At 37.6% G+C, this 122,097-nt stretch overlaps 27 protein-coding genes and 3 gene segments (V, D, J or C); 17 read left to right on the forward strand and 13 right to left on the reverse strand.

The window, feature by feature from the left end:
- Positions 1-10,137: 10,137 nt before the first annotated feature.
- Positions 10,138-37,453, forward strand: LOC129433171 (uncharacterized). Its single transcript, XM_073868385.1, has 2 exons — positions 10,138-10,877; positions 36,966-37,453. Exons 1-2 carry the CDS (start codon positions 10,495-10,497, stop codon positions 37,375-37,377), a joined length of 795 nt encoding a protein of 264 aa, XP_073724486.1. The 5' UTR covers positions 10,138-10,494; the 3' UTR covers positions 37,378-37,453.
- LOC141364125 (histone H3-like) lies at positions 11,470-12,177 on the forward strand. Its single transcript, XM_073868220.1, has one exon. It carries the CDS (start codon positions 11,534-11,536, stop codon positions 11,942-11,944), a length of 411 nt encoding a protein of 136 aa, XP_073724321.1. The 5' UTR covers positions 11,470-11,533; the 3' UTR covers positions 11,945-12,177.
- LOC141364126 (histone H4) lies at positions 12,738-13,049 on the forward strand. Its single transcript, XM_073868221.1, has one exon. The coding sequence runs from the start codon at positions 12,738-12,740 to the stop codon at positions 13,047-13,049; it is 312 nt and encodes a 103-aa protein (XP_073724322.1).
- LOC129434026 (histone H2B-like) lies at positions 13,097-14,350 on the forward strand. The gene has a single exon (XM_073868222.1). It carries the CDS (start codon positions 13,893-13,895, stop codon positions 14,265-14,267), a length of 375 nt encoding a protein of 124 aa, XP_073724323.1. The 5' UTR covers positions 13,097-13,892; the 3' UTR covers positions 14,268-14,350.
- On the forward strand, positions 15,921-18,122 carry LOC129434010 (histone H1-like). Its single transcript, XM_073868223.1, has one exon. It carries the CDS (start codon positions 16,759-16,761, stop codon positions 17,374-17,376), a length of 618 nt encoding a protein of 205 aa, XP_073724324.1. The 5' UTR covers positions 15,921-16,758; the 3' UTR covers positions 17,377-18,122.
- Positions 26,627-27,306, reverse strand: LOC129433181 (histone H2B-like). Its single transcript, XM_055191685.2, has one exon. The coding sequence runs from the start codon at positions 27,046-27,048 to the stop codon at positions 26,674-26,676; it is 375 nt and encodes a 124-aa protein (XP_055047660.1). The 5' UTR covers positions 27,049-27,306; the 3' UTR covers positions 26,627-26,673.
- LOC129433951 (histone H4) lies at positions 27,800-28,324 on the reverse strand. The gene has a single exon (XM_073868384.1). It carries the CDS (start codon positions 28,154-28,156, stop codon positions 27,845-27,847), a length of 312 nt encoding a protein of 103 aa, XP_073724485.1. The 5' UTR covers positions 28,157-28,324; the 3' UTR covers positions 27,800-27,844.
- LOC141364238 (histone H3-like) lies at positions 28,890-29,374 on the reverse strand. Its single transcript, XM_073868383.1, has one exon. It carries the CDS (start codon positions 29,346-29,348, stop codon positions 28,938-28,940), a length of 411 nt encoding a protein of 136 aa, XP_073724484.1. The 5' UTR covers positions 29,349-29,374; the 3' UTR covers positions 28,890-28,937.
- Positions 30,131-54,380, reverse strand: LOC129433175 (uncharacterized). The gene is made up of 3 exons (XM_055191679.2): positions 53,965-54,380; positions 38,528-38,544; positions 30,131-30,582 (listed from the first exon to the last, which is right to left on the reverse strand). The coding sequence occupies exons 1-3, from the start codon at positions 54,345-54,347 to the stop codon at positions 30,179-30,181; spliced, it is 804 nt and encodes a 267-aa protein (XP_055047654.2). The 5' UTR covers positions 54,348-54,380; the 3' UTR covers positions 30,131-30,178.
- LOC129433167 (histone H1-like) lies at positions 31,259-31,944 on the reverse strand. Its single transcript, XM_055191672.2, has one exon. It carries the CDS (start codon positions 31,900-31,902, stop codon positions 31,300-31,302), a length of 603 nt encoding a protein of 200 aa, XP_055047647.2. The 5' UTR covers positions 31,903-31,944; the 3' UTR covers positions 31,259-31,299.
- Positions 38,004-39,327, forward strand: LOC129433170 (histone H3). The gene has a single exon (XM_055191674.2). The coding sequence runs from the start codon at positions 38,602-38,604 to the stop codon at positions 39,010-39,012; it is 411 nt and encodes a 136-aa protein (XP_055047649.1). The 5' UTR covers positions 38,004-38,601; the 3' UTR covers positions 39,013-39,327.
- On the forward strand, positions 39,547-40,093 carry LOC129433184 (histone H4). The gene has a single exon (XM_055191688.2). It carries the CDS (start codon positions 39,735-39,737, stop codon positions 40,044-40,046), a length of 312 nt encoding a protein of 103 aa, XP_055047663.1. The 5' UTR covers positions 39,547-39,734; the 3' UTR covers positions 40,047-40,093.
- LOC129433177 (histone H2B-like) lies at positions 40,230-41,983 on the forward strand. Its single transcript, XM_055191681.2, has one exon. It carries the CDS (start codon positions 41,056-41,058, stop codon positions 41,428-41,430), a length of 375 nt encoding a protein of 124 aa, XP_055047656.2. The 5' UTR covers positions 40,230-41,055; the 3' UTR covers positions 41,431-41,983.
- LOC129433178 (histone H2B-like) lies at positions 50,577-51,077 on the reverse strand. Its single transcript, XM_055191682.2, has one exon. The coding sequence runs from the start codon at positions 51,000-51,002 to the stop codon at positions 50,628-50,630; it is 375 nt and encodes a 124-aa protein (XP_055047657.2). The 5' UTR covers positions 51,003-51,077; the 3' UTR covers positions 50,577-50,627.
- LOC129433183 (histone H4) lies at positions 51,566-52,178 on the reverse strand. Its single transcript, XM_055191687.2, has one exon. It carries the CDS (start codon positions 52,175-52,177, stop codon positions 51,866-51,868), a length of 312 nt encoding a protein of 103 aa, XP_055047662.1. The 5' UTR covers position 52,178; the 3' UTR covers positions 51,566-51,865.
- LOC129433169 (histone H3) lies at positions 52,811-53,377 on the reverse strand. The gene has a single exon (XM_055191673.2). The coding sequence runs from the start codon at positions 53,269-53,271 to the stop codon at positions 52,861-52,863; it is 411 nt and encodes a 136-aa protein (XP_055047648.1). The 5' UTR covers positions 53,272-53,377; the 3' UTR covers positions 52,811-52,860.
- Positions 54,381-54,762: 382 nt separating the features above from the next.
- On the reverse strand, positions 54,763-55,883 carry LOC129433569 (histone H1-like). The gene has a single exon (XM_055192183.2). The coding sequence runs from the start codon at positions 55,640-55,642 to the stop codon at positions 55,025-55,027; it is 618 nt and encodes a 205-aa protein (XP_055048158.2). The 5' UTR covers positions 55,643-55,883; the 3' UTR covers positions 54,763-55,024.
- Positions 55,884-64,787: 8,904 nt separating this feature from the next.
- Positions 64,788-84,079, forward strand: LOC129433174 (uncharacterized). Its single transcript, XM_055191678.2, has 4 exons — positions 64,788-65,207; positions 68,115-68,513; positions 83,464-83,482; positions 83,585-84,079. Exons 1-4 carry the CDS (start codon positions 64,825-64,827, stop codon positions 84,029-84,031), a joined length of 1,248 nt encoding a protein of 415 aa, XP_055047653.2. The 5' UTR covers positions 64,788-64,824; the 3' UTR covers positions 84,032-84,079.
- Positions 69,082-70,036, forward strand: LOC129433185 (histone H4). The gene has a single exon (XM_055191689.2). It carries the CDS (start codon positions 69,223-69,225, stop codon positions 69,532-69,534), a length of 312 nt encoding a protein of 103 aa, XP_055047664.1. The 5' UTR covers positions 69,082-69,222; the 3' UTR covers positions 69,535-70,036.
- On the forward strand, positions 70,479-70,944 carry LOC129433182 (histone H2B-like). The gene has a single exon (XM_055191686.2). The coding sequence runs from the start codon at positions 70,523-70,525 to the stop codon at positions 70,895-70,897; it is 375 nt and encodes a 124-aa protein (XP_055047661.1). The 5' UTR covers positions 70,479-70,522; the 3' UTR covers positions 70,898-70,944.
- On the forward strand, positions 82,276-82,984 carry LOC129433166 (histone H1-like). Its single transcript, XM_055191671.2, has one exon. The coding sequence runs from the start codon at positions 82,316-82,318 to the stop codon at positions 82,934-82,936; it is 621 nt and encodes a 206-aa protein (XP_055047646.2). The 5' UTR covers positions 82,276-82,315; the 3' UTR covers positions 82,937-82,984.
- A 652-nt stretch (positions 84,080-84,731) lies between the features above and the next one.
- Positions 84,732-85,412, forward strand: LOC141364127 (histone H3-like). The gene has a single exon (XM_073868224.1). The coding sequence runs from the start codon at positions 84,752-84,754 to the stop codon at positions 85,160-85,162; it is 411 nt and encodes a 136-aa protein (XP_073724325.1). The 5' UTR covers positions 84,732-84,751; the 3' UTR covers positions 85,163-85,412.
- A 514-nt stretch (positions 85,413-85,926) lies between these two features.
- Positions 85,927-86,787, forward strand: LOC129433568 (histone H4). Its single transcript, XM_073868225.1, has one exon. It carries the CDS (start codon positions 85,960-85,962, stop codon positions 86,269-86,271), a length of 312 nt encoding a protein of 103 aa, XP_073724326.1. The 5' UTR covers positions 85,927-85,959; the 3' UTR covers positions 86,272-86,787.
- Positions 86,788-87,119: 332 nt separating this feature from the next.
- Positions 87,120-87,559, forward strand: LOC129433180 (histone H2B-like). Its single transcript, XM_055191684.2, has one exon. The coding sequence runs from the start codon at positions 87,139-87,141 to the stop codon at positions 87,511-87,513; it is 375 nt and encodes a 124-aa protein (XP_055047659.1). The 5' UTR covers positions 87,120-87,138; the 3' UTR covers positions 87,514-87,559.
- Positions 87,560-90,514: 2,955 nt separating this feature from the next.
- On the reverse strand, positions 90,515-91,080 carry LOC129433179 (histone H2B-like). Its single transcript, XM_055191683.2, has one exon. It carries the CDS (start codon positions 91,057-91,059, stop codon positions 90,685-90,687), a length of 375 nt encoding a protein of 124 aa, XP_055047658.1. The 5' UTR covers positions 91,060-91,080; the 3' UTR covers positions 90,515-90,684.
- A 700-nt stretch (positions 91,081-91,780) lies between these two features.
- LOC129433567 (histone H4) lies at positions 91,781-92,147 on the reverse strand. Its single transcript, XM_055192181.2, has one exon. The coding sequence runs from the start codon at positions 92,136-92,138 to the stop codon at positions 91,827-91,829; it is 312 nt and encodes a 103-aa protein (XP_055048156.2). The 5' UTR covers positions 92,139-92,147; the 3' UTR covers positions 91,781-91,826.
- Positions 92,148-94,028: 1,881 nt separating this feature from the next.
- Positions 94,029-95,309, reverse strand: LOC129433176 (histone H2A-like). The gene is made up of 2 exons (XM_073868226.1): positions 95,049-95,309; positions 94,029-94,168 (listed from the first exon to the last, which is right to left on the reverse strand). Exons 1-2 carry the CDS (start codon positions 95,307-95,309, stop codon positions 94,037-94,039), a joined length of 393 nt encoding a protein of 130 aa, XP_073724327.1. The 3' UTR covers positions 94,029-94,036.
- Positions 95,310-99,771: 4,462 nt separating this feature from the next.
- LOC141364417 (Ig kappa chain V region K29-213-like) lies at positions 99,772-100,268 on the forward strand. The segment is given in 2 exon segments: positions 99,772-99,820; positions 99,943-100,268. Coding segments are annotated over 2 exon segments (375 nt in total).
- A 3,808-nt stretch (positions 100,269-104,076) lies between these two features.
- LOC129433547 (Ig kappa-b4 chain C region-like) lies at positions 104,077-105,919 on the reverse strand. The segment is given in 2 exon segments: positions 104,077-104,399; positions 105,889-105,919. Coding segments are annotated over 2 exon segments (354 nt in total).
- Positions 105,920-106,188: 269 nt separating this feature from the next.
- LOC129433369 (Ig kappa chain V region 3547-like) lies at positions 106,189-107,481 on the forward strand. The segment is given in 2 exon segments: positions 106,189-106,237; positions 107,162-107,481. Coding segments are annotated over 2 exon segments (369 nt in total).
- Positions 107,482-122,097: the final 14,616 nt, after the last annotated feature.

A 122,097-nucleotide genomic window follows, 5' to 3' on the forward strand; every position in this document is an offset into this window, starting at 1 on the left:
CCAATGCCTGCCAAGCCAGAGCCTGCTCAGTGCCTGCCAAGCCAGAGCCTGCTCAGTGCATGCCAAGCCAGAGCCTGCTCAGTGTCTGCCAGTGGCTGCTTTGCCAAGCCAGAGCCTGCTCACATCATGCCTGCCAAGCCAGAGCCTGCACATCATGCCTGCAAACTAGAGCCTGCTCACGTCATGCCTCCCAAGCCAGAGCCTGTTCACCTCATGCTGCCAAGCCAGAGCCTGTTCACCTCATGCCTGCCAAGCCAGAGCCTACTTACTAAAGGTAAAAAAGGTGCAAGGTTAGTGGAGGTAAAAAAGGTGCGAGGTAAGTGAAGGTAAAAAGGGTGTGAGGTAAGTGAAGGTAAAAAAGGGTGCGAGGTAAGTGAAGGTAAAAAACGTGCAAGGTAAGTGAAGGTAACAAAACAAACAAAAAGGTGCGAGGTAAGTGAAGGTAAAAAATTTGTGAGGTAAGTGAAGGTTAAAAACTATCAAAAATAAAACAAACAAAAAAGGTGCGAGGTAAGTGAAGGTAAAAAACAAAAAAGGTGAGAGGTAAGTGAAGGTAAAAAACAAAAAAAAAGGTGCGAGGTAAGTGAAGGTAAAAAACAAAAAAGGTCTGAGGTAAGTGAAAGTTAAAAAACAAAAAAGGTGTGAGGTAAGTGAAGGTAACAAAACAAACAAAAACAAAACAAACAAAAAGGTGTGAGGTAAGTGAAGGTAAAAAACAAAAAAATTTGCGAGGTAAGTGAAGGTAAAAAACAATCAAAAACAAAACAAACAAAAAAAGGTGCGAGGTAAGTGAAGGTTACAAAAACAAAAAAAGGTGCGAGGTAAGTGAAGGTAACAAAACAATCAAAAACAAAACAAACAAACAAAAAAAGGTGCGAGCTAAGTGAAGGTAACAAAACAAACAAAAACGTGTGAGGTAAGTGAAGGTAACAAAACAAACAAAAAGTTGTGAGGTAAGTGAAGGTAACAAAACAAACAAAAACAAAACAAACAAAAAGGTGCGAGGTAAGTGAAGGTAAAAAACAATCAAAAAGGTGCAAGGTAAGTGAAGGTAATAAAACAAACAAAAACAAACAAAAAGGTGCGAGGTAAGTAAAGGTTACAAAAAAAAAGGTGCGAAGTAAGTGAAGGTAACAAAACAAAAAAACAAAAAGATGTGCAAGGTAAGTGAAGGTAAAAAAACAAAAAAGGTGCGAGGTAAGTGAAGATAACAAAACAAAAAAACAAAAAGAGGTGCAAGGTAAGTGAAGGTAAAAAAAAAAAGGTGTGAGGTAAGTGAAGGTAAAAAACAATCAAAAACAAAACAAACAAAAAAAGGTGCAAGGTAAGTGAAGGTAAAAAACAAACAAAAAGGTGCAAGGTAAGTGAAGGTTACAAAAAAACAATAACAAAAAAGGTGCGAGGTAAGTGAAGGTAAAAACAAAAAAAAAAGATGTGCAAGGTAAGTAAAGGTTAAAAAACAAAAAAAGGTGTGAGGTAAGTGAAGGTAAAAAACAACCAAAAACAAAACAAACAAACAAAAAAGGTGTGAGGTAAGTGAAGGTAACAAAACAAACAAAAACAAAACAAACAAAAAGTTGCGAGGTAAGTGAAGGTAAAAAACAAACAAAAGGTGTGAGGTAAGTGAAGGTAACAAAACAAACAAAAAGTTGTGAGGTAAGTGAAGGTAACAAAACAAACAAAAACAAAACAAACAAAAAGGTGCGAGGTAAGTGAAGGTAAAAAACAAACAAAAAGGTGCAAGGTAAGTGAAGGTAACAAAACAAACAAAAACAAAACAAACAAAAAGGTGCGAGGTAAGTAAAGGTTACAAAAAAAGATGCGAAGTAAGTGAAGGTAACAAAACAAAAAAACAAAAAGATGTGCAAGGTAAGTGAAGGTAAAAAAACAAAAAAGGTGCGAGGTAAGTGAAGATAACAAAACAAAAAAACAAAAAAGGTGCGAGGTAAGTGAAGGTAAAAAAACAAACAAAAAGGTGTGAGGTAAGTTAAGGTAAAAAAATATCAAAAATAAAACAAACAAAAAAAGGTGCGAGGTAAGTGAAGGTAACAAACAAAAAAAGGTGTGAGGTAAGTGAAGGTAACAAAACAAACAAAAACAAAACAAACAAAAAGGTGCGAGGTAAGTGAAGGTAACAAAACAAACAAAAAGTTGTGAGGTAAGTGAAGGTAACAAAACAAACAAAAACAAAACAAACAAAAAGGTGCGAGGTAAGTGGAGGTAAAAAAATTGTGAGGTAAGTGAAGGTAAAAAACAAACAAAAAAGGTGTGAGGTAAGTGAAGGTAACAAAACAAAAAAAGATGTGTAAGGTAAGTAAAGGTAAAAAAACAAAAAAAGGTGTGAGGTAAGTGAAGGTAAAAAACAATCAAAAACAAAACAAACAAACAAAAAAGGTGCGAGGTAAGTGAAGGTAACAAACAAAAAAAGGTGTGAGGTAAGTGAAGGTAACAAAACAAACAAAAACAAAACAAACAAAAAGGTGCGAGGTAAGTGAAGGTAACAAACAAAAAAATTGTGAGGTAAGTGAAGGTAACAAAACAAACAAAAACAAAACAAACAAAAAGGTGCGAGGTAAGTGAAGGTAAAAAATTAGTGAGGTAAGTGAAGGTAAAAAACAAACAAAAAGGTGTGAGGTAAGTGAAGGTAACAAAACAAACAAAAACAAAACAAACAAAAAGGTATGAGGTAAGTCAAAGTAACAAAACAAACAAAAAGGTGTGAGGTAAGTGAAGGTAACAAAACAAACAAAAACAAAACAAACAAAAAGTTGCGAGGTAAGTGAAGGTAAAAAAATTGTGAGGTAAGTGAAGGTAAAAAACAAACAAAAATAAAACAAACAAAAAAAGTGCGAGGTAAGTGAAGGTAAAAAATTTGTGAGGTAAGTGAAGGTTAAAAACTATCAAAAACAAAACAAACAAAAAGGTGCGAGGTAAGTGAAGGTAAAAACAAAAAAGGTGCGAGGTAAGTGAAGGTAAAAAACAAAAAAGGTGTGAGGTAAGTGAAGGTTACAAAAAAAAACAAAAAAGGTGTGAGGTAAGTGAAGGTAAAAAACAAACAAAAAGGTGCAAGGTAAGTGAAGGTAACAAAACAAACAAAAACAAAACAAACAAAAAGGTGCGAGGTAAGTGGAGGTAAAAAAATTGTGAGGTAAGTGAAGGTAAAAAGCAAACAAAAAAGGTGTGAGGTAAGTGAAGGTAAAAAACAAAAAAATGTGCGAGGTAAGTGAAGGTAAAAAATTTGTGAGGTAAGTGAAGGTTAAAAACTATCAAAAATAAAACAAACAAAAAAGTTGTGAGGTAAGTGAAGGTAAAAAACAAAAAAGGTGCGAGGTAAGTGAAGGTAAAAAAGGTGTGAGGTAAGTGAAGGTAAAAAACAAAAAAGGTGTGAGGTAAGTGAAGGTTAAAAAAAACTGTGAGGTAAGTGAAGGTAACAAAACAAACAAAAACAAAACAAACAAAAAAAGGTGTGAGGTAAGTGTAGGTAAAAAAACAAAAAAAGGTGCGAGGTAAGTGAAGGTAAAAAACAAACAAAAAGGTGCAAGGTAAGTGAAGGTTACAAAAAAACAAAAAAAGTGTGAGGTAAGTGAAGGTAACAAAACAAAAAAACAAAAAAAGGTGCGAGGTAAGTGAAGGTAAAAAACAAACAAAAAGGTGTGAGGTAAGTGAAGGTAAAAAACAATCAAAAACAAAACAAATAAAAAAAGGTGCGAGGTAAGTGAAGGTAACAAAACAAACAAAAAAGTGTGAGGTAAGTGAAGGTAACAAAACAAACAAAAAGTTTTGAGGTAAGTGAAGGTAACAAAACAAACAAAAAAAGGTGTGAGGTAAGTGAAGGTAAAAACAAACAAAAAGGTGCAAGGTAAGTGAATGTAACAAAACAAACAAAAACAAAACAAACAAAAAGGTGCGAGGTAAGTGATGGTAAAAAACAAACAAAAAGTTTCAAGGTAAGTGAAGGTTACAAAAAAAGTGTGAGGTAAGTGAAGGTAACAAAAAAAAGAAAAAAAAGAGGTGCAAGGTAAGTGAAGGTAAAAAACAAAAAAAGTGTGAGGTAAGTGAAGGTAAAAAAACTAAAAAAAATAAAACAAACAAAAAAAAGGTGCGAGGTAAGTGAAGGTAAAAAACGATCAAAACAAAACAAACAAAAAAAGGTGTGAGGTAAGTGAAGGTAAAAAACAATCAAAAACAAAACAAACAAAAAAAGGTGTGAGGTAAGTGAAGGTAAAAAACAATCAAAAACAAAACAAACAAAAAAAGGTGTGAGGTAAGTGAAGGTAAAAAACAAACAAAAAAGTGCAAGGTAAGTGAAGGTTACAAAAAAAATGAGGTGCGAGGTAAGTGAAGGTAACAAAACAAACAAAAACAAAACAAACAAAAAGGTGCGAGGTAAGTGAAGGTAAAAAATTTGCGAGGTAAGTGAAGGTAAAAAACAAACAAAAAGGTGCGGGTTAAGTAAAGGTAAAAAAAGTGTGAGGTAAGTGAAGGTAAAAAAGGTGCGAGGTAAGTGGAAAAAGGTTAGTGAAAAAAGGTAAGTGGTAAAAGGTAAGTGTAGGTAAAAAAGGTAAAAGGTAAGTGAAAAAAGGCTCTTGGTTGGCAAGCATGATGTGAGCAGGCTCTTGGTTGGTAAAAAAGGTAAATGGAAAAAGTGTAAGTGAAAAAGGTAAGTGAAGGTAAAAAAGGTAAAGGATAAGTGGTCGGCAGTGGTCGAGTGGTTCATGTAGGTTGTCTACAAATCGGAAGGTTGGTGGTTCAATCCCCGGCTCCACCTGACCAAGTGTCGAGGTGTCCTTGAGCAAGACACCTAACCCCAGCTGCTCCCGACGAGCTGGATGGCGCCTTGCATGGCTGACATCGCCGTCGGTGTATGAATGTGTGCTTGAATGGGTGAATGTGAGGCAATATGTAAAGCGCTTTGGATGGCCATTGGTCTATGAAAGCGCTATATAAATGCAGTCCATTTACCATTTAAGTTACCAAACTCTTGGTTGGTAAAAAAGGTAAATGGAAAAAGTGTAGGTGAAAAAGGTAAGTGAAGGTAAAAAAGGTAAAGGATAAGTTAAAAAACTCCAGGCTCTTTGTTGGCAGGCATGACGTGAGCAGGCTCTTGGTTGGCAGGCATGACGTGAGCAGGCTCTTGGTTGGTAAAAAAGGTAAGTAAAAAAAGTTAAGTGGAAAAAGGGTAAATGAAAAGGGGTAAGTGAAAAAAGGGAAGTGAAGGTAAAAGATAAGTGAAAAAAGGTAAGTAGTAAAAGGTAAGTAAAGGTAATAAAGGTAAAAGGTAAAAAAGGCTCTTGGTCTGCAGGCATGACATGAGCAGGCCCACGTCATGCTTGCCAACCAAGAGCCTGCCCACTTAATGCCTGCCAGCCAGGAGCCTGCACATGTTATTCCTGCCAACCAAGACCAAGAGAGTGCTAACTTCATGCCTGCCAACCAAGAGCCTGCTCATGTCATGCTTGCCAACCAAGAGCCTGCCCACGTCATGCCTGCCAACCAAGAGCCTGCCCACGTCATGCCTGCCAACCAAGAGCCTGCCCACGTCATGCCTGCCAACCAAGAGCCTGGAGTTTTTGACCAGAGGCAAAGACTACAGCCAGTATTACGAGCCACTCCCGCATGTTTTCTCCCCGCCCAAAGGGATTGGACTGCGAGTCCATTCGGAAAAGCCCGAATCAAAACGAGAGTCAGCCATCTTTAATCTTCGCTAAGCTAGCCTGGATCTTTCTTTGTGGAGAAAGCCGAGTAAACAAAGCACGACGGCAGAGAGTAGTTTTGAAAACGAGATGGCAAAAGGGGATTTTGGTGACCGGTTGCTCAAATCTGATGGTCGTGGTTACCTGTACGAGCCGCAATACAACGAGGAACAGCTACGGATGATTGAGGAACAAGAGGTAGCCGAGGTGGGGCCGGTGTCATGAGCAATTCGGTCCCCCCTGGCAATTCGGTCTCCTGTAAGGTACCTAGCACTAATGCCTTGTAAAAAAATTGTCATTGCGATATCTTGTCTGCGTCAGCGGTCTACCAAGCTAATTACGTTGTACAAAATAGAAGCATACAAATGTTTTTAAAGAAAAGTTAACAAAAAAATATAATAAACTAATATTCATGTTGCAGACATGTCAGTACTTTTGTGTCATCATCTGCTTTACAAAAACAATACTTTTATTTTTGTAAATTATTAACATAACTTACGAAATGTATTTTTTTATAGTAAAAGTGTAGTAATCTTGGCTTACACATTAAAATTATAATTTATAATTCATCTATGTAGTAATCATGTTCTTTATAAGTAATTTATTAACTTTACACAGTACAAAAGCGAAAAGGGTACAGTATAATAATCTAAATAATAAAATGACACAAGCAATGTGTAGATCTCCCACCTATAGCCTCTTTATATACTACTATATGAAACATATCATTTAACCCTTGTGCATCAATTAAAAAAAGTTACACATAGGTTCACCGAGGACAAAAATGTCCATGTCAAAAAAGTGTCATAAAAATATTATAGATTCATATTTTTTTCCACTTTCACTGATGCCATTTTATAACCAGCATCAGCTCTAATCACAATGACCAAACATTCATTAATTTTCAGAATTTTAACCCTTCAAATGCTGGTTTGTTTACACAATGCCACTGTTGTTTTTTATGAAAAAAACGACACCTCCTTTGCAGCGGTTGTACAATATATTTTTTTCATTCAAACTGTTCACACACGCACACACACACAAACGCTCACACAAATGCTCACACAAACGCTCACACACACGCACACACACACGCACACACACACGCCTTCTGGTTTCCATGTTTTGTGGGGACATTCCATAGACGTAATGCATTTTATACCGTACAAACTGTATATTCTATTCCCCTTACCTAACCCATTCCCTAACCCCAACCATCACAGAAAACTTTCGGATACTTCACATTTTCAAGAAACATCATTCTGTTTGATATATAAGCTTGTTTCCTCATGGGGACATCAAAATGTCCCCACAAGGTCACAAAAACACTGGTATTCCTATCTTTGTGGGGACAATTGGTCCCCACAACGTGATAATTACCAGGTACACACACACACACACACACACACACACACACACACATAAAAATTTTTAGTACACACATACAAACCACACTCTGACATTCATACCAACACACCCACACAATTATAGCTTCATAATATATCTAATTGGCTCTATAATATGCATAAGCAGAAAACAACAATAAAGCGATAATTTGCTTTATATGCCAAACCTAAAAAAATGGCACCATCTGGTAAAAAATAGTACAAATTTACATTTTGAAGCCTTGCCAACAGAATGAAAGCCTGTTAACAAAGATTGCATCATTTTATAGTTGAATGGCACCGGGATTAAAAATTGCAGTTTTAATGTGTTTCAATGGGGACATTTTTGTCCAAAAGGTCCTGAGAGGAAGTATTTTGTGTACCTAGTAGAAAATAGATTTTTTAAGGGAAATGAAGGTGAAATATTAAAATTCCAATAAAAATGCACACCTGTGGCAAATTTTATGCAGTTAGCATTAACGCAGGCAAAGTTATCAAAAAAAAAAAAAAAACTGAAAAAGACAAAAATGTCCTCAAGGATGCACAAGGGTTAAAAGACAATTTTTGTAATTTTAACAACGTTCTAACTACATACATAATAACCCGATTTTGTAGGAATTGTAATAAGGCGCTAAGAAAACTACTCATGAGTTTTTTCAGCCAATGGAATCATGCAGGGGTCGTAAGGGGGCAGAATTGCCAGGGGGGGGGGGGGGCAGAATTGCCAGATGGACCAAATTGCTCATGACACCGGTCTGTGGTGTACATGTTCTCGCTGTGCGCCTATGGACACCGAAAGAGAGTCATATTGCTGTCGCGAATTTCAGTGATGCCATTTTCTTCTTGACAGTGACTGCAATTTGAGGAAAGCATTCTTGCATTTTCTTTTTAAAGTTTAAGTCTAAATTGTGTAACACGCATAATATTTGGCTTTATTTTTTTAACCCAAATGATGTTGTAAATAATCATTACGCCTGCACAAGTCTATAATGTATAACTTTGGTGTACAAAGTACAGGGTTAGATGAGGAAATTTATTTTTATTATTCACAAGGATAAATATTGTGCCACCAGTGAAAAGCACAAATTAAAATAAACAAGGACATAATTTACATCTAAAAATGTCCTGCACAAAATAAAAACAAAGCAAAAATAAATAATAATTATATGTGTATATACACACAGTATATAATAATATAAATATAAAGACAGAGTGGTGGCAGAATCTGATTGGACACAGCAATAGGACTCAGGGAAGAGGTGATTTATTATTATTAGAAAGTGTCAGTCTCAGAAGTGACTTTTGAAAGAAGTCGTGACAGCCTCCTTTGATTGTTTAGGCACTGGTGCAATGTTGGGTGGCAGCACAGGCTGTGGCAGGGCAAGTGAGGAGGTTGGCACTCTGAACACAATGTTTGGATTGAGTCTTGTCAATGGCCTTCTGGATGAGTTCGTCTAAAAACTGTGTGGTATAAAGATTTTCTTTAAGACCTACTGCTTGGATCTCTTGCAAACATTTTGTTGAACCGTGCTTCTCCTGTAAAGGGTAGGAAATTAGATTAGATTCAACGTTACTGTCATTATGCAGAGTACAAGTACAAAAAAAGTGTAATTTGTGTCCAACCAGAACTGCAAAAAATATAGTGCAGTGTAGACAGTAGTATACTGTTTGTTTACAGAAGTTGGTTTAGAGTAATATAAACAAAATATAAATGTGTGCAGTTTATTAGCTGTTACCTTGTAAGAGCAGAATAAATATGGATTTGTAATATGAAGCATGTATGAACAACATGTACAGATATGTGCGATGCAGTAGCAGTAACCTAATAGCAGTATAAATAATATTGATGTAGTGTATAAACAGAATATATTATAAGAAAAACACAATAAATATTCATATTCAGCAAGAACCATATAGATAAGATAAGTACAGTATGTACAGCTATGGGCAGTGTGGTACCATTGTAGTGCAGGAAGTAACATTATAAAAGTAGTAATATAATATTATGTTTAATATAATTAAACATAAAATCTGAACTAAGATTCGACTTTGCTACACTTTATTCCACTATGTGCCCATAAGCAGTGCACGAAACGCCTCCCACCAATATGAAACAACAACACCTCACTGCTCAATGTCCTGTATGATCGTTCCTTAGCTGTGAACATTCTCATTTTGAAAATTATACTACTCTGACAACACATAGTAACACACCTGTCTTAGTTTTGGCCTGCCACCTCTTGACAATGTTCTCATTGTGCTCCAGGATTGTAAGGTGACATCTCTCCCTCATTCCCTGGAATGAGAATGCCTGGCGTTTGGGGAAGTATTTCAAAAGTGCGCTGTGAAAGACTTCCAGCGGCCCTGTGTGCAATTATATAAAGAGAAAGAAAGAAGGGATATAAAAAATGAAAACATGATCATTAGAATTTGGAAAAACAATCAAGTGTACAAGCGCAACTTCTCACCAGTATGTTTGAACAGGGCCATCTTTTCCATGTCTCTCAGAAGCCTTTTGTCAAGGACCAGCGATGACAGGTCTTGAAATGCCACAGAATCCTTCTTGATCCACATGCGCATCTTTTGCTCCTGGAATTGAGTGGTAAACAGGTACAAAAATACTTCATATCTCCCAAAACACAGCATTAATGTATAGATGGGAAGTAAAAAAAAGATATATTATTTGTATCTTTAAAAATGTAAATATTTTTTGTAATCACCCTTTTAATATCTGAGGTCATTTTACCCCCCAGGGAACTGTAACGTATAAAATAGGGGCTTATGCAGGTTAAGACAGCATATTTAAGTGTCATGATGCTGTATGTAGTGAAACCACAGTAGCCACAAATCTTTTGTCTTTTACTACAGTAACTAGCCAAGATGTTTGTATTAAAACCATATTAAATACAATTTGTAATGCACTGTAAGTTGTCTTGGACAAAAAGCGTCTGCCACATATATTTGAATTCATGTAATGTTACTTTATTGGGATGAGTGGATTAAGTACTAAATATAATAATTATTTACATTATATAATTGACTTTAAAATACAAACATTTGAAGTAGGCCTATATACATTTACATTTAAAACAGCAGCACATGAAAGTTTGAATAAAAGCACTGCATTTGATCTGCTTCTGTAGGGCTGTGAAACTGTGGCATGAGCTTTGAGATTTTATCGTTTATTTGTCATATATCAATATCTGTAATACAAACGGCTTCAGTAAAACAAAAACAATACTAAAGAAAGAGGTGGGCGTTGTCTTTTGGAGGGAAGTTCAGTGATTGGTTCAAACTTTCTACAGAGTCTAACCAATCGGCGAATGGCATGCATTCTTAAATACTGAAAACAGCAGAACACTGAGATATATTATTGGTTTCTATCTACGAGAAAGCAGTAAATCCTTCAACCGAAAATGAGCGGCAGAGGCAAAACCGGTGGCAAAACCAGAGCGAAGGCCAAGACTCGTTCATCAAGAGCCGGGCTTCAGTTTCCCGTCGGCCGTGTTCACAGACTTCTTCGCAAGGGTAACTATGCAGAGCGCGTCGGTGCCGGAGCTCCAGTTTATCTCGCCGCTGTGCTCGAGTATCTTACTGCTGAGATCCTGGAGTTGGCTGGAAACGCCGCTCGTGACAACAAGAAGACTCGCATCATTCCCCGCCATTTACAGCTGGCAGTGCGTAACGATGAGGAGTTGAACAAACTCTTGGGTCGCGTGACCATCGCTCAGGGCGGTGTGTTGCCCAACATTCAGGCTGTGTTACTGCCAAAGAAGACCGAGAAGCCCGCTAAAGCAAAGTAAACTATCCAGTTCTCCAAAACTAAACAAAAGGCTCTTTTAAGAGCCACCCACTTGAACTTTTAAAGATTGAAATTTTGTTTTGGTTTGTTTATGGTTTGTCTGAATTCGAAGGCAGAATCTCTGACCAGAGTCGGTCAGATAAGAGAGACAATCAAAATGTGTAGTGGACCTCCAGGAAAGGAGAATCACTAATCATGCGTTTCATTTTAGTTATTGATTTACTTTAATGGCAGTCTTTAAAGAACATTAACCTCTACACTTATTTATTTCTTAAATAATGTATGATAATATGCTGGTACATGCTGTCATACTGGTACTTTTGTCTAATGCATTTATATGTGTTTACTTTAGTCTATCCAGAACAGTGAAGTATTTAATATTGAACGATTATAGTAAACATTTGATGCATTAAAACGGCTTGATTCGCTGCTTTTGTGTCAACGAAGGATTTCGAGCGGGAAACAACGCTTGTTTGAAAACAGTAGACGCACAGTCATTGGCCAGCTGTATACTTTGACGTCACGCATTAGCCAATCATATGCCAGTACAGTGTCGCCGCCCTCTGAGCTCATGATCGACTTGTCTTTAAAAGCAGCATTTAGAGAAAGCTGTGTATTTCTGCGTCGAAAGGCAAAGAGGTTTCCTTGTAATCATGGCAAGAACAAAGCAGACCGCTCGTAAATCCACCGGAGGCAAAGCGCCCAGGAAGCAGCTCGCTACTAAAGCTGCCCGTAAGAGCGCCCCAGCCACCGGCGGTGTGAAGAAGCCTCATCGTTACAGGCCCGGTACCGTAGCGCTGAGAGAAATCCGTCGCTACCAGAAGTCTACTGAGCTGCTGATCCGTAAGCTGCCGTTCCAGCGTCTGGTTCGTGAAATTGCTCAGGACTTCAAGACTGATCTGCGCTTCCAGAGCTCCGCCGTCATGGCCCTGCAGGAGTCCAGCGAAGCTTATCTGGTTGGTCTGTTCGAGGACACAAATCTGTGTGCCATTCACGCCAAGAGGGTCACAATCATGCCCAAAGACATCCAGCTGGCTCGCCGCATTCGTGGAGAGCGCGCTTAAACCTAATTGCGTCCCTCACACCAAAGGCTCTTTTAAGAGCCACCACAATTCCACTGAACGAGAAATTTATCATTGTTTACTTGGTTACAAAGGTTTTTCTGTGTGTTTTAAAGGATGTATTCTTTATAAAATTGTTAATCAATTGCTATTTTTCTCTCTCCAAGTATGTTAGTGAAGGGATTGTGAACGATTTTAAGTAGGTTTTTTTACGTAATACTGTATTTTATTTGTGTAGGCATATTTTTAACACAAAGTTACTTTTCTCCAGATTTTTCAATGAGGAAATGTCTGAAGTTCTGAATATCTTGATCAGTACATGCAATGCACACAATACAGAAGACAATTATAAACTAAGCATGTGAAAATGGCTCTTTAACAGATTCATTGTTTACGTCTAAGTTTAAAATTCAGTGCCTCATTTTTTTAATTTAATATTTTGCTGGCAAAATGAAAATGCAATATTTTATTTACATCTACATTAGAAGCACCAAGTTAATTAGAAGCATTTCTAATACTTATTCCCACTTATTTAATTTAAAATCACTCAGCAAGCACAGCTGTATGTAATTCATATACATTTCTATAATGAACAATAATGTTTATTTTTTAAAAGATAAACGTTTAGATCAGCCAATAATCGAAAGCTAAAATGTAGGTAGGTCTGGACTTTTACTGTGAAACGTCACAAGGCACCGCCTTCATTGCTGCATGTTTCCACTAGGTCCTGTAGACAACTGTAAAGTCCTGTGTCACTGCCCAACTTCTCACATCTGTTGTTCATCAGACTGAAATCATGTCAGGAAGAGGTAAAGGCGGTAAAGGACTCGGCAAGGGAGGCGCCAAGCGTCATCGCAAGGTTCTTCGCGACAACATCCAGGGCATCACGAAGCCGGCAATCCGTCGTCTCGCCCGTCGTGGTGGTGTGAAGCGTATCTCGGGTCTGATCTACGAGGAGACCCGCGGCGTGCTGAAGGTGTTCCTCGAGAACGTCATCCGCGACGCCGTCACGTACACGGAACACGCCAAGCGAAAGACGGTGACGGCCATGGACGTCGTCTACGCTCTGAAACGCCAGGGCCGCACTCTGTACGGTTTCGGAGGTTAAACCCAACACAAACCCAAACGGCTCTTTTCAGAGCCACCCACATTATCACATTAAGAGATAAAATCTACCCATATTTACGGTTGTAATCGAACTTTGAATTGTTCAGGCCACTGTGACCCGATCAGACCAACTTTATCTAAGTTTCAATTCTCTGTATAGTTATATCGATGACTTATATAATCTTTTATTAGACTTGTTTATTGTTAGTGTATCTCTAATATATCTCCAGACTACATAAGATTAGAATTTAATCTAACAGTCAGCTATTTGTAAGTACGTAATTTGCCCATCCCATTGCGCTGGTCTTTCATTTTTTGTTTCTAAATGAGAATTTGTATAACGTGTATACTTTGTAATGTATATTGTTTTTTTAAGTCGACTTCATGTATTCGCCAAATACAAGTTTTTAATTTCACCAAATGGGCAGCTAACATGAGGAATAACAAACGTCATTTATTTAACGATAACATTGTTCTCAAAAGCGTTGCTTTCAAGCCTTTACGCAACAAGATATTGCTTGTATTTGTTTAATAAACGTTTTCCTGCAAAATAAATAACTAAAGAATGCGTTAAATTGTATTTTAAAAAGAGCGGGAAAGTGAAACCGCACTACAATGCATGGGTGCATAAAATTCAAACATTAGCGTTCAAACTTTTAGCTACTTTGATTGGCTCTCTCGCGTCTTGGCCACACTAATGAAACCCATTCATGGTGTGTGTCCAGAGAAGACACCCAATCAGCGCCGTAAGCCTGTTGTCTTTGAAACTTAGCATGGACAGAGAATAAATACTTCTTCACCAGTGCAGATCGTAATACACTTAGTTGTTTCGTCTTGAGAGATCATGCCTGAGCCAGCGAAGTCCGCGCCTAAGAAGGGGTCCAAGAAGGCCGTTGCTAAAACCGCAGGAAAGGGCGGTAAGAAGCGCAAGAGGTCCAGGAAGGAGAGCTATGCTATCTACGTCTACAAAGTCTTGAAGCAGGTTCATCCTGACACCGGGATTTCCTCTAAGGCCATGGGCATCATGAACTCTTTCGTCAATGATATTTTCGAGCGTATTGCCGGTGAGTCCTCTCGTCTCGCTCACTACAACAAGCGCTCCACCATCACATCGAGAGAGATCCAGACCGCCGTGCGTCTTCTGCTGCCCGGTGAACTCGCCAAACACGCCGTGTCTGAGGGGACAAAGGCCGTCACCAAGTACACCAGCTCCAAATAAATCTGTTGAATCTTTCAACACCCAAAGGCTCTTTTAAGAGCCACCCACTCTATCAGATAAACGAGCATCCGATTTAATTGAGTTAAAAATTTTACTTTTCTTTTAAAATATGATTTCATAAATAAAACTCAAGTCGGGTAACCTAAGCAGGCTTCCCGTGACGTCCTTCAAACATTAAAAAGGGTCTTTTATGAAGTTGAATTCTGTCAGACCCACAAATTGATGTTGGAGTACCAAGGCAAGATTTGCTTTCAATTGATAATACATACAAACGGTAAATGTTTGTTTTTTCCCCTGTCAATCTGATTATATTGTAATTACAAAACTATTATAATGTTCTTAATGGACTGACTAAAATAAATGCTTTGGTACTAACAATTTTAAAGTGCTATATGAATAAAGTTGAATTGAATTAAATTACTACTGAAGTGTGCAAGTCCACTATTTTTTTTTTATAGAAATGACATTGTCTCTGTCATAGCTAAATGGCATACAATTAAAAATTGCATATACTGATGAAGAGCCACAGTCACAGAAATCACCACGATTGTTTCACGATGGTAATCTTTCATCTGGGACAGCCAAAAATCGTGCTGTGTATCTCAGACTTAAGGCTGTGGTTTGTAAGGGTGAGTGAATAAAGGTGGATGAGTTGTGTTGGTCAGAGCACAATAGAGAGCATTATTCTGGAATAAATATTTTCAAATAATTCTTCAATTATTCTGTTTATATAGTGTTTACCACACCATTAGACATAGTTCAGATGTTTTATTTTAAGACATTTGACAGGTCAGGTGTGCGTTTATCGAAAAAAAAGTGAACCCGTGGAACATTTCTAAACCATTCAAAATACAACAATATGAGAGTAAATGATGACAGAATTTCATTTCTATTCCTTTAATACTGTTCTGTACACACACACACACACACACAGTTCAGTCATTTACTGTGACTGCATTATTTAAGCAAATTAACTGCTGAATAATGCAAGCAATGACAACCGAAATGACAATATACGCTTCATCCATGAATTTAAACGTCTCTGGTTAGATACAAAAGCTTACATTGGTGGAACATTTGAATCAATATTAAATTATGATAAAATCTTTACCATTCAGTAATGTAACTCTTAAGGAGTTCCTCCTTAAAAGACAAGACATCAAAACACTGGTGGGACTTTTTTCAACATATACAATTTAGAATTAATAAAATAGACCAGAACCGCTAGTGACCAATACTTCCTGTTCAGAACCATTCCAGTTTAACAGAAGTGAACATTCTTATAGACCTTGGTATAAAAATATATAACAAATCAAACTCTGCTATAATTCATTTTATCTCCACATTGTGTGCTTAATACACATCTAGCCATGGTCAATTTCTTAGTAAACAGTGCTAATAAATGATCATAATTTTAAGCGATGCTCCATGTCTCTTTGACCATTGGTCTTCAAGGTTAGAAAAAGCATTCAATGGTTTGCACTTGCGCAAACCTCTGACCATTGAAGTAACGTTATATTTTTTCACTAAAAATGCTTAAAATATTCATTGTTTTCATTCACAAACATATTGTTTTGCTACAGAAGACATATGAACCCAAAGAATTATTGATTATAAGGTTTAGTTTCTACTGGGCTACTGTATCACTCGATTTATATTAAAATATCTTATAAATATCCAATCACACAACATTGTCCCAGTAGACCGCAAAAAATATTTTATCCAAGCAGAGAAGGCAACTCTATAGAAAACCATTTCTTAAAACCATAAGTTTCTGCTTTGATCATTAGTATAAAAATATATATTATCTTTTGTTTATAATTTATAAATAAATAAAAAAATTGTTTGAATACTTGTGGCATTTTTTTATTCATATCAATTTCACTGTTCTGCCACCATGAAATAAATAATAAAGGCGAATGACAACATTAGCTCGATGCATTACAATCACACAGGGACAGGGAGCCTCTGGATGGCGCGTGTACTTCAAGATAGTCAGAATAACAGCAATATATAACACTTTACAATTCCTTCAATGATGTTCACTTAATTCAAGTAACTTTCCAAGGGTGTGTTAAAAATACAAAAGATGCTTAAAGTCTTTCAACAACAGAATAAATACATTTACAACAGAGAAAACACATGAAAGTCATACGCGGCTTTATCATGTGGCTGACACTGGTCGTGCATTTGTTCTTAAGATGCTAAAATAAACTTTAAATCGTCGTGTTTTTTATTTTCAATGTTTAGCTCTGGACCTCTTTTCTGTGTCTACATTGATTTTATCGTGCTAATGTGTTTTATGACTGCGGTTTTGTTGTAAATGTTAGAGGAGAAAACACACACGGCAGCTCGTGGAGGCGAAGAGACACTGAGCTGGAGAGGTTGAGTCTATGCGGTTCTCATGTGCTGTGTAAACGCGCCGCGCTCTGCTACTTCTCATTACTGATCTCGTGCTGAGTTTGTGAGAATATAGAACCGCTTAGAGAAAATGGCTGAAACCGCTCCAGCTGCTGTCGCCCCGCCGGCCAAATCACCCAAGAAGAAATCCGCTGCAAAAGCCAAGAAAACTGGACCAAGTGTGGGTGATCTCATCGTCAAAGCTGTCTCGGCTTCCAAGGAGAGAAGCGGCGTCTCTCTCGCCGCCCTGAAGAAAGCGCTCGCCGCGGGTGGTTACGAGGTGGAGAATAAAAACGCCCGCGTCAAGATCGCCATCAAGAACCTCGTGACCAAAGGCACTCTGGTCCAGACCAAAGGGACCGGCGCTTCTGGGTCTTTTAAACTGAACAAGCAGCAAGCAGAGACCAAGAAGAAACCAGCGAAGAAAGCCGCTCCTAAAGCAAAGAAGCCCGCAGCCAAGAAACCCGCCGCTGCCAAGAAGCCCAAGACTGCTGCGACAAAGAAGACCGCCGCTAAGAAATCACCCAAGAAAGCGAAGAAACCAGCCGCCACCGCCGCTAAAAAGGCAACAAAGAGCCCCAAGAAAGCAAAGAAGCCAGCGGCTCCTAAGAAAGCAGCGAAGAGCCCCAAAAAAGCAAAGGTTGCTAAACCCAAGACGACAAAGCCCAAAGCAGCTAAGCCTAAAAAGGCAGCGCCTAAAAAGAAGTAAAGCCTCTTTACAAAATTATTTTACTAAAAAGGCTCTTTTAAGAGCCACCCACCAATTCATAAAGGAGCAGTATTTCACTGTTATTTTTTGTAATTATAATTTATATTTTAGATTACTACGAAATATGTGATTTAATTGTACTATATTTTATTATTAAATCAGTATTTTGTGACCTTTTTCTGATTATGTAAGTTCCCTATGAATTTTAATCAAATGTATTTTCTAATGCACTGTAAGTTGTCTTAGACAAAGCGTCTGCCAAGTATATTTGAACCTTTTGATGCACAAGTTATGCAAACCCCTTTTAATGCACAACAGGTCAAAAATGACCTGTATTCATTTTCTATGGTATTTTAGGCATGGCAGGATATTTTTGTGCTTTATCTTTGAAAATCAGTTTATTTCAGCATTTTATATCCCATAATCTATGAATGTTCAAAATATCTTGCTTTCAATGACCACAAATTATTACACGTTATTATAAATTTATATTTTACATTTATTACAAATTATTACACAAAATAAGCATTTATGCAAACATGATAAAACAAAAGGATAAGGGCAACATTTTTTCAAACAATCATTTTAAAATTTGTAGACATGTATATTTATCACACATAATATACACATATATCACTGTTAACCAATAACACTGAAATTAAACTGTAGTGAATTGTGGTAAATGTGACTGAATGAATGAAAACTAAGACAAAATAAAATCACGATGGGTACAGCACCATCTCAAATTGCAATCTCAATGTATTTATGCCACACGAATGACAACTACACGTTTGTGTTCCTTGTGTACATGATAACAACAAAACTTTGTGCATTTGTCAAATAAATAAGATAAACAGGTTGCGCTTTCAGAAAATTCTCTGTCTGTGATCATCTTGGTTACAAAATACTTGCCACACAAACATGTCTAAAGAAAGCCTGAAATGTTTCCCAAACTGACAAAAAGTTATATGTTAACATTCAGGGGCCGTCGGCAGCGCGGGCACCACAGCCTCTTTATTTTTCAAAGATTTTTTGACTGATTTTGAAAATACAGATATGATTCAAACATCATTTATAACGTTAAAGTGTCTAGGAGAAGTACAGTCCTTGTTACTTTATTACCCGAAATAAGCTGAGATCGCCACAGCCCTGCACTATTCACAAGTAAAAGAGTTGAGACACACACCCTGCAGTCAAGGGACACTCAATGCCTCATCCATCAGTGCTGTGAATGTGTGTTGTTTTACTCTGATTCACAGTGCAGCAAACAGGACATCTAAATCCTTAACTTGCGTATGTCTCCTCACTGCAAATTCTCTCCAGACACGCGTCAATCCTTTGTGATTCTTTCAAATAGTACGACATGATAGCCACCCGTATCCGTAAACACACGAGGGATTATATTTGATGTGCTTTGTGGTATTCTTATAAATAATGTGATTGCAAACAGGACATCTAAAACCTTGTTTATTTGAATCCCGTCTGTCTCCGCACTGTGCACTTAGTTTATTACATGGTCGCATTTCCAGACATGAGGCATTCCTGTGTGCTTCTTCCAAAAAAAACACAAGGTAATGGAGTAATCGCGCCTGTTAACAAACACAAAGTATTGATAAGTTGACTATGCTCATCCTTTACTATATTTCCTAACTTAAACTAGTATTTGTAGTTACACCACAGTTATCACAAATTTACCATTGTCTCATTACAGAAACTAGTTGTATTTGGTTATTTAGGTTGTTTATATGTGCCTTGACCCTATTTGTTTGGATTAAATATTTTAGCTATAATTTAAATTAAACACAAACAAAACAAGCACATTTCCCTCTTACATTCCTGCCTGAAAGGATCAATATGAAAGTCTTTGTTTCCTGAGATCTCAGATTATTCAGGAGCTTTCACATCTCCTCGCGTGTGGCCTTTCCCGGGCAAAGTGTCTTATGCATAAACATTTTTCTCTCAAAAATGCAAACATGTACATACAAGATGCTCATATAATATTGTATCTCAGTTTGTGCTGAACATTGTTATGAGACTTTTGCTATTATTATGTTTTTAATCAACTGAAAAAAGCACAAGGTCAAAACTTCTCAAGGGGGCCATTAAACTTAAAGACCCCAGAGATTCAAATTTACGTGTAAAAAAATCTTCATTTGATACTTATTACTAGATTTTGATTTTATTGTACACTACTTTGTTATTAACATTTTGTCTTTAAGTCTTCTCAAATTCATTCTTTTAGCACAACATTCCTCATTGAGGCATTAGGGGGTTGGGTCTTTATCTCATCATGTGTGACTCACATTAATATTCATGACCATTGACACTCCCTTGAATATAGAGTGCCGAAGTAATGGCGTCACTTTGTAGGCCAAAACGCGGAAGTGAGTTAGCACTCCTTTGCCCTGAAGTCTATTGTTTTTTTGAATGGGTTTTTGCTAAATCGCCTGAAATAAGGTCTGTGGTTAACATAGCCTCTAAATATTTTCATGTTTTGTTCTATGAGATAAAATACACCAGTTATAATCTGCTTGTGGTTTTTTAAAACTATATTGTGCCTTAAAAACGGTGGTTGCTAACAAGTTGCTAAACGGGACTACATCCTTTGGCGGGGACTTTAGATGTCATCATGACAGGAAATCTCTCACTAGCCTTTCGTTCTCAGAAGTTTACTTTATATATTAAGTCTTTTTCAAATTGTAGTTTTTCCCAATTTTTTTTACACAGAATTCTATGATATTAAGGTAACCAATTAACGTTACCAGTTCTTTATTTCTGTGGAGAGACTGTAGTTCGACAATGGTGTTTTGTTTTGTCCCGGATTGCAACCACAAGCCGTCTGATGTTACCCAGCGGAGACTCTGTTTGTGCCGTAAGGCAGCTCACACAACGATGATTTCCATGTGAACACCGTATTTACTGCATTAATGTGGCCACGACCAAACTTTAATGGTGCATATTTCTTAACACGCTAATGATACTTCGACGGTTAGGTCGAGTTAAAAAGGCTAAGTTAGCAAGAATAAACGTTTTTCAAAACAAAATCAACAGCTAAAATACCTTTTTGTCTTTCTCTTAAAATATCTACAAGCTTGTTTACTTTGCCACTGTTTAATAGATTAGATCCGCTGCAGTTTTATTAAAGGCTAACGTTACGTTGAGAAATGTTTTTAATTAAAATATTCAAAATAATACCTGGTTTATTGACTTTTATTGCAACTTGTTTGGATATAATTATAGAAAGGGTGGGTCCTACATCCTGATATTTGTGAACTTGGCTTTACCCACTAATAATAATAGGATTGTATTTGTAAACAGCATTAGTTAGGCATTGGGTCAGGGCCGGATTAACCATACGGGCAACTGGGCAAGCAAGGGCACGAGCAAAATATTCTATCTGGTAATCTCTCACTGGCCGCTTTATATTAAACAAACTGTCAACACGGGCTTTTGCGCTGCAAAGAGAGACGTTGCGCTGCCTATGACTTTGAACGTGAGTTGAGAGTGGTTGAGTCTCATGCAGACTGACCAATGAAGAGAGGTCCTCAAGTTAAGACCCTCTCCTCATTGGTCAGTCCACATGAGGTGGGTCAAAGGTTCGCCGACAGAAAAGGTTCTACAACAGAAAAAAATGAGACATGGAGAAGCTAAGTGGGAGCGTGAAAATTAAAAAAGGAAAAGGACATCAGAAACGCAGAAAATGTAAAGTATAAACAGTGGTGTAGTATACGTGATATGCAGGTATCTGCGCGATCCGATCGGCGTATGAAATCAAATTACTATAGGGGCGCGAAAGTGACTGGGGAGCAGACTGGTGTGGCCCCACAAGAACCCACAGGCGAGTGACAGCAAAGTACCACGAGAGCGATTCCAGTTATCACATGGAGAAATCTGCTTTGAATCGCTCTCGCGGTACTTTGACATCACCAAGAGGTCTGCTTAGTGCCAAATGAAGTCGAACCTGCAGTCCATGTGGAGAAGTGAACGAGTGGAGCAGTGCACAACATAAAATCCGGAGAGTTAACAACGCACATGTGAGTAAACAAAAATTTAAATCATCAATCCAGTTTATTACTTTATCCGGAGGTAAGGCTCCAATAAAATAAAATAAGCCGGTGTTCAATATGTCCTGATGGTTTTTGGCTGCCTTCCAGCATGTTTGCTTGTGCTTCACAGTGTTAAACTTCCTTTTCTCTGTGTTCATTTATATATCTACGTTCAAGATGTAGCCTATATGATCTTAAACTTCTGTGAGGAAAATCATGTCTGCGTTGATGTTCAGTTCAGACTTGCAAATTAAAGATAATTTTCTTCACTTTGGTTTGGGTATCTAATATTAGGCTACAGTATATGATGGTCTTGTAATAATAATTAAGTAAAAGCCTATTTTCATTTTTAGGCACTGCTTGGATATGCAAAAATAAGCTTTTTATATCAATGACTATGCAAATTAGAGTTCATCCATGGTCATCTTAAATGTGTATTAATTGAAAAGTTCTGTTAAGTGAGCTTCCGTCAACAACGAGGACAACTCAGCTAAGTTAGCCAGGACTTTTCTACACAGCCAGTTTATGTTTATAGCCCGGAGATTATACAGATGCTGATGTGTTTTGTTTTCATAGCATCATATGTGTGTGAATGTCTTTTATAGGGGACATAGTAGTGCATTTGTATGAGCATTTAAATATTTGTAAATCAAAATCACTGATCTATGTAAGTGGCTGGATTGTGCATGACGTCACAACTGTGAAGCCACCGCGCCGCCATGTTGGTATACCCAAACATTCTATTAAATCAATGGACGCGATCAGATTTTAATGATAAAACATCACTTTACTAGTCTTCGTTTTTATATCTGAAGTTACCCTGTACATTATTACAACACAAACATCCTAAGCATGTACATATAGTTATTTACTGAAAGTTGTACATTTTAGTTTTTAATCAGTTATTATACATTCATCTTCATTACAGTATCAGATCAGCAGACAGACCGCATCATATTTAGTATTAATGACAAACGTGCTCATTCTGAAATCTAAATAAATAATCATACTTTGTACCATATGTGCATGCAATAATTTGCCGGTTTTATCTTAACTTACAAGTTACCTAAACTTATTTAGAGAAATAACGCTGACCGTGTAGCTGAATGTCAAAAAAACTTTATTTATACCCGTGTCATTAACAGAACGCAGCAGACACACTCAGCTTAACGGGTTTTTATAAATCCATTTTCCTGCCCGATTAAAGCATAAACATTGCAAATAACACCAGAATTAACAATTAATTTGTACACATATCCTAAAAATAATCTTGCGTGATTGATACGCTGTAAAGCGGGTGAATTTAAAACATGATTTTGAATGGAAGTCAAAGGTTGGGTATACCAAGATGGCGGCTCGAATTCTGCGCTGGCTTCACCTAACGCTGTTATGTTGAGCGTTCTATGTGCAGTCCAGTCATTTATATAGATCAGTGATCAAAATACCCCAGATGACAGTTAGAATTTGAAATATTGAGTATATTTACTGTGTATTACAGTAATATATTCTGTATATGACCATATTATGGTGATCCTGGGGTCGTGATGATGGGTCCCTTGAATATTGTTGCCCAGGGTATAACAAAGTGTTAATCTGGCCCTGCATTAGGTAACAATGATATTAATCTTGGTTATTTTAGTAGTAAATGTTAACTATATTGAATGTGCTATATAAACATGGACGGATCAATAAAGAAGATTATTGTAAATGCTGAAAAATTCCATTCTTATTTAATCCAAATATTTTATTGTGTGAGTTTTAATTTGTAAAGGTGTAACTTCCATAAAACTAACATTGCTTATTTTGAATTTATCCTTAGACGAGCTGACCGAATGCCCAGTGTCCATTCTCGCATCTGCAGCTGTCATTTTCCTGCAAGGGATAAAATGTCCCTGTTTTGTTTTTATCCACAAATTCTGTTCCCACTGGCCAAATTTTGGAAGATCATTCATACTCCCTGAGACAGGATAGTTCAAGTTTTTGCCAGAGCGACCTACATCGCCTGGAATTCATTTTGGTGAATTGGCTCACAAGACAATACAACATAACATATACAGTAAAAAACATACAATTTAAAAAGAAAACAAATACTTAAATTCTTACCAATAAATAGTAATAAAACCAATTTAAGAACAAAGCTATGTCTGAATAAATAAAGTTAGTGCTGTTGTGAGTTGAGGGCCCTCACAGCCTGTGGGTAAGTACTGTTGGCAAAACGAGTGGTTCTAGTTCTTATACTTTTTAACCTTCTACCTGATGGTAAAGGAATAAAAAGGGAGTTAGCAGGATGTGATGAATCTTTAAGTATTTTCATAATAACAGAGGTTAGGGCCACCGGTCTGTAATCATTCAGACAACTCGCATTCGACTTTTTAGGTACAAGAATGATAATAGCTGATTTAAAACATGCTGGGACTTTACATAATCTAAGAAACCAATTAAAAATATCAGTAAAAACATGCGACAGCTCATTGGCACACCATTTAATAGTGGCAGCAGAGACCTGGTCGGGGCCTGCTGCCTTCCTACAGTTTTGTTTCCTCAACAAAGATCTGACCTCTTTTTCTTCTATCAGGGCTTCTATAAGGCTGATGTGCCTAAAAATGGATGAAGAGGAGGAAATGGCTACACAATTTATGGCTGACAAAGATGATGAACCATCTCCGGCTGATCAAACCCTCACTATCAATTCTGAGGAACAACCAAATAAAAGCACAACTAAAGAAGAGCTGCAGTCTGGACGAAGAATCCAGCTTGAGATTAAGTTAGAGCATTCCATAACAGAGATTTAGCTTCTCAAAGACTAACTCCAAAGGCAAACGAGTAACTGTCATGACAGGTATTCAGCCTTTCAGATGAGTGAAAGTGTGATTCGAATGGAGACAGGATTGCCAGATAGAGATACTTTCAGTGCTGTGTGTGAATATGTTGCTCATTTTGAGAATTCCATTACATTGCTGGATGGAGGAGACCCAAAGAAATCATCCTTGAGGACCAGATTTTCATGACCTTGATTAAAATTCGCCACAGCTATACACACTTGCACTTGGGTTTTCTATGTGGGCATTCACATTGTGTAGCAAAAATACCTTCTTTCCCTGTAGAGCAGGGGTGGGCAATTCTGGTCCTGGAGGGCCACACTCTTGCAGAGTTTAGGTGTGTTTGATTAGGGTTGGAGATAAACTCTGCAGGAGTGTGGCCCTCCAGGACGGGAATTGCCCACCCCTGCTGTAGAGACTTATCATGTGAATTATATAGTATATAGTTTGTTTTCAGTTTACTTATTTTATGAAAATAAAGATGCTTACTACAAAACGTGCTGCAATGTTTCTGTGGATCAGTGATTGGAGCATTTTGTTAACTTTTGTTTAATTCCCAGAGAACATGCTGATATCTATAGCTTGAATGCACTGGAAGTCGCCTGTCTAACAAATACCAAAAATTAAATGTTAAACTATTGTATACTATTGTAACTATACACCAGTCAGCTCACAGTAATGTGAGATAAAATTTACTACACAGGCTCTCTCACATTGGGGCTTGTGGATTACCAGGTATTATATATAGAAAATGTGAACAAAATTCGTATGGTTTATTTAGGGAACATATATGGTTTAGTTATAATATATTGTATTCAAGCATTGATGCTAGTGGACAATTTTCTTCAAATTCAACATATATAATTATATATAACTATTATGTTTGTTCAGAGATTGTTTGTATAGTTATCTTATTAATACATGGAACACTATTATAACTCCTCTATCTCCCTAGTTTTACTTAATTAGACTCGATAAACCTTGTCCCTCATGCTGGCCCTTATAATACCGGTATGTAAACCAGCATCTAAGCTGCACTGTTATGTCCAGATATATAGTGGTTCTCTCTCCTCGATGGTTTTTCTATCGTCTAAGAAAAAGTACATAAGATTGGAAATTGATACGGCAATAGCTAACGTTAGTGCTTCTGAGATGTTTTTTTTTCTGGCGAGTTAGCAAATGGTATGCAAACATACAATCAAACATAATACAGTGAAAGATAATTTTTAAATTTTATTTGGGGCACAATGATCAGGCATAATAACCTTAATCACATAGAAACTAATATTAAGGTTTATATAAACTAACAAAATAATAAACTAATAAATAAAACATTAACAAAAAAATTTTTTTTTAACATTTTTGGAAATAACGATTGGGCAATATTTCTCATGAAAAAGTGGACAAGTGTTCATAAACAGCGCAGATCATAATGAGCGAGCGTGTTTTTTAAATAAAGTTTGAGGAAGCTTGATGATGACGTTGATCCGCGACCGGTGTGCTGTAGTCCGTTTATAGCATACCGTTAGCATTTTATATCTGACGGCTTTATTTAGGCTTCAAAATTTATATATTTTCGATTAACTTATAAAGATTATCTTGATAGACAAAACGTGTAAGGTTCATAACTCTTTGTTGAACACAGATCTTATTTTTTGCGATTTTCCAAAAGTCTATGGGGAAAATGAATGGCTTTTAGATTGAGGGAATCCATGCGCCGCTAACTTGGCCTACAGCGTGACGTCACAGCACTCTATTGCTTTTACACAACAACAACAACCATTAGAAAAGGCATGCTTTAATAAAACAGCAGCAAGACATAATTTTTTTTTTTAAATAAAGCATTAATCACAATTATCCAATATCATTCACAACTTATTTTGGTCAACCCTGTAACAATGAGTTACATTTTACGTGACCAAAAATTGAAGAAAGATCCTTTATATTGAAGAACATAATGGATACGAAGAGTTTCGTTGCAAAACGAGATAACAATTTTTTTAATTGTTCAGAAATCTTATTTTTTGGTTGTGCATTCCAATTAATTTTTTAAGTTATGAAGGTTTAAATCAAAACAAACCAACTGCAATTGGTTTGTTTTGTTGCAGTTAAAAAATGCAGCTAAGTAGCACCACAAAACTAAATAACAACATAACATAATAAACATGTTTTGACAAAAATGTAAAAAAATGGATTTATCTCGTTTTGCAACAAAACTCTTCATACGTTACTCATTGATAGTCTTACGATTTATGCTGTAGGCGAGTAAAACATCCTCTGTAAGAGATCATATAGCAAACAAAACAAAAAGTTCAATTTGAATAAAAACCGGAAAAAATTGCTTTAATCAATTAAACCAAAATGGACGCTCATTTATCAGATAAAGTGGGTGGCTCTTAAAAGAGCCTTTGGGTGTTGAAAAGCTGGAAGCTTTATTTGGAGCTGGTGTACTTGGTGACGGCCTTTGTTCCCTCAGACACGGCGTGTTTGGCGAGCTCACCGGGCAGCAGCAGACGCACGGCGGTCTGGATCTCTCTCGATGTGATGGTGGAGCGCTTGTTATAGTGAGCGAGACGAGAGGACTCACCGGCAATACGCTCGAAAATATCATTGACGAAAGAGTTCATGATCCCCATGGCCTTAGAGGAAATCCCGGTGTCAGGATGAACCTGCTTCAGAACCTTGTAGACGTAGATAGCATAGCTCTCCTTCCTGGACCTCTTGCGCTTCTTACCGCCCTTTCCTGCGGTTTTAGCAACGGCCTTCTTGGACCCCTTCTTAGGCGCGGACTTCGCTGGCTCAGGCATGATCTCTCAAGACGAAACAACAAAGTGTATAACGATCTGCACTGGTGAAGAAGTATTTATTCTCTGTCCATGCTAATTTTCAAAGACAACAGGCTCACGGCGCTGATTGGGTGTCTTCATTGGACACACACCATGAATGGGTTTCATTGGTGTGGCTAAGACGCGAGAGAGCCAATCAAAGTGGCTAAAACGGTAGCCCCACCCATAGCCTAATGTTTGAATTGTATACACCCATGCATTGTAGTGCGGTTTCACCTTCCCGCTCTTTTTAAAATATAATTTAAGGCACTCTTTAGTTATTTATTTAGCAGGAAAACGTTTATTAAACAAATACAAGCAATATCTTGGTGCGTAAAGGCTTGAAAGCAACGCTTTTGAAAACAATGTTATCGTTAAATAGATGACGTTTGTTATTCCTCATGTTAGCTGCCAAACAAAAAACAAAAATGAAAATGTGATGAAACAAAAAATGAAACCCCAGCTCAATGGGATGGGTAAATTACGTACTTACAAGATTAAATTCTAATCTTATGTAGTCTGGAGATATGGGTGGAAAAGTCTGGGCAACTCGTGATCAACACTAACAATAAACAAGTCTGATAAAAGATTATATAATTAATCGATATAACTGTACAGAGAATTGAAACTTAAATAAAGTTGGTCTGATCGGGTCACAGTGACCTGAACAATTCAAAGTTCGATTACAACCGTAATTATGGGTAGATTTCATCTCTTAATGTGATAATGTGGGTGGCTCTTAAAAGAGCCGTTTGGGTTTGTGTAGAACTTCAAGCGTTTAACCTCCGAAACCGTACAGAGTGCGACCCTGTCGCTTCAGAGCATAGACGACATCCATGGCGGTGACGGTCTTTCTCTTTGCGTGCTCAGTGTAGGTGACGGCGTCACGAATGACGTTCTCCAAAAATACCTTCAGCACACCGCGAGTCTCCTCGTAGATCAGACCGGAGATACGCTTGACTCCACCACGGCGAGCGAGACGACGGATTGCTGGTTTGGTGATTCCCTGGATGTTATCCCGCAAAACCTTGCGATGACGCTTAGCGCCTCCTTTGCCGAGTCCTTTACCGCCTTTTCCTCTTCCTGACATGATTTCAGTCTGACGAACAACAGATGTGAAAAATCGGGCAGTGAAACAGGACTTTACAGTTGTCTACAGGACCTAGTGGAAACATGCAGCAATGAAGGCGGTGCCTTGTGACGTTTCACAGTAAAAGTCCAAACCTACCTACATTTTAGCTTTCAATTATTGGCTGATCTAAAAGTTTATCTTTTAAAAAATAAACATTATTGTTTATTATAGAAAAGTATATGAATTACATACAGCTGTGCTTGCTGAGTGATTTTAAATTAAATTAGTGGGGTGCATGCTTCTAATAAACTTGGTGCTTATAATGTAGATGTTATTCAAATATTACATTTTCATTTTGCCAGTTTAATATCAAATAAAAAAATGAGGCACAGAATTTTAAACTTAGACGTAAACAATCAATCTGTTAAGAGTAATTTTCACGTGCTTAGTTTATAATTGTCTTCTGTATTGTGTGCATTGTATGTACTGATCAAGATATTCAAAACTTCAGACATTGCCTCATTGAAAAATCTGGAGAAAAATAACTTTGTGTTAAAAAAATATGCCTACACAAAAACAACAGAATTACGTAAAAAACCTACTTAAAATCGTTCACAATCCCTTCACTAACATACTTAGAGAGAGAAAAATAGCAATTGAGTAACAATTTTATAAAGAACATATGCCTTAAAACACTCAGAAAAAACATTTGTAATCAAGTAAACAATGAGAAATTTCTCGTTCAGTGGAATTGTGGTGGCTCTTAAAAGAGCCTTTGGTGTGAGGGACGCAATTAGGTTTAAGCGCGCTCTCCACGAATGCGGCGAGCCAGCTGGATGTCTTTGGGCATGATTGTTACCCTCTTGGCGTGGATGGCACACAGGTTGGTGTCCTCAAACAGACCGACCAGATAAGCTTCGCTGGACTCCTGCAGGGCCATGACGGCGGAGCTCTGGAAGCGCAGATCAGTCTTGAAGTCCTGGGCGATTTCTCTCACCAGACGCTGGAAAGGCAACTTACGGATCAGCAGCTCAGTAGACTTCTGATAGCGGCGGATTTCTCTCAGCGCTACGGTACCGGGCCTGTAACGATGAGGCTTCTTCACACCGCCGGTGGCTGGGGCGCTCTTACGGGCAGCTTTAGTGGCGAGCTGCTTCCTGGGCGCTTTGCCTCCGGTGGATTTACGAGCGGTCTGCTTTGTTCTTGCCATGATTACAAGAAAACTCTTCGCCTTACGACGCAGAAATATACAACGTTTCTCTGCAGGCTGTTTTTAAAGACAACTCGATCATGAGCTCAGAGGGCGGCGACACTGTACTGGCATATGATTGGCTAATGCGTGACGTCAAAGTATACAGCTGGCCAATGACTGTGCGTCTACTGTTTTCAAATAAACTGTGATTCCCGCTCGAAATCCTTCGTTGACACAAAAGCAGCGAATCAAGCCGTTTTAATGCATCAAATGTTTACTATAATGGTTCAATATTAAATACTTCACTGTTCTGGATAGACTAAAGTAAACACATATAAATGCATTAGACAAAATTACCAGTATGGCAGCATGTACCAGCACTGCATGTGAACTTTAAAAGCTACAATGTTGTGAGCAACTTAAACACGACATTGGAGATTTGGAGGATGTTTTTAGTTTTCTTACAGGATATCATCCTACATTATTTAAAGAACATTAACCTGGCTATACACTTATTTATTTCTTAAAGACTGACATTAAAGTAAATCAATAACTAAAATGAAACGTATGATCAGTGATTCTCCTTTCCTGGAGGTCCACTACTCTACACATTTTGTTTGTCTCTCTTATCTGACCGACTCTGATCAGTTCATGGAGATCTCTACTGAACTGATTATATGAATCAGATGTTAAAAACTAAAGGAGATACAAAATATGCAGAGCTGTGGCCCTCTAATAGATTCTGCCTTCGAATTCAGACAAACCATAAACCAAATTTCACTCTTTTGAAAGTTCAAGTGGGTGGCTCTTAAAAGAGCCTTTTGTTTAGTTTCGGATAACTGGACAGCTTATTTTGCCTTAGCGGGCTTCTCGGTCTTCTTGGGCAGCAGCACAGCCTGGATGTTGGGCAACACACCGCCCTGAGCGATGGTCACGCGACCCAAGAGTTTGTTCAACTCCTCGTCATTACGCACTGCCAGCTGTAAATGGCGGGGAATGATGCGAGTCTTCTTGTTATCACGAGCGGCGTTTCCAGCCAACTCCAGGATCTCAGCAGTAAGATACTCAAGCACAGCGGCGAGGTAAACTGGAGCTCCGGCACCGACGCGCTCTGCATAGTTACCCTTTCGAAGAAGTCTGTGAACACGGCCGACGGGAAACTGAAGCCCGGCTCTGGATGAACGAGTCTTAGCCTTCGCTCTGGCTTTACCACCGGTTTTGCCTCTGCCGCTCATTTTGTACAAAGAATTAGCTGCTAACTCGTAAAAAGATACAGTTAATGTAACTAATATAGCTGCTGCTCTCAGTATTTAGGCATGCTTGCCACTCGCCGATTCGTTAGAGTCTGTAGAAAGTTTAAACCAATCATTTAACTTCCCTCCAAAAGACAACGCCCACCACTTTCTTCTGTCTTGACTTTCTTCTGTCTTGATTACAGATAAATTAATATATGACAAATAACGACACAATCTCAAAACTCATGTCAGTTTCACAGCCCTAGAAGCAGATGAAATGCAGATGTTATTGGGAATAAAAGACACACAGCTGTTACTTCAAATGTTTATTTTAAAGCCAATTTTATAATGTAAAAAATAATCTATTATATTTAGTACTTTATCTATCACTTCCACAATCGTGTTTGTCATTGTGTTATTTTGTTGTTTTATCGTGCCAATAAAGTACCATTATATGAGTTAAAATCTATTTGGCTGACGCTTTTTGTCTAAGACAACTTACAGTGCATTAGAAAGTACTTTTGATCAGAATTCATAGGGAACTTACAGAATTAGAAAAGGTCACAAAATACTGTTGTAATAAGATAATATAGTATACTTCAATCACATCTTTCGTAGAAATCTGAAATATAAATTATAATTACAAAAAAATAACAGTGAAATACTGCTCCTTCATGAATTGGTGGGTGGCTCTTAAAAGAGCCTTTTTAGTAAAATAATTTTGTAAAGTGGATTTATTTCTTTTTAGGTGCTGCCTTTTTAGGCTTGGCTGCTTTGGGCTTTGTCGTCTTGGGTTTAGCAGCCTTCGCTTTCTTGGGGCTCTTCGCTGCTTTCTTAGGAGCCGCTGGCTTCTTTGCTTTCTTGGGGCTCTTTGTTGCCTTTTTAGCGGCGGTGGCGGCTGGTTTCTTCGCTTTCTTGGGTGATTTCTTAGCGGCGGTCTTCTTTGTCGCTGCAGTCTTGGGCTTCTTGGCAGCGGCGGGTTTCTTTGCTTTAGGAGCGGCTTTCTTCGCTGGTTTCTTCTTCGTCTCTGCTTGCTGTTTGTTCAGTTTAAAAGACCCGGAAGCGCCGGTTCCTTTAGTCTGGACCAGAGTGCCTTTAGTCACGAGGTTCTTGATGGCGATTTTGACGCGGGTGTTTTTCTTCTCCACGTCGTAACCACCGGCGGCGAGCGTTTTCTTCAGGGCGGCGAGAGAGGCGCCGCTCCTCTCCTTGGAAGCCGAAACAGCTTTGACGATGAGGTCACCCACACTTGGTCCAGTTTTCTTGGCTTTCGCAGCGGATTTCTTCTTGGGTGTTTTGGCCGGCGGGGCGGCAGCAGCTGGAGCCGTTTCAGCCATTTTCTCTAAGCGGTTCTGTATTCTCACAAACTCAGCACGAGATCAGTAATGAGAAGTAGCAGAGAGCGCGCGGCAAGTTAGGCAGCACATGAGAACGGTATAGACTCAACCTCTCCAGCTAGTGTCTGTACTCCTCCACGAGCCGCTGACGTGTGTGTTTTCTTCCCTAACATTTTTAACAAAACCGCAGTGATAAAACACATTAGCACGATAAAAACAATGTAAACACAGAGCAGAGGTCCAGAGCTAAACATTGAAACTAAAATACACGGTTTATTTTAGCATCTTTAGAACAAATGCACGACCAGCGTCAGCCACAGGATAAAGCCGAGTATGATTTTCATGTGTTTTTTCTCTTGAACAGTTGGTGAAAGACTAAAAGCATCTTCTGTGCTTTTAACACTCACTTCCAAAGTCACTTGAGTTAAATCAACATAATTGAAGATCTTGTTATATAGAAGTGTTATATATTGCTGTTATTCCGATCTTTGTGGAGCACACACGCCACCCAAAGGCTTCCTATAGTTGACTTTGGCACCAGTGATCAAGGTATTTATTATATTCACAGTGACAGAACAGTGAAAGATAAATTAAAATGACAGAAGTATGCAAAATAACAAGCAATGCGAAATTTTAAAATGTATAAATATGAATTACAAACAAAAGATAAAAATACCAAAAGTGGCATCATCACAACTGAGGTTTAAAGCAGACACTTCTGCTTTAAGTAAATCTATAGAGTTGCATTCTCTTCTTAAATGAAATAACCTTTATTTAGATCAGATACTGTGAGCTATTTACAATATATTTCAGTGTCCAAATCCAGCAGCCTAGTAGAAACTAAAACTTTCATAAAAAATCTAGGTTTAAATTAACCGAAATTACCCTGCTAAAGCACCAATAGACACCATAACAGAAATTCTATTGTTTTTTTTTTTGGGAATTGTATTGGTTGTAATGGAATATTTCTCAAAACACACTACAGTGTATCTGTCTTTGTTGGTCTCTAATTGTATGTGTTGGTTCCCTTTCGAGAACGATCTCTCGACATTGTGTAGTAGCTGACGCTATGGGAGGTCCTCCTCTTCCAATTTTCTGAAGCTTTTCTATACAACGACACCAGTGTACTGGCTAATGCCTGTCATGACGGCGTATAAAGGCGTGGCTTTCGCCACTATATAACAACCGTCTCTAAGGCATATCATCAGATTATTTCTCTTTACTTTGTGATACTGAAGCGTTGCCGCTGAGTATCGCACCCGTAACGGACCTTATACGCATTCTGGCTGACATTTACGTGAATATATTGCTTCGCTCCTCGAGGAAAAAGGTAAGCGAAGAGAATCGCCGGAGGTCTTTGCATGCTTGTGTTCTCGGCAGCGAAACACCACCAGCAGAGTGTCGCTGGTGGGTCGCAGCCAACCTGGAGATACCGCAATGGGTCTTCCAAACCTCTGGTGCATCCGACGACCCGTATCAGCACACAGCTTTCAGCCTGCTCTCGAATGTGCCCATCACACACGCGCTGCAGAGAGAGAAGGGCAGACCGAGCAGTGCGAGACTCTTCGCCATATAAGCTTCCCCCCGAGGTGTTCGAGGCTATGGAAGCAGGGCGGCCACGTGCATAAGCATCCCTAGCTTGCGTTATGCTAGGATTGACCGTTTGGTTGTTTGTTGCATTGTGCTTATCTGCTGCCCTGGGTAGTGCAACGATAATACCTATATGCTGGCTGTGTCTGTATGTACTCTGCCCTGGGTCAGAGTTTCTGATTGGGTCCCTAGAGGCTCTGGCATCCAGTCTTTTTCACGTTGGCGTACGCCGACTGGGCTAGGACTGTGCTATGCGCTACTGCTAAGTGATGTGGTCAGCATCAGCTACTGACGCAATGTCGAGAGACCATTCTCGAAAGGGAACGTCTCGGTTACTATCGTAACCTTGTTCCCTGAGAAACAGGAATGAGACATTGCGTAAGCTGCCGTGTCACTGCTCAGATCAGCTTTTCTGTTGTTCAGTTGAAATGATCTGATCTGATTCTCAGGGAACGGAGGTTATGATAGTAACCGCGACGTTTCGTGGGGTAACCGGTTTATCTCACAGGCACATGAGGTTAAATATCGCCAAATTTACGGGGACATTGTGTGCTTCACATACTTCCTGCATCCTGCACCGACATGCAATACATGGTAGCAACCCGCTGCTGCACAGCAGGTACAAACAATCCAAACAGGCACAGGTTGACTCGGACAGAGCATTACATCAAACAATCACCAACTTCAGACAAGGCAAACACTGGTGTTAAATACACTGGGAAATGAAAAACACCTGGGGGAACAATCACCATGCAGACCAATGAAACAAAAGAACTACAAAGAACTACAAAACATGGCAGACACGGACAGAACTTCAAAATAAGAGTCTAAGAACAAGACACCAACGCACGACGGTACCGGATCAGGAGAAATATATAAAGTTTACTATATTGAAAATGACTGCTTAATAAAATTCAAATCCTTCAAAGAAACATACAGAAATGCTAAGGCACAGCAAAAGGGTAAATATAACCATCATAAAATAATCACTGTATGGGACTTTTGTTTTTGTGGATTCAATAGATCAGCACAGGTATGTCTGTAAGATGTCTGCTAAAGATCTGGGGCCTCATTTATAAAGCGTGCATACGCACAAAATGGGGCTGAAAACGTGTGTACGCCACTTCCCATGCAAAGCTTGTGATCTATAAAAAAACTAACTTAATGGGAGAATGGGCTTGCAGGGTGGGATCTGAGGATGATTCATGTACACACACTTGCAGGTGATCAATGATTTATAAAGGGAACATTGCTTTGTTTTATAAGTCTTAATATTTTTTGGCTTTTATTCCATGTTTGGAATACATCTGGTGTGTAAAACATCTGATAAAAGTCTTAGAAAGAGCTGTTTTACACACATTCTAAATCAAAGACATCTTGCAGATATTTTTAATCTATATGACATATTTTAGGAAATGTCTTAGCGATGTATTGCAGACGAGGAAACAATCAAAATAATACATCTTTCAGATGTAAATGCAGACATAGATGTCTCAGGGATGTGGGCACATTCTCAAATGGTTGTCCGAAGGACTCATTTTTGAGATGCAAATGTAGCGGAAATGTTTATTATTGTTACTTTATTATTGTTATTATGTTATTATCATTCACTTACATAGAAGGGTTCATGTATGCTTTGACAAAAAGTGTTTTGCTAAGGACAAGGTCAGTTCTCCTCTCTTGTTTTGCACACATCCGGTTTCTGAAGTTAAACAAAGCAGCCACCCAAAAGCAGTGTTAACTGACAAATTTATGATCTTACGCTTGTAAACAATAAAAGAAAAAAAAGGATGTTTCACACAGTGTCATTTTTTAAAATCTATAAATATCTGGGGAAAGCATCTTTCTGATTTCTGATTGGATATTGTTTCCTTTCACGTGATAATCTCAACAGCGTGCCTGTTATTGTCCTCAGGGTTCCACCAACACATCAGGATTTCTGATTGTAAATATAACACATGTTTAATATTTATGATACGACTTTCTTCCGATCAGGTTCCGACATAGTGTAAGAAAAAATGATGAGGACGTTGAAGATCTCAATCAAAAGTTTATTCAATCGAAGCAGTAGCAAAGTACATGAAGCACTCATGGTTCATCTGAGAACCCTGAACCCAAGTCAGTCTAAACACTTTATTTAGTTTAAAATCTGTTTCCCTACCACTAATGCTAATGCTGTACCCTTTGAGATGTAAAGCAAGAATATCAATGTAAATGACCACTCTGACTCTTTTATCGCATTTCCAAATGCTAATGCTGTACCCCTATAACATATGAATACTGATGTAAATGGCTCAGTTCCTTACAGTCCCCAAAGGAGTACTTAATCAAATGGTCCAATTGATCTGCTCACCCAAGTGATTGGATGATGTGTAAACAGATGTCTTTAATTATCATATAGACCCCCCTTTGACATGAAGTCTCACTTTTGCTCCCATACTATAGTTAAGATAATATACCTTTAAGTTATATTATCAGTGTATTGCTTGGACTACCGCTAAAATAATCAAGCATTTTAGGGGGACGAGCTTGTTTTATCATCTAAGTTAGAGTGGAATCTGTTTCAGAGGCAGTATGCAATTCTTACAATAGCTAAGATTGTCGGAAGGGGGAAAATCGGCCCAAAATCACAGATTATCTTTTGGTGTGTACCCAGCTGGTTCTCCCAGTTTGGCAAAGCTGGTCAAGCTGGTGGGTCAGCTGGTCTTCCAAACCTTGTATTTCCAAAATATTTACTTTTCAGGAAGACTGACAGAAATAGTGCAGGTTTATGACAAAAAAATTAAATTGACAAATATGGAGATAGCTTATGCTTATACATAATAACAACTTATTTGAAATATTGACATAGCTTACATAAGCTAGCTACAATAAAATATGTCAACAAGAAGTTAGCTGATAGTATTGCACATACTTCTCTGTCTATCTAGTAACAGATCCCCAATTATGTTCAGTTATCTTTCACGATATATCAAATATTTTATGCTGTAAAACATTGAGTTGTGAAAAGTGTAGCAGGTGAATAGTTCATCACGTTAAATATGTTAGATATTTGAAATCTTTGATATTTGCAAATTTTTGCATGCGTCATTTCTGACCCATCTGTGAAAAATTGATGTAGAAATACAAAACACTGTGTTTTGTGGAAATAAAAAACAAGATAATAAAACAGTAACTGAAATAATAAAGGACAAAATATATTTATTTGAAAGATTTACGAAAGAAACACTCTGACATGATTGAAATTGTATAGGAAATGAACACGGGTCATTTTAGAAACAAGTTGTGCAAAAGTTGTGGTTAAAGCTGTGCGCCGGGACACAAAAAGAAGGGGTGGGCGTTGTCTTTTGGAGGAAAGTTCAGTAATTGGTTTAAACTTTTTACAGACTCTAACCAATCGGCGAATAGCAAGCATGCATAAATACTTAAAACAGAAGCACGTTGATTTACATTCACTTGTTTCTTTCTGTTAGAAAGCAACGTACTTTAACAACGAAGATGAGCGGTAGAGGCAAAACCGGTGGCAAAGCCAGAGCAAAGGCTAAGACTCGGTCATCCAGAGCCGGGCTTCAGTTTCCCGTCGGCCGTGTTCACAGACTTCTTCGCAAGGGTAATTACGGGGAGCGTGTCGGTGCCGGAGCTCCAGTTTATCTCGCCGCTGTGCTCGAGTATCTTACTGCTGAGATCCTGGAGTTGGCTGGAAACGCCGCTCGTGACAACAAGAAGACTCGCATCATTCCCCGCCATTTACAGCTGGCAGTGCGTAACGACGAGGAGTTGAACAAACTTTTGGGTGGCGTGACCATCGCTCAGGGCGGTGTGTTGCCCAACATTCAGGCTGTGTTACTGCCAAAGAAGACCGAGAAGCCCGCTAAGACGAAGTAAACTGCCCGGTTCTCCAAAACTAAACAAAAGGCTCTTTTAAGAGCCACCCACCTAAACTATAAAGGAGTGAAATTGACATTTGGGTTTGTTCGTTTATGCACCACTTGTATAACGTAGTTGTCTGAATTTAGGCAAAATCTAATTCTATTATCATAAGCGTTAACGTTACATTTCAGTCATAAGTGTCATTTTAATATAACATTTTATTTTAATGTTCTTTACCTTTATGTAGTACTGTTTCATGCAAAAGTGAATACAAATACCGTTGTCCTTCTAATGTCGTGTTTAAGTTCCCCATAAATTATAGCTTTTAAGATTCACATGTAGTGCTGGCACATGGCTAAATGTAACGTATTATTAACGTAAACGTATGCCTCTACTACTATAACAAATAAAATCGTCAATTAAATGGTGAATGCTGCCATATTGGTGATTTTGTCTAATGCATTTATGTGTTTACTTTAGCCTCTCCAGAACAGTAAGGTATTTAATATTGAACTATAAATCGTTGATGCATTGAAACGGCTTAAATCGCTGCTTTTGTGATCGCAAGATTTCGAGAGGCAACGCTTGTTTGAAAACAGGAAAAGCAGAGTCATTGGCCAGCTGTATTTTTTATTTATTTTTTATTGCATGTTCACTAAACATTACATAAAAGAAAACATACAATATTACATAACATATATAACAGGGGGAGACGCATAACAGACCTTACTACATTAACATACATATTTTACACAGAGAGAAAAAAAATGATTTCCTTTACAAAGCCACATGAACCAGATCATCATAAACTTATTTATGTATAAGAAAAGTATACGAGATGTTTTCTTCTTTTTCTTATTTTTAAGATTTGTTTTAAGAGATTCATAGAAAATGTTAAATCTATTCAAAAAAGATTAAAGGCGGGTTTTGTTGATAGTATTTTAGATTTATGTAAATGAAATTTCCCTAATAGAATCATCAATTTTAGTGCAACACCAGAGGAGCCAGAATTACATTCCAAAAAAAGAATCATAAAGTCATCAATTACAACTAACTTGTGAAATGTGTCAAAAATCATAGAATTGCCCAGCTGTATACTCTGACGTCACGCATTAGCCAATCATATGTCAGTATACTGTCGCCACCCTCTGAGCTCATGACCGACGTGTCTTTAAAACCAGCCTTCTGAGAAACGCTGTTTATTTCTGCGTCGAAAGGCAAAGAGTTTTCCTTGTAATCATGGCAAGAACAAAGCAGACCGCCCGTAAATCCACCGGAGGCAAAGCGCCGAGGAAGCAGCTCGCTACTAAAGCTGCTCGTAAGAGCGCCCCAGCCACCGGCGGTGTGAAGAAGCCTCATCGTTACAGGCCCGGAACTGTCGCTCTGCGTGAGATTCGTCGCTACCAGAAGTCGACCGAGTTGCTGATCCGTAAGCTGCCGTTCCAGCGTCTTGTTCGTGAGATTGCTCAGGACTTCAAGACAGATCTGCGTTTCCAGAGCTCCGCCGTCATGGCCCTGCAGGAGTCCAGCGAAGCTTATTTGGTCGGCCTGTTTGAGGACACCAACCTGTGCGCCATTCACGCCAAGAGGGTCACAATCATGCCCAAAGACATCCAGCTGGCTCGCCGCATTCGTGGAGAGCGCGCTTAAACTCAAAACTACACCATCAACCCCAAAGGCTCTTTTAAGAGCCACCACAATTACACTGAACGAGAAATTTCCCGTTTATTTAATCACATAAGCGCTACTGTGTTTCTTTTATCATCTGCTCTTTAATAACTAATTTCTCTCAAAGTGAATGGTGTGATGAACGATTAATCCCCCCACATAATCCTCATTTATTTGTGGAAGTGGCCAATGGAAAGTATAATTGTCTACTTTTCTCTGATTTCCCACAAGATCTAGTTTCCCAGAAAGGTAGTTTGCAGATTTTATATTCTTGAGATGATCACCAAGTAACATATTTGTACACGAAGTACTTCAAAAAATTAATTACATTATAAATGTTTTAAAGGTAAAATGATAGAAAATATATTTTAATAACATCTACTGCATTATAAGCACCAGGTTTATTAAAATAATGCACATCACTAATTTCATTTAATAACCATTCAGCAAGCATAGCTTTGTAATTGCTATATTTCTTTCTAAAATAAACGTTTAAAAGTTGTCTGATCGGAACAGTTAATAATCGATAAAAGCTAAAATTCAGTTGTAAAAACAATGTAGGTCTGCCAATGTAGGCTTTTACTGTGACACGCCACAAGACCCCGCCTTCATTTCTGCGTGTTTCCATTAGGTCCTGTAGGCAGCTGTAAAGTCCTGTTCACAGCCCCTCTTCTCACACACTTGTTGTTCATCAGACTGAAATCATGTCAGGAAGAGGCAAAGGCGGTAAAGGACTCGGCAAAGGAGGCGCGAAGCGTCATCGTAAGGTTTTACGTGATAACATCCAGGGAATCACCAAACCCGCCATCCGTCGTCTCGCTCGCCGTGGTGGTGTCAAGCGTATCTCCGGTCTGATCTACGAGGAGACTCGTGGTGTGTTGAAGGTGTTTTTGGAGAACGTTATTCGTGACGCCGTCACTTACACTGAACACGCCAAGAGAAAGACCGTTACCGCCATGGATGTCGTCTATGCTCTGAAGCGTCAGGGTCGCACTCTGTACGGTTTCGGAGGTTAAACGCTTGAATTTCTGATCAAACCCAAACGGCTCTTTTAAGAGCCACCCACATTATCACATGAAGAGACGAAATCTGTTCTGTGTTTTTAGAAATGTTTGTTAACAGGTTATTTGATTTTAAATAGTCACTTGGTGGTCTTGTAATGCTTTGCTTTCTTGTTTGTTTCTGAAAGATGACTTGTATAAAGTGTTTACACGTTCTTTCAGTTTTCATATACCCGCCAAATAGAAAATTTATATTTTCGGTAAGCGGATTGCAAGCATAAAGAAAACAATATAAACCACACAATTTCCTGTGTTCTCAAAAGCTGCTCTTAAGGGCATAGTTTACCCAAAAATGAAAATTCTGTCATTTACTCACCCTCATGTTGTTACAAACCTGTATAGACTTTTTTATTCTGATTAACACAAATTAAGATATTTACTATGGAAGTGAATGGGGTCCACGAATGGTTTTGTTACAAACATCTCTCAATATAATTTCATTTGTGTTCATCGGAAAAAAATTATGCGGGTTAGTTACAACGTGAGATTGAGTAATGATGACAGCATTTTCATTTTTTGGTGAACCATCCCTTTAGGAACGTTAGTACTGCTTTTAAGCACTTGCATAACTAGAGATCTTGCATGTGTTTGTTGAATGAACGATTTACTGCAAAATAAATAGAAGTTTGCCTTTATTTATTTAATTTTCCCATCCTATTGCCAAAGAAACGATTCAATTTCAAAGAAATTATATTTTAAAAATGAGCGGGAAAGCACAACCGCGCTACAATGGGTGTATTAAATTCAAACATTAGGCTATGGGTGGGGCTACCGTTTTAGCGGCGTTGATTGGCTCTCTTACGTGTTTGCTGCTCCAATAAAATCCATTCGTGTTGTTTGTCAAATGAAGAACCCCAATCAGCACCGTGAACCTGCTGGGTTTAAAAATTAGCATAGACAGAGAATAAATACTTCTTCACCAGAACAGATTGGTACACACTTTGTTGTTCTGTCTTGAGTCATCATGCCTGAGCCAGCGAAGTCCGCGCCTAAGAAGGGGTCCAAGAAGGCCGTTACTAAAACCACCGTGAAGGGCGGTAAGAAGCGCAAGAGGTCCAGGAAGGAGAGCTATGCTATCTACGTCTACAAGGTCCTGAAGCAGGTTCATCCTGACACCGGGATCTCCTCTAAGGCCATGGGGATCATGAACTCTTTCGTCAATGATATTTTCGAGCGTATCGCCGGTGAGTCCTCTCGTCTCGCTCACTACAACAAGCGCTCCACCATCACATCGAGAGAGATCCAGACCGCCGTGCGTCTGCTGCTGCCCGGTGAACTCGCCAAACACGCCGTGTCTGAGGGAACAAAGGCCGTCACCAAATACACCAGCTCCAAATAAAGTTTCCAGATTTACAACACCCAAAGGTTCTGTTAAGAGCCACCCACTTTGTCAGATAAATGAGCATCCGATTTAATTGAGTGTTTAAAAAAAACTTTGTTTCCTAATTAAAGACTCAAGCCGGGTAACGTAAGCAGGCTTCCCGTGACGTCCTTCAAACATTAAAAGGGTCTTTTATGAATTGAATTCTGTTAGACCCACAAATTAATGTTGGAGTACCAAGGCAAGATTTGCTTTCAATTGATAATACATACAAACGGTAAATGTTTTTTTTCCCTGTCAATCTGATTATATTGTAATTGCAAAACAATTATGTTTGTAAGGGACTGACTAAAATAAATGTTATGATACTTGGTGATTGCGATCACATGCTATTTCATGTGAAGCTGCTTTGGTACGAACAATTTTAAAGTGCTATATGAAGAAAGTTGATTTGAATTAAATTTCTACTGAAGTGTGCAACTCCAGTATTTTGTTGTATATGTTTTGTCATAAAAATGAAATTGTCATAACTAAATGACATACAATTTAAAATTGCATATACCGATGAAGAGCCACAGACACAGAAATCACCACTATTGTTTTAGATGGTAATCTTTCATCTGGGACAGCCAAAAATCGTGCTGTGTATCTCAGGTTAAGGCTGTGGTTTGTAAGGGTTAGTGAATAGATGTGAATGAGTTGTGTTGGTCAGAGCACAATAATTATTATTCTGGAATAAATATTTTCAAAAAAATTCCTCAATTATTCTGCTTATATAGTGGTTACCACACCATTAGACATAGTTCAGATGTTTTATTTTAAGACTTTTGACAGGTCAGGTGTGCGTTTATCAAAAAATAGTGGAACATTTCTAAACCATTCAGAATAAAGCATCCAAAGGCCCTATGGCATAAACAACATACAGGTTTAGAACAGCATGAGAGTAAATATACATACTATAAACTATCCCTTTCATTTTGTTCTGTACACACACACAATTCAGTAATTTACTGTGACTGCATTATATAAGCAAAAAAAAAAAAAAAAAAACCTGCTGAATAATGCAAGCAATGACAACCGAAATGACAATGTATTCTTCATCCATGCATTTAACTACTCTGGTTAGATACAAAAGCTTACATTGGTGAAAGATTTGAATTAATATTAAAGTATGATACAATCTTTACCATTCAGTAATGTAACTCTTAAGGAGCTCCTCTCTAAAAGACATCAACACAGTGGGTTTTTTCAACATATAAAATCTAGAATGAATAAAATAAACCAGAATCACTAGTGACCAATACTTCCTGTTCAGAACCATTCCAGTTTAACAGAAGTGAACATTCTTATAGACCTTGGTATAAAAATATATAACAAATCAAACTCTGCTATAATTCATTTTATCTCCACATTGTGTCCTTAATGCACATCTAGCCATGGTCGATTTCTTATTTAGTAAACAGTGCTAATAAACTATCATAATTTAAAATTTGTGCATTTGGTCCAAACTGTTAATACAGTCTCACATACAACCTTTGACTAAATCATGTTGGAGTAATTGATGTATTATTTTTGTATTAAAGTACATTTGATTCACATCATACACATACAGTGAAGATTCTGCAGGGTTGTTTACTTACATTACCGTGCTTAAGTGATGCTCCATGTCTCTTTGGCCCTTTGTCTTCAAGGTTAGAAAAAGCATGGTACTTGTGCAAACCTCTGACCATTAATGTAATATTAAATTATTAATTGTTTTCATTCACAAACATATTGTTTTGCTACAGAAGCCATATGAACCCAATGAATTATTGATTATATAAAAGGTTTAGTTTCTACTGGGCTACTGTATCACTCTATTTATATTAAAATATCTTATAAATATCCAATCACACAACACTTTCCCAGTAGACCGCAAACAAGATTTTATCCAAGCAGAGAAGGCAACTCTATATAGAAAACCATTTCTTAAAACAAGAAGTTTCCGCTTTAATCATTAGTTTAAAAATTAAAAATTTCACATTCCCTGCTATGTTAGTGTTTTGAGTACTTGTGAATACATTTTTTTATTCATATCAATTTCACTGTTCTGTCACCATGAATTAAATAATAAAGGCGAATGACAACATTAGCTCGATGCATTACAATCACACAGGGACAGGGAGGTTTTTGACAGTGCGTGTGCTTCAATAAGGTCAGAATAAGTCCTTCAATGATGTTCACTTAATTCAAGTTAAAAACACAGAAGATTTTCAACAACAGAAAACATGCCTTTACAACAGATAAAACACATGAAAATCATACGCGGCTTTATCATGTGGCTGACACTGGTTGTGGATTTGATCTAAAGATGCTAAAATAAACTTTAAATCGTCGTGTTTTTTAGTTTCAATGTTTAGCTCAGTCTGGACCTCTGCTCTGTGTCTACATTGATTTTATAGTGCTAATGTGTTTTATGACTGCGGTTTTGTTGTAAATGTTAGAGGAGAAAACACACACGTTAGCTCGTAGAGGAGCACAGACACTGAGCTGGATAGGTTGGGTCTATACGGTTCATCTGTGCTTTGTAAATGCACCGCGTGCTGTAAGATGGGTCTGTCTGCGGACCGCAAGAGAGGGGTGTACCTTAAAGGGGCGTAACTTTTAGCAGGGGGCGTAACTTTAAATTGTCCAAGTTACACAGAACCACCGAGACGTCAGGACGAGATGTTGTCATTTTGTCTTCTCTTCTGCCCGCATAGAGATACGGTGGCTAAAGGCATTATTAAAGTTACTCATCCAAGCGCCCTCATGTGTGTTCGTACCAATTTTAATGGACGGGAAGCCGACTGACGAACACCCTTTTCCCGAGAAATGGTTCGGCTACGACACGTCCCCTTGGAATTATAAGGTTCTATCTGCGTTCTGAACAGTTTTGAGATATTGAGCTTCAAAGTTTTTGCATTACATATAGGAAAACTTATATGGTTAACAAGTTTCTTTCAAATATGAAAATAACAGGGACCCTAAATTTATTCTAAATATAGAATATCAAAATCCTCTCAAATTCGTAAATGGGTGTTTTTGGAATGGCTCAAATGCAGATAGAACCTTCTAATTCTAAAAAAACACTTTTGTCTTGTCAGGAAATCTGCCATAGCAAAGGCTATTATTGAATTTCTGTTCTGAGGCACACAACTATCACTCCATGTAATCATCTCAGTGGCATGTGGATGATCACGTACAACGCGTTCTAATATTTTCATTAGTGCACTTGCAATATCATTTCCTCCTCTACCTGACATTGCCTCTGTCCACAAAGCACAGTAGCCTTTTATAGTCTGCGAACAGTGAGCAGTAAGATTATACAAGTTAAGTTTCCGCTTGTAGAAAAAAGAGCTAATTTCGGCACGTGGACATGAAATAACATTCTGTAGGTCAAAACAGACTGTTAGAGTATCTTTATCCTCTCTGTCTTTTTGGCGCTCTTGGCGCATTGCCGTCTTGTCAGCTATATGTTTTGTTTGATGGTATTCATCGCTTTGGCGAACCACGTTTTGCTTTACAGCAGTCTCATATGCTTCACACTGATCACACCGATCCTTTTTACGGGTGTGAAAGCTAAGGTTGAACTCTGTGTTGAATATGAATCGGTAGTAAGATTCTTTCACAGGTGCATTTCCATTCTCATTGCATTTAAGCCTGTAGAGATCATACATCCTTGAAACATTGAGTACCGGTTCAAGGTACTGTCTTTCTGTGCTGGCACGACAATAATGTGACTCAACAACAGGAAACTGATGTGTGCTTTTACCTGCTCTTTCTGATGTTCATCTATGCATTTTTTTGCATGCTTTCCTCTTGCATCTGATTTTGGCATGCTAGTCGTCGGATTTTTCTTCATGTGTGTATTATACACAGGTTTCTGGCTGATGGCAAGTGTGCCCAGATAAAACTGTTTACAAACTCTCACCTTTTCACCCTTTATGTTTAGATAGTACTTAAATGAGTAGGTACGCTTTCGGTGTGGTACATCACAGGTTTGTCTTTCTTTTTCTGTGCAGTCTGTAGTCATGGCTATAAAGTCATATTTCCTGTTTTGATTCAACTGGTAGAAATGTGTAAAACATTTCTCCCTTTCAGCTGGGGTTACTTTCTTTACACATTTGTATTTGCATGACATACAGTTCTTCAAAGTTTTCACTTGTTTGGCAGAAGCCTTTTTATTTGCAGAGTTGACATGTTCCTTGCCCTCTTGATAAAGTTTCTTGCGGGTACATGCTTTCCATGTTGAAGGATTGGAAACACGTCTCCTGTTTCTTCTTTTCTGAGTAGCCCCCAGCTCTTCAATTTGTGAACTGGTAGTAGGTGCAGTCACTGGCTCGGTCACTGGCTCCACTGATGCGGTCACTGGCTCCACTGGTTTGTCTGGTAAGACCCTAGGCCCTGCTGCATCTACCTTGTCACCTGCCTGGAGAAAAAAAAACATTTGAAAAAATACATATTTAAAAGAAAACAGCACCATTTTTCAATATTTTACTATGTTCTTACTTATACCTCAATTAGACGAATTAATACATACCTATCTTTTTTTCAATGCATGCACTTTTAATCTTTGTACAATGGTTCGTGAATGTGTTAGGATTTAGCCAAGCCCCATTCAATCCTTAGGATCCAAAATAAACTTTTTATTTTGTGCCGCTATACTTATTTGTGTAACTACTCATCTAACAGTCTTTAAATAGGGAAAACATGGAAGTGTTTGGTGGCTTTCATCCCTGTTTGAATCCTAAGGAATGAATGGGGCTAGGCTAAATGCTAACACATTCACAAGGTGCTGTACAAAGATTAAAAGTGCACACATTGAAAAAAGAGGGATGTTTTTCATAGTAAAATGTAAAAAACAGTGGTGTTTTCCTTTAAACATAATATTTAAATACACAGTGTAAATAATGGGCATGCAATAAATTTAGAAGTTTCTTATTATTAGCTCACTACTTACTGACTGACTGACTGATTCTTACCTTTCCTCTCTCTGTTGTTCTCTGTCTTGGTATTAATGGACTGCTTGTTTCTGTCTCTAAAAGTCTGAGTTTACATTTCTCCTTTACAACACTGCTCCTTCCCTCTTCTGCCTCAGTTTCCATTCTCTAATGATGCTTTTATTATATTTTCTTTGCCTGGAGCTCTCTTTCTCATTCTCCTGCTGTTGTTTCTAGCATTACTTTTTCCACTCCTGGATATGTCAGGTTATCATTACAACAATAGACAAAAATAATTAATTTTTAGCATGGTATACGAGTAGGTACAGGCTACAATCATTCTGAAATCATTTTAATACTGAGGTAACTGCTTTAACGATCTTTCACATTTTCACATAACGATCATAACTTACTGTAACCACACTATTTTGAGTAGGATAGGTTCGTTGTTTTTTCTGTATTTTTTATCTTAGTGCTTGCCGCTTAATATCAGGAACTATGAAGCTAGCGCTGCTTGCTAATGTGGTGTCTGCTTGCTAATGTGGTGTCTAACTATGAAAACAATCTCCTCAGCAAGACCTAAAACAAAACAAAAAAAGACTGAACTTGCCTGGAATTCTGGCTGCTGTCCTTGACAAGATCGTCAATAAAATTGTCGATCTTGAGGTTTCTTAAAAACTTCGCTTTGCGTGCCATAATCCTCACAGATATTGTGTGTCTGCGTATGGGATCTTTCCTGTCATCAAGGAAAAAGCTGGCGACAATAAAAGTTGATCCTGATTGGTCGTCTTCTGTGCATTCGAATTACTGATTGGCTCACGCAGATATAACCTTATAGAGCCAAGTTAGAGTTCGACTTTGTAGATAGAACCTTTTATTTGTCCAATAAAAAGTCACAGAATGTACAGAACTTAAAAAAAACATCACATAATGTAAATAAGTTGCCACAGAATAAGAATATAGAACCATATAATTCCAAGGGGACAACATGTTAAGAAGTCACGCCAGGGGCTGAATTAAGGTCGACCGTTCCAGGTAAGTTAACTTCGCTAACGTTAGCTATGTGTTGTTAGCCTAATGTTAGATTTGTGAAGTCCGTTCTATGACTACACTTATGATCAGTAACGAGTAGTTAACAAAATACAACAAATCTTGCATGAGTTTCATTGCCCACCTATTTTTTTTCCTATTTACGATAGTAGATATTATGGTACATTAGAATCTTACAGTTATTCCTGTAAGTTGTCGACATTTCAAATGACAGTTAATAAATTAACAACCTATTAAACGTCATAATAACAATGGAGTTAAAGGTTGTAAGTACTACTGTCTCGTTTTTAATGAATCTCTCTCAAAACCCTATTCTGTTTAAGTATGGGTGCCATTGTATATTCTCATAATGTAAGCTTATTTTAAGTACAAATGTAAAATATGTTTATGGTTATTATTTTCACAGATGCATTGATGTGTAGTGATGCAGTGGACAACTTGTGAGGGTGATACCATCCAAATGCACATTAACTGTGATGCAGAAATACAATAAGAGGATCCATCTGTCAAAATCACAACTCAACCTTAAACAAACCATATCTGTTATGGTAAAACAATGTGGCAGTTTTCCAGACAGGGCTTATACTGTTCCCTGGCTAAAATGCATGTTTTAGCTACTGTAATTAAGCAAACTGTGTACTGACACATCTCAACATATATCAGTGCCATTGTTTTGTTTCAAGATGCACACCAGTCTTGTTGTTTTTGTAAGGTTTGTTTGTAAAAACTAAAATGTCCTAATATAAGTGCCCAGTCCTGGTTTAATCTAAACCATTGGTGACCAAACCTGTGTCTTGAGATCTACTGTGCTGCAGAGTTCATGCCTACCTGGACGTAACGTCACACAACTCCGCCTGTTTTACCGTGAGGAAGTCACTTCAATCTGACAGGAGACAGGAGTGAGATCGCATCATCATACAACAAATATAATGAAAATAACTGAGGCGGCTGTTTGCACGGTGAAAGCCAAGATGAGAAGATAGAAATGTTTGCTCCATCCGCAGTGTTACTCTTGAAGTTTATGTTGGCTGCACACGAGCGATCTCACAACCTAATGTGCCATTATACTATATACACAATATTTTAAAGAATATAACGGAGTCATAGTTTTACATTTATGTGAAATAATCTTATTTTAAAATACAGGTATGCACGTGTGTCTAAATATGTAACGTTAAGTTTGTACTTATAGTTCTGTGGCGATGTAAACATACTTACACATTATAAGAGGTGTGATATCTTTAATCATGAAAACATTAATAGTTGAGCATCACATGAAACACAAGGTAACTGTCTAATAGCTATTTCAATAATGTGTCAATCAATCAATACTTTTGTCTATAAAGAACTGCCTCGAATAGCTGAATAGGACTGAAAATCACTTTACTTGCATCTCAAAAATCAAAACGTTTGAGAAATCATTAGAAAATTTACTCGTTAAGAATCAACTCTGAATATACACAAGTATTTAAAAAGCTATGTTACAGTGGTTAAGTTAATGATGGTTATATTTACCATTTTGTTGCATCTTACCATTTCTGTGTTTCAGATGTGATCCTTATTAAGCAATCATTTTCAATAAACTGACAAGCAGCCGTAGTAATAATAGTGCGGTACTTTATTTACATATGAAGTTTATATCAGTGCACAAACAGTGTATTTAAAGACATCTCCTCCAGACGGATTTCAACATGCTACGTTACGTAGCATGTTAACTCACAGACTGTAGATACCATCGTGACTCGAGTGATCGCTTCTTTAATACATGGACGATGAAATGATGATCCAACACACATCTTTAATTTCTCAGCACTGTTGCACTTTAAACACTTTGTCCTGTGCCGGAAACTTTATAAACTTCTCCCGAACCGGTAGCGGTGTGCGCCGGATCCTTAGCGTGGCGAGTTCGGCGTTATAACGCGTCTTTGTTTTTTACATATGCAGATCATTTTCTTCAGTCCGAAGTACAAACATAGCAGGCATCTTCCGTTAAACAGTAAATTACTGGTGATCCCGATTATTTTTAAAGTTTTAAATCTGCAGACAGATGGATGCGCATCTTGACAGAGACTAAGATAAACTCCGCCTTTGACCTTTACCACTCCCCTAGCCCCGAGAAGCCCGCTCTGGCCCAAGGAATTCGGCGGTCCAAAAAAGCCGGGCCTTAAGCCCCAACGAAGCACCAGTGAAGCACGATCATGCCCCGGAAGTGACAATGCAAACGCCACAGGCCTCGGCAGGCACTGGCACGCCTGCTTGAAGCCCGATAGTGCAAACACGGCTATTGAGGCAATTGGGGGTTTGGGTCTTTATCTCCTTGGGTGTTAATCACATCAATATTCATGACCATTAACCTTCCCTTCAATATTACTTTTACACAACAAAGGGTAACAGTTAAATCAATTGAAAAAAAATCAAGTTTTTGTTTCATTGAATGAGTGGGTAAAATGTACAGGTGTAACGATATTGCTTGTTATGCTTCTCAATGAAGAAAAACCATTTACACACACAGCTCCAGGAAATGGATGAGCATATTCATATATCGCAGTTCTTTAAATTGTTTCAGATATTTTCATATTAATAAAGAATATTTATAATGATTATGTTTGACGAGTGTTTCTTTTTCAAATGCATGTTATAAACAATTCAAACTCACAGTGATTTTAGATTTATAAGGACTTTCTAAAAATCTTTTTGCAGCAAATTCTCACCTCTATCAGATCCAGTGCTACTTTCTTTGTGAACAAATGGTTAGTATGTAATGGCTTTATTTCAGCAACTTATTCTCCAACCATGCATAAATATAATTTACTTATAAATACAAACATGTGCATGTTACTGAAATATTATTGTATTGAATACAGTGTTATCTGATGTTAGCCATTGATATGTTTAAGCCACTGAAAAAGACCAAATGTAAGGGCATTTTAAAACATCTCAAGGGCCCCAAAACACCCTTAGAACGCAGAGGATGAAAATCAGTGCTGATGTTATAAATTTGACAATGCTCATGAAAACCACCATTAGAAAAGTCACGCTTTAATAAAATAACAATGCATTAAATATATAAAGCATTAATCACAATCGTCCGATATCATTCTCAATTTATTTTGGTCAGTCCTATAACAATGCGGTCAATCTTTTTACAAACATTAAAGTGGGTGGCTCTTAAAAGAGCCTTTGGGTGTTGTAAATCTGGAAACTTTATTTGGAGCTGGTGTACTTGGTGACGGCCTTTGTTCCCTCAGACACGGCGTGTTTGGCGAGTTCACCGGGCAGCAACAGACGCACGGCGGTCTGGATCTCTCTCGATGTGATGGTGGAGCGCTTGTTGTAGTGAGCGAGACGAGAGGACTCACCGGCGATACGCTCGAAAATATCATTGACGAAAGAGTTCATGATGCCCATGGCCTTAGAGGAAATCCCGGTGTCAGGATGAACCTGCTTCAGTACCTTGTAGACGTAGATAGCATAGCTCTCCTTCCTGGACCTCTTGCGCTTCTTACCGGCCTTTCCTGCGGTTTTAGTAACAGCCTTCTTGGACCCCTTCTTAGGTGCGGAATTCGCTGGCTCAGGCATGATCACTCTATACAGAACAATAAAGTGTGTAACGATCTGCTCTGGTGAAGAAGTATTTATTCACTGTTCATGCTAATTTTCAAAGACTACAGGCTCACGGTGCTGATTGGGTGTCTTCATTGAACAAACACCATGAATGTATTTCATTGGTATGGCTAAGACGTTAGAGAGCCAATCAAAGTAGCTAAAACGGTAGCCCCACCCATAGCCTAATATTTGAATTATATACACCCATGCATTGTAGTGTGGTGGTACTTTCCCGCTTAAAACAGAATTTCTTTAAAATTGTTTCTTTGATATATGATACACAAATGTAATGTTTTTTTATTTTATTTATTTTCCAGTAAATCGTTCATTCAACGAATAAAGATCTCTACTTATGCAAGCACGTAAAATCAAAATATACTATTTTTTTAAGAAGAATTTTATTGTTTTAAATAGATTTCACAAACAACCATACCCTTCGTTCAATTAATCTCCTGAATAAAAACAAAAAAACATGCTTTAAAACAAAGTGGATGCTCATTTATCTGATAGTGGTATATAAATATATATTTTTTAAATAAAATGTTTGTTTTAATACTTATATTAAGCAAATTCTTTATGTTTCCAGCCCACTTAGATTATAACTTTCTATTTGGGAAGTACATGAAGATTTTAAGAAACAAACATTAAGGTAATGCGCTGAGCCCACTGAATTAACAATTGTATTTAGCGAATTAGTTATAAATCAAACAGCCCTCATATCGTAAAATATCATTTACAGAAACATAAAACCATAGTACTTCATAGAATTCGTCTCTCAATTTGATAATGTGGGTGGCTCTTAAAAGAGCCGTTTGGGTTTGTAGAATTTCAAGCGCTTAACCTCCGAAACCGTACAGAGTGCGACCCTGTCGTTTCAGAGCATAGACGACATCCATGGCGGTGACAGTCTTTCTCTTGGCGTGTTCAGTGTAGGTGACGGCGTCACGAATAACGTTCTCCAAAAACACCTTCAGGACACCGCGAGTCTCCTCATAGATCAGACCGGAGATACGCTTGACACCACCACGACGAGCGAGACGACGGATGGCGGGTTTAGTGATTCCCTGGATGTTATCACGCAAAACCTTGCGGTGACGCTTAGCGCCTCCTTTGCCGAGTCCTTTACCGCCTTTGCCTCTTCCTGACATAATTTCAGTCTGTAAAACAGAAAGTGAGAAAAATTGGGTATTGAACAGTACTTTACAGTTGTCTACAGGACCTAGTGGAAACACGCAGAAATGAAGGCGGCGCCTTGTGACGTGTCACTGTAAAAGCCAAGACCTACCAACATTTTTTTCCAACTGAATTTTAGTTTAAACCGATTATTAACTGTTCTGATTAAACATCTTTCAAACGTTTATTTTAGAACATTTTACAGCAGTTACCTAAAGATGTGCTTGTTGAATGATTTTAAATTGAAATGAGCAGTGTGCATTCTTTTAATAAACCTGGTGCTTATAATGTAGATAGAAATGTTTATTAAGTGTTTTAAAAAGAAAAATATATTTTCTAAGGCAATTAAAGTGCTTAGTTTATAAATGTCTTATTTACTGATCATCTCAGAGAACTGATATTATTACTTTCTGGGGAAGTATCTCTTGGGGGAAAATGTCCACTGCCACATTCACAAATAGAGTATAATGTGTAAAAAATACGATTTGAAATTGTTCACCACCCTTCACTTTGAGAAAGAAAATTAAAAATTTATTAAACAACATATAATTAAAGATAAACAGTAACGTGTATATTAAATAAACTGAGAAATCTCTCGTTCAGTGGAATTGTGGTGGCTCTTAAAAGAGCCTTTGTGGTTGATGGAAGAGTATTGAGTTTAAGCGCGCTCTCCACGAATGCGGCGGGCCAGCTGGATGTCTTTGGGCATGATTGTGACCCTCTTGGCGTGGATGGCGCACAGGTTGGTGTCTTCAAACAAGCCGACCAAATAAGCTTCGCTAGACTCCTGCAGGGCCATGACGGCGGAGCTCTGGAAGCGCAGATCAGTCTTGAAGTCCTGGGCGATTTCTCTCACCAGACGCTGGAAAGGCAGCTTACGGATCAGCAGCTCAGTAGACTTCTGATAGCGGCGGATTTCTCTCAGCGCTACGGTACCGGGCCTGTAACGATGAGGCTTCTTCACACCGCCGGTAGCTGGGGCGCTCTTACGGGCAGCTTTAGTAGCGAGCTGCTTCCTGGGCGCTTTGCCTCCGGTGGATTTACGAGCGGTCTGCTTTGTTCTTGCCATGACGACTGTAGTCAAGACTTTCTTCTCTGCGAAATACAGAACGATTTTCTGCAGGCTGTTTTTAAAGACAAGTCAGTCATGAGCTCAGAGGGTGGCGACAGTGTACTGGCATATGATTGGCTAATGCGTGACGTCAAAGTAGAAAGCCAGCCAATTGCTGTGCGCTTTCCTGGTTTTCAAACGAGCAGCGGTTTATGTTTCCCGCTCGACATCCTTTGTCTTGTTTAACTTTTCATTGAACCAGTGCTTCAAGCTGTATTTTTATGTGTCAAAAAGATGCATGATAATGGGCAAACATTAAATAAATTCCTTACTGTTCTGTAGAGATTAAAGAAAACAGGTATACAGGCATCCGTAAAAATATAATAATTGTATGGTATGTGCACTGCCTGGTTGACATAGTTGTTAAATTATCATGTCTGAAAGAAATCAAGAATAGTTCTCTATTCACTTTGTAATTGTCTCTATTTTCTGTGACCAGCACGATTGATAAATTAGCACATACAATTGAAGTGGAATCAATGACCAAAATGTAACATTAATCCTCAGAAGTTAAGACTTTTTCTTGGCTTTGAGAGTAATATACTGATTTAAAGTATAACAATTTTAAAGAGATCATTCACTTTTTTACAGCTTATGTGGGTGGCTCTTAAAAGAGCCTTTTGTTTAGTTTTGGAGAACTGGATAGTTTACTTTGCTTTAGCGGGCTTCTCGGTCTTCTTGGGCAGCAACACAGCCTGGATGTTGGGCAACACACCGCCCTGAGCGATGGTCACGCGGCCCAAGAGTTTGTTCAACTCCTCGTCATTACGCACTGCCAGCTGTAAATGGCGGGGAATGATACGAGTCTTCTTGTTGTCACGAGCGGCGTTTCCAGCCAACTCCAGGATCTCAGCAGTAAGATACTCGAGCACAGCGGCGAGATAAACTGGAGCTCCAGCACCGACGCGCTCCCCATAGTTACCCTTGCGAAGAAGTCTGTGAACACGGCCAACGGGAAACTGAAGCCCGGCTCTGGATGACCGAGTCTTAGCCTTCGCTCTGGTTTTACCACCGGTTTTGCCTCTGCCGCTCATTTTCGGTTGAAAGACTTGCTGTTTTCCCGTAGAAGTAAGGAAAGGAACAAATATTGTAAATCAATGTGCTGCTGTTTTCAGTATTTGAGCATGCCTGCCACTCGCGGATTGGTTAGAGTGTGTAGAAAGTTTAAACCAATCATTAAACTTCCCTCCAAAAGACAACGCCCACCCCTTTTTCTGCCTTGTCTTGTTTTACTGATGCTGTTTGTATTACAGATAATGTAATGCAGATGTTATTGGGAATAAAAGACACACAGCCGTTACTTCAAATGTTTATTTTAAAGCCAATTTTATAATGTAAAAAGTAATTTATTATATTTAGTACTTTATCTTTCACTTCCACAATAGTGTTTGTCATTTGTTATTTTGTTTTATTGTGCCAATAAAGTACCATTATATGAATTAAAATCTATTTGGCAGACGCATTTTGTCTAAGACAACTTACAGTGCATTAGAAAGTACTTTTGATCAAAATTCATGGGGAACTTACAGAATCAGAAAAGGTCACAAAACACTGTTGTAATAATAAAATATAGTACACGTAAATCATATATTTTGTAGTAATCTAAAATATAAATTATAATTACAAAATAACAGTGAAACACTGCTCCTTCATGAATTGGTGGGTGGCTCTTAAAAGAGCCTTTTTATTAAAATAATTTTGTAAAGTGGATTTATTTCTTTTTAGGCGCTGCCTTTTTAGGCTTAGCTGCTTTGGGCTTTGTCGTCTGGGGTTTAGCAGCCTTCGCTTTCTTGGGGCTCTTCGCTGCTTTCTTAGGAGCCGCTGGCTTCTTTGCTTTCTTGGGGCTCTTTGTTGCCTTTTTAGCGGCGGTGGCGGCTGGTTTCTTAACTTTCTTGGGTGATTTCTTAGCGGCGGTCTTCTTTGTCGCTGCAGTCTTGGGCTTCTTGGCAGCGGCGGGTTTCTTGGCTGCGGGCTTCTTTGCTTTAGGAACGGCTTTCTTTGCAGTCGTCTTCTTGGTCTCTGCTTGTTGTTTGTTCAGTTTAAAAGACCCGGAAGCGCCGGTCCCTTTGGTCTGGACCAGGGTGCCTTTAGTCACGAGGTTCTTGATGGCGATCTTGACGCGAGCGTTTTTCTTCTCCACATCGTAGCCACCGGCGGCGAGCGCTTTCTTCAGGGCGGCGAGAGAGACGCCGCTCCTCTCCTTGGAAGCCGAGACAGCTTTGACGATGAGGTCACCGACGCTTGGTCCAGTTTTCTTGGCTTTTGTAGCGGATTTCTTTTTGGGTGCTTTGGCCGGCGGCGCGGCAGCAGCTGGAGCGGTTTCAGCCATTTCTCTAAGCGGTTCTGTATTCTCACGAACTCAGCACGAGATCAATGAGGAACAGCAGAGCGCGCGGCGCGTTTACACAGCACATGAGAACCGTCTAGACTCAACCTATCCAACTCAGTGTCTGTGCTCCTCCACGAGCTGCCGTGTGTGTTTTCTCTTCTGACATTTACAACAAAACCGCAGTCATAAAACACATTAGCACGATAAAAAACAATGTAAACACAGAGCAGAGGTCCAGAGCTAAACAATGAAACTAAAATACACGACGATTTAAAGTTTATTTTAGCATCTTTAGATCAAACCCACGACCAGTGTCAGCCACATGATAAAGCCGCGTATGATTTTCATGTGTTTTTTCTCTTGAACAGTTGGTGAAAGATTAAAAGCGTCTTCTGTGTTTTTAACACGCAATTCCTAAGTCACTTGAATTAAATGAACATCATTGAAGATCTTGTCAAGTGTTATATATTGCTGTTATTCGGATCTTTTTGAAGCACACGCGCCACCCAAAGGCTTCCTATAGTTGACTTTAGCTCCAGTGATCAAGGTAGGCTATTTATTATATTCACAGTGACAGAACAGTGGAAGATAAATTAAAATGACAGAAGTATGCAAAATAGCAAGCAATGCGAAATTTCTAAATGTATAAATATGAATTACAAACAAAAGATAAAAATAGCAAAAGTGGCATCATCACAACTGAGGTTTAAAGCAGACACTTCTGGTTTTAGTAAATCTATAGAGTTGCATTCTCTTCTTAAATTAAATAACCTTTATTTAGATCAGATACTGTGAGCTATTTACAATATATTTCAGTATCCAAATCCAGCAGCCTAGTAGAAAATAAATCTTTCATAAAATCTAGATTTAAAATAACCCAAATTACCCTGCTAAAAAACAATAGACACCATCCCAAAAATTCTCTTGGTTTTATTGAGAATTTTATTGGTTGTGATGGAATATTTCTCAAAACACACTACAGTGTATTGGTCTTTGTTGGTCTCTAATGGTATGTATTGGTTCCCTTTCGAGAACGGTCTCTCGACATGGCATTAGTAGCTGACGCTATGGGAGGTCCTCATCTTTCGATTTTCTGAAGCTTTTTTATACAACGACACCAGTGTACTGGCTAATGGCTGTCATGACGGCGTATAAAGGCGTGGCTTTCGCCGCTATCTAACAACCGTCTCTAAGGCATATCATCAGATTATTTCTATTTACTTTATGATACGGAAGCGTTGCAGTTGAGTATCGCACCCGTAACGGACCTTATATGCATTCCGGCTGACATTTACGTAAATATATTGCTTCGCTCCTCGAGGAAAAAGGTCAGCGAAGAGAATAGCCGGGGTCTTTGCATGCTTGTGTTCTCGGCAGCGAAACACCACCAGCAGCGTGTCGCCGGTGGGTCGCAGCCAACCTGGAGACACCGCAGTGTATCTTCCAAACCTCTGGTGCGTCCGACGACCCGTCTCAGCACACAGCTCTCAAATGTGCCCATCAAACACGCGCTGCAGAGAGAGAAGGGCAGACAGAGCAGTGCAAGACTCCGCCATATAAGCTTCCCCCCGAGGTGTTCGAGGCTATGGAAGCGGGGCGGCCACGTGCATCCCTAGCTTGCATTATGCTAGGTTTGACCGTTCTGTCGTTTGTTGCATTGTGCTTATCTGCTGCCTGGGTAGTGCAGTGATAAGACCTATGTGCTGGCTGTGTCTGTATGTTCTGCCCTGGGTCAGGACGAGTTTCTGATTGGGTCCCTAGAGTCTCTGGCATCCAGTCTTTTTCACGTTGGCAACGCCGACTGGGCTAGGACTGGGCTAAGCGTTGTGGTGCATGGGTTTGAGTAAGCTCCACTAGGGCTGCTTGCCGTTCTCACAGCACGGTTCTTTACAGTCTTCCATAGCGTCAGCTACTGATGCAGTGTCGAGAGACCGTTCTCGAAAGAAGACATCTCAGTTACTATTGAAACCTTGTTTCCCTGAGAAACGAGAATGAGACATTGCTTAAGCTGCCGTGTCACTGCTCAGATCAGCTCTTCTGTTGTTCAGTCGAAAGAATCTGATGATATGCCTTAAAGACTTAAAGACGTTATAGACGGTTTCAGTAGTAACAACATAAGCTGCTGTCGTGGTCCGCACGTAACTCCCGGTAAACTCTGCTGAGAATAAATAACAACAAAGTTCTTTAAACGTAGTTTATTTATATAACAAGCACAAAAACAACACATAGATTACCTAGGAAACCAAAACATTTGTTATTTTCGACGAGGCATTTGTTCAAGAGATCAGTTTAGCAACTAGTCAGACCATTACAAAATTGGTAGATTTTTACTTTTTACACATTGTAATTGCATTTCTAGCGAGAAATGAGTATTGTAGTTTTCAAATATGTGATTAGTTATCACAAAGGCGCTCTCTGTTTATATTTCAAACACGCTGCCTTTGAAGTGTGTCCAAAGTCTTTCTCTAAGCTGCCTTCATGCCTCCGAAGTCATTTCCATCTGAGGCAACGAGGCAACGAGTCACTGCCTTGAGTTTTCGGACGCAGCGAAAGTCACGCCTCTATACGTCGTCATGACAGGCATTAGCCAGTACACTGGCGTTGTTCTATAAAAAGCTTCAGATAATTGGAAGAGGAGGACCTCCCATAGCGTCAGCTACTGGCGCAATGTCTCGTTCCCATTTCTCACGAAACCGAGGTTACGATAGTAACATAGACGTTTCGCGGGGTAAACGCTGTATCTCACAGGCGCGTGAGGTTAAAGGGTGTGTAGCAGGTTAACCAGCACTGTCGATTAATGGGTGCATAAATCACTCAAGATATGTATATAATTTTTAAAATGGCTCAAAAATGGTCTTAAAGACCATTTTCTTTACGTTTTTGGTATTACCGTTTTTTTTACATAATTCCACGATGACGTCATGTTGGGGAGAAGTGGAGAAAGCCTCAGCCAGAGCCAGATAGATGAGACATTTATTGCTGTTTAATATTTACGTATATGATATGGACATCATATATACATAGTAGGAAATATATAATGTGGTATACTGCAAAGTTACCATGCTAATTATTATTTATGGTATATGTGGAGATAAATAAACTTTGCAAATCTGCTGATTTAATCCTTTAATGTCCTGACCACCATGCATGCTTAGGGTGGCCATTCGTGCCAGTTCCGCCGGACACGTCCCGAACATGTTTTCGGGTTCGTTCTCCGGAAGTTGCGTTGCTCGACCGCATACGTCATCGAGGTTCTCACATTTCAGTTAAAATACATTAAAAAATTAAGATTTATTTCTTTGAAGACATACAATCATTGTAGTTTCATTCTTACCTTGAAATGTAACGGTTGCTTTTGTAAAATGAAACCCGAAATATTAAACCTTGATGACGTTTGCGGTCGACCAACGCGACTTCCGGAGAACGAACCCAAAAACATGTTCGGGACGTGTCCGGCGGAACTGGCACGAATGGCCACCCTATGCATGCTAGAGATTGTTAAACATCCTTAATCCACAATTACTAGTCTATCAAATAAATCTAAAATATATTGTTTTGTGAAATAAAAGGATGCTTTGTTATATTGTTTGCAATCATAACGAATTTGGTAAATTCTTTTCCCAGCGTGACGTCATACAGTGCGTTGTGGGGGGAAGGAGAATCATTGCAAACCGCTGTACATTTTCGTATTATATTCCGTTTTGTGATACCCAACAACATGAAATGCAATGGATAACAGTTTAAATGTTTATCATAAACAAACAAATTGCACAAATTCATTAAAAAATTTAACCTGCAACACGCCCTTTAAATATCGCCGAATTTACAAGGACATTGTGTGCTTCTCATACTTCCTGCATCCTGCACCGACATGCAATTCATTGTAGCAACCCGCTGCTGCACAGCAGGTACAAACAATTCAAACAGGCACAGGTTGACTCGGACAGAGCATTACATCAAACAATCACCAACTTCAGACAAGACAAACACTAAGAAATGAGAAACACCTGGAGGGAACAATCAGCACGCAGACCAATGAAACAAAAGAACTACCAAGAACTACAAAACATGGCAGGCACGAACAGAAATTCAAAATAAGAGTCTAAACACAGGGGAACACAGAACAGAGTCATGACACCAGCGCACGACGGTACCGGATCAGGAGAAATATATAAAGTTTACTATATTGAAAATGACTGCTTAATAAAATTCAAATCCTCCAAAGAAACATACAGAAATGCTAAGGCACAGCAATAGGGTAAATATAATAATCATAAAATAATCACTGTATGGGACTTTTGTTTTACTTTGTGGATTCAATAGACCAGCACAGGTATGTCTGTAAGATGTCTGCTAAAGATCTGGAGATCTGGAATACATCTGGTGTTTAAAACATCTGATAAAAGTCTTAGAAAGAGCTGTTTTAAATACATTCTGTATCAAAGACATCTTGCAGACATCTTTAATCTATATGACATATTTCAGGAAATGTCTTAGCGATGTATTGCAGATGAGCAAACAATCAAAATAATACATCTTGCAGATGTAAATGCAGCCATCAAATAGACTTCTCAGAGATATGGGCACATTCTCAAATGGTTGTCCAAAGGACACATTTTCATTTTTCAGATGTAAATGTAGCGGAATTTTTTATTATTGTTACTTTATTATTGTTATTATTTTATTATCATTCACTTACATAGAAGGGTTCATGTATGCATTGACAAAAAAATGTTTTTGCTGTCTGACAAGTGAGGACAAGGTCAGTTCTCCTCTCTTGTTTTGCACACATCCGGTTTCTGAAGTTAAACAAAGCAGCCACCCAAAAGCAGTGTTAACTGACAAATTTATGATCTTATGCTTGTAAACAATAGAAGAATAAATGATGTCTCACACAGTGTCATTTTTTAAAATCTTTAAATACATACACTATAAAAATATAAATCATACACTTAAGAGTAATGCCGGGTACACACCAAAAGATTTTTTTACATCTTATAAGAAATGTGATAGACCAGAAACACAAAGATAAAAATCCTAGATTTAACTGTTTTGCTCATATAGTGTGTGGTGTGCCATGATGTGTCAAAGACAGCACACCACACACAAACAGGTTTTCAACAAGTGGTGGCTAGTGATTTCTTTTTTGGAAGCGCACGATGCAAAGTTTGTCACAACATGTATGTAGCTGGTCTTGTGTGTGGTTTGTAATTTCGAAATATGTGTTCTGCGCTTTTAGAGATCATGTGTGCATCACTATCATGTCAAAATAAGTGCTTGTTGCAGATGCGTCTAAAGGGTTTATGATATAAGAGATGCTCAGGTTTGCCAGATACTCACATAATCTGATGCGTAATCAGAGTTTACTGTTAAGGAAGTGTCTAGCGTGTATTTTGGGAATGTGAGCGTCTCTTTTATTATGAACGGTTTTGAGTGTGTGCAGCAGGCACTTATTTTGACTAAACACGTGATGCACACAGGATCTCTCGACACGCAGGACACATATGCTGCGTCCGAAACCGCCTACTACATACTATATAGTACGCGAAAAGCAGTAGGCGAGGCGAGTAGTATGTCCAAATACATAGTATTCGAAAAACAGTATGCGAAAAGTACCCGGATGACCTACTACTTCCGGTTAGATTTTGCAGTGTGCATAAGATGGACGCTTCGCTATCCCATGATGCCCCGGACGAGGAGTTATCCAACGAAGAAGAAGAGGCACGCGGCTGTTTTCGCGCTAAAATGACATGACGTGATGACGACGTATGTCACGTGATGTAACAACATGGCGTATGTAGTACGTCCGAATCTCATTCATACTACCAGGATTCATACTATACAGTACCTACTGTTTTAACGCCAAGTAAGTAGGTACTTCATCTAATTCAGTACCTACTATACAGTATGCGGTTTCGGACGCAGCCATAGTTTGCAAAAGGGAACCACACACGTGACAATCCGAACACTTATTTTGAATTAGCGCAACCGAGTCTCGACTGTGAACACAGGACTTCAGAATAAGCATGGCGGACGATATGCAGGAAGACATTTCAATGATACTGTTTGGAATGATTTTCACAGAAAAATTAAAGGGTTTGGGTGAAGTGGTGGAGACAGCGGGAACATGGTCTGTAGAAGTTCACTTTGCATTAACTTCACTTTGTGCTGCTCCATAACTGCTTCCGTCTCCCACCATCTCGCTTTCTGATTGGATATTGTTTCGTTTCACGTGATAATCTCAACAGCGTGCACGTTATTGTCCTCAGGGTTCCACCAACACATCAGGATTTCTGATCGTAAATATAAAACACGTTTAATATTTATGATTAGCGGGCGGCTCCGACGTTCTTCCGATCAGGTTCAGACATAGTGTAAGAAAAAATAATGAGGACGTTGAAGATCTCAATCAAAAGTTTAATAAATCGAAGCAGTAGCAAAGTACATGAAGCACTCAGGGTTCATCTGAGTTGGAGTGAACCCTGTACCCAAGTCAGTCTAAACACTTTATATAGTTTAAAATCTATTTCTCCACCACTAATGCTAATGCTGTACCCTTTGAGATGTAAAGCAAGAATATCAATGTAAATGACCACTCTGACTCTTTTATCGCATTTCCAAATGCTAATGCTGTACCCCTATAACATATGAATACTGATGTAAATGGCTCAGTTCCTTACAGTCACCAAAGGAGTACTTAATCAAATGGTCCAATTGATCTGCTCACCCAAGTGATTGGATGATGTGTAAACAGATGTCTTTAATTATCATAGACCCCCCCTTTGACATGAAGTCTCACTTTTGCTCCCATATTTTAGTTAAGAAAATATACCTTTAAGTTATATTATCAGTGTATTGCTTGGACTGAGATTACCTCTAAAATAATCAAGCCTCTTAAGGGGACGAGCTTGTTATATCATCTAAGCAGGCAGTTTTTAGAGGCAGTATGTAATTCTTACCATAGACATTATATACGTAGACACCTCATAGACTGAGCTGCCTATTGGAGCTGACGTATCGCCTGGCCACCATCTTGGATGGCTGTCCAGTGTGCTCTCTTGCATTCATTTCTAATGAGGAATAATCATAACTCCCCTAATTTTTACCGGATTTTCACACGGTTTGAGTTGTTATAAGCGGCAGAGATTTAGTTATGATACAGGATGCTGTCACACATTGAAAAATACTGCTTTCATCCTAAAATACTTTGTATTATGTTCTTTAAGTATGGCATATTGACAGAGGCAGACACTACTTAGGTATTTTACTTTCTACATAAAAGTAAATTTTCAAATATCTGTATTTTATCAGTGTTTTTCTTTGGAAAACTTATATTCCAAAGCATATTATCATAATTTTTACTCCACTACATTTCATAATTTCAAGTTTTTGGTTTATATTTAATATTTAAGTACATTAAACATCTACTTTTTTTTACTTTAAAAAAAGGGGGTTTCCCCTCTTGTTCTTCTATACTCTTTGCTACAGAGCTTTGACGACTCTGTCACAACAAAATCCTCCCGTTTTATAGCAACTTCCCATTGCCTCCTCATGCCTGTATCACTGGGAAACCTTCAAATGTGAAGAAAAAACAGCGAGAGATCATGAGAGAGAGTACCAGTTCCTGCTGAACATTGACATAATATTATAAATAATAACGTAAAATAACAAAAATGATTGTTCAATCTTACTTGTGAAATGTAATCCCATGTGATCTGGAATAAATACTGCGCCGGTTATTGCAACCGTAAGCTGCACAAAATACGGGCATAGTTGCTTTCTTTCCGTTAACTCCCATTGACTCTGATGCTAGCGTACACTGAGAAGACCCATCCAATATGGCACCGACGCTTGATGCGTTCCAGCACGTCATGAGGTGTCTACGTATATAATGTCTATGATTCTTACAATAGCTAGGATTGTCAGAAGGGGGGAAATCGACCCAAAATCACAGATTATCTTTTGGTGTGTACCCAGCATTAGACATCATTAGAAACTGAAGGGTATACTTTTATTTGTTTATATGTATGGTAGTTTTAGTTTGATGGGTTTCATTGGTTTTATTATAGATTATGCATTCATTATTTCCACAAATATAAATTCTGTCTTGTTATTGATTAGGTTGTTATTTTACGCACTTATTGTTTCCACAAATATATTACGTCTCACAAAAGCAGTGCAAGTAGGCCAAGAGAACCAATAAGCAGAGTTGAGAAAGAGTTCAGCTGCACTTTTGCTACACTGAACAAATTAGTTAATTGTGGCAGGCCGAGACCAATGAGAAGAATGTACGCCATCTCAGATAAGAAGTGTTTGATCTTAATGTATAAAAGATGGAGTGAGAGGTGAGGAGATCAGAAGGCTGGGGATGGTTTTTGAGTACATGCTGATGTATTTTTTGATCATCTGAACTTTGTTTTGGCTCGAGCAAAATAAAGTAATCTTTGTTTGGCACCTGGAACCTTTGCTTCTGAATTTTTTCTTATGAAGATTCAGGCTAAGAATTTTTGCCACCACACATGCTGCAAAAAATCTATCACAGGACAGAGGTGAGGGACTGCACATACTTCTCTTTCTAACTAGTAACAGATTCCCAGTTATGTCCAGTTATGTTTCACGATATATCAAATATTTTATGCAGTAAAACATTGAGTTGTGAAAAGTGTAGCAGGTGAATAGTTTATCACAATAAATATGTTAGATATTAGAAATCTTTGATATTTACACATTTTTGCATGCGTCATTTCTGACTCATCTGTGGAAATTTGATGTAGAAATACAAAACACTGTTTACAAAACTAAGAAAGAAAAAATAAATATAATGATTTGTGGAAGTAAAAACAAGATATAAAAACAATACCTAAAATAATAAAGGACAAAATATATTTATTTGAAAAATTTAGCAAAGAAACACTCTGGCGTGATTGAAATTGTATAGGAAATGAACACAGGTCATTTTAAAAACAAGTTGTGCATCAAAGTGTTAATTCATGTGTCACGTTTTTGAAAAGAAAGCGGTGGACGTTGTCTTTTGGAGGGAAGTTCAGTGATTGGTTTAAACTTTTTACAGCCTCTAACCAATCAGCGATTAGCAAGCATGCATAAATACTGTAAACAGAAGCGGGTTCATGTACATTCATTTGTTTCTTTCAATCAGACAGCAACGAATTCTTAAAACGAGAATGAGCGGCAGAGGCAAAACCGGTGGTAAAGCCAGAGCGAAGGCTAAGACTCGGTCATCCAGAGCCGGGCTTCAGTTTCCCGTCGGCCGTGTTCACAGACTTCTTCGCAAAGGTAACTACGGGGAGCGCGTAGGTGCTGGAGCTCCAGTTTATCTCGCCGCTGTGCTCGAGTATCTTACTGCTGAGATCCTGGAGTTGGCTGGAAACGCCGCTCGTGACAACAAGAAGACTCGTATCATTCCCCGCCATTTACAGCTGGCAGTGCGTAACGACGAGGAGTTGAACAAACTTTTGGGTGGCGTGACCATCGCTCAGGGCGGTGTGTTGCCCAACATCCAGGCTGTGTTGTTGCCAAAGAAGACTGAGAAGCCAGCTAAATCAAAGTAAACCGCGGTTTCTCCAGAACTACAAAAGGCTCTTTTAAGAGCCACCCACTTGAGCTATAAAAGGGTGAAATTGACATTTGAGTTCGCTTATGCACCACTTGGGACAACATAGTTGTCTGAATTTTGAAAGCAAAATCTAATAAGATCATAAGTTACATTTTACATTACATTTAAGTCATTGGTGTCACTTTAATGTCAGACTATTAACATAGTTGTGGTATGACGGCATAAATCTGTGAAAAATGTAACACAGAACATATAAAAATGTATTTAGATACATTTGTACATGTCTATAGTTATATGGGGTTGCATGTGTAATTGTTACTTTGACTTTCACTACGTGTACTTCAATATACCCTGTTGTGAATCGGTTGTAAGAGGATGTATTAGGTGACGTCTTTTACACGTGCATTAGTCCATCATGACCCTCTATGAAGTCATTGTGAAATATGCAAATGCTGTGCTTACACCTTGGTTAATACTGCAATGATTAATTTAAGTGCTAAAAGTAGTTTTTAAGAGGTTGTGAATAACGTCCACTGATGTCTTTTACACGTCTAGACTAGACTAGTAGGAAAAAACAGAATTATCTTTATGAAATATACGATTTGTATACAAAATAAATATATGAACTTTATCTTGTTTAAATAAATTATAATCACAAAGTGCGCAGTGTGATTGCAAAGCCACAATACATCTTAGTCATTATTTCAATCTGTTTATTATTGAATGCATGCATATAAATGTAAAGCAGATATATCCTGTCACCATTTAGGTCTTGGATGTAATTTCAAAAACTGCGCTGCCAAGATTGTATGAACAAAATATAGTGATAAATCTCGGGATATTACAAAATCGCGTGATATGATAGATTATCTTGCGAGATAGTTGTCACGTCACCTGTTATCCTGGAAGGTCCTCGATTGACATGCAACCATGAGGAGAGGGTGAATTTACGAAGGAGTTTTGTCTATATATTATATAAAATCTACTGTTGGGTAAGTACATTTTGTATCATTTGATTAACGTGTTTAAGTTGTACTTGACACGAGGGAACCGATCTAAACGTTGCCAGAATTGTCCACACAAATGGGTAAAATTAGCTAACTTAGTAGGCTAACAGTTACTCTGAACTTATACATGGTATACCATAAAGTATGTTTAATGATACAGTCAAAGTTATTACTTTAACTTATTTATGTAGCCTTTTGAGAGTTTCTTTCAGAAAGCAAATTATCTGAAAAAGAAAAGTTATTTGGCATGATGGAATTGTAATGATTTGATTGCTTTAACATTGCAGTTGTAAAATGTAAAATACTGTTCTGTATTAAAAGCTCAGTATAAGTGTTTGATTAACTTCCTTTGCTTTTGTTTTGTACAAATGATAAGCAGAACCTAATCCAAATAAAAATAAACAAGTTGTTAAAAAGACTGCTTCCTACTCAGATCCTCCTCCAAAATATAACCATTCAAAACCCAAACCAGGTAAATGCCTCTGTTTGAAAATAAACTTAGACAAATAGGAGTTGGTATTTGTGGGGTTAATATCATTAATTACAATTTCTTTTTATTTACAGTTGAAGGTGGTCAACACAAACCAAATAAAGATGTTGCAGATTCTTCAAACAATAAAAAATAAGGCATGGCAAACTGTAGATATGAATTGTGTAGATATGGCTTAAACTGTCTACACATTTTTTAATGTTCTAATTTGTCATATGTCCTTGTTTGTGCTAAAGATCAAGTTTTGTGTCCAACACACTTGGATGAGACGTGCCCGACCCCTGACTTTGTCTACCCTACATTAAGTTGTACGTTTTTGACTGCTTTGCTAATACTACGAAAAATAATCATGCTTTCAAAAACGACTTTTATAAATTTTGATATGAAACTCAAAAATGTATATAAATTGTTTTGGTGTATTTTGTTTACACAGGTGATGATGGCACACATCATGACAGTAAACATCGGTATCAAGATGGTGTGATTGATCTATACCCTAGAATAAGCTGTGACACTATGAGACATACGTGCTACTGATACTTTTTGTTATTTTTTGGTGCATTCCCACACTATACAAACACATTGCTTGGCTCCAAAGTGCATACACTTTTGCCTTTATAATGTCATTCTCATTTAGAGGTAAAAGTTTATTCCACGAGTCAGGGTTTTGCCTGAATGGCAACATAATATCCCAAAACTTTGATATAAAAAGTTATTTATTTTAATATTTTACACTACTATGTATTTTTTTAAATACGTTGTGCATGTGTATGTTTATTGTAGTTAATGCAAATACATGTAAGGTGTAATTTGTTTCGCAGTGTCACATAATGAACAGTCATCTTCCAGACAACCGAAAGAGGCGTAGTATTGTTTTCTTGTTTCTTGTGTATTGTCATACACCTAAAGAAGTGTAGATCTACACTGAAATATATTTTAATGTTCTTTATTTAGTACTGTGGTTCTATTTTTACCTTAAAACATAGCGTTCTCTTCTAATGTGTTTGTGCCGGCACATGATAATACAATGATTAACGTCAAGGTATGCCTATGATATAACAAATAAAATCGTCTGGTGAATGCTGTCATACTGGTAATTTTGTCTAATGCATTTATATGTGTTTACTTTTAGTATTTATAGAACAGTAAGGTTTATTTTTATAATAAATATTCTATGCATTAAAACGGCTTGAATCTCTGCTTTTATGTGATCGCAGGATTTCGAGCGGGAAACAACGCTTGTTTGAAAAATGGACACGCACAGTCATTGGCCAGCTGTATACTCTGACGTCACGCATTAGCCAATCATATGCCACTACACTGTCGCCGCCCTCTGAGCTCATGATCGACTTGTCTTTAAAACCAGCATTTAGAGAAAGCTGTGTATTTCTGCGTCGAAAGGCAAAGAGTTTTCCTTGTAATCATGGCAAGAACAAAGCAGACCGCTCGTAAATCCACCGGAGGCAAAGCGCCCAGGAAGCAGCTCGCTACTAAAGCTGCCCGTAAGAGCGCCCCAGCTACCGGCGGTGTGAAGAAGCCCCATCGTTACAGGCCCGGTACCGTAGCGCTGAGAGAAATCCGCCGCTATCAGAAGTCTACTGAGCTGCTGATCCGCAAGCTGCCATTCCAGCGTCTTGTTCGTGAGATTGCTCAGGACTTCAAGACAGATCTGCGCTTCCAGAGCTCCGCCGTCGGCGCCCTGCAGGAGGCGAGCGAAGCTTATCTTGTTGGACTGTTCGAGGACACAAACTTGTGCGCCATCCACGCCAAGCGCGTCACCATCATGCCGAAAGACATTCAGTTGGCCCGCCGCATCCGCGGAGAGCGCACTTAAAACAGTGCTTTACCATAAACTTTAAAGGCTCTTTTAAGAGCCACCACAATTCCACTGAACGAGAAATTTCTCCGTTTGATCACATACACGTTGCTGTTTCTAATTATAGTCTCTTTAATAAAACTAATTTCTCTCAAAGTGAAGAGGTACTGAACGATTTCTACCCTACACATAATCCTCATTTATTTGTGAAAGTAGTCAATGGAAAAGAAAATTGTCTACTTTTCTCAGATTTCCCCCCCCCAAGATCTATTTTCTCAGAAAGGTAGTTCCTAGTTTTGATTAGTGATCATCTCAAGACAAATAAGTTTATACCAAAAGCACAAAAAAAATAATTTCATTATAAATGTTTTAAATTATAGGCTATACTTATAATTTTAATAACATCTACATTATCAGGTTTATTTAAAAATGCATCTGACTCATTTCATTTACTAAAAGCTGTGCTTCCTGAATGATTATGTAATTGCTATATTTCAAACGTTTAAAAGTTGTCTGATCAGAACAGTTAATAATCCAAAAACAGTTGACAACGTAGGTAGGGCTGGGCTTTTACTGTCACACGTCACAAGGCGCCGCCTTCATTTCTGGGTGTTTCCACTAGGTTCTGTAAGCAACTGTAAAGTCATGTCTCATCGCCCACTTTTTTCACTCTCTGTTTCGTAAACTGAAATCATGTCAGGAAGAGGAAAAGGCGGTAAAGGTCTCGGCAAAGGAGGCGCCAAGCGTCATCGCAAGGTTTTGCGTGATAACATCCAGGGAATCACCAAACCCGCCATCCGTCGTCTCGCTCGTCGTGGTGGAGTCAAGCGTATCTCCGGTCTGATTTACGAGGAGACTCGCGGTGTGCTGAAGGTGTTTCTGGAGAACGTTATTCGTGACGCCGTCACCTACACTGAGCACGCAAAGAGAAAGACCGTCACCGCCATGGATGTTGTCTATGCTCTGAAACGACAGGGTCGCACTCTGTACGGTTTCGGAGGTTAAACGTCAAAACTCCACACAAACCCAAACGGCTCTTTTAAGAGCCACCCACATTGTCACTTAAAGAGACAAAATTTGTGCAGTGTTTCTATAAATGGTCTTTTTTTATCAGGTTATTTGATTATAACTATGCCTGTTAACTTATTTGGTGGTCTGGTAATGCTTCGCTTTCCTGTTTGTTTCTGAAAAGGTGACTTATGTAAAGTGCCTACACGTTCTTTCACTATTCACGTACTCGCCAAATATATCTCCACTAAGTGTACTGCAAGCATAAAAAACACAATCTAAACCACACAATTGTTCTCAAAAGCTGTTCTTAAGGGATAGTTCACCCAAAAATTTAAAATTCTGTCAATTACTTTCATGTTACAAACCTGTATACGTTTCTTTGTTCTGATGAACGCAAATAAAGATATTTACTATGGAAGTGAATGGGGTCCACGAATGGTTTTGTTACAAACATTTCTCAAAATATCTTCATTTGTGTTCATCAGAAAAAAAATGATGCGGGTTCGTAACAACATGAGAGTGAGTAAATGATTTTTGGATAAACTATCCTTTTAGTAACGTTAGTACTGCTTTAAGCACTTGCATAACTAGAGATCTTGCATGTATTCGTTGAATGAACAATTTACTGCAAAAGAAATGGAAGTGTGCATTCATTTATTACATTTGTCCATCCTATTGCCAAAGAAACTATTCAATTCCAAAGAAATTATATTTTAAAAATGAGCGGGAAAGCACAACCGCGCTACAATGGGTGTATTAAACTCAAACATTAGGCTATGGGTGGGGCTACCGTTTTAGCGACGTTGATTGGCTCTCTTACGTGTCTGCTGCTCCAATAAAATCCATTCGTGTTGTTTGTCCAATGAAGACACCCAATCAGCACCGTGAGCCTGTAGTCTTTGAGAATTAGCATGAACAGTGAATAAATACTTCTTCACCAGAACAGATTGGTACACACTTTGTTGTTCTGTCGTGAGTCATCATGCCTGAGCCAGCGAAGTCCGCACCTAAGAAGGGGTCCAAGAAGGCCGTTACTAAAACCGCCGTGAAGGGCGGTAAGAAGCGCAAGAGGTCCAGGAAGGAGAGCTATGCTATCTACGTCTACAAGGTCCTGAAGCAGGTTCATCCTGACACCGGGATTTCCTCTAAGGCCATGGGGATCATGAACTCTTTCGTCAATGATATTTTCGAGCGTATCGCCGGTGAGTCCTCTCGTCTCGCTCACTACAACAAGCGCTCCACCATCACATCGAGAGAGATCCAGACCGCCGTGCGTCTGCTGCTGCCCGGTGAACTCGCCAAACACGCCGTGTCTGAGGGAACAAAGGCCGTCACCAAGTACACCAGCTCCAAATAAAGCTTCCAGCTTTTCAACACCCACAGGCTCTTTTAAGAGCCACCCACTTTATCAGTGAAATGAGCATCCAATTTGATTTAATCCATTAAAAGCAAGATTTTACTGTGTTTATTCAGAATTGAACAATGGGTTGCTGTGTGACTTACAGAGATCGTGAGACTCTCGTTGGGTAACGTTTCCATAGTGTGCTAATAATATAAAGGATCTTTAATCAAATTTTGGTAATGTATGTAAAAAGGTAGACCTCATTGTTACAGGACTGACCAAAATAAGTTCAGAAGAATATCGGAAAATTGTGATTGCATTAAAAATATAAAGCGTTATTTTTTTGAGACGTGACTTAATGCTTTTCACTGTTAATGTTAGTTCACACTGCATTAACTAATGTTAACAAGAATTGAATAATGTTTTAGTAAATGTTTCAATTAATCTTTACAAAGATAAAAAATGCTTTATAGGTGCAGTTCATTATTAGTTCATGTTAACTAATGTAGTGAACTAATGTTAGCTAATGAACCTTATTGTAAAGTGTTTACCTCAAAAAAATGAAAATTCTGTCATTTACCATCATGTTTCAAACCTGTATCTTTCTATGTTCAGCAGAATTAAAATATATTTGGAAGAATGTTTGTAACAAAGCAGATCTCACAACCCATTAACCACCATTGTAGGAAAAAATTATTTTGATAGATAATGGGAGTTGAGATCTGCTTCGTTGCTCAGCTTAAATTATCTCAAATGCTATAAAATGGCAACAAAAACCCAAAGCACATAGAAGAAAACAAGCAATACTTTTAAAACAGATGGAAGAATAGTCAGGAAGGCAAAGATTCAGCCATTCATCACCTCTAGAAAGATCAAAGATGATCTAAAATGGTCTGTAAGTATTGTGGTTGAACATGATTTCACCAAGTAAGATGTGATCTTGGATCAACACCATTGTTGGTCCTGGATCAACATTTTCAGTAACCAATCAGACTGCAGGTTTAAGATTAGTGTGCATGTTAGATTTAGGTTTAGGATTGGGATAGGGGCTTTTAAGAAATACTCCTCAAACTATTATTTCACACTAATTTGAGGGTATAAAAATGGTTAGGGTTTGATGGTTAAGGGTAGGTTGAGGTATCTTTGATTAAAACGTTGATCCAGGATCAATGTTGCCTATTTATTGTATACAAGGGAACATGGATCAGTTTGAATACATCAGAATACTTAAAGAGGAAATGCCCCTAAAATGGCAAGAGGGCAAAATCTTGGTTCCAGACAAAAATTTTGGATGTTATGGAGTGACCAGCTCAATCCCCTGATCTCTACCCCATTGAAAACTTGTGGGGTGACATTTTTCTGACGCAAAACCTAAAAATGTACAGGAACTGTGGATCCTGAGTTGAAATACCTGTTTCGGGGTGCCAGAAGTTGGTTGACTTGATTTGACACAGATGTACAGCAGTTATCAACAACAACAATGGTTAATATGAGTAATTCAATAGCTTAAAGTGAAATTAAATCTTAAGAAAATGCTTCAGTTTTTAGTGTCTACAGATAAAAATGTTGACACTGATATTTTTTGAACAGCTTAATATTCATTATCTTTGCTTCCCTTTAAAAGAACAAGACAGACTTGTAAACTGTCTTAATGCTTTGCTTTGTAATTGAATGTGTAATGTTTTCAATACATTTGAAATATGGAAATAAACTCTGTTTTTAAATTTTTTGCACTTTATTCACATTTATTCGTACACTGCTACTGTATCATTTTGAACATAACTGTACATGAAATCATTAAACGCATGACATATGCCACATCAAATTATGCAAATGAAAATAAATACTGAATATTAACATATCACAACATTACATGCAGATACATTTAATACATTTAGATACAGTATACATTTTAGCACAAACACATAGACGGCACAGAATACAAATTGATAGGATGTTAATAATACATTACTAACTGTAAAAATAAGTCAATAGGATTGTGATAATGTTTGTAGAAGCTAGCCAAAAAGGTCCATATAATATTGTTTGCTGGATCATTTTGCATACTCCATCCAATGTTTTGTGGCAGTGATGTTGAGCATTTAGTCAGATAAGAGATGGTCTGTTATTGTCATGTTGATCTTGAGACACAGCTTGTGATTACCACAGATTCTCATCACCTGGCTGTGCTCACCATTAGGTGGACTGTACAAGGTTGAGCATCAGGCCAAACAAGATTTGGATCTGTTGGAGATGTGAGAAAGGATAAGTCATGGAGACAAAACAAGTTATTAGCCTGGAGTTTGCTTACATACTGTATGTAAAACATGATTTGACAGAAGTTTTAATATGATTCTGCTCAAGCTACCTGTTTTGTCACTAAATAGGTGAATGCTTGGTGAAATATTTAATTGTAAATTGAATTCACATAAACCTTTGTTATCACGCCAATGGCCGACCTGCAGCTATCCTTATAACTTTTTAGAGCTTCACTCATGATCCACCTACAAAGAAGCAATTCTGCTTTTACAAGTCATGTGCCACAAGAACACACACAATCTCCAAAATGTTTAAACAGTAAATAACTATTATTATTTTAATGTCAGCATTGAAAGAAACATGTATATATATAAACATATATATATATATATATATATATATATATATATATATATAACACATGTTGTACGACGTTCTTTTGATAATTAGTTTCACGAGTTCGCATTAACATGTAATCAATAGGGAATGATATAAAGCATATTTGGCGTGCTGTCCGAGGAGAGGGCTACGAGCTCGGAATTTTAGCCCGAACCCAGAGTACTCCCCTCTCTTTAACTGTGATAAATGAATCTAGATGAGAGTGAGGTGATGGGGTGGAGGAGGGATGCTGCAAAAAATCTGTCACGGGACAGAGGTGAGGGTTTGCCATTTATAGGCACCTCTTTGCACTGATTGGTTGGATCACATGACCATGCGCACGTAGGAGTTTTCCTTACTCAAACATGTTCTGAGGGCAGAAAGAATGTGATTGGTTCACAAAAACGACCAATCAAAATGCTCGTTACTGGTTTAAGCCCTCAGCGGAGCCTCCAAGGCAGCTTCTGCAGTGAAGCAGTTCGAGCTCACCGTTGGTCAGATGAGTAGCGCAGATATGGTAAGATAGGAATGAGACTGTTTTTGAATTCAGCTCGAAACGTTTCGAGTGTTTGAGTGACGCGTTTTCGCGTGTCCGTGGCGCGACTTTCTTTTTCGTGCCTGTTTCGCGTGTTGGTTGCTCAATTGTTTTTCCTATTTTCTTGCCATTGTCGCTTGGGATTGGGGTTAGAACAACTTTCTGTTACATAAAATGACATCCTCACTCTAACCCCAACTCCAAGCAAGAACAATTTAATTTTCTGACAAATAAATGTATAAACAATGTCATTTTAACCCAAACCCAACTTTATCCTCACGCGAGAATAGTTTAAAAATGTGACAAAAACCACAAATCTAACCCCAATCCCAATCGACAATGGTTTGAAAAAAGGAAAAAAAATTGAGTAACCAATCCGTGAAACTGGCACAAAAAAGAAAGTCGTGCCACGGACACGTGAAAACGCGTCACTTAAATGCTCGAAACGTTTCGAGCTGAATTCAAAAACAGTCTCATTCCTATCTTACCATATCTGCGCTACTCATCTGACCAACGGTGAGCTCGAACTGCTTCACTGCAGAAGCTGCCTTGGAGGCTCCGCTGAGGGCTTAAACCAGTAACGAGCATTTTGATTGGTCGTTTTTGTGAACCAATCACATTCTTTCTGCCCTCAGAACATGTTTGAGTAAGGAAAACTCCTATCTACTGACCATGCTCCTCCCGAACTTAGTTAAATAAACTTCATTTAATAAACTAAATGTACAATATACATTTTATATACTTTTTAACACTTTAACAAATCATTATCTTAAGTCTTAAAGCAGAGTCCCAATATATCATTTAAAACATTATGAAGCTTGCCTGTTATAAAAGAAATAAAGTATAAGAACACACAAAACTTTAATTTTCAAAATGTTTTTTAACAGTAAATGATGATTATTTTACTCTTTTACCTGTTTGTGTTGTTAGTCTGCAGGCAGTTCAGCAGGACTGATGATTCAGGGCTTTCACAGGTGAAACTACCCTGCTGAAAAAAACAATAAAAACTAAATTCTAATGGTTTACATTAAAATACCAATAGGAACCATTAGTTTTTTTCATTAAAACCAATACACTGAAGTGTGTTTTGGGCCATATTCCATTAGAACCAATAAAAGTCCCAATAAAACCAATAGTATTTCTGTGATGGTGTCTATTGTTTTTTTTAGCAGGGTAATCAGGAGGCAGCTTAAAAATTACTGACTAAATTTAAAATTTAAGCAAAAAGGGTTCTTCAGTAAGCTATGGTTCTATATAGTACCTTTGCCATCGTTTAAGAACCTTTGAAGAACCATTTTTCCTGAGAGTGTATGAATCTGTAAATCTGAGAATAATGTGGGTTTATTTCAGTAATGAACTAAGGTACAGTAATCATTCACACACACACACGCACAGTAAAGTTGCCTAATCACAGACCAGTACGTTGCAACAAAGTTGACCAAGCCACGGAAAATACCGGATTATCTGAACATCATGTCTACGCAAAGCCAGCTCAAATGTGCCACAAAATTTCACGCAGTATATCACACAGACTTTCAAACAGCAAACAGGGAAAACAATAAAATGCATTTGACTTACATAGCATCCAGCTAACATTAGCCAACTCTGTTTGCCATAAGTGCCAGAAAAGCAAACAGTGTAAGTTCCTCCACGATCACTTCTTGTTTCTGGTTCAAGCTCCTTAATCCCATTTATTCTTAAACCAAATGTCTTGTAAAAATTTTATTTTGTAAGCATAAAATCATATTTTCGTTCATCTCAATTCACTTTTTTACTGATCAGTACTGGAGCTAGCAGTTACATGGCAATCTGCAACGCGGTTATGAGACTCTAAGAGCAATCCAATCACATGAGGTCAAAGACATAAAAAATTATTGATTCGCTCACAACAGGGTTCCCCAAATCTTACTCTGGAGGTCCGGAGCACTGCAGAGTTTAGCTCCAACCAGTGTTCCAATTTTCTCAAAGCTTATGGGGGGTCCCCTAGCTAAACCAAACCCTAAAAAATTTGTACCCCTCAAATTAGTCAAACAAATTAGCGTCGCACACCTGAAGTCAACAGATAGGTGCGTAGGATAAGACGACAAAAAGTCTCAAAATATACAAAGAACAATTCCCGCACACTATCTGCTTGCTGAATTTTTTTTTTAATGAAAGTTGCGTTGCAACATTTCGATCAACTGATCTTCATCAGGCAACTACAATTGTTCCAAACATCATCAAATTTAAAATGTCCAATCACAATGTAGAAACATCAAGTCACATGATAGGTGCATCATTCAGAATAGTCACATGATTAAATCTTAATTCAATAAACTCATGATATCATTTAACATATGCAACCCGATACAACACTCATATGTAAGTCTAATCAACAATTCAAAGCATCACATTAAACAATGCTTCATCATTTAACCCTAAAGGTGATAAAGTTGCCACCTCTAGGTGGCATATTCACCTTTTCAATTCCACAAAAGCGTAGAGAGGAAATATCATGATTAAGTGCATTAAAATGGGTAGCTACCGGGTAATTCATATCCTTTCTTCTGATTGAACTTTTGAGTTCACTAATTCTTAGCTTAAGTTGACGTGTTGTTTTGCCCACAAATCCCAAACCACAAGGACAGCGTATCAAAATCATCACGTGTGTAGAGACACAAGTGATTACTGACTTAATGTCAAACTTTTTTCTGGTTCTAGGATGACAAAAAAAGGAAGTTTTAGAGGTGTTGTTACATTGTGCACAATTTCCACAGCGATAATTTCCACAGCGATAATTTCCATTAGGTACAGACAGGAAAGAAAGGATATGAATTATCCGGTAGCTACCCATTTTAATGCACTTAATCATGATATTTCCTCTCTACGCTTTTGTGGAATTGAAAAGGTGAATATGCCACCTAGAGGTGGCAACTTTATCACCTTTAGGGTAAGGTGACCAGATTTTTAAAATGAAAATCGGGGACATTTCCTAGTTAAATGGTGAAAAATCATTAAAATCTCATTTTTTGTTATCTATGAATTAAAAAATGGGGACAAAATGTTTTTTTTTAAGTTTTCTTTTTTTATTGTTGTGGGTTCACTGCAAAAAATGACTTTCTTCTTACTTAAAATACTATTGTCTTATTTTCAGTACAAATATCTAAAAAATCTTTAAACCAGATGCATTTTCTTGATAAGCAAAATCCCCTAAGAAAAATCTAGCTTTAAGACAAAAAATAAATTTAATTTGTGCTTAACATGCAAAACATATTTTTCTTGAATTAAGTAGTGGTAGGTTTTTTTGCTTGTTTTAAGCACAAAATTGATATTTTGGTCTAAAAATTAGACTTATATTCTTAGGTCATTTTGCCCATCAAAACAATGCATCTTGACCTAAGCCATTTTTGTATTTGTACTGAAAACAAGAGAAAAATACTAATAAGAAAGTTATTTTTGCAGTCTTTCTAATTCAATTAATTGAACAATTTCTGTAGCCTAAAAATTAATTTTCTCCCGTTTTTTTTTTTTACACAAGAGACATTCCTCATCAAAAATGACTTCTAAGGTACCACTTCAGCTGATTTCATAACATTGTAAATGTGAAGAACAGAAGGAATAATGCAAAATGTAAACATATTTAGCCTACACAAAACAAATGCTCTATAACATACTGTGATCAGTTCACTTCATTGGTTTATTATTTTAATTTAACATGAGTAGTTAGTAAGCCCCCATAACTTTAACTGTTTTCATATCTTATGATAACTTGATTGATGATAATGATGCTTTCTCATGTGTCTCGTTGTAAATTCTTCATCGTTAAATCAGTGACGTGCGCAAGTAATAAGTAGGTCGCGGCCCCCTCTGCTTGTAAAAATAATCATTACATGATTGCTCTGGTCTGGTACTACAAACGCTATGTTTACTGGGTTTTCAGTGTATTTGCTGGTTGTTTTGGACATGCTGTAAAACGGGGACATTTCCGGGGACAGCTTCAGTCGGGGACAGAACACCAAAAAACGGGACTGTCCCCGGAAAACTGGGACGTCTGGTCACCTTACTTTAGGGTTAAATGATGAAGCACTGTTTGATGTGATGCTTTGAATTGTTGATTAGACTTACATATGAGTGTTGTATCGGGTTGCATATGTTAAATGATATCATGAGTTTATTGAATTGTTTTGTTTCATTTTAAGTCACCATTATGGTGATTAGTGTGTGTTTTATTTGGACTCTTGCCTTTTTTGCTTGCTATTTTTTCCCTGGTTGTGTTAACTTTGTGTGTATAAAGCACATTTGTTATAGTAATGTAAAGTTAGTGCAATTTTGTAGTGGTTGGTTCATAATAGTGAAGATCACCTTCTAATTAGTTGATTTACTTATCAAGTTTTTTTGTCTGTCAGTAATGTATATGAGATCCAGCAATCTTACAGCAGTTTGTTATTGAGGATATTTAAAACTATGGACAAAAATTAACCGCTTTATATTTGGGACGCTCAAACATCAAATATTAGAGTATGAATCTCAACCATGGTGACAATTAAATGGAAAACTTCATGCTGCAATGCATGCTTGGTATCAACAAATTATAAATCTCATCCAGGACTCCCAGAATGCACTGCAGCATGGATAAATAATTATTGTTTTTTACAATTTTCTTTGTCACCATGGTTGAGAATCATACTCTGATTCCTAATGTTTGTGCAGCCCAAATATACAGCGGCTAATTTTTGTCCAAAGTTTCTAAAACTCCTTAATGACAAACTGTTGTGATAGTGCTGGATCTCATATACATTATTAAAAGAAAAACTTTTGATCAGTAAAACAATTATTTACTTGATGATCTTTACCATTACATACTAACCATCACAGAATTGCACTAACTTTACATAACTGTAACAAATGTGTTTCATAAACACAAAGTTAACACAACCCGGGAAAAATGTCAAGAGTCACAATACTGGTGACATAAATAATGTTTCTTTTAAATAATACAATGCAATGTTTCTCTATCATTTACATAACAAGACAACAAGTCAATATAAAAAAACAGTTGTTTTAAACATTGAGCGAACATTAAAATCATGACATTGTAACATTCCTCTAACGTTCAGACAATCCAGAAACATTCTTAGAGCATCAAGAAAACTGGACACTTTATGTTGGCAAAACATTTTTGAGAAACGATGGGAACTTTCAGGGAACATTCTTATAACTTTTTTTTGTTAGCTGTGTTGTGGGAACATGTGATCCTAATATGATCATAGCCAAAAGATATTGAATCATGGGTTTTCTAAATATGCTAAATATTCTGACCTGTCTGAGATTAAAACGTTCACCCAAAAATGAAAAAGGTAATTAATTACTCACCCTTATGTCGTTTTACACCTGTAAGACCTTCATTCATCCTCAGAACAAAAATTCAGATATTTTTGATTAACCCTCTGGGGTCTAAGGGGTTTTTAGGGCCCTGGGGAAGTTTTGACATGCACTGACATTTGTGCTTTTTTCAGTTGCTTAAAAACATATTTATGGCAGAATTCTCATAACACTGTGTTCATCACAAACTGGGCTACAATATCATATAATCAACATGTATGTACATGTTTATATTTTTGAGAGAAAAATGTTTATGCGTGGTTTTTGAAAAAGCAAAATTTTTAAGTCCCTTGATATAAGTCCACAAAACAAGTTCTAAACATGTTTTAACAAGACTTTTCAAAACAGGATCTAGTAGTCTAGAGTTTTTTCTCCAAAATAATGTGAAAGTCATTCGGCCTACTCATTCACATAAAGCAAGATATTGATTTACAATTTCTAAGACACTTTTGCTTGGGAAAGGCTGTATGCGTAGACTCTTATTTGCAGTCGACCCCAGAGTGTTAAATCCGATGGTTCAGTGAGGCCTGCATTGACAACAATGACATTTCCTCTCTCAAGATTGATTAATGTACTAAAAACATATTAAAATCAGTTTATGTGAGTTCAGTGGTTCAATATTAATAATTTAAAGCGACAAGAATATTTTCGGTTGTGCCTAAAAAACAAAGTAACAACTTATAGTAATGGCTGATTTCAAAACACTGTTTAAGGAAGTATCGGAGCTTTTATGAATCAGTGTGTTGAATCAGGTGTTCGAAGCACCAAAGTCATGTGATTTCAGCAGTGTGGCGGCTTGACACACGATCTGAATCATGATTCGACACGCTGATTCATAACCGCTCCGATGCTTTCTGAAACACTGTTTGAAATTAGCCATCACTATATAAGTGGGTTTTTTTTTCTTTTGTTTTTTGCACACAAAAAAATATTCTCATCACTTTATAATATTAATATTCAACCACTACACTTGAACTGTTTTAAATATCTTTTTAGTACATTAATTGACAGAGGAAATGTCATTGCTGGCTATGCAGGCCTCACTGAGCCATCAGATTTCACCAAAAATATCTTAATTTGTGTTCTGAAGATTAACAAAGGTCGTACAAGTGTGGAACAACATGAGGGAAAGTAATAAATGACATTATTTTCATTTTTGGATGAACTTACCCTTTAAAATAATATGTCATGAAGGGTAATTTTATATTTTTTTCTAAGGGCCGTTGGGACAGCGACAACAGAGGAGTGAGGAGCTGCAGTAATGTTGTCTTGTTTGTGAAAACCTTTATTTTAGATTTTTCTGATATGCATAAAAACAAGTTTTTCCAAATAAAGTTTTACAAGAGCGAATTAAAGCGTTAGTCCATCAAAAAATGTAAAACAGCAGTATACACATATAGTAACACAACACACACAAATTGTATTTAGTTGAGGTAAAATGTGTAATTCAATGAGTTACTTATCAAATGGAAATTGCTTTGCATTGATAAAGTAATCCAAATAAAGTGATCCAAATCACATTTATAATGGGTCACTTATAACAGTAAGCAATTACATTTTCAAAGTAACCCTCCTAACACTGAATGTATGTGAGATTCTTTCTGTTGTGTGACTCTGGAATTTCTGTGAATTGCCATGAATTTAATTCCACTTCTTGTCATTCCACTTCAAATTCAACTAGGGCGGAGTCAATTAAATTCAAATTCAAATTCATGAATTGAACGGAGGCCAATTCTGAATTGTGCACAAGCCTGGTGTAAATGATCTAACCTATTAACATCAGTGCCTAAAGATTAGTTCAGCAAATGCAAGGTTCACATATTGCATTGTGTGAGACCGAACCTAGCAGTTATGTGTCCAAAACTGACTAATGTAGCATCTATTTACATATACTGTATATGGTCCGAGCAGTGCGATTAGGCAGGGACTAAGGTAAGGAATCACATAAGGAAATCACTGTGACAGGTAAAACTTTTATATATACTATTATGATGCTCAATGATGAGTTTTAACTTAAAAAATTATTGACTACAGGGTGACTTTAAAACACAACACTGTCCCAGTATACAGCAAAACTCTACGTATAGATTTCCTTAAACCAGAAGTGCTTTAAACCACACTTATTTACAAAATATTTTGAATTATAATGACACTACTTTTTACTATTTGTTATATTTATTGTTTTATAGTTATCAGTGAAGGGGAATGTTTTAATGCACATGTTTGTGGTTTGCAAACTTGTGGCCTTTTCATTAATATTGATTTCACTGTTCTGTCACTGTGAATATAATAGCAAAGGTGTATTTTAAAAAGAAATTCAAACATTAATTAAAATAAAAATGTTCTCTGGGGTTGCGCATTGCATGACAAACACAAATACAGGAAGCATGGATGGCGCGTGTGCTTCGAGAAGTTCAGAATAACAGCAATATATAAGACTTTACATATCCTTTAACAATGTTCACCTAATTTAAGTTATTTTCGAAGTGTGTGTTAAAAAAAGTGAAGACACTTTTAGTCTTTCACCAGCTGCACAACAGAAAAAACACATGAAAATCATACGCTGATTTGTCCTGTGGCTGACGCTGGTCGTGGATTTGATCTAAGGATACTAAAATAAACTTTAAATGGTCGTGTATTTTAGTTTCAATGTTTAGCTCTGGACCTCTGCTTTGTGTCTACATTGATTTTATCGTCCTAATGTGTTTTATGACTGCGGTTTTGCTGAAAATGTTAGAGGAGAAAACACACACGTCTGCTCGTGGAGGAGCACAGGCACTGAGCTGGAGAGGTTGAGTCTATACGGTTCTCATATGCTGTGTAAACGTGCCGCGTGCTCTGATTCTCCTCATTACTGATCTCGTGCTGAGTTTGTGAGAATACAGAACCGCTTAGAGAAAATGGCTGAAACCGCTCCAGCTGCTCCCGCCCCGCCGGCCAAAGCACCCAAGAAGAAATCCGTTGCGAAAGCCAAGAAAACTGGACCAAGTGTGGGTGACCTCATCGTCAAAGCTGTTTCGGCTTCCAAGGAGAGGAGCGGCGCCTCTCTCGCCGCCCTGAAGAAAACGCTCGCCGCCGGTGGTTACGACGTGGAGAAGAAAAACACCCGCGTCAAAATCGCCATCAAGAACCTCGTGACTAAAGGCACCCTGGTCCAGACCAAAGGGACCGGCGCTTCCGGGTCTTTTAAACTGAACAAACAACAAGCAGAAACCAAGAAGAAACCAGCGAAGAAAGCCGCTCCTAAAGCAAAGAAGCCCGCAGCCAAGAAACCCGCCGCTGCCAAGAAGCCCAAGACTGCAGCGACAAAGAAGACCGCCGCTAAGAAATCACCCAAGAAAGCAGCGAAGAAACCAGCCGCCACCGCCGCTAAAAAGGCAACAAAGAGCCCCAAGAAAGCAAAGAAGCCAGCGGCTCCTAAGAAAGCAGCGAAGAGCCCCAAGAAAGCGAAGGCTGCTAAACCCAAGACGACAAAGCCCAAAGCAGCTAAGCCTAAAAAGGCAGCGCCCAAAAAGAAGTAAATCCACTTTACAGAGTTTATTTCACTAAAAAGGCTCTTTTAAGAGCCAACCATCGGTTCACTAAAGAGCAGTGTTTCAGGTTTATCTGTAATTATGCTTTAATTTGACATTGTGAGAGTCACTTTAGACCCAAAGCGCAAAATATATTTTATTATTAATGGCACAGTATTGTTTGCTCAAAGAATATTCATTAATAGAAGAAAATAACACACACAAAAAAATTAAGATGAAATGAAAGGTGCTGGGTGATAAATATAGTAAAATTGACTTTGAAATATGAACATTTGAAGTATATAAATTTACATTTCAACCAGAGGCAGTTTGAATAAAAGCAGTGTACAGATCAGAGCTGCAGTTTGTGAATGTGTGTGATTGATAAATGAATTTAACATCAGCTGTGTGTTTGTCTTCTCCCAGTAAAATCTGCATCTGATCTGCTTCTGTAGGGCTGTGAAACTGTAGGGATTTTGTCTATTATTTGTCATATATTAATATTTCTTGTAATACAAATCTCATCTGTAAAACAGGGCAAGGCAGAAGAAAGGGGTGGGCGTTGTTTTGGAGGGAAGTTCAGTGATTGGTTTAAACTTTCTACAGACTCTAACCAATCGGCGAGTGGCAAGCATGCATAAATCTTGAGAACGACAGCACGTTGAGTTACATTCATCTGTATCTTTCTACGAAAAACAGCAAATCCTTCAGACGAAAATGAGCGGTAGAGGCAAAACCGGTGGCAAAGCCAGAGCGAAGGCTAAGACTCGTTCATCCAGAGCCGGGCTTCAGTTTCCCGTCGGCCGTGTTCACAGACTTCTTCGCAAGGGTAACTATGCAGAGCGCGTTGGTGCTGGAGCTCCAGTTTATCTCGCCGCTGTGCTCGAGTATCTTACTGCTGAGATCCTGGAGTTGGCCGGAAACGCCGCTCGTGACAACAAGAAGACTCGCATCATTCCCCGCCATTTACAGCTGGCAGTACGTAACGACGAGGAGTTGAACAAACTCTTGGGTCGCGTCACCATCGCGCAGGGCGGTGTGTTGCCCAACATCCAGGCTGTGCTATTGCCAAAGAAGACCGAAAAGCCCGCTAAAGCAAAGTAAACTATCCAGTTCTCCAAAACTAAACAAAAGGCTCTTTTAAGAGCCACCCACTTCAGCTATAAAAGAGTGAATCTTGATTTGTTTGTGTAGTAGACATTGTTGACATTACAGTGAAACCACTTATGATATTTAATGTCTATTATGTTAAAAATGGCGTGTAGTACTGCTAAAAGACGCGTTGGACTAAAACTAAAAGCGTTGTCTTCGGAACAGTAAGGCTCCGAATTGCCCACAACATTATTGTCTCTAAGCTTCACATACATTGATGGAACATGACGTAAAACAAAGTATTTACGTCAAATAATACCTATATTATAACTATTCTACTATCATCCGGTGATAGCCTCTTTGGGCTGTCGTACTTGTGATGTCTTTATTCTAATTATTTTTGTATAAAACTGTTTCCTTTCAATTAATCTTTACAACAAGTCAATATTTTACCATTATAATACATTTGTAATATATAATACATTTCATGCTATATACAAATTTGAGAACCGCTTTCAAACGGGAGTATTTCAAGCGGGAAACACCGCCTGTTTGAAAGGTTTAATTGCACCGCCATTGGCCAGCTGTATACTCTGACGTCAGGCATTAGCCAATCATATGTCAGTATACCGTCCCCACCCTCTGAGCTCAAGATCGACTTGCTTTTAAAGACAGCCTGCAGAAAAACGCTGTGTATTTCTGCGTCGAAAAGCAAAGAGTTTCCCTTTAATTATGGCAAGAACTAAGCAAACCGCTCGTAAATCCACCGGAGGCAAAGCGCCCAGGAAGCAGCTCGCTACTAAAGCTGCCCGTAAGAGCGCCCCAGCCACCGGCGGTGTGAAGAAGCCTCATCGTTACAGGCCCGGTACCGTAGCGCTGAGAGAAATTCGCCGGTATCAGAAGTCTACTGAGCTGCTGATCCGTAAGTTGCCTTTCCAGCGTCTGGTGAGAGAAATCGCCCAGGACTTCAAGACTGATCTGCGCTTCCAGAGCTCCGCCGTCATGGCCCTGCAGGAGTCCAGCGAAGCTTATTTGGTCGGCTTGTTTGAGGATACCAACCTGTGCGCCATCCACGCCAAGAGGGTCACAATCATGCCCAAAGACATCCAGCTGGCTCGCCGCATTCGTGGTGAACGCGCTTAAACTTAAATCACCATCCAACCCAAAGGCTCTTTTAAGAGCCACCATAATTCCACTGAATGAGAATTTTCCCAGTGTGTTTTTATGAACGCATAAAGTTTCTTGTTTTATTTTAAGGCCTTGTTCAAATCGTTAATACATTTTTCTATCAAAACGCGTAGTGAAGGGATGAACAATTTCAGGCTGTCTTGTTAAGACGGGCTTGGAACGTGACAATGGTCATTTTGCTGAACATCTAGGGGCGGTTTTCCGGACAGGGATTATCTTAAAACGGGACTAGACCTTAGTTTAATTAGGAAATATAACTAGTTTTAACAAACATGCCTTACTAAAACATTACTTTTGTTGGTTTTAAGGTATCTCAGTGCTAGTTGTTTTCAGTTTGGACAGCTCTTAAATTTATTTTTTGTCTAGCACTAGTGTTTAATAGTATAATCCCTGTCCGTGAAACCGCATCTATAAGTGCCCATTTAATTTTACAAAGAACATTTATTTACAGGAATAACACCTGCACTTAAATCACCGTTTATTAAATGAATGCTTCTTTATTTCACTCAGTTAAGCACACGTTTTACTTTCAGCAAATACAGCTGTGTGTGCTTTATGCAGTTTACAATATCAACGTTTTTAAAAAGATGAATATGTGAACAGATAATACATCGGAGGGCGCTCGCGGCTTCTAACTGTGACGCGTCACAAGCGCCGCCTTCATTTCTTGTGTGTTTCCACTAGGTCCTGTAGACAAATGTAAAGTGCTGTTTCACTGTCGCGATTCTTTTACTGTTTATCAGACTGAAGTCATGTCAGGAAGAGGTAAAGGCGGTAAAGGACTCGGCAAAGGAGGCGCTAAGCGTCATCGCAAGGTTTTGCGTGATAACATCCAGGGAATCACCAAACCCGCCATCCGTCGTCTCGCTCGTCGTGGTGGTGTCAAGCGTATCTCCGGTCTGATCTATGAGGAGACTCGCGGTGTGCTGAAGGTGTTTTTGGAGAACGTTATTCGTGACGCCGTCACCTATACTGAGCACGCAAAGAGAAAGACCGTCACCGCCATGGATGTCGTCTATGCTCTGAAGCGACAGGGTCGCACTCTGTACGGTTTCGGAGGTTAAACGCTTGAAGTTCTACACAAACCCAAACGGCTCTTTTAAGAGCCACCCACTTTATCAAATTAAGAGACGAAATTTTTGCAGCATTTAAGTTTTGTGTGTTTGTAAATGGTGTTTTACTCTGAGAATTGTTTGAACTCGATACATACAGCTATGTTCTCGTAGCGCTTTGCTTTCATGTTTGTTTCTTCTAGAGTTTTCACATACTCTCCAAATAGAAAGTTATAGTCTGTGGGCTGTAAACAAATAATCGTATAATAGAAATATTAAAAAACATTTAAATCGATACAAACATTAAAACTTAATTTTATGCCAGTTTATCATGTGTATCTAGTTTGGTTTAGTTTTAATTGTTAATGTTGTTTTTATTCGGAAGATTAATTGAACGATGGGTTGCTGTGTGAAATCTATTTAAACAACAAAATTATTCTCAAAAACTCTTAGTAATGTTAATATATACTGCTTCTACGTGCTTGCATAAGTAGATATCTTCCTTGTATTCGTTTAATAAAGTTTTTTCTGCAAAATAAATAACTAAAGTGTGCCTTAAATTTGCGCATTCAATTACCAAAGGAACTATGTTTCAGAGAAATTGTATTTTAAAAAGAGCGGGAAGCAAAACCGCAATAAAATGCATGGGTGTATAAAATTCAAACATCAGGCTATGGGTGGGGCTACCGCCTTAGCCGGTTTGATTGGCTCTCTCACGTCTTAGCCATACCAATGAAATCCATTCATGGTGTTTGTTCAATGAAGACACCCAATCAGCACCGTGAGCCTGTAGCCTTTGAAAATTAGCATAGACAGAGAATAAATACTTCTTCACCAGTGCAGATCTTTACACATTTAATTGTTCCGTCTCGAGCCATCATGCCTGAGCCAGCGAAGTCCGCGCCTAAGAAGGGGTCAAAGAAGGCCGTTGCTAAAACCGCAGGAAAGGGCGGTAAGAAGCGTAAGAGGTCCAGGAAGGAGAGCTATGCTATCTACGTCTACAAGGTCCTGAAGCAGGTTCATCCTGACACCGGGATTTCCTCTAAGGCCATGGGGATCATGAACTCTTTCGTCAATGATATTTTCGAGCGTATCGCCGGTGAGTCCTCCCGTCTCGCTCACTACAACAAGCGCTCCACCATCACATCGAGAGAGATCCAGACCGCCGTGCGTCTGCTGCTGCCCGGTGAACTCGCCAAACACGCCGTGTCTGAGGGAACAAAAGCCGTCACCAAGTACACCAGCTCCAAATAAAGCTTCCAGCTTTTCAACACCCAAAGGCTCTTTTAAGAGCCACCCACTTTATCAGATAAATGAGCATCCATTTTTGTTTAAAGAATTATAGCAAGTTTTCTTGCTGTTATTTTGAATGTTTCATTATTAAGGCTGTAGTTTCTGCTTATCTCAAACATGGAGGTAAATGTCTCTTTTGAGTTTATATCACTTTTGAGTGTATATATATATAATCAAAAGTAATGACAGTAGGTCTTTTTTACTGTGTTTCAGTTAGATTAGCACAACATTGTCACATGTATTTGAACTGTCATCACTGTTTTGCAAGTATGAGTCCGTTAGTGATCTTAAAACAAATAGGAGAAGGATAAAAACTGTGAAGTGGTTCTCATGATGATACTGGCGGAAGATCACATGGCTGGAAAAGTCTCTCTGCCCACCCGAAAGAACTGTTGTAAAATTTATATTAAATGAATTAGAAAACATGAATATAAACTGATATTTTCTGATGTCTGGAGTTTATGAAGATATAAACAGATGCTACAATATAGTGCTAATAAATACATTCTCAGAGAAATCAAGTTTTATTTTGTGACTGAAAATATATCATCCGTAATGCTGGAATTGCTCACAAGCTATGTATGTATCTCTTATCAGTTTGACATAGATGTCAGTTAGGCAACATTACAGTTTTTCTGAATTCCTAAAACACATGTTTTAAAACCATCACTTATTTTCTCAAAACACAAACCCAAATTGTCAAACTGAATACACACTGTTCTAGCAAAATTGAGCAACTCCTTTAAAACCATTTCACCTGTACTCAAAATAAAACTAAGCTTTCAAATCATACATAAGTCTATAATATAAAACACTACACAGACACTACAAACACTACATCCATTAGACACTACCTTAAACAATGTAAAGCACAACACCCAGGACATCTGCTTACAGAAAAATACATGTTTATTGTACATAACAACACACGTGATGAATGCTGTTAAAAATCTCTATTACTGTAATTATAAATTTAGTTCAGATAATAGTGAATACTTTACTGTATGTACTGCAAGTCATAGTAAGTTTTCAATATTACTGTAAGCAGTCTTGTATTTTGTAAAAAGTCAGCAATCCAACTGCAAATTTTGCCAATTGCATCATCTCTGGTGTCCTGCTCTTCCTCATACTCTTCATCTGCCTCTCAGACTGTTTCCAATTCACACAATCGGTAAAAAATAACATTAGAAAAAGTGTGTACAATTTTGAGTTGTATTTGCTTGATGACAACTGTGTTGTAGTTTAGTAAATGTTTGCCTGTGTTTAGCATTTATAAAACAAGTTCGAGTTTGGCAAAAAGAGTGCATGATTGGACAAATGGGTTAAGGCCACTATGAATTTGTTTCAAAGATTGAGGTTTAGTGTTTTAGCAATTCAAAAAAACAAACTAAAAACAAGGAATTTTGTTTAATTTCTGAAGTACTCTTGTTACAAATACTTTCAATAAAGTGAAAAGGTGTTACAGTATTGTATATGAAGAATTGATTTATGTGGAAAATCATTTAAACTTTAAAAAAGAAAAGTTTATCATTTATGTAATACTTCATGTTGTTAGATTTTAAGGTTAGTTTCCCGGACAGGGATTAGCTTAATCCAGGACTAGGCCTTAGCTTAATTATGAAATATAACTAGTTTTAACAAACATGCCTTGCACACAGATAATGTTTTTAGTATTTTGAGGCAAAACAAAGGGCACTGATGTATTTTAAGATATGTAAGTGCAAGTTGTTTTTAGTTTGGACAGCTCTTAAAAATGTTTTAGTCTAGGACTAGTCTAATCCCTGTCCGGGAAACCGCCCCTCAATTGTATAAATTGAAGATAATCTTAAGAAATTCCTTCAGTTTGAAGTGTTTTAAGAGAAATATGTTGACACTGCAATTTTTTGAACAGTTTAATATACATTTCTTTGCTTCCCTTTAAAAGAACAAAAACAGACTTGATAAATTTTGTTATTTCTTTTGATTTGGAATTGAATGTGTAATGTTTTCAATACATTTGAAATAAGGAAATAAAATCTATTTATAACATTTCTAACTTTTACTATTACACATTTTTAACACAATTGTATATCAGACATTAGTGATCGCCAACACTACCGCTTTCTTTCGCTGTATAAGCTGTATGACAGCGGGTCATTTTAACACACACTGTAAACAACTTGGCTGTAATTATGCAGCTGGTTGCCAGTAACTTACTGTAAAAGATAAAGACTGAAAATGTTTCATGTTCATTTAACTTTGAATAAACTGTTGCCAGTAAATAACAAATGTAAAATCTACAGTAAGTTACTGGCAACCAGCTGCCAGTAATATTCTCATTTGTACAGAATTTTTTTACAGTGTAGGAAGTTCCACCTTAAGGGCTCAGTCACACCAAAAGCGTTTATGGCAGTTGCAGGCGCCTTTTTTGAATGATATTCTATGGGCAGGGCGCGTTTGCGCGCTGTTTATGCGCGCCGAGCGCCTTGCGGTTTTCTGCCGCCTGCCGCGCACGCGTTTTTGAAGGAGCGCTGAGAGCGGAGGAGCGCCTGACGTCATTCGCGTCTTCCATTGTCCAATCGAATGAGGGGAGAGGCGGGCCTTACGTTGTGGCGAGGGAAGTTTACAGTTGCTTTGAAGAACCGGACTCCACTCGCTCACTCTCTCCTGCGTGTTTGTGCTCCTCTTATCCTCAAACAAGGTCAGAGCAAGCGCCCTCTTTTTAAAGTTTCTGCTAATATGACAGTTAACAGCAAAAGAGCGCTCACGCTTCAATATTTGATTGACAAGACAGCTGACTCGGTGGTTGCTTAGCAATATGAAAAGCCGCGCTGCACTGCTCTTTTTTAAAAAAGGCAGTGCGTCGCGCCTTGCGTTTGCAAGCGTTTAAAGCGCTTTTGGTGTGACTGAGCCCTTAGTGCATTTATTGCTAACCTAACTTAAACATAGTAAAAAAAAACATTGGCGTCGCTTTTGTTTCACTTTATTTTATTAAAACTCAATGTGACATTGCTTATCTCAAACATGTATATAAAGCAAGAACTGTACACCTATATTAAAACACAAACCAAAAGCAATAAAACTGAATGCTCATTTATCTGATAAAGTGGGTGGCTCTTAAAAGAGCCTTTGGGTGTTGAAAAGCTGGAAGCTTTATTTGGAGCTGGTGTACTTGGTGACGGCCTTTGTCCCCTCAGACACGGCGTGTTTAGCGAGTTCACCGGGCAGCAACAGACGCACGGCGGTCTGGATCTCTCTCGATGTGATGGTGGAGCGCTTGTTGTAGTGAGCGAGACGAGAGGACTCACCGGCGATACGCTCGAAAATATCATTGACGAAAGAGTTCATGATCCCCATGGCCTTAGAGGAAATCCCGGTGTCAGGATGAACCTGCTTCAGGACCTTGTAGACGTAGATAGCATAGCTCTCCTTCCTGGACCTCTTGCGCTTCTTACCGCCCTTCACGGCGGTTTTAGTAACGGCCTTCTTGGACCCCTTCTTAGGTGCGGACTTCGCTGGCTCAGGCATGATTCCTCAACACAAAACAACAGAGTGCGTAACGATCTGCTCTGGTGAATAAGTATTTATTCTCTGTCCATGCTAATTTTCAAAGACAACAGGCTCACGGTGCTGATTGGTTGTCTTCATTGAACAAACACCATGAATGGATATCATTGGTGTGGCTAAGACGTGAGAGAGCCAATCAAAGTGGCTAAAACTGTAGCCCCCACCCATAGATTAAAGTTTGAATTTAATGCACTCGTGTATTGTAGTGTGGTTTTACTTTCCCGCTCTTTTTAAAATACAACTTTGAAACATCGTTTATTTGGAAATAGCTAGGAAGCGGACGTTTAAGGCACTCTTTAAATCATTTAACAGAAAACAGTTTATTAATCGAATACAAGCAAGATCTCTAGTTATGTAAACACTTGAAGTATTAAGAACACTGCTAAACAATTTTATCCTTAAAGATATGACGTTTGTTATCCCTTATGTTAGCAGCCCATTTAGTGAAACTTTGGCGAAAACATAATAAACTGAAGAAAAAAATGAATATACGTTTAAATATAAATTTTTAATAAGTTCCAATTTAGAAACACAATTGAAATACCAGCCGAATGAGTCTATCAAATTAACGTTATCTGATCTAGTTATACTTAAGCGGCCCATACACAAGACGTGCTCGACATTAAGTATTTTTTACACAACAGTAATAATGGGTAGATTTCGTCTTATTTTGAAAATGTGGGTGGCTCTTAAAAGAGCCGTTTGGGTTTGTTAAGAACTTCAGACGTTTAACCTCCGAAACCGTACAGGGTGCGACCCTGACGCTTCAGAGCATAGACGACATCCATGGCAGTGACGGTCTTTCTCTTGGCGTGTTCAGTGTAGGTGACGGCGTCACGAATAACATTCTCCAGAAACACCTTTAACACACCGCGAGTCTCCTCATAGATCAGACCGGAGATACGCTTGACACCACCACGACGAGCGAGACGACGGATGGCGGGTTTGGTGATTCCCTGGATGTTATCACGCAAAACCTTGCGATGACGCTTAGCGCCTCCTTTACCGAGTCCTTTACCGCCTTTACCTCTTCCTGACATGATTTCAGTCTGCAAAATAGAAAGTGAATAAAATGGCGCGGTGAGACCTGGCTTTACAGTTGTCTACAGGACCTAGTGGAAACACGTAGAAATGAAGGCGGCGCTTTATGACGTATCACAGTAAAAGCCTACATGCAATTTTTTACAGCTGAATTTTAGCTTTCATCGATTATTAACTGATCTGATCAGAAATATTAAAGTAAAAAGTTAATATTGTTTATTTTAGAAAATCTTGACTTAGTGATTTTAAAATGAAATGAGTGGGATGCATTCTTTTAAGAAACTTGCTTATGTAGATGTTATTCAAATACCCTATTTTAATCGTTTCGCCTATAAAACATGAAATAAACATTTATAGGGTACAATATTATAAACTCAGACATAAGCACCTGCTTATATAATTGTGTGCTGTGTTTCTGCCATTATTTACTGATCATCAAGATTTTCAAATTTCGTTTTTAGCTCCATAACAAAATCCGAGATGATCAGACGTTGACTTTTTATGAATTATGAATACGTTGATGTCCGTTATTCAGTGCGGCTGTAGACTGCAGTGTACGGTGAGTTTGGAATAATTGTTGCTTAAAGGGATAGTTCACCCAAAATGGAAATTCAGTCATTATTTACTCACTCTCATGTTGTTATAAAACCCACATGAATTTCGTTGTTCTGATAAACATGACGGAAGGTATTTTAAGAAATGTTTGTAACCAAACCGTTCGTGGACCCCATTCACTTCCATAATAGGAAAAAAGAATACTATGGAAGTAAATGGGGTCCACAAACGGGGTTCTGATAAGCCACACATCGGAGCTCGAACGCTACAAAAGGAGATGGAACATCAGAATAATCGGAATGAAGGAAAAAACAGCAGTCAAAGTATCCAAGAAAATTTTGTACAAAAGCTCTTAAAAGCTAGCCTGGCTAACACTAAAACCAGACCACTCTCATAGAGAATGAGACATGGTCTGGGAACCACATGCTCATTTTCTCATATTTAAAACGTGGTTTACAAATGCCCAGAGCCGTTTATTGGGTGCTACAAATGTCTATCAAATGCGTCTGTAGCTCATAGCCAATTGATTTAATTTCTTACACTTATTGTATTTTCATATTTGAACTGTGATTATTGATGGTGCAAGTGTGTCTGCTTTTGACCATAGTATTTTTTCTATTGCAGTACTTGTTTTAGTATGTACATTTAACTTTTCGATAAAGAGTGTACAGACAAGAACGTATGTTGATAAACAGCCATTATTTCTCTGCAAGTCGAAATCATGAGCTCAGAGGTTGGGGACGGTGTAGTGGCATATGATTGGCTGATGCGTGACCTCAGAGTAGACAGCTGGCCAATGAGTGTGCGTCTCCTGTTTTCAAACAAGCATTGTTTCCCGCTCGAAATCCTTCGTTTACATAACAGCAGCGATTCGAGCCGTTCTAATGCAAATTATAATGGTTCAATTTAATACCTTACTGTCTGCGGAGGTTAAAGAAAAAAATTCGTTCTAAAAAATTAAAAGACTTCACCAGTATGACAGCAACTACCAGAGGATTTTATTAGTTAACGTTAATCATTTTATTGTCATGTGCTCGCACTGTATTTTGTAAACCCCAAAAACTACAATGTTGTGGACAACGTTTCTAGTTTTTATCTCTTAAAAATCGTCATACATAAGGTTACGTTAAAGAACATAAAATAATTTCAGTTTGAACCCATATTAAAGACTAACATTAAAGTAAAATCAATATCTGAAACACTCAAGACTTAAATATTTAAAGACCTAAATATTTTCTCTCAAGTGGTGCATAAACAGAGACCAAAAGTCAATTTCACTCCTTTATAGTTCAAGTGGGTGGCTCTTAAAAGAGCCGTTTTGTAGTACTGGAAAAGTAGGTGTTTACTTTGTCTTAGCGGGCTTCTCGGTCTTCTTGGGCAGCAACACAGCCTGGATGTTGGGCAACACACCGCCCTGAGCGATGGTGACGCGACCCAAGAGTTTGTTCAACTCCTCGTCGTTACGCACTGCCAGCTAGCCTGGGTGCCAGCCCATCTTAGCCCCGCCCACAAGATTTTGTAAACGGGAAGATGGGTCTGGGGTTTCTCCGTTGAGGAGCTACTATTTTAGGACAAATGCTGGTCGAACCAATCAAATTGTCAGGGCGGGCTTTATACGATGATGGACAGATAATCAACAGTAACGTAATGAACCACGTCACCAAAGAGCACGTGTGTTGAATGGCTGCCGCTGTAGAGTTCAGATGTGTGGATTCTGACATTGAGTCTGTTCTAAAATATATCGACAGAGCATTGATTTTAAAAGAGGAACAGAGAAACGCGAGCAGGGCATTTGTTGATGTCCTATTCGGCAAAAGTTGGTCGCAACTGAAATGGCTAACGTTATCACGGCAATGCAACTCAGCGTGAACGACGAGATGGATATAATTAGCGGTCGTTGCCAGCTTCTTTTCGGAAGCCCGGAATCGTAGTTGCTGAATAAGTGGAGGGACATGCTAGGCTCCAATATTTTCAAACAAACGTAATGGGTATCGTCGTGGATGAAGTTCACTTAACGTACAAATGGTAAGAGATAGTCTTACTCTATGACTTAGTAAATACTTCATGTTGTGATATAAACGAAATGTTGTAAACATAATAGGTGTTGATGTACATTCGCTAACTCAGTATAATCACAATGTTAGTGTCATAGCGAAATAACTAGCAGTTCGGTCAGGCTGCAAAGACGTAATTTCAACATACGTTACACACTCGGTTGCTCTGATTGGTCGTAGGTCTATCCAATTGAGTGCAGAGGCATTTTTCGGTTGAGACACGCCTCATAATTATAGCTCAATGGAGCGGTATCAGACTCAAATTCTGACTAGAATTGAGTATGGCAACGTCAGGCTAACTGCCAGCTGTAAATGGCGGGGAATGATGCGAGTCTTCTTGTTGTCACGAGCGGCGTTTCCGGCCAACTCCAGGATCTCAGCAGTAAGATACTCGAGCACAGCGGCGAGATAAACTGGAGCTCCAGCACCAACGCGCTCGGCATAGTTACCCTTGCGAAGAAGTCTGTGAACACGGCCGACGGGAAACTGAAGTCCGGCTCTGGATGAACGAGTCTTAGCCTTCGCTCTGGCTTTGCCACCGGTTTTGCCTCTGCCACTCATTTTCGTCTGAGGATTTGCTGTTTTTCGTAGAAAGATACAGATGAATGTAACTCAATGTGCTGTCGTTCTCAATATTTATGCATGCTTGCCACTCGCCGATTGGTTAGAGTTTGTAGAAAGTTTAAACCAATCGCTGAACTTCCCTCCAAAAGACAATGCCCACCTCTTTCTTCTGCGTTGTCTTGTCTTCAGATGTTGTTTGTATTACAGATATATTAATATATGACATATAAACGACAAAATATCAAAGCTCATGTCACACTTTCACAGCCCTACAAAAGCAGATCAAATGCAGATGTTATTGGAAGAAGACAGACACACATCAGCTGTTACTTCAAATGTTCATATTTTAAAATAAATTTTATAATGTAAATAATTTATTATATTAAGTACTTTATCCATCATCAAGCACCTTATTTCACTTCCACCATACGCACAACCGGCGCAACGTCATAGAATGTCTCTGAACAGGTTCACGCCCACTTTTGGGGGAAATCAGACTAGACCTTCCATTAGCTTCCATTCAAAATAGCGGAACAAAACAACGTTTGTACAAAGCTGGTAGGCGTAAACAACTAAAGAAATCACTCAGATTAAACATGTCAAGTAATAATATGTCCCCCTTGCTGGCCATAGAGCAGGAAAACTACATCCAAATACTTGTCCCTTTATACGCACAACCGGCACAACGTCAAGGGTTCACGCCCACTTTTTGAGGTAAACAAACCGCCATACAGTATCTGATCGAAGAACTGGACTAACTTTTAACATGCCAAAGAGTTGTTGTGTGGTTGGGTGCACCAGTAATGTTTGTGAAACCCCAAATTTGAAATTCATTCCTTTGCCATGTAGAAATAAATATCCGGAGAGAAGAGAATTATGGCTTAAGGCGATACGTCGAGAAGACAGCAACAGGAGGTTGTAGGATCCTGTATCTCCATACACTTATGTTTGTGGACAACATTTCATATCAGGTATGCCTAAGCTATCTAAAATAGCTTATTGTGTCCCATTAATAATTACGCTGTTATGCGTTAACTGAAATGTCAGTGTATTTTAATTAGTCTACTAAACTCAACGCTACGTTATGCTAGCCTAGCTGTAAGTTAATGTCTTGTTTGATACCTTTCTTGTTAGTAGCCTACAGAACTTATTATTCAGTGACATGTAAAGGGGCGATAATGGGTGGAGTCTTATACTTTTATTGGCCGGTAATCATAGCTAACGTCAGCTTCTTGTGATTACAGGCGGCCAAATAAACGACAGGCTTCACCCCGATTTTGTCCCGTCAATTTTCCCCCACCGAAGAGAGACCGGGTCTGTGGCAACAAAAATACGTCGTTTTCATAGTGCAATACATAGAGCATCACATTCAACAAAGGGCTATACAAAACGCAAGAAAACAATAGAGACGTCTGTGTCTGATGGTCCTCCTGCAGCTTTGTGTGATGCACCAACTGCAGAACAGTCTACCAGTGAAGATGGAGAGACCTCCGAAGATCAGCCTGATGCCTTGGCGGCTGGATTTAATAAACCCTTGGCAGAGAGTGAAAGGGCTCAGATGATGGCAGAGATCGATTTGTTAAGGAGAGAGAGAGACGATCTAGACAGCAGAGAGACACTGCTCAGGAAAACTGGTCACGACAACGCCTTAGTGCTAAAGCAGTAGAAGGAGATGATATCAAGTGCAAAAACATGACAGGACTTAGCTGGGCAGTGTTTACATGCCTGCATGAATACCTAGTCCAGTTCGGTCCACGGCGGCTGTTTAAATTGTCCACGCATGACCAGCTCTTTCTTACCCTATTGAAACTGGGGCTGAATCCATCTGTTGCCCTTCTTAGTCAAATCCTGAACATCGGACACTCTACTCTCCAGGACATGTTTGTGAGATGGATCAACATCCTGTATGCCAAAATTACTTCCCTCATCCATTGGCCTGACAGAGAATGTCTCTTTACTACCACACCACCACACATAAGAGCAAAATTTAAACATCTAACGTCAATAATTGACTGTTTTGAAATTCGTATCAAGTACTCCAGAAAACTAAAAGCAAGGTAAGTAGGGCCTACAAAGAAAAAAAAAGAACATTGAAAAATGCATTATGTTACTATTATTTATTATGAAACAATTCATACTTTTTTCAGAGGCTCTAAAACAGTGTCAGACTTGATGGCAACTTATTTAAATGAATTATACTAGAACAATGTAACCCGTTTTTTTTACGTAACACAGGGCAAAGACTTACTCGCACTACAAGAAATGGACAACAGTGAAGTACTTCATTGCATGCAGCCCAGCTGGGAGCTTCACGTTCCTATCAAAGGGTTGGAGTGGACGAGCATCTGATGTAAAGATTGTCAGAGAATCAGGAGATCAGGTAAAGTAGACTATTTTATTTAAAGGAAAACAACACAGTTTTTCAATATTTTACTATGTTCTTACCTCAACTTAGACAAATGAATACATACCTATCTTATTCAATGCATGCACTTCATCTTTGCACAGTGGGTCGTGAACGTATTGCATTTAGCCTAGCTCCATTAATTCCTTAGGATCCAAACAGGGATGACTTTAGAAGCCACCAAACACTTCCATGTTTTCCCTATTTTAAGACTGTGACATGAGTAGTTACACGAGTAAGTATGGTGGCACAAAATGTGGTGACTTTTTAAGCAGGTTAAAAGGAGAAGTACATTGTATAGTGGAAGAGCACTTAGTTTGCAGCACTTCGACCTCGGTGCACAGTAACATCATCACTCCTGACTTTGAAAGTTTGAGCGAGAGGTGGGAGGTAACACGAGTGACAATTTTACTGTGCCAGAGTTCGAAGTGCTGCAAACTAAGTGATCTTCCGCCATACAACATTGTTCTTATTTTTATCCGCTTAAAAAATAAATTGCCATGCTTTTTGTGCCACCATACTTACTCGTGTAACAGTCTTTAAATAGGGAAAACGTGGAAGTGTTTGGATCCTAAGGAATGAATGGGGCTAGGCTAAATGCTAAAACATTCACAACGCGCTGTACAAAGGGTTGTCAAAAAGCTGTCCCTGCACTGTCTGTAGCTTCTGCCTCCATCATCTGAAAACATGCATTTAACATTTGAACACTTAAAATAAATTATTGTTCTTTGGTAATATTATTATAATGTATTGTTTGCAATGTATTATTTATTATATTAAATATATATATATATATATATACACAACACCCACAGTCTCTCTGATAAGTGCTTAATAGTGATTTAAATCAGTTGGTTTACCTCCTGGTCCATCCTGGTGAATGAGGCTCCTGTCAGACGTGGATATATCTGCCTTGCCCAGAACCTGCCAATTGTATCTAGACTTTTAAAAATAAAATCCTCATCTCTTGCAACACGGAAGATGGTGCTTTGCTGTGGGGTCCAAGTTATGAAGTCAGCATAGCTTGCATGACAGGTAAACATCTGCATCTGGACCTGTACAACATATGTTTATTTTTAGTTACAATGTGTTTTCAGATTGATATCTATACCTATATATATATATATATTTTTTTTTTTTTTCATTTTTTAATATATTGTATAATAGTAGCATAGAGACCGCACTCAGAGACTGAATCAAGTACAAAAACTGTATTAAAGTACCGAAACATTACAACAGGCCGTATTTTTTGCAGTAATTTTTCGGTACTTTAATACAGTTTTTGTACTTGATTCAGTCTCTGAGTGCGGTCTCTATGCTAATATTATACCATTTTATCTTGGAGTTACGCACCGGTCACACTATTTATATTAGACATTAGGCGCAGACACCACTTTTTTCACGTTTAATATATCATAACGTACCTATGTATAGTATGAGTGGTTCTTCTTCAAGGAGAATAAAGTGTCCAGATGTCCTTTACCATCTTCTGTCCGTTGATTTGACAGCAGCACACATTGGTAAATGCATGGGGGAGTAAAATATTTGTTTATATATTAATTAACATAGAATTTCCCTCACTTCAAAGATTAAAAATGTAAGTTCAGATAACAAATATTAATTTAATGTATATCAGGGCCCATCAAAGGGGGGTGGGGAGGCTCCTACGCACTGCAGGGAGCTGCAGGCTGAGTGGTCCCAGACAATCTTTATCAAAATGACACTTTCATCATGATAAATGTTTTCTCTCACTTTAAAATGATTCTTCTGTTATTCATATGATCATACTAAACAGAAAAAACTGCAGCTTCACACAAATTTTTAAAAAAATGTGATCTGTTCAATGAGATTTTACTCAGTTTAGTACAACATGTTTCTTAATGGGTGTATATTTGTTTACTAGCACAAGTTGCTTGAAATCCTGCCCACTTCTTTGCATTGTGTTGTCATGCTTCAGTGATGTGTGAGTGTTTATAGTGCTGTGAGTTTAACACTTCATGACTGAGATCAGAACAGAACAGAATCTTCATCATCACACAAACCAAAAGAACAACAATGACTTTCATCATCATCTTCATCTGGACTCTTTCAGTTTTTATTCTGGGTAAGAAATGAAAGAATAACCGAGTTGTTATTATTTCTGGTGTAGTTGTTTTTATGTTCATTTTTAGTATTATATGATAGTAATGTTTTATAAACTAATTGTTTGTATTTTGTCTTTTATAGAATCGAGAGGAATAACTCTGACTCAACCTAAAGTAAAAAGTGTTCAACAAGGACAAACAGCTACAATAGAGTGTTATATAGATGTAGGAATATATAGCAACGACTTAGCCTGGTACTTACAGAGACCTGGAGAAACTCCTAAACTCCTCATATATTACATAAATACTCTTCAATCAGGAACTCCATCAAGATTCAGTGGCAGTGGAACAGCAAGCACTGGAAAAGATTTCACTTTGACCATCAGTGGAGTTCAGTCTGAAGATTCAGGAGATTATTACTGTCAGAGTGCTCACTACATCAGTAGTAGCTGGGTGTACACACAGTGATAAAGAGTGATACCAAAACCTCTGTCAGTCAGACTCACAGTGACTGAACTCATACACCTGACAGATACTGCAGATGATGATGCTGATAGTTTATTTCACTTACAGCAGATTTATTTTGTACTATAATTTATTTAAAAGACAACTTTATAGACAATTATACATGTAATTGATTATGTATTTATTTATTTTTTATAGTTTTGAATCGTATTATTAATTTATTGTAGGTATATTATTTGCTGTGTTAAAACAGATTTATATGGATTATTTTATTATTATTGTATTACAGCTTAATTCATTATATTTTAAAAACTGATAATATACATAAAGAGAAACATCAGTCAGTATCATTTAGTCAACAGCTGCACTGTAACATCTTTACTGCTTTTTTTGTTTGTTTGTTTGTTTGTTTGTTTGTTTGTTTGTTTTGTTTAATCAACTCAGTCACAAGTCATTTAACTTACTATTATTTATGAGTTGCTACAACTTTGACTTATTTTAAATATAATTTATACGTTATAACAACTCATCTCTTGTCAAGATTGGTATTAGTACGTAAAAAAAACTTGTAAATCCGAGTTGAACCCATTTCAGCCCACCGGCAACTATAGTTGCCACAGTGCATAGTTGTCATTTTCCTTTTTTTAAGAATTTTTTAGATGTTATCCATGTCTTATTTCTCAATGTCTTGCAAGCTAACAACCAAATAAAGGATTTAAAAAAGAAAGAAAAGGTATTTATCTCCTTCCTGTCACATGAGGCTGTCAACTTCTTACCTCTTCTTCCAAGAAACATGGCGAAGGCAAACACTCCCAAAGAAAGGTAATTTTCATTTTACTAACCAACCCATCCTCACCCCATGTCGTCAATATTTGACGACACTTGACCATTCGTCAATATGTGATGGGGAGGGTATACCTTTCGTGTCATTTTTTGACGAACTGGGGACTTCAATACTATTACGTCCGTTGCATTCTCTTTCCTATTTTCTTACCATTTTCGCGTCGGTTTAGGGTTAGATTTACATAATGACATCCCTACCCAAACCTAACTCTAACCCCAACGCCAGGTGACAACTGTCGTACCTAACTCTAACCCCAACGCCAGGTGACAACTGTTTAATTTCGCGTACACTGTTTAATTTTGCGTAATCTAACCCTAAACCGACGCGAAAATGGTAAGAAAATAGGAAAGAGAATGCAACGCACGTAATATTATTGAAGTCCCCAGTTCGTCAAAAAATGACGCGAAAGGTATACCCTCCCCGTCACATATTGACGAATGGTCAAGTGTCGTCAAATATTGACGACATGGGGTGAGGATGTGTTGCACTAACAAGTATTTTTGGTTGACATTTATGTATCTACATAATCATGAAGGTCTCTAGAGTCATCCAAACAAAACAAATCTTATCTATAGTTTTTTATATACTAAGACAAAAGTCCAAGCGGCAACTATAGTTGCCGGTGGGCAAATGCCTTGTAAGTACATATATCATGGGGAAATGGTGTATACTGTGTCAATAGGTTAATAATCAAGGTTACTGGTCTTTTTAGTGCTTTTTCTTTCATAATATCATACCTAAAACCCTTTAACTAACATATCTACTGTCCATTATACCTTAATTTGATAGGGAATAAAATCCATTCATACAGGTCATTTAGAGAGGGAGACAGAGATCTCCTCTCCTTCCAAAGATTGGTTGCCCATTTTATTGGTTTATTTTCATATTATTTTCATTAAAGGACAACTCCGGTGAAAAATGAACCTAGGGCTAATTAACACATGGTGACCGAGTAGATCGTTCTCTGGTATGCGTTTTCATGATAATCGAATGTAAAGAGTTTTTATCAATAAAAACAGATTAGCGTATAGCGCTAGTATATGGGGCAAAGAGTAAGTACAAGTAAATCGCTAGTTAATAACAGGCTCAAAATAGCCTCACACTACCACAGTAGCATAATGAGGGTCCTTACATGCAAACCGAAGCATTGAGAACTTTGTAAGTGTACAAACAGTTTAATAAGAAGTTTCTTTATAAAGACAGCACATTACGCGTATTCAGACAGCAGACATCTTGAAAAACAGACTCGACAAGTCGAGCCATGAACGATGTGCTAAGTGATGTGAACTAAGTGATATGAACTGATTTGGAGCTGACATATGGTCCGTTGTTTCTGGAAGACAGCACTGAATGCAACAGAGAAAATAAATAAATAAAAATAATAATAAAAAACCTGAACAAGTCACAGTTTATGTCACTTAGCACGCGTTCTTCAATCTAAACTTAAGACATTCTTCTTTAACAAAGCATTCACATAAAATGTCCAGTAATTGTACTTGTCCCGCAATAGTTATTTTGTCTAGAACAAAGCACTCACATACCTCATATGGGTAATATACTATTGCTGCAATAGGTAGCCTGTCTGGAACCGAGCGTTTTTAAACCACAATACTGCATGACACTTGCGTTTCATGCGACCGGCCCCTACGCTAATAGAATTCTGTTTCTCTCTCCCTGTCTTGTCCTCGACCACGAGGACAAGGGGACAAACAGATCCATTTCCTGTTGCTGTGAAGGTCATCACACCACTGATCTACTGGCTGTCCTTCAACGTGATGCCCAGCCGATGCGCGACCACCGGCTGAACCAGTTTAATCCGCTTACCTGCCTCCTATCCCTACCCTGTTTATATATATAAATATATATATATATTAATTTCTCCCAAGGTTTTTTGTCCTTCTAGGAGTTTTTCCCACAGGGTTTTCTCCTAGGGGGGTTTTCGTCCCAGAGAGAGTCAGCCAATTTTGGCTTAACTTAGCACTTTACTGTATACGTTAAATTATTAATACGCTCGCTTGTACGGTTTATCCTTAGCTGCCATATTCTACTTCTTATATTATCTATAGATTTTCTGTGTTCTCCTTTACATCTACTCATGTAAAGCTGCTTTTCAACAATTAACAATTGTGTAAAGCGTTATATAAATAAAATTGAATTGAATTGAATTGAACAAGAGATTATAAGCCAGATGCATTTTTATTTGGGGGGGGGGTGTTCGCATCGAATGTTCTTTGACTGTTATACATAATAAATGTGTTTATGAATAAAGGTTGATCTGTTGAAAGCCGTTACTTTGAGTAAGATGCCAAATGTATTCAAATTTGACATTAAAGGGGTGCATACAACCTTTTTGCCCACCGGCAACTATAGTTGCCGCACATTCAAATACGATTTTCAAAAAAATACAAATAAAAATGGGGAAAATAAATGCAGAACATGTTTACAGAGGACACTATTAACACAACTATATGCATGAAACCATTCAGAAAAATTTGGGCACAAATGGGTTAAACAAAAAATGTATGGCAGCAAATAATTTTTTACAGTGTGAATCACAGATACTGAAGGAGTCACATGAGAAAAACTATCAAACTAAACAAACTGTCACATCAATCAAACCCTGTCACATGTTTATAGTTCAATATCTCTTTATAATCACTGATCAAGATCACTGCATGTCTGAGGTTCCTCATTGACTGACAGTTATGTAAAATTACTTCATCTGCAGGTGTTTTCATGCTTCATTGAGTCAGGTTTATTTATAAAATGTGAGCTTTCATATTCAAAACAGACAAAATGAGTCAAAGCCATAAAGATAGAATATGATTTTATTTGATGAATTGTCACACAATCATGAGTGAAGCAGACATAGACTTGTGTTGTTTGTGAAAAGAGATGTGAGATGAGAGAGAGAAACACAGTTAGTCTGTTAGTCTTGATGTGAGACAGAGGAGAGAGTGAGTGGATCTACTGTGAACACTGATCTCTCCTCAATTCTCCAGTGACTTTATCACGCTGGTCTTTCTGTGTGAGCTCACAGCTGACTGAGATCACTGAGCTCCACTCCTGCTCAGAGAGAGTCAGACTGCTGCTCCAGCTGTACAGACCGTCCTTCTCCAGGAGAGCAACACTGCTGTACTGAGACCTGCTGCTGATCCCGTCCACCTTCCAGTTCAGACTCCAGTCTGAGGGGAAGCCCTTGTTGGCCACACACATCAGTGTTGCTGCTTGCTTTGTGGAAATCTCTTCACTGGACGGCGGCAGGACGCTCACTTTAGGACGACTGTTACCTGACAATCACATCAATAGATAATAACTCACACAAGAAAGAAAAAATAACTTCACTCCAACTGTGTTAAACATAAAATATCTTGATTATATGTATTTTGGTCTCCTAAATAATTTTAAGGTTATTTAATCATATGGCTGAATTATACGGCTAATATAATTTTTCTCCTTTGATGTGAAAGCTCATATTCACAGTATTTGACTTTAAGTATTTGATTTCACTGTTTGTCAGGTTTAAATTCTTAAAACAATAATGGTAAAACTTTATTTTACAGTGTCTTACATGTAATTATTATAGTAATAACAGTAAATTATACATAATTACATGCAGCTAACCCTAAACCAAACCCCAATCCTATATATAAGTACATGTTATTAATCATTATTACTCAGTATTTAAATGTATAATTACACTGTAAAATAAATTAAAAAACAAAAATGTAATAAGAACATTAATGTAAAAATAATTCTACAAAAACAACAGTAAGAAAATCTTTACAGTTTAAACATAATATGTATGTATTTTATGTAAATAATATAAATATATACAATTTAAATAATGTAAATATGATGGACAGATACATGTTTGACATGCGCTTCTATCACGCTTAATACTTATTAACTATTAATTTTAGTTGTAGGTGAATACAGACAAAACAACCAAAATAATTTAATTTACCTAAATACACACAAACACATTTATGTGCAAGTGCAGTTTAAAGAGTTTACCTTCCAGTTCACCATAAACTATTAATAAATAATAATGTTTTGGTAACTCAATTTTAAATTTGTTGCTCCATATATAACAAACTGAATATTAAAATGAAGCTGTAAGCTGGAAGCTGTCAAAATATTGAGTCTAAACAGAATAAGATTAATTGTCAGGGTTCATATGAATATTAGAAAATTTGCAACAAATTTTTTATTTAAAAAAAGAGATTGGAAAATTCAACTTTATGTCTGTATGAATATTAGTCACATTATTAAATTACACCAAAACACAATAAAGTCAAAATTCTCAGGTGATCTACACAATATATTATTAATACACAAGGAATTATCAACAACCTGCCATTCATTAAATAATTTTAACTCCTAATTTTATTCCATAAATCTATTTCAATCTGTTTCATACTTGATGTAAAAATGTATAAAAAGTTATTTATTGTATTAAAATTATTATTGAATTATTTACTTACTGCCAACATCCAGTCTGGTGCCGCTGCCGAATGTGTACCACAGTGATACAAACTAATAGAGTGACTGTACAAAAACTTCTACACACTTGACTGAACACAAACTACAGCAGAATATACAACACTAACATCACACAACACAAACAAATATTGTGAAAAACTATGAATGATTTAAGGTCAAAAATGTTAAGCACAAAACGATTACAAAATTTCTCCAGTTTTCACTCTTTGTCATTTATTCTCATTAATTGTGTTGTGTGGACAGTTTGTAACTCTTTAACCTGCACACACAAACCTGAAGCTTTAGACAAATTAATTCTGAACATTTTGGACATTTGTTTTTACTTTTATTCAAAACTTTATTTGTTATTTATTATTATACGATTGCATTATTCAGAATATTTTGGCATGGAAATCCATTAAATAATAATAGTGTAGTAGTCTGTATGAGCAGAAGTTTCCTGTCCTCTTCTTTGCATTGTGTTGTCATGCTTCAGTGATGTGTGAGTGTTTATAGTGCTGTGAGTTTAACACTTCATGACTGAGATCAGAACAGAACAGAATCTTCATCATCACACAAACAAAATGAACAACAATGACTTTCATCATCATCTTCATCTGGACACTCACAGTCTTTACTCAAGGTTTGTGTTGTAACCACTGATCTATATAAATGACTGGATTGCGCATGACGTCACACATGTGAAGCCACCGCGCCGCCATGTTGGTATACCCAAACGTTCTATTAAATCAATGGACGCGATCAGATTTTAATGATAAAACATCACTTTACTAGTCTTCGTTTTTATATCTGAAGTTACCCTGTACATTATTACAACACAAACGTGCAAAGCATGTAAATAGTTATTTACTGAAAGTTGTACATTTTGCGTTTTAAACGGTTATTATACATGCATCTTCATTACAGTATCAGATCAGCAGACAGACCGCAACATATTTAGTATTAATGACAATAAACGTGCTCATTCTGAAATCTAAATAAATAATCATGCTTTGTACCGTATGTGCATGCAATAATTTGCTAGTTTTGTAATTATGTTATCTAAACTTACAAGTTACCTAAACTTATTTAGAGAAATAACGCTGACCGTCACCGTGTAGCTGAATGTCAAAAAAAACTTTATTTATACCCGTGTCATTAACAAATGCAACAGACACACTCACCTTAACGGTTTTTTGTAAATCCATTATCCTGCCCGATTAAAACATAAACATTGCAAATAACACCAGAATTAACAAATAATTAACGTACACATATCCTAAAGATTAACCTTGTGTAACTGATATGCTGTAAAGGGGGTAAATTTTGATCATGATTTTGAATGGAAGTCAATGACGCTCTCTGCCGGTTGGGTATACCAAGATGGCGGCTCGAACTCTGCGCTGGCTTCACCTCATGCAGTTACGTCAAGCGTTCTATGCGCAATCCAGTCATTTATATAGATCAGTGGTTGTAACATTTTTATCATCATCATTAATTCATTAAAGAGTGAAATATTAATTTGTTTCAGTGTTGTCTTATATTTCATTCTTGTTGTTTCTTTCAGTGTGTAGAGGACAGTACACTCTTACTCAGAGTCCATCAATAACAGTTCAACCAGGACAACAAGTTCAAATAAACTGTAAAGTCAGCAGTGCAGTGCATGCTGGTATTTGTTTAGCCTGGTACTTACAGAAACCTGGAGAAGCTCCTAAACTCCTCATATATCACGCAACAACCCTATACACAGGAACTCCATCAAGATTCAGTGGCAGCGGATCAAACACAGATTTCACTTTGACCATCAGTGGAGTTCAGACTGAAGATTCAGGAGATTATTACTGCCAAAGTTTACACATACCTAGTGGCTATGTGTTGACACAGTGATAAAGAGTGATACAAAAACCTCTGACAGTCAGACTGCACAGTGACTGCACTCATACATCTGACAGATACTGCAGATGATCATACAACACAATAAAACACACACATATAGATCAGCTCTGTCTCCAGAGATCATCTTCACATCACAAGAGATGGATTTTACATTTACTGCTACATAAACATTTTCATCAACTATTAAAACTATTGAAAATCATGATACAGGACAGTGGAGGATTGCTACTTAAAGTGAAAGGTTGATGGTTAGTGCAATTTACAACTCCACTTTTTTGCCAAACAAAATAGCACAACATAAACATAAATCCTATTTAAATACTGAATATTATTTAAATGAACAATATATGGATATCAGAAACCAAAACTGTCAAACAGAAGGATGATATGACAAACAACATTTCTAAAACAGTTTGAGAGCTGCAGCAACCTGAATTATAACTTATATCTACAAAGTCTATTTTTGAAGCAGGTCAGCTGGGTAAATACAAGATTAGAACATAATGTCATTCTTATATTTCAGTCAACCTGATCTCACGAAAATCCGTGTTATTGTCACAGAAAATTTGATCACTTATCCATGTCCATGTCACGGAATTCAGCTTTTCAGATGTCTTTTCCGTGTCACTCCCATGGATTTCTTGTGTCATTTTATGTATTGTTTCTTATTGTTTTTTCCTATTTTCTTACCATTGTTGCTTGAGGTTGGGGTTGACTGAGTAGCATGTTATAAAACGCAAGAAAGATACATCACAATAATGATAATAAAGCTTTACAGAGTGATGATGGGGCCAAACACTACAGCATCATCACTACATGGTGGGTTTCAGAAAACAACATACAGTAGGTAAATCCAAGTGTCAGCATTTATGGGACTATATTTTTACTATTTTTAAAGTCTATTGTAAGGGACAAACTTTCTGCTGTCATACAGTATTGTTCAAAATAATAGCAGTACAATGTGACTAACCAGAATAATCAAGGTTTTTAGTATATTTTTTATTACTACGTGGCAAACAAGTTACCAGTAGGTTCAGTAGATTCTCAGAAAACAAATGAGACCCAGCATTCATGATATGCACGCTCTTAAGGCTGTGCAATTGGGCAATTAGTTGAATTAGTTGAAAGGGGTGTGTTAAAAAAAATAGCAGTGTGGCATTCAATCACTGAGGTCATCAATTTTGTGAAGAAACAGGTGTGAATCAGGTGGCCCCTATTTAAGGATGAAGCCAACACTTGTTGAACATGCATTTGAAAGCTGAGGAAAATGGGTCGTTCAAGACGTTGTTCAGAAGAACAGCGTACTTTGATTAAAAAGTTGATTGGAGAGGGGAAAACCTATAAAGAGGTGTAAAAAATGATAGGCTGTTCAGCTAAAATGATCTCCAGTGCCTTAAAATGGAGAGCAAAACCAGAGAGACGTGGAAGAAAACGGAAGACAAACATCAAAATGGATAGAAGAATAACCAGAATGGCAAAGGCTCAGCCAATGATCACCTCCAGGATGATCAAAGACAGTCTGGAGTTACCTGTAAGTACTGTGACAGTTAGAAGACGTCTGTGTGAAGCTAATCTATTTTCAAGAATCCCCCGCAAAGTCCCTCTGTTAAAAAAAAGGCATGTGCAGAAGAGGTTACAATTTGCCAAAGAACACATCAACTGGCCTAAAGAGAAATGGAGGAACATTTTGTGGACTGATGAGAGTAAAATTGTTCTTTTTGGGTCCAAGGGCCACAGGCAGTTTGTGAGATGACCCCCAAACTCTGAATTCAAGCCACAGTACACAGTGAAGACAGGGAAGCATGGAGGTGCAAGCATCATGATATGGGCATGTTTCTCCTACTATGGTGTTGGGCCTATTTATCGCATACCAGGGATCATGGATCAGTTTGCATATGTTAAAATACTTGAAGAGGTCATGTTGCCCTATGCTGAAGAGGACATGCCCTTGAAATGGTTGTTTCAACAAGACAATGACCCAAAACACACTAGTAAACAGGCAAAGTCTTGGTTCCAAACCAACAAAATTAATGTTATGGAGTGGCCAGCCAAATCTCCAGACCTTAATCCAATTGAGAACTTGTGGGGTGATATCAAAAATGCTGTTTCTGAAGCAAAACCAAGAAATGTGAATGAATTGTGGAATGTTGTTAAAGAATCATGGAGTGGAATAACAGCTGAGAGGTGCCACAAGTTGGTTGACTCCATGCCACACAGATGTCAAGCAGTTTTAAAAAACTGTGGTCATACAACTAAATATTAGTTTAGTGATTCACAGGATTGCTAAATCCCAGAAAAAAAAGTGTTTGTACAAAATAGTTTTGAGTTTGTACAGTCAAAGGTAGACACTGCTATTTTTTTGAACAAACCCCTTTCAACTAATTGCCCAATTGCACAGCCTTAAGAGCGTGCATATCATGAATGCTGGGTCTTGTTTGTTTTCTGAGAATCTACTGAACCTACTGGTAACTTGTTTGCCACGTAGCAATAAAAAATATACTAAAAACCTTGATTATTCTGGTTAGTCACATTGTACTGCTATTATTTTGAACAATACTGTATGTGCTAAGACGTGATTCACAATAGCCACATCCATATGATCAGACCCAATGACCAAACACACAGCTGAAGTTTAATCTTTATCATTCAGTGCATATAAAAAATATAAAATTTTCTGTTATCTTTATTTCACCTTAAATTTGTTACCTCACCATGTCAACATCATTCAAGATATCAAATATTTGTTTGTATAGTACAATATAGTGTTGCATGTTCAGTCTTCATATGATTTAACCCAGTTTGGTGACAGTCAGATGAATCCCTTAAGTATTAAAGCAACACTATGTAGTTTTTTTTACCTTTAAATAATGTCTCTAAAATTATTTCAGTGATAGAACAACTTTTATCTGGACAAATTGTACTGTTGCTGCAACCAGAGCAGCTCTGAAAGTGGCGGTGGAGGGTAGGAAACACAGCCCCGCCCCTCCCCCTGCCTGCAGAAGAGTGTCTTATACCATGCACTGTTGCACTTTTCAACCACATGGGGGAGCTGTAAGTCATTTTTACCTAGAAACTACATAGTGTTGCTTTAAGAGTATTTAAAAAAGTTAACCACACAAAATCCAAAATATGTGACTTCTATCTAATGTCAGTGTTAAAGTTATACAGGGCATTGAGCTTACGCCACACACTGACATGGGTTGTTTAGGTCATTAAAGCTCCACTGTGTAGGATCTACTCCCATCAAGCGGTGAAAGTCTATATGACAACCAACTGATTATTAGTTTCTAGCCCCCCCCCCATTCGGAACGCGTTTTAACTCGTACGGTGGCCCGGCCGTGTCATGCCAAGGTTAACATGGCTTCCAGTAGTTACAAAGCAAAAGCAATGAAAAAAATGAACAATTTGCAATGTCATTTGCGTGTGATCCATCAAAGCACACAGATTTATGTTTAACGTGGAAAAAGTCTGATTGTATATATCCGCTTAAAATCACATACAAAAAGCAACCATAAACGTAGCTTAGACACTCCTTTTTCATCCACGCGAGGAAATTATCACAGGGGCTGTTAAACTTGGTATTTAGATGCGTTTTCGTCAATCAGATCACAAGTGGACGAGAGAGAGACATTACGTTTACACTTGGTGTTTAAATCCGTCTCTTTTTGTCCATTTTCGACCGCTTCTCTTCAGATTACTGAGGAGATGGTCTGTGGACCAGTTCCTCTCCTGTCATTTACTCATGAGCTAGAGTAATGACGGGTTTAAATGGACGCGAACTAATATGTCAGAGTCCAATGCTTATGTTTAAGTAAACGTTACATGTCCGTGTATATGTAAGAGCTTTCTCTGATATTGGTGAAATAAGATCGCTCAACTTTCACACGCTTGTAAAATGAAACGAAAGACGCGCAGATCAGACGCTTTTATCAATGAAAGGCTAAAAATAGCGCTGTACACCGTGTGTTTGTGTTAGAGGTCAGAAAAGATGAAAAACATAAATCTCAGTAACAGTTACCTCAGATTACATAAATGGGCGGAGAGACGGCGTGTGGCTGTTCCAAGACATTAAACCACATGCATGTTTACACTAACAAGTGTTACGCATACCCATGCTATAGTTACACAAGGAACTATAAAACTTCAAGTTTACAACATAAACTGTATATGTAAACGAATATGCTGAATTACCTGTGGTGAAGATAACTTAGCAACTTCATTGTCCAATGAGACCCATCTTGGAAAACTAACTCCAATATTGACTTTGGTCTTGATGTTTTTCCTGTCGCGTTGTCGTTTAAAATCCCTGTTTCGCTTCCTTGGCGACTTGTTTTAATGTCCTCGAGAATAGTTCTTCAACAGGCTTTCAAAGCATTAGATCGCAGGTTTATCACGGCGTGCGGCCGAAGGATTCAGTCTACGCAGGTCGCATATCCGGGCTGCATACGTCATCAAGCCTGGTTTATTTAAATTAACTGAGCATTACATTTGCAAGTCATAAGCATATTACATCAATTTACAATTAACTAAGAATAAATGTCAGCTTTATAATTGTTCATATTCTGAAATAAGACTGTCTTGATGACGTATACCGCCTACACATGCAACCTCCGTAGGCTTCAGCTAGCGGCCAGCTTGAGTGTACTCTGAAAGCGCGAAAGGCGGAGCTTGAATTTCAGGAATGTCCCTCGTCGGCGAATGTATTTCAAAGATGGAGGCACAACATGGATTCAGCCAGAGAGCGACTCGATCGTATGTATTTTAAATAGCAGATTCTACACTTACGAGAATACTTTGATTAGTGGGGTGGAAGTAATTACACATGAATGAGCACATACTTTTGGAAGAAAACATGGGTTTTTGCTAAGAATTAACTAAAAAAAGTACACACTGGAGCTTTAAGAACAAATAATATATCTAGTTTGGTACATGTATGCATAATATATGCAAAAGGTTTATGTGCTCTTACCAGTCACATATAGACCTGATATGTATTCAAAATCTAGTATGCAAAAATCAATATGTGAAATATGGCTTATACCGCGATAATCCACTAGATGATGCACTTACCTAATTTATAAATAAACTGAAGCAAAAAATTATTTATTAATTTTACACTTCGTGTATGTTTTGATAATCATTGTGAATCTGATCTTTATCAAAAATTCCTTCACAAAAATGCAATTATTTCAGCTTTTTGCTAAAAAAATATTTTTGAAGAAACATACCCATATTTAAGAGTTTTTAAGCAGAGAAAAGAATATAGATAGGATGAAAAAAAAATTTCTAATAGGCTAATAGCAAAACAGATTTTATATACACATTGCGCTGCTCTTATCTCAAAATTAGGTAATATGTCCATTCTTATTTTAACAATCCATGATTTATGAGGTTCTTTGTCCTGTGGAAATTTGTAAAATTATGTATTTTCTGAGTTTTGATGGCTGAATGACCAGCATCCCAGTACAAAACAATACGTTTAAAGCACACGCTCTGGACGTCTATCCCCACAGCCTCGTTTTAAAATCAACGTGGCGGCAGGCTTAATAAGGCATATAGCGGTATTGCGGATTGCCGGAAATACTCGTCATTGGCAGTGAAGCATTTTCTCTAAACTAACAAGAAACTCGTCAATGCCGAGGAAAGAGTTAAAGTTCAAATAAAGTCCTTGTGTCTGATGATATCTTACTTACTGTTTGATATTTATCTGCCTCCTAAATTTAGATTTGTTAATAAAACTTCAAAGACCCAGTAATACTGCTCATGTTTCTGTCTCTGAATCTATTAATGTAAAAATTTAGTTTGTATTTTTATCTGATCTCACTTTAGTTTCACAAAGAGCTCACATTTCACAGAGGTTTTTGCATACAGATGATGTTTTGCATGAACAACAAACGCTTCACTGCTCTGTGTGTGTTTATAACAAACATGACTTGATCAAGAGCTCTTCATGATAAACCAAATCACCATCAACAAAAATGAATTTCGTCAACATCCTTGTCTGGATTCTGGCAGTGTTTTTTCAAGGTTTGTGACAACAGTTTGTAAAGATCTGGAGAGGAAATTACATTTCTGATTTTGTAGCCATATATTTTTGAGAGCATATTTAACTTCTGATCTTATTTACTTGACAGAATCCATTGGTCAGGTGACAGTAACCCAAACTCCCTCACAGCTTCAATCTCAAACAGGACAGCAGGTCATTATCAAGTGTAAAGTCAGCAGCAGTGTTCCCTGCTGTTGTGGCGGGAGTGGATGTCTCAGCTGGTATCTACAGAAACCTGGAGAGACTCCTAAACTCCTCATATATGGAGTGACAGTTGTGCAGTCAGGAACACCATCAAGATTCAGCGGCAGTGGATCAAACACAGATTTCACTTTGACCATCAGTGGAGTTCAGACTGAAGATTCAGGAGATTATTACTGTCAGAGCGATCACTATATCAACAGTAAACAAGTGTACACACAGTGATAGAGAGTGATACAAAAACCTCTGTCAGTCAGACTGCACAGTGACTGAACTCATACACCTGACAGATACTGCAAATGATGATGCTGATAGTTTATTTCACTTACAGCTAATTTATTTTGTACTATAATTTATATATATATATATATATATATATATATATATATATATATATATATATATATATATATATATATATATATATATATATATATATATATATATATATATATATATATAAAACTTTATAGATAGTGATACATTTATTTGTTAATTTATTTATTTTAGTGAATCTTGTAATTTATTTATTGGGCCTTATTTTAACACACATTCGCACAAAGCAAGTGTCCGAATCCACTTTTGCTGTTTTTAATATTGTGCCTTGTGTAACTTGATCATGAATGTTTCTTTATTAAATGAGACATATCATGTAAATTTGATCTTTTTCATGTTTAAGTGCTATAATTGAGTCCCCAGTGCTTCTACCAACCTAAAAAAATGTGAAAAACATGATATATTTAATATAATATTATACATTATCTATATTGTATTTTGAGCTAAAACTTCACATAAGTACTCTGGAGACCAAAGATTTATTTGACATCTTAATAAAGTCTTGTGAGATGTCCCCTTTAATATTATTTCATAATATTTTAAAAACTGATAATACTCGTTCAGAGAACAGTCAGTATACATGTCACGCAATAAAGTGTAAAACAGTGAAACTGAGTGACTTCAGTTCATATTTACATCATCAGTTTGAGTGTTTGTGTTTCTCTCAGATCCATCAGCAGATGTTCAGCATCCTCACAGGAGTTTATTGTTACAGTAATACTGGAAACACACAGAATAACTATCAAACTAAACACACTGACACATCAATCATATCTGACTGTCACACATGTTTATACTTCAATATCTCTTTATAATCATTGATCAAGATCACTGCATGTCTGAGGTTCTTCATTTGACTGACAGTTATGTAAAATTACTTCATCTGCAGGTGTTTTCATGCTTCATTGAGTCAGGTTTATTTATAAAATGTGAACTTTCATATTCAAAACAGACAAAATGAGTCAAAGACATAAAGATAGAATATGATTTTATTTGATGAATTGTCACACAATCATGAGTGAATGAATAAAGCAGACATAGACTTGAGTTGTTTGTGAAAAGAGATGTGAGATGATAGAGAGAAACACAGTTAGTCTGTTAGTCTTGATGTGAGACAGAGGAGAGAGTGAGTGGATCTACTGTGAACACTGATCTCTCCTCAATTCTCCAGTGACTTTATCACGCTGGTCTTTCTGTGTGAGCTCACAGCTGACTGAGATCACTGAGCTCCACTCCTGCTCAGAGAGAGTCAGACTGCTGCTCCAGCTGTACAGACCGTCCTTCTCCAGGAGAGCAACACTGCTGTACTGAGACCTGCTGCTGATCCCGTCCACCTTCCAGTTCAGACTCCAGTCTGAGGGGAAGCCCTTGTTGGCCACACACATCAGTGTTGCTGTTTGCTTTGTGGAAATCTCTTCACTGGACGGCGGCAGGACGCTCACTTTAGGGGGACTGTTACCTGACAATCACATCAATAATCAATAATTCACACAAGAAAGAAAATAACTTTATTTGTGTTAAAAATGAAAAATCATAATAAAAAAACTAAGAAAGTTTAGGGCTCCTGAATATTTTTTAGTTTTTTTAATCATAGCTGCTGGCTAATATCACTTTTGTCATGGTTATCCGAAGACTTTAAATCACCGAAATGCTATTTGTTACTTAAATGAAAAATATCAATGAAAAAATATATAAAGGCTGTTTCCTAGATCGGGTTTATATAAATAAAGGAGTAGGGCTTAATTGCATTAGGTTATTACACTTTCAACAAACATATCTTACAATAAACTTTACTCTTGTGCACTGGTTGAGACAAAACAATGGCACTGACATGTTAAGATATTTCAGTGCAAATCAGCTCAAACATACATTTTAGCGTGTGACAAAACTTAAGCTCTGTTTGGGAAACTGACCCATATTCATGATATTAAGAAATTTGAAATATTGTATAGGACAGACAGTTGAAGTCTTCGTAGTTGCATAAAACTGTATTGAAATGTATAACATTATAAATAATATTAATAAATAATATTCAATTTTTTACATAGTACAAGTTTTGCATACACTTAAAAATCCTTTGTGACATTAAGTTTTGCTTCTTATAACACTTTCTAACTTGAATTTTAGTCTAAATTAAATTCTAGTAAATATGAAATCAACACATTACAAACAAACAGCTCAATAAAAATGTGTTTTAAACAATAAATTATTTTAAGCAACTGCAGTTTGAAAAGTGTAACTTACTGTTTACGAAATGCTGTGACACAATAGCTTTGTAACCCAGTTAGTTTTAACTACACATTAAATAATGCAGCTGCACTTTGTTAACAAATAATACATTGAGCCTAAACAAAATATGACTAAATGTTGAGTTCAAATAAATGTAAAAAAAAAACTTACTGTAAATTTAATCATTTTGAGTTTAAGAAATTGAAAATCATTTTGAGCTTAAGAAAATCCACAAACTTTTGCAAGTATTTATATTTATAAATTATTAAACATAAACAAATATTAGTCACAATAATACACCAAAAATCTTGAGTTAAAATTGCAGGGTGCTCTGCTGTATACAATATCTTTTTAATACAAATAAATATGGTAAAACATGCATCACTTATTGTGTTTCATTACTGATGTATATATTTATAAACAGTTATTTATTGTATTAAAATTATTATTGAATTATTTACTTACTGCCAACATCCAGTTTGGTGCCGCTGCCAAAAGTCCACCACAGTGATACAAACTAATAGAGCGACTGTACAAAAACCTCTACACACTTGACTGAACACAAACTACATTAGAATATACAACACGAACATCACACAACACAAACAAATATTGTGAAGATCTCTGAATGATTTATGTAATAAACAGAAAACTATTACAAAACCTGTTCATGTTTGTTATTGCTTGATCAATTTATTTTCTCCAGTTTTCTCCCTATCATTATTTTTTTATTTTTTTAGTTGTGTGGACACTTTGTAACTCTTAAACCTACATACACAAATGCTTTACACAAATTAATTTTGCACATGAATGTTTTACTTTTATTCAAAACTTTATTTGTTATTTATTGTTTAAGATTTTAGTTTTTATTCAGAATATTTCTTGCATGAAAGTCCAATAAATAATGATAGTGCAGTCTGTATGAGCAGAAGTTTCCTGTCGTCTTCTTTGCATTGTGTTGTCATGCTTCAGTGATGTGTGAGTGTTTATAGTGCTGTGAGTTTAACACTTCATGACTGAGATCAGAACAGAACAGAATCTTCATCATCACACAAACCAAAAGAACAACAATGACTTTCATCATCATCTTCATCTGGACACTCACAGTCTTTACTCAAGGTTTGTGTTGTAACATTTTTATCATCATCATTAATTCATTAAAGAGTAAAATATTGATTTGTTTCAGTGTTGTCTTATATTTCATTCTTGTTGTTTCTTTCAGTGTGTAGAGGACAGTACACTCTTACTCAGAGTCCATCAATAACAGCAGTTCAACCAGGACAACAGGTTCAAATAAACTGTAAAGTCAGCACTGCAGTGTATGGTGGTAATTTCTTATTTTGGTACCTACAGAAACCTGGAGAAGCTCATAAACTCCTCATAACATATGAAACAACCCTTCAGTCAGGAACTCCATCAAGATTTAGTGGCAGCGGATCAAACACAGATTTCACTTTGACCATCAGTGGAGTTCAGACTGAAGATTCAGGAGATTATTACTGTCAGAGTTTACATGAGCCTTGTAGTAACACCTGGATGTTGACACAGTGATAAAGAGTGATACAAAAACCTCTGTCAGTCAGACTGCACAGTGACTGAACTCATACACCTGACAGATACTGCAGATGATCAAACAACACAATAAAACACACACACATATATATATATATAGATCAGCTCTGTCTCCAGAGATCATCTTCAGATCACAGAGATGGATTTTACATTTACTGCTACATGAACATTTTCATCAACTATTAAACCTATTAAGTTCACGATACAGGACAGTGGAGGATTGCTACTAAAAGTGAAAGGTTGATGGTTAGTGCAATTTACAACTCCACTTTTTTACCAAACAAAATAGCACAACATAAACATAAATCCTATTTAAACATAATGTATATTATTTAAAGGAACAATATACGGAAACCAAAACTGTCAAACAGAAGAATGATATGACAAACAACATTTGTAATCATGGCCGCGGGAAGTGGGCAAGAGCGAGATTTTTTTAAGTAAAAATATTTTGCACAATTTATATATTACTTATGAATATTATAGGAAATAATTTTTGACACACGTAGGTTACTACGTGTATTTTGGATTTTAATTTAATAACTGTCTGTGCCTACCCATCTCCGTGGCCTCATCCGAGCGCACCTTCTCCGCCTTGCATCTTTTGAAGACATGGGTACGCAGCACCATGACCCAGAAAAGACTCGCACACCTTTGGCCGATGCATGCCCACACAGAAATTCTGAACTCCCTGGGCATTCGTCCCCTAGCTCATGAGAGACTTTGGACTTTATTATACAACTAGCGCAATGCGCAATGCGAGTGTCTTTTGCTAGAGTAAAGAGCCTGTTGATACAGTATTAACGGGATGACAACACGGGTTTGCTTATCACATACCTGGATGCGAAGCAGCACAAAAACGCTGTTTAATATGAAAAATTAAAGGATTAAAATGTAAAAGATTATTATTGAGTCTCTTGGACATAAATGATGACTGATTATGAGACGTAAGAAGGCGTAAAGAGCTGCTTCAATGCTTTGCTTTAAACAAATGCATTTTAAAATGTTTTTTAAATGCTACCTAAATGCTAATTTATTGTATTGTAATGACTCTGTACCTGTGGATATGGTGAGATGAGAACGTTTGTAAATTCTTTATCTCTTGTTTGTAACAAATAAAGTATTTTTAGAGTACAAACCTTATATAAAGCCTAATATATTCTAAAAAGAATTATACACCATATATTTCTTTATAAAAGTATACAATATCAGAACAAAATCCATTATTATTTTTGTTCAATTAATGAATTATTTATAAGTTTAAAAAATATTACAATTAGTAAAAAAAATTCTATATAAAAATATATTATGTATGTTACTGTGAGCATATTTTACCATTGTTAATCGACGTGTAATCCTAACTTAAATACGAAAGTAAAATATGTTCGTCCGCATGGACATTGAAAATTTTGAAGTTTAATTAATATTATATGTTGTGTGTAAATATATGTATGTATATCTGAAGTTGTAACGAAAGTAATTTCCCCTGGGATAATTAAAAGTAATTCTGCTTTTGATTAATAGCGCAGAGTGTATATTAATCTGAGAACTGCTGATGTGTAAACCCTGGCTGTGTGCACTGAAGTGTGTATGACAATAAAGTAGTGAAACTTAATGTATTTATTTTAAAAATGTATTTTAAATAGGCCTATAGGCTCATAGGTTTTTTGTACAAAAAAAATCACAGCACCACCTGTTCAAAATGACTTCCAGCAGCATAGGTGTGATTGGCAAAGGACAAAAAAGCAGGAAAATATACGGCACACCTACCATGACGTGGCGACATACATATGCACACATGCACGCACGCGCAAACACACACACACACACACACACACACACATACAGGTTAACCTGAATTATGAGGACAGTTTCTTCAAACCAGAAAAATATGTGGTTTAGGGGTACTATGGTTTTCCTTAATGCTAGAGCTTTCAAATTAAAATGGAAATGCTTTAAAAATCATGGCTTTAAAACTCAAAATCAATTTTTTATTTATCATTTATAAAACTGGATACATGGCATCCTGATTTTTTGCCTAATTACAAGGACATATGTCCTGAAAGACAGAAACCAGGATTGTGAGGACAAATGGTTTACAAAGACTATGTGATGTCACAATGACATCACAGCTAATTATAATATACAAAAAATATGATTACACGCTGCACTGCAAAGACATTTGATTTACTAGGACTAGGATTCCTCTGATGTGAAAGTTCATCACTGGACAAAAAGGTTTATTAGTACTCTGATAACTCCACCATTTAAGCTTTTAGTTTAACCAAAATAGGCTTTATGAAAATTCTTTTCAGGTTTAGTGCTACACTTGCTCGCTTTCATTCATTCCCAACCAATTGTTTATTTCACTTCATACTTACATTTAACCCAAATATTGTTTACCAATTTTATTGTGTAGTACGAAATCCGAGAGAGGCCATGCACTATTATTATTTTTGCTTGTTTGTTTTCTCGTTATCACAACTACATTTCTCGTTATCTTGAGATAACAAATGTTGTTTTCTCGTGATCTCGACATAACAAAAGTTGTATTCTTAATAGGGCTGGGTATCGATTCAGATGTTCCATATCGATTCCATTTCGATTCACAAGCTGTCAAATCGATTCAATTCCGATTCTCGATTCAATTTTCGATTCTGGTTCTCGGGTAGGTTTTTATACTTGATTCTCGATTCAACTCAATGAATATAGATTTAATACAAATACTATATTAATAAAAAAGAACAGTGAACAGCAATTTACAAATGGGTAATTAATAAAAAATTAAAAGCCACAACACTAACGTTGAAGAAGACTAGTAATTAGATTAAAGTTAATCATACGTTCAATGTTTGTGGAAATAAATATGAAAGAAAAAAAAATCGATTCTGCTCTTTGAGAATCGATTTTTATTAGACCACGTTTTAAAAAACGATTAATCGGAAAATCAATTTTTTTGCCCAGCCCTAATTCTTAAGATGTGTTTAAGCGTACTTGTACTCGATAGAATGTGTTGTTTTGTTTGTAAACAGCAAAAGCATAATTTGCTAAATTAGCATGGATGAACAAATTAGATTTTACTTGGATCAGAAATTCGCTCAAGCTGAAATAGATTTGTCAATATTTACAATTTTACAGAGGTGAATTTAGGGACCGTCTTTAAGTTACTCAAAAATATTCACGTTTCTACTTTTAACAGCATTTAAATGGAATGACGTAAAGTCAAAAAATAGTAACAAAACCAACGTGTTTATGTGCTTGTCAGCTATAATGCACACTTTTTAGATTTGTTATTTATTTAAATAAACTGTTAAATACTATTCAAGATAGAAACATACAGTATTACTTTAAAGATGGTCCCTAAATTCACAAACATGAACGGTCTAACTTTATTTATTATTAAGTCTATCGGCTACACATTAGCTACACGTGTGGTAACAGCGAAGACCCCAACTGATATGCTTTAGCAGTCCACTTCAAAATACACTAAATATTATGGACAGGAAATTACATTATGACATTTGGATTATCATGTCAGGATAACGTGAAAACAAGCAAGCAAAAATAATAAAAGTGCATGTCCTCTCTCGGCTTCCGTAGTGTAGTGATTTTTCAGGAGTAACTTTTACTGCTCACACAGTACTTTGGGTTAAGAACTGGATCGTAAGAACACAGATGGTTGGGCACAAGAACTATTGATTATGAAATGAATATAAAAACATATAATTTTGTAACGGGAAGATTTCTCGTTTTTGTTCAGTTCAACTTGAAGTACCAAAGTAAGGGAAAAATCACACAGAACGTGTTTATGGCATTGAGAGGCACCTTTTTTGAATAGTTTTCTGTGGAAAGTTAGCATTTTGTGCGCTCTTTATGCACTCCTAATGGCTCGCATTTTGCAGGAGCGCTCGAGCGCACTTTCCGTGCCTCTCAAGTTCTCTAGCTCGTGAACGAGTCTGTGAATCCCAATTGCAAGTGATTATCCCCATGCCATAATCCCTTGAAAAATAAGAGCTCCTGGATGTAAACTTTCGAGGGAGTAGCACAATAATATCACATTTTGTGGACAAATGTAATACTGTAGCTGTTACCACCAAAATGACAAAGAATCTGCATGTTTACCATATTGATTTAGAGGAGTACACAATTTGATGCTCTTCGCAGCCAAAGTCTGTTCTGACAACACACACCAATGCAACGTTTTGAAGTCTAATAAATATGCA

This window comes from Misgurnus anguillicaudatus, chromosome 6 (genome assembly GCF_027580225.2).
Source record: "Misgurnus anguillicaudatus chromosome 6, ASM2758022v2, whole genome shotgun sequence".
NCBI lineage: Eukaryota > Metazoa > Chordata > Actinopteri > Cypriniformes > Cobitidae > Misgurnus > Misgurnus anguillicaudatus.

What these genes read in the sequence shown, in the direction of transcription:
- LOC129433179 (XM_055191683.2), bottom strand. Translation starts at nt 91,059, where the DNA reads ATGCCTGAGCCAGCGAAGTCCGCACCTAAGAAGGGGTCCAAGAAGGCC.
- LOC129433166 (XM_055191671.2), top strand. Translation starts at nt 82,316, where the DNA reads ATGGCTGAAACCGCTCCAGCTGCTCCCGCCCCGCCGGCCAAAGCACCC.
- LOC129433169 (XM_055191673.2), bottom strand. Translation starts at nt 53,271, where the DNA reads ATGGCAAGAACAAAGCAGACCGCTCGTAAATCCACCGGAGGCAAAGCG.
- LOC129433185 (XM_055191689.2), top strand. Translation starts at nt 69,223, where the DNA reads ATGTCAGGAAGAGGAAAAGGCGGTAAAGGTCTCGGCAAAGGAGGCGCC.
- LOC129433567 (XM_055192181.2), bottom strand. Translation starts at nt 92,138, where the DNA reads ATGTCAGGAAGAGGTAAAGGCGGTAAAGGACTCGGTAAAGGAGGCGCT.
- LOC141364125 (XM_073868220.1), top strand. Translation starts at nt 11,534, where the DNA reads ATGGCAAGAACAAAGCAGACCGCTCGTAAATCCACCGGAGGCAAAGCG.
- LOC129433171 (XM_073868385.1), top strand. Translation starts at nt 10,495, where the DNA reads ATGAGCGGCAGAGGCAAAACCGGTGGCAAAACCAGAGCGAAGGCCAAG. An exon ending in GAGAAGCCCGCTAAAGCAAA is followed by an intron (nt 10,878 to 36,965) that starts GTAAACTATCCA and finishes TCTTTCTGTTAG; the next exon opens with AAAGCAACGTACTTTAACAA.
- LOC129433176 (XM_073868226.1), bottom strand. Translation starts at nt 95,309, where the DNA reads ATGAGTGGCAGAGGCAAAACCGGTGGCAAAGCCAGAGCGAAGGCTAAG. An exon ending in CCCGCCATTTACAGCTGGCA is followed by an intron (nt 94,169 to 95,048) that starts GTTAGCCTGACG and finishes CACCCAGGCTAG; the next exon opens with CTGGCAGTGCGTAACGACGA.
- LOC129433182 (XM_055191686.2), top strand. Translation starts at nt 70,523, where the DNA reads ATGCCTGAGCCAGCGAAGTCCGCACCTAAGAAGGGGTCCAAGAAGGCC.
- LOC129433180 (XM_055191684.2), top strand. Translation starts at nt 87,139, where the DNA reads ATGCCTGAGCCAGCGAAGTCCGCGCCTAAGAAGGGGTCAAAGAAGGCC.
- LOC129433568 (XM_073868225.1), top strand. Translation starts at nt 85,960, where the DNA reads ATGTCAGGAAGAGGTAAAGGCGGTAAAGGACTCGGCAAAGGAGGCGCT.
- LOC141364126 (XM_073868221.1), top strand. Translation starts at nt 12,738, where the DNA reads ATGTCAGGAAGAGGTAAAGGCGGTAAAGGACTCGGCAAGGGAGGCGCC.
- LOC129433951 (XM_073868384.1), bottom strand. Translation starts at nt 28,156, where the DNA reads ATGTCAGGAAGAGGAAAAGGCGGTAAAGGACTCGGCAAAGGAGGCGCT.
- LOC129433183 (XM_055191687.2), bottom strand. Translation starts at nt 52,177, where the DNA reads ATGTCAGGAAGAGGCAAAGGCGGTAAAGGACTCGGCAAAGGAGGCGCT.
- LOC129433167 (XM_055191672.2), bottom strand. Translation starts at nt 31,902, where the DNA reads ATGGCTGAAACGGCTCCAGCTGCTGCCGCCCCGCCGGCCAAAACACCC.
- LOC129433181 (XM_055191685.2), bottom strand. Translation starts at nt 27,048, where the DNA reads ATGCCTGAGCCAGCGAAGTCCGCGCCTAAGAAGGGGTCCAAGAAGGCC.
- LOC129433174 (XM_055191678.2), top strand. Translation starts at nt 64,825, where the DNA reads ATGAGCGGCAGAGGCAAAACCGGTGGTAAAGCCAGAGCGAAGGCTAAG. An exon ending in GAGAAGCCAGCTAAATCAAA is followed by an intron (nt 65,208 to 68,114) that starts GTAAACCGCGGT and finishes CTGCGTCGAAAG; the next exon opens with GCAAAGAGTTTTCCTTGTAA.
- LOC141364127 (XM_073868224.1), top strand. Translation starts at nt 84,752, where the DNA reads ATGGCAAGAACTAAGCAAACCGCTCGTAAATCCACCGGAGGCAAAGCG.
- LOC129433178 (XM_055191682.2), bottom strand. Translation starts at nt 51,002, where the DNA reads ATGCCTGAGCCAGCGAATTCCGCACCTAAGAAGGGGTCCAAGAAGGCT.
- LOC141364238 (XM_073868383.1), bottom strand. Translation starts at nt 29,348, where the DNA reads ATGGCAAGAACAAAGCAGACCGCTCGTAAATCCACCGGAGGCAAAGCG.
- LOC129434026 (XM_073868222.1), top strand. Translation starts at nt 13,893, where the DNA reads ATGCCTGAGCCAGCGAAGTCCGCGCCTAAGAAGGGGTCCAAGAAGGCC.
- LOC129433175 (XM_055191679.2), bottom strand. Translation starts at nt 54,347, where the DNA reads ATGAGCGGCAGAGGCAAAACCGGTGGTAAAACCAGAGCGAAGGCTAAG.
- LOC129434010 (XM_073868223.1), top strand. Translation starts at nt 16,759, where the DNA reads ATGGCTGAAACCGCTCCAGCTGCTGTCGCCCCGCCGGCCAAATCACCC.
- LOC129433177 (XM_055191681.2), top strand. Translation starts at nt 41,056, where the DNA reads ATGCCTGAGCCAGCGAAGTCCGCGCCTAAGAAGGGGTCCAAGAAGGCC.
- LOC129433184 (XM_055191688.2), top strand. Translation starts at nt 39,735, where the DNA reads ATGTCAGGAAGAGGCAAAGGCGGTAAAGGACTCGGCAAAGGAGGCGCG.
- LOC129433569 (XM_055192183.2), bottom strand. Translation starts at nt 55,642, where the DNA reads ATGGCTGAAACCGCTCCAGCTGCTGCCGCGCCGCCGGCCAAAGCACCC.
- LOC129433170 (XM_055191674.2), top strand. Translation starts at nt 38,602, where the DNA reads ATGGCAAGAACAAAGCAGACCGCCCGTAAATCCACCGGAGGCAAAGCG.